At 44.7% G+C, this 104,266-nt stretch overlaps 2 protein-coding genes across 9 annotated transcripts; one reads left to right on the plus strand and one right to left on the minus strand.

The window, feature by feature from the left end:
• The first annotated feature begins 5,417 nt into the window (after positions 1 to 5,417).
• Positions 5,418 to 32,953, plus strand: LGALS8 (galectin 8). 8 transcript variants are annotated; one of them, XM_037037306.1, is made up of 11 exons: positions 5,418 to 5,508; positions 6,911 to 7,060; positions 10,663 to 10,751; positions 12,600 to 12,810; positions 14,103 to 14,222; positions 21,698 to 21,754; positions 22,486 to 22,512; positions 22,624 to 22,761; positions 23,237 to 23,325; positions 24,088 to 24,253; positions 31,660 to 32,953. In XM_037037306.1, exons 2-11 carry the CDS (start codon positions 7,019 to 7,021, stop codon positions 31,807 to 31,809), a joined length of 1,089 nt encoding a protein of 362 aa, XP_036893201.1. In that variant the 5' UTR covers positions 5,418 to 5,508; positions 6,911 to 7,018; the 3' UTR covers positions 31,810 to 32,953. The 8 variants fall into 8 exon arrangements, with proteins under 8 accessions (XP_036893201.1, XP_036893203.1, XP_036893204.1 ...); XM_037037308.1 differs by lacking the exon at positions 5,418 to 5,508 and adding an exon at positions 5,559 to 5,582; XM_037037309.1 differs by lacking the exon at positions 5,418 to 5,508 and adding an exon at positions 5,649 to 6,129.
• A 12,483-nt stretch (positions 32,954 to 45,436) lies between these two features.
• HEATR1 (HEAT repeat containing 1) lies at positions 45,437 to 94,714 on the minus strand. Its single transcript, XM_037037299.1, has 45 exons — positions 94,601 to 94,714; positions 94,106 to 94,275; positions 93,397 to 93,613; positions 90,142 to 90,283; positions 88,574 to 88,675; positions 87,994 to 88,134; positions 86,805 to 87,016; positions 86,542 to 86,675; positions 84,271 to 84,373; positions 83,033 to 83,143; positions 82,529 to 82,646; positions 81,164 to 81,271; positions 79,521 to 79,616; positions 79,007 to 79,095; positions 77,732 to 77,943; positions 77,090 to 77,211; positions 76,281 to 76,472; positions 74,671 to 74,854; positions 74,394 to 74,530; positions 73,502 to 73,694; positions 68,905 to 69,074; positions 68,398 to 68,556; positions 65,808 to 66,050; positions 65,412 to 65,543; positions 64,487 to 64,590; positions 64,186 to 64,329; positions 63,522 to 63,640; positions 63,293 to 63,414; positions 61,756 to 61,884; positions 59,868 to 60,098; positions 59,019 to 59,145; positions 57,514 to 57,674; positions 55,303 to 55,349; positions 55,072 to 55,195; positions 54,079 to 54,219; positions 53,294 to 53,583; positions 52,556 to 52,706; positions 51,470 to 51,628; positions 51,217 to 51,351; positions 50,980 to 51,084; positions 50,726 to 50,894; positions 50,099 to 50,253; positions 49,237 to 49,395; positions 47,810 to 47,918; positions 45,437 to 46,976 (listed from the first exon to the last, which is right to left on the minus strand). The coding sequence occupies exons 2-45, from the start codon at positions 94,245 to 94,247 to the stop codon at positions 46,888 to 46,890; spliced, it is 6,429 nt and encodes a 2,142-aa protein (XP_036893194.1). The 5' UTR covers positions 94,248 to 94,275; positions 94,601 to 94,714; the 3' UTR covers positions 45,437 to 46,887.
• Between the last annotated feature and the right edge of the window lie 9,552 nt (positions 94,715 to 104,266).

Consider the following 104,266-nt stretch of genomic DNA (forward strand, 5'->3'; position numbering starts at 1 on the left):
GAAAGCGTCAAGGACCTACCCTGCCTTCCCGTCATAAACTTCACCTTGGGGTCATCAAATAGTTGGTGAAAGAAACAGTATTTCCTTAGAGAAGAATTCCGACTCATAAACACTGGAGGAATGATGGAATTTATATATCACCATTTTTTAATCCTTAATGAAATAATGGGTAGCAACGACCATCGGTAGCTAGCTGCTAAAAAACCTTGATCAAAATGTGCTGGCAATTTTGTAACAGATGGATCAGGCTAACAACAGCTGAAGCCACTGATCAGTACTGATATCATACAAAGAAAAATGAGATTTTGCCCTGGCTGGTGTAGCTCAGTGGATTGAGCGCAACCCTGTGAACCAAAGGATAGCGGTTCGATTCCCAGTCGGGGCACATGCCTGGGTTGCAGGCCAGTTCTTGGCAGGGGACGCACAAGAGGCAACCATACATTGATATTTCTCTCTTTCTCTTCCTCCCTTCCCCTCTAAGATAAATAAAATTTTTTTAAAAAGAAAAAAGAGATTTCAAATGCCTCTTGATGACTTGCCATTGGAGGTACATAGCTTCCTAAAACTGATCCCTGGCCTTATTAAACCGGTAAGTCTAACCACCAGTTTTGAAGTTTTTACAGATTAAATGAAGCCTGAGATTTGCTTTAAAATGAGCCTTTGGTAGGAGGGTGAGGAGGTGGTAGATGGAACACGCAGGACCACTGATCACGGCTGGAGCCGTATCACGTGCAGATGGGGGTCCATCACAGGCTTTACTTACATGTATGTTTTGATACGTCCAAAATCAAAAGGTTTTAAAAGAGTATTTGATTTCAATAACTTCTTTTTTTAATTTGGAAAAACCACCTGGATTTCTTGCTTGCTCCAACATGTCACAGATTCTTCCCTTGAGGTTTCGCTTGTCACTTTTACAATGAGCTGTGTCAGTACAAGCTGGCAGAGGAGTGCTGTGCGTGAAGGGGAGGGGCTACGTCCCGACAGGGTTGCTGAGGGAGGCCTTCACTGGTACCGTGACTCTCGCGACTTGGATTATAGGAACTGGGATGATACTGAGCATTAGCAGTTTGTAATTATTGTAGTATTTATTTGTATTACAATTGTAAACCTACTTTTGTCCACTCCTGTATTTATACTTTTTTCTTCCTATTCTGAAGTATTCCATTTTGTTTTGCCTTTTAAAAAAAATCCTCACTCTAGGATGTGCCTTTTGATTTTAGGAAGAGAGGGAGAGAGAAAGAGAGAACCATTGATGTGAGAAACATTGGCTGCTTGCCTCCCATATGTGTCCTGAGTGGACACAAACTTTTCAGTACACAGGATGATGCTCTAACCAACTGAGCCACGCAGACAGGGTTGTTTTGACTTTTAAAATTTACCTAATTTCAGACATATTTTTTTCTCGTGTGAAATAACAACACACATTCTTTGGTTAACATCCCATAGTCTCTCAAGCCATTTAAGAAAAGTATTGTCCCTAACCAGCATGGCTCAGTAGGTTGGGCATTGTCAGGCAAACCTAAAGGTCACTGGTTCGATTTCTGGTCAGGGCACATGCCTGGGTTGCAGGTTTGGTCCCTGGTTAGGGCACATATGAGAGGCAACCAATCAGGCACTTTGGACCTTTTGATGCTTTTTAGGGCACTTTGATGCTTTTCTCCCTGTCTTCCTCCCTCACTTCCCCTCTCTCTAAAAAATAAATGAATAAATAAAAATCTTACAAAAAAGAAAAGCATTTTAAAAATAGGATAGCATATCATTCTTTGATCCATTGGAATTAATTAATTTAATTTGCATTCTGAAGATTTCTTCCATCTCTAAGATTCTTTCGTATTATGACAAAGCCATAGTTCTAGAAGCTTGATTCTCACACCCAGAAAGACTAGATTTGGGACATGATCCTGTGGAACATAAGAGGTAAGCCTGGTGAATCTGAACACAGGGGGTCTGGAGAGGGGAAAAGGAGGCTGAGTTCTCATGGGAGGTGCTGATGCTGCTGATTGTAGGAGAGGACCACCGATGTGAGCACAGTTAATAGTGTGTTGGTGAATGCTTAATATTTGCGGGAGGGGAGTCCTAAGTTGTAGCAGTTGCCAATTTCCATGGTGTAAATAATCCCATCCTGACCAATTTCAAGGTGTACAATTGGCTCCCGTAGGTGGTATGAGCCACCTCCTATTTGGCCAAATGTGTTTTCAAGTTAGATCACAACTCATTGGTGGGACTTGCCAACATTTTAGTGGGTTATAAGCAGCACTTTTTAAATGAAAAATTAGAACCCTGCATGGATAATGAGTATTGCTTTGTGAAATTTTGGTTTCCATAATTTTAAGTATATATGTAATGTCACAATGTAAATGTAGTCCTTCTTGTGGCTTGGGAAAAAGTCTAAAAGGTACCACTGTGGTATCTTCTGTATTTAAAGTAAGCACAAATAAAAACAAAAGAAAATCAAAATCTTCTCTTTACCCCACTGTTTCCTTGGCTTCCATGCTCTGTTCCTCTTCAGAGCAAAACTTCTAATCATTATTTAATGATGAAATATTTAATCATTATTTCCACCACTTCTTCACCTCTCAATCCACCACCGTTGGTCACAAATGACCTCCATGTTTCTAAGTCTGTTGGTTGCCTCTGTGTTCCTTGACCTCTTAGCAGCATTTGGCATAATAGGCTGTTCTTCCTCCAGACTTTTCTTGGGCTTCTATGTCACCACTTACAGCAGGTCTCCATGGCTGCCCCTCCTCAGTCTGTTACTGGTTTTTCTCTTCTTGACTTATGTCCTGTGTCCGTTGTCCATCTAGCTACTCTCCTAGGTGACCCCATCAAATTCCATGACTTCATCTCATACCGTTTTCTCTTTGTCTGCTATGCTCAGTCATGCAGGTGGCCTCTCTTCCTGAGGGCACTAAAGGCGGCCTCAGGGGTCTCAGGTTTCTCATGCCAGTCATTCCCTCAGCCTGGAAGTCTCCTCCCCAAGATCGTCATTAGCTTCTTCCTTTCTTTCACTCACCAGCAACTTAAACACCACCTCTTTCAAGAGGTTCCCGCTGGCACCTTACTAAAGTAGTCACCCAAGTGTTCACGATTCCATCATTCTGTCTTAACCTTCTCCAGACACATCACTGTCTGCATCTCCTGCTGGCACACAAGCTCCATTGAGGCGAGAACTGTTAGATGTCCCTGCTCTCCTGGAGCTTATACTATGGTGGGGGAAGTTGAATAAAATAAAAAGGTAAATTATGTAGCATATTAGAATATGACAAGTGCTCTGGAAAAATAAAGCAAGGAGGAGTGATAGGGATTGTGTGTGTGTGTGTGTGTTTCAGGAGAGTATTGCGATTTTAATTCTGGTGGTCAGGAAGAGCCTCAGAGGACTGATATTTGGGTAGACGTGAAGAAGGCAAAGGATCAGATGCAAAGGTTCTGAGGTGGCAGTGTGACACACATGCTGCCAGAGACAAGGCCAGTGTGGCCGTCTCAGAGTAAGGGAGGAGGAATGCAGTAGGAAACAAAGTCTTTGAGTGTGTGTGGGGCAGACCAGCAAGTGCTCGTAAGAACTTGGATCTTTACTCAAAGGAGGAGCAAAAGCTAGTGGAAGGTTTTAGCAGAGGACTAACACTGTATGGACTAACACTGTATGGATTATGCTTTGTTATCATGTCTCTCTGGCTGCTGGTTGAGAACAGATTGTAGGGGGGCAGGGGCAAAAGCAGGGAGACCAATTAGGAGGCACTCGCAATAATCCAAGGAAGTGACGTGGGACTTCCAAATATTTACGGCTCTTCTCTGCATCTAGAAGCGTCCATGAGGCAAATACAGTCGTCCCCCCTTACCTCTGGTTTCTTTATCTGCTGTCGACTGTGGTCTGAAAATATCAAAATAGGAAACCCTAGAAATATACGATTCATAAATTTTAAATTGCATGACATTCGGAGGAGTGCTGGAAGGTACCCCTGCGAAGTCCATTGTGTACTCACAATCCTTATCACTGGACCTTGTCATGGTGGGCATTCATATTTATTGATTTTAAGTTATATAAAAATATACTGAGCTCATTAAACAGAACAGGGACCCATGAGGTGGTTATTGTTAAGCATATGTTCTTGGAATTTGTGCATCTTTTAATCAGGAATTATTTCACCTACACTGGATTTCTTGCTCTTTTACTCAGATGCATTTGCACCTAAATCCTATCTACCAAAGAAATAGAACATCGATGTGTATTCGTTTCATCCTAGTTTGTAAAGGAGAGGTGCTAAACCCAAAGTTGCAAAGAGATTCAATGGCTCAGTAACCTAATACTTCCAGTGCCTAAGAATCCCCAGTATTGTCCATAATGTCCTCATACGAGACTAAATTGGTCTCAATTTGCAATGGAGCAGGACAGACAGAACACAACACTAAGAAAGATGAGTCCACGTTCAAGGCAGTGTGTGTCAAGGGCTAACATAGCCATTTAAGTTGGATCCTGAATAGCGAATTCAAATTTGTAAAGAGAATGGAAGGGAAAGAGAAAAGTAAGTGAATCACACCTGAGTTCACTGGTGTGGGATGCATAATGAACCGGTAATAAAATTAAAAAATGAAAACGAAAGCTACAGAGCAGAGAAGGCCATAGCAGTGACACCGAAACGTGTCTGTCATAGCAAACGTGGATAAAAATCTAGTGGCGAAAGGCAGGAATAGAAAACGAGCTGCGAGCCCAGCCGCTACGGTGGCCTACGAGACTGTGTGTCTCTGAAGCTTTCCCAGCAGCAGGTAGGTCAGGTTCGCATTCGAGTGTCCCACTCGTGCTCCGTGCGTCTCCCGCAGACGTGCGGACGGAGAGACGACGTGGACGGGCTCAGGGCTGGCACAGTCCAGGACACTGGAGCCAGGCCCCTGGCCTCCCGTTTCACTGACGCCCAGAGAAGTGGCACAAGGGGGCGCTTCCAGTCGGGTTACCCTTGACCGCACAACTTGGACTCCCGTCCCAGGCAGACAATGAAGCGACCCCGAGCATCACCGGCAACCTGAGTGCCCAGGGAAGGCCACAGACGGCCTGCGGTCCGGGGGGGCCTGGGCGATGTGAACCCCGGCTCTAAGCGCCCTCCCTTCGAGACTGGAGGCCAGCGACACGACGCGGACGGGACACGCTGGACTGGGAGCCGAAGACTTTTTCTTTTCTCCCCACATTTCCCTCCGCCCCATCCCGACGACTGGGCAGAGGCGGCCAGCTCTAGCCAGGGATCTTTTAAAACAGTCTTCCCTCGTCCCTGCCATCCTGCACCGAGCCAGATGCAGCCCGAGTCCCCAGAGGCTGTGCGGGAGGTGGGGCTGGGAGGCGGCGACTGGGAGGCGGACGCGGACTAGTGGCCAACCGGGACGTCCCTAGCGCGAACTCGGACAGGGTCAGCGGACTGACTGCTCTCGCGTCCCGTAGCCGCGCGCGGGCGTCGAGCCGCAGCTGGACAGAGCGCCACGGCACATAAACGCTTTGCGTGAGCGCCTCGGCCGCCTGTCCGGGTGAGTTGGGGGCTCCAGGGAGCCGCGGCGGTGGCGCGCCAGCATCCGAGGGGCTGCGGCCGTCACTGTCCTAGGTCGGAGTTGATGGGTGGGCCCGTCTCCGGCCAGTGCGCCCCGGGTGGTGCGGGGCTCCCGCCGCAGTCGGGCGGTCTGGGGCGGCTTCCTCCTCCGCCGCGTAACTGACAGGGTCTTAAGCTTAGTGACAGACCCCGCGGGTCCACGGGTTCGCTTTGAACGCGCTCTCTGAGAAGCCGAGTCGCTGGACTGCCTGTTAAACGTTAGGAAACGCAGGTTTCCCGAAAGGCGCTGATGCTCCTTGAAACGTAACCCTGGTTCCTGCTCGGCGGCCGGCGTTGCTGATATCGGGGAACTACGGGCTCTAGAAGCCTCGGGGCTGGGCACGGTGTGACCTATGAGTGGCCCTGACTTCTCTGCATCCTTGCCTGTACCTCTCCTACGTGTGGTTGAAGACAAGCCCGTGCTAAACCGGGAGAATTGCAGTTTTCTCACCCGGGACCCAGTGCTGGCTGCGTTTGCGCATGCTCTGTGCGGCGTAGGGCCAGCAGGCGGAAGTCAGGCGGAAGTCGGGTGGAAGGCTGCAGTTTCGTTTCTCATCTAGTTGTTAGCTCGTCGTCCCTCCTGGGGCTGTTAACCGTAGCGACGGATTCCTTTTTTTAACATTATATTTGACATACGGCATCAGTTAGTTTCAGGTGTGCGACACAGAGACTCCTCACCTATTTACCTTACGAAGTGATCTCTGCGGTAGGTCTGTCCATTGGTTATTGCGGTGTTATTGACTGTGTTCCCTTTGCTGTTATATCCCGTGGCTTACTTATAACTAGAAGTTTGTCTTTGAAATTGTGGTTGATGCTCCCCCACCACACACATCTTTTATTTCTTTTTGCCCCAGGAAAAACTCTTATGTTTAATATTCGAGGTTGGATTTTTTCCCCCTTTGACTTGTTTAAATTCGGAGGAGGAGATTCAATCTTTTCTGTTAATCATAATAGCTAAAACTTATAAAGCACGTGCTGTCCCATGTTTTATTAATTCTTTTAATTCTCAGACCTGTGAGGTGAGTGCTATTGTTCTCATTTTACATACAGATGAAAAATTTGTACAGGAGTATTTGCTGCTATTTTACTTTAGTATTTTTTAATAACAAATTTCATGTTAGAAACTTTCCATTGATGTCATTGTAAACCAACATTTCCTGCGTTAATAATACAACACTAGTTTATAAGCATAGTAGGTAAGAATTGGGGTCACATCTTTGATTGCAGTAGCATCTTGTTATTTGTTAAATGTCAGTAAGATAATTAATCATTTAGATTTAAGAGTAGTAATGATGTGAAGAAAAGTGACTCATTTTCTTTTCCTTTGTTTTGATTTCACACAGGGCAGCTGCCTCAGTTTCAATCTGGGAAGCCTTTAAATGAAACTTGCTTAAAGTCTGAGATCACTCACAGCACAGAGACCCCGGTCAGCAGCACAGTGGAAAAGAAGGATGTTGTCCTTAAACAACCTGCAGAGTGTCATCAGTAACCCGGTAACTGGTTTCTCTGAAGTCACTTTCTACTTTGGCAGGATTGAGAGCAAATCCAATTGGATAGTAATGATCTGTTGCTGGGGGAGAGGGTCAAGAATAAAATTCAGTGAACAGGTCACACAGTCCCTTAGGGACTGTGACAACAGATGCCCCCCTTGGAACTGTCCATTGGGGGGCCAGGTCCCATTGCCACCAAGGTAGTGAGAACAAGTGTGTCGTGAATGGGACCCAAGAAGACAGTGGAGGGCATGCCGGTGTTGGTGGTGGCAGGAGGGTGCAGATAACCATAAGACATAACTTTAAAAAGAAAATGGACTTCTTTCTCTACACACTTTAAATTTTCTTTTTCAATTAGACCTGTTTATGAGAAGTTAACATCTCAGTTTTTAACCCTTCTGCCTTTCAAATGCTGCTTGTCCCTTGAGCAGAGGAATGTCAGAAGCTAGTGGTGAGATGAAAATGAAAAAAATTAAGGGTCTTAATTTTTTAAGACCCTTAAAAGGGACCCTGGGACAAGGGTTCTTGTCCCAGCCTGAGGCTGGTCCAGGAACCCCTGAATGACCGTAATTGCTCAAAGTTTCAGTGTACCCCCAAGAAATGATCGATTTTAGTTTTAAGTAGGGATGCAGTTTCCATGTATCTGGAGCTGAATCCTGAATTTAGGTCTGAGGTAGAGTTGCTGCTTTTTTTGTAAACAGTCCCTGCTCCTCCAAGAGACTCTTGGGCAATAGGGAGGGCGAGGGTCCTAAACCAGTCTTACTGTAAGTGGGTTCTGGTTTTTTGTTACTTATTTTGTAGCTATAACTCTTTTCCTCCTAAGTTTTAATGTCATTAAGCAAACTCAGCTTTAGAGGACGTAGCCTTCAGTAGTACTAGATTTCAAAAAGAAGACTTCCTGAATTTGAAGTCAGATACTTAAATTGATTTTGTGTGTCTTAGAGTTAAAAGCATCTCAAAATTATAGACTGACTTCTGCAGAGATTTAAAAAAAAGATAGGCTGCCTGCCAAGGATGACTGCAGTGAAACCTTTCTTTGCAGTGAAACCTTGACGAGTCAGGAGGCCTGGGCCATCGGGTCACCCTGGTCAGTGCTGGCCTTCATGCACAAAGATGCCTAATTGTAATGGTGTTTGGAAAATCATTTTTTAGGTTAAAACCCCCGCATATCTGGACACTGTATGTCTTGATGATTCCTGTGATTTCTGGGGTTAGCACCCTGAACTGATGAAGGGGGCCCGAGGTCACACTGCTTTAGGGCAGGAAGTGCCCTCTGGGCTCCCAGATGTCCTCACTCTGTTCCATGGAAACAAGTTTACAAAGTAAACATTTTCGGGCCCTTTAAGTTTCTCTGTGTTGTAGTCAGTTTTCACAAGTAGAAAAGGGTAGGTAGAGAGACTGACCTGAATGGCAAAAATAATGTTTGGATGTCTTTAAATTTCACTTACTGTTAAACACTCACTGCACTGAGTCCCTGTATTGCGTGTCAGCTCTCCTACCACGTGTAGCTTGTTGCCCCTCTAGTGTTTGAAAGACAAGGGGAAAAGAGGCCACAGATAACTTTGATATTAATTGATTAGGATATTGAGCAGGGTGGGAAGTTTTGGCAGAGAACACCAAACCTAACAAGGGCTTAAGCTTATGGTACTGTCTCCAATGCGATCGTATCTCTCTTAATTTTTTTTACAAAGTAATTCCTTGTGAAACCGAAAACAAGAAAGCTTGCAGTTGCCTAGAAAACAGTTCCTTCTCCCTTTTCACGTGAGTGGACAGCCGTGAGTTAAGTGAGCGGGCTACAGGGCGTTTTGACTCACTCCCGTAGTCCCAGAAAGCTAAGTCTTACTGATGTAATTCAGGGCACTTCACCAAGCAGAAACCATTAACCCAGACAACTGAAACAGAAAATGGCCCAAGTTTTCGACACAGCTGTTTCTCAGACTAGAACAATTTACTAACAGTTGTGAACAACTTATTAGCAGTGATGGTCTCAAAAAGCTCTTTCCAGCCCCTAAAATTAAATACATGATAAAAATGCCCGTGGTCATAAAAATATAAATTTTTATTATAGAAATCATTTCTGATTTATTTCTTTACAGTGTTTTCTTTTTAATGTTTATTATCTTAAGATATTTATTTAAGATTATAATGTGTATAGTTTTGTAGGCTGCTTTCTTACTGATAACTTGGATCACTAATATTTTGTGTTGTTGAATGCTCTGCATACATGTAATTAGAACATACATTAAAGTTGAAGTTACAAAAATTATTCTCACTTTATGAAGATTGATTTACATTGTTGAAGATGCTGCCATCTAATCTTGTCATTGGCTGTGGGCCAAAAGATCACCGTGGAGGTGTGACTCCTTCTACATTAAACTTGACCACTCTGCTGTGTGTCTGCAGCCACACCCTGTGCATCCATTGAGCAGCAAGAGATTTCTGGTGTCACTCAGCCGTTACGAGACCAGATGGCAACTGGTTTGGGGGATTCTCGTTGCTGAAGGCAGCAACACTTGCTGTGCAGCGGCCGCTTCGTCACAGCTCATCTGCTTGTGAGAGGCCGGCCACAGCCCTTTCCAGGCAGCAAGAGCTCATTCATTCACCATGTGATGGTTGATCATCTCTGGACCTCTGTCCCAGGGATGTGAAGGTGATGACCTGCAGCGCAGTGGTGGCCACAGACAGCATGCAGTGCTGTGCGGGGCCCTCAGAGGGGCTCACTCAGGGGCCCCTGGGGAACCTGAGACAGGATCCTCAGTGGAATGTCCTTGAGCCGAGAGCCACGCATTGACAACAAGCCCCTCGAGTTTTATTTGTATCTTGACAACTAGTACTACCTCGGATAAGTTGCAGCATATAAGACATATTGGGGAGCCTGGCATGCAACATGCTGGTGTCTGGCAAGGTGCTCCCAACTGGAAGAGGGGAGGTTGTGAGGTAGGAGATGCAGCCAAGTAGGTCCCCAGCCAAGTGTGGTCACCTTAGGGGAAGGGGAGTGACAAGGTCTGAGTGTCAGGCCCCAGGTAGAAAGGCTGGGTTCCAGCTGTTGAGGGGACAGGTTGAAACCCAAATGCTGTGTGGGAATGCCTGGTGGAGCCCAAGCCCGCAGATGGACCAGGCGAGGGTCAGTGGACACTGCTATGAGGGGACCACAGGCACCCGGAGCTCATCCCTTGGGTGCAGTGTGGTGTGGGTTGCAGTCAGGAAGCCTGGTGTGGCCAGGCCCTCCCCAGGCAGTGAGTGTCCTCTCCCCATTGGTGCTGGCGTGGGGCCACATGCAGCCTTGATCCTGCTGTTGTGAGGAACACTTGGATGGGGAGAGATGACGTTGCCATGAATTGTTTTTTCTATTATCAGGATTATTCTTTTAAGTGGAAGTTTTATTTCATAAAATCCTAGCCAAATATAAAATACCATGAACGGTATTAATCTTTTGTCTTTTCCCAAATAACTCAATTTGCAGATATTGTGTAGCTGTATGAATAGTGAAGACAGCTTGGAAAAATGCTAATTGAGCAGATTTCTATGTCATAAAAATGTAGTGCTTAAAAATACAATCTTTCAATTTTATGTAAAAGTATATTTGTTATATTTATTTTCCCTAGGTAATCCCCTATGTTGGGACCATATCTGAGCAGTTGGAGCCTGGAACTTTGATTGTAATTCGTGGGCATGTTCCTGCTGATTCAGACAGGTAAAATTGTTTTACTGGATGAGAAAGAACATGAACAAACTGTTTCTTTGTGGCTGCGGGACAGTATGAAAAGTAACGTGGGAGGGACATTTGGCATTTGAGGCCTGATTTTGCTTTCGTCAGCTTCATGGCCCAGGTGCTGAGATTGGAATGAGTGACTGAGGTAAAGGTTTATTTGGGTTTTTATTTTATTGCTATGAGTCTGATCTCACTGTAAAGAATTGGATCTATAAAGGCCTGTCTAGAAGGTGTCCAGCCATGTAATATGAAAAATAGAGACATTTAGTGAAGAAGATACAAGAAACATTGTACATAGGACAATGATACCTCAGTCCCCTTCAACGTAGGTATCCTTGGGGCCTCACACGGTTCTCCCAGTTGCCATCAGCAGCCCCGTTGTATTTTCCTGAATCTCATTGACAGTGTTAAATCTCTTCCCTTTCAAAGGTGATTTTAGTTTTGGGAAAAGCCAGAAGTCACAGGGAGCCAAGTCTGGGCTGTAGGGGGCTGAGTCACCTGGGTGATTTGATGTTTTGTCAAAAAACTCTGCACAAGACATGATGCATGAGCAGGCATGTTGTCATGATACAGTTGCCAATCACTAGTTGCCCATAGCTGCGGCCTTCTGGATCATCCCAATAGTTTCTGTGGAGGAATGTTCAAACTTAACACAAAATCGGATGCAGATTCGTTGCTTTACTTGCTCAGTCATTTTGAATGCGACAGACACATAATACACACACTCACTCTACAGTGTCTCTTGCCCCCACTGAATAGTACAGTGAAATCATCATTGTTCACACATGTACATTCCAGTTCACTCTCCCTGGCTGCCAGATTACATCGATGTCATGCAAACCATCCTTTTTACATTAAAAATGGCAGGATTTTTGGATAGACTTCGTATATTAGTGGGGGGAACTGTGATCAGACGACAGGGACAAAGTCCAGTTACAGGGTCACACTCCCACAGCATTTCTCTCCCTTTCTCTAATCATCACCTGATTTGTTTATTGATTTGAGAGAGGAAGGGAGGAAGGAGGATAAAGACAGACAGCAATGTGAGAGAGAAACATTGATCGATTGCCTCCCATACGTGCCTCAACCTGCGATTGAATGTGCAGCCTACGCATATGTCCTGACTAGGGATCAAACCCACAACTTTTTGGTATGTGGGACGATGTTACAACCAGCTGAGCCACCTGGCCAGGGCTTGCACAACACCTCTTAAGGCAGTATGCGTCCTTGGCTGCTAACTGTGGACAAGCCCATACTGTTAGAGTTGAGCTCAGGTCAGCATGGCCACTGCCCACACAACAGTGATTCATATGAGATACGAAAGTCAAGTCTAGAGGAAACAATGTAGGTGTTTTAAGGCAACTCTATCAAGTCTTAGAGAAGCAAGTCGCTTCTGGCTCTCCTCTCTGCTGTCCCAGGGTGAGGTCCTCCTTCCTTGATTCTTGGCACTTAACAACAGCAGCTGGGTGGGCACATGTACTGTTGGGGGGGGTAGGGAGTGGACAAAAGGCAGAGGCCACCTGATTTAACCGCAGTTTCCAGTAGTTGCCTTAGACACTTGGCTTCCACCTCAGCAGAGCTTTACCCCATGAGCATGCCTGCCTGCAAGGGAGGCTGGAGAATGGGGGCTCCTTCTGCACAGGTGGGGCCCCAGCTACAGCTCAGGGGCCTGTTCTTGAGGAGGAAGCAAAGGAAGGGTATTCAGGCCATGAGGATGAACGAGCAGAGGGTCAGCCATACGTTGCTCAGCCTGGGTTTTTGTGCTTCTGGGCCCCTCCCTGCAGCCTTCCTCGCAGAATCCTCAGGTGGCGTGTTTCTTTCCTCACACAGGTTCCAGGTGGACTTCCAGAGTGGCAGCAGTGTGAAACCCCGAGCCGATGTGGTCTTTCACTTCAATCCACGTTTCAAAAGGGCCAACTGCATTGTTTGCAATACTCTGAAAAACGAAAAGTGGGGGAGGGAAGAGATCACCTACGACATGCCTTTCACGAAAGAAAAGTCTTTCGAAATTGTGATTATGGTGCTGAAAGACAAATTCCAGGTAGGCTTTGGAGACTGCAAGCTGAATCTGCATCGATGGGAATCGTTGTGCAGGGAGCTCGTTCACAGCAGCGAGAACCCCTCCTCATGTTTCTTTCATCCAGAGAGAGTTTGGCTTTATAATTTTTCTCATAGGGGCCGGGTGGGTCCCTGCAGGTGAGGTGGGTGCAATTTCTCCTAGCAGGGTGAGCTCAGTTCTGAATTGGCACAGCACCGTACTAATATGAGGTAGTAAATTAAAACCACCGTGGCCCAAAGTTTGGGGGATCTGGACTAATGGACAGGTGGGGAACCTGAGTGTAGAAGTCAGAGTCCAGTGTGAGGTTAGGTCCTGTCACAAGAGGGCTCTTTACAATCTTGACATTTTAGACCCAGAGATGTCCGAAGTCCTGTGTGTAGTTTTCCATGTGCATTTCACATCTTTGTGTGTGTGTGTGTGTGTGAGTGTGTGTGAGTGTGTGTGAGAGAGAGAGAGAAGTAGAATTCGGCCCCAGTGGCTCTTCTCCTGCTTGCTCTTCAAGAGAAGATGCTCCCTGCCCTGGTACAGGTCCTTCCTAGCCTCCAGGATCCTGCTCCCACTAGAATATCACCCCTCAACCCCCTGAGCATCACCTCTTCCTTCTCTGGCCTTTGAGTATTTTTTCCTGTGTTTGTTTTGCCTGCCCCTGGGGTTCTGAGCTCCTCTAGCGTCAAGACCATGCTGTGTTCTGCCTTTGTTTTCCTGACATTCTGCAGCACGGTGCCTGGTGTTTGGGAGGGAGGGAAGGGAACTGTGTGTGCTGGGCACCTGCTCTGTGTCAGGCCACACTGGGACTAAGCAGTGGCCTCATCTCTTCACGACAGTAGCCCTTTGAGTGACAGCGTTTTCCTGTTCACAAACAGCAATCTCAGAAGTTGGGGGACTTGCCCATGTTCATTCACTCAGCAAGTACAGCAAATACAGGCTGAGCGCTTGCCCACATGGCGCTCCCTCAGGGGGGTGGTGTGCGGCAAGCTTGCAGAGCAGGTCTCTCCTGGGCTCAGAGTCCACCAGGGTGTCTCCTATTTCTGCCCAGATGCACGTATGCACGTGCACATGTGTGCATGCATGCACGATTGGTCTGAAGGTGAGGAAGTGAAGATAGGATAAACGCTGTTGGTTTGCGATATTTTCAGTCCCCATCTCGTCAGACACAAAGTGGAGCCCTGTGGGAAAAGGGATAAAATGAAACCCAAGTAAACAGATTCCAGTTGGGGTAAATTAATGAAATTTATTAACTCTCTTCTGGGGGGCTGTTTTCTGTGTCCATCTAGGTGGCTGTAAATGGGAAACATACACTGCTCTATGCCCACAGGATTAGCCCAGAGAAAATAGATACTCTGGGCATTTACGGCACAGTGAATATTCACTCAGTTGGTTTCAGCTTCAGCTCGGTGAGTGCACTTCCATCTTCCATAGGGTGGGGCCTTCTTCCATGATGTTTTCTGTTGAAATGGGAGGATGTATCTTTACCTAACATCTCTTAAAGATAAATATCTCCTAGCCCTGGCTGGTGTAACTCAGTGGATTGAGTGCGGGCCTGCGAACCAGAGGATCACAGTTCCAATCCCAGTCAGGGCACATGCCTGGGTTGCAGGCCAGTTCCTGGCAGGGAACATTGTGTGTCCCCGGCAGATGCAACCATACAATGATATTTCTCTCCCTCTCTCCTTCCCTTCCCCTCTAAAGATAAATAAACAAAATTTTTAAAAAAGATAAATATCTCCTTCATTAGTGCATTAATTCTTGAAAGTAAATCTTTCAGACTACTAGGATTCTGTTTTTTTCTTGTGAACTTACTTTGTGTGAATGTCATTTGGGAAATTGACCTGCTTCTCTGTGAGGCCTATTTTTAAAAATAGTGTTTAGTTCTATAACCCAATCTTGCTTTCTTTACCACTTGTAAACATTATTTTATTTTTTATTCCCATCCACCGACCCACCTCCCTTTTGGCAACCATCAGCTTGCTCTCTGTATAGGTCTGTTTCTGTTGTGTAGTCTTTATTCATTTGTTTGATTATTAGATTCCACATGTAAGTGAAATCATACAGTATTTGTCTGACTTACTTCACTCAGCATAATGTCCTCTAGATCCATACATATTGTCACAAAGGCTGAGATTCTATTCTTTTTTATGTCTGAGTAGTGCTGCGTTGTATATATGTACTATCTTTTCTTCGTCCGTTCATCTGTCCGTGGACACCTAGATTGCTTCCTTATTTTGGCTGTTGTGATTAACGCTGCAGTGAACATTTGGGGTGAATATCACTTTTTGAATTACGGTTTTGGGTTTCCTCAGATAAATACCCAGAACTGGAATTACTGGGGCATGTGGAAGCTTTATGTTTAATTTTTGAAGACTCTACGTGCTGTTTTCCATGTCTGACAAATTTACAATTCCACAAACAGTACACTAGGGTTCCCTTTTCTCCACATTCTCAACAGCACTTGTATTTGTGGATTTATTGATGATGGCCATTCTGACAGGTGTGAGGTGGTATCTCATTGTGGTTTTAACTTGCATTTCCCTGAAGATTAGTGGTGTTGAGCATCTTTTCACATGTCTGGTCCTCTGTATGTCCTCTTTGGAGAAATATCTATTCAGGTCTTCTACTCGTTTTTTGATTGGATTGTTTGTTTTTTTGCATGGAATATCTTTTTCCATCTCCTCACTTTCAGCCTGTGTGTGTCTTTCAATCTAAAGTGAGTCTCTTGTAAGTGGCGTATAGATGGGTCATGTTTTTAAATCCATTCAGCCGCCCTTTGACTTCTGATTGGAGCATTTAGTACATTTATATGTTAAGTAATTATTGATAATTACTTTTTGCCCTTTTGTTCATTGTTTCGTGGTTGTCTATAGTTATCCTCTGGTTCTTTTTTTTTTCCTTCTTAGTCTCTTCTCTTGTGGTTTGCTGTTTTTCTTTAGTGTTTTGTTTGGTTCTTTTCTCTTAATTCTTTTATATCTTTTGTAGGTTTTCATTTTTGTTTACCATGAGGTTCATGTATGTCATTCTTTACGTACAGCAGTCTACTTTAATCTGATAGGCATTTATGTTCTAATATATTCTGTAAGGACTATCTTTTTACTCTCTGCCCCTCAGATTATGTTATTAATGTCATGTTTTATATCTTTCTGTGTTGTATATCTCCTACTAATTGTTGTTTGAGTTGAGTTTGATACTTTTTTCTTTTGACCTTCATCATAGCTCTTTAAATGTCTTAATTCATTGTATTTATTAAATAATTGGCTTTACCTTCGAGATTTTTTTCTCATTTCTGATTATGGCATTTTCTTTTTTGCTTTAAGGAAGACACTAACATTTCTGGTAAAGCTGATTTAATGGGGATGAAGTCCTTTAGTTTTTGCTTGTCCTGGGAGCTCTTTGTTACTCCTTCAGCCATGAACGTTAACCTCTCTGGGTGAAGGCTGTAGGTGCCTGCCTTTCAGCACTTTAAAGATGTCTGGCCACTCCCTTCAGGTCTGTAAAGTTGCTGCTGAGAAATCGGCTCTTAGCATCAGCTCTTATGGGGTTTCCTTTATATGGAACTATTGTTTACCTCTTGCTTCCTCCAAGATCGTGTCTTTATCTTTGACCTTTGCCATTTTAACTACAACCTGTCTTGGCGTGGGTCTCTTTGGGTTCACTATGTTTGGAACTCTCTGTGCTTCCTGGACCTGGATGTCTGCTCCCTTAATCTAGTGAGTTGGGTATTTAGCTTTTATTTCTCTAAATAAAGTTTCTCTGCCTTCCACTCTTCCATCTCCTTCTGGAAGCCCCCCTACAATGCAAATGTTTGAACAGTTGATGTTATCCCAGAAGCCCCTTAAGCCATCCTTATTTTTTTAGATTCTTTTTTCTTTTTGTTGTCCTGATTGGTTGATTTCCACTAGTCTGTCTTCCAGGTTGCTGATTCATCCCTCTCCATTAGCTGATCTCCTGTTGGTTCCTTCTAATGTGGTTTTTTAAATTTTAGTTATTGTATCCTCAGGTATGCCTGGTTCTTTATTGTAGTTTCTAACTCTGTGTTGAAGTTCTCCCTCAGTCCCTCTATTCCTCTCCCAAGATTGGTGATAATTCTTATGACTGTTTCTTTGAAAATATCCTTAGGATGTTTTTCTGGAGGTTTTTCTTGTTCCTTCATTTGAGAGGCATTCTTCTGTCTTTTCATTTTGTTTGACTTTCTGCATGTGTTTATATGAATTAGACAAAATACCTCTCTCTTCCAGTCTTGAAAGAGCGGCCCTGTGTAGATTTGGCCTCCGTGCAGGCCGCGTGTGCCGGGTGGTTGGGCAGGTCAGAGCTGGGTGCCCGTCCCGTGTGTCAGGGCGCTGATCTTTGGAGCAGGAGTGGCTCCAGGCAGTGAGGCCAGGTGAGCACTGTCATGCCCTTTGGTCCTGCGTGCCCCCTTTGTTGAGGGCAGTTGGGGTTCAGGTGACGTGTCTAGGAAAGAGCTGCAGTGATCTTGCAGGTGGAGCCTGAATAGGCCCCTGTCCATCCTGTGGAGGTGGAGGGGGACAGACACAGTGGCATTTTGGAGCACCTCTGACCCTGGAGATTTCACATAGTCCTGGAGAGTTCTCACGGCTCCCCAGACACCTCTCTCCACAGTCTGCTTGTTGTACAGAATGTGGTCTTCTTCTTTTTTTTAATTTTTTTTAAATTTAATTCTTGTTCAAGTACAGTTTTCTGTCTTATATTCCCAGCCCTGCCCCCACCAGTGCTCCCCACCTCCCTCCCATTTCCACCCCCGACCTTAGTTATTGTCCATGTGTCCTTTATACTTGTTCATGTGAGTCCATCCCTTTTTCCCTTGTGATTCTCTCCCCTCTCCCCTCTGGTCCCTGTCAGCCTGTTCCATATTTGAGTGTCTTTGGTCATATTTTGCGTGCTTGCTTGTTTTGTTGTTTAGCTTCCTGTGAAAGGTGAGATCATATGGTATTTGTCTTTCAACACCTGGCTTATTTCACTCAGCATAATGTTTTCCATTTCCATCCATGCTGTTGCAAAGGGTAGGAGCTCCTTCTTCCTTTCTGCAGCATAGAATTCCATTGTGTAAATGTACCATAGCTTTTGATCCAGTCATTTACCGATGGGCATCTAGGTCGCTCCCAACTCTTGGCTATCGGAAATTGTGCTGCTATGAACATCGGGGTGCATAGGTTCTTTTGGATTTTGGTGCTTCAGGGTTCTTAGGATACATTCCCAGCAGTGGAATTGCTGGGTCAAAAGGCACGTTCATTTTTAGTTTTCTTAGAAAATTCCATACTGTTTTCAATAGTGGTTGTACCAGTCTGCAATGAACTAGGACCCAGTCCACCAACAGTGAACTAGGGTCCCCTTTTCCCCACAACCTCTCCAGCACTTGTTGTTTGTTTCTTTGTTTATGATAGCCATTCTGACTGGTGTTTAGTGGTATCTCATTGTGGTTTTAATTTGCATCTCTCTGATAGCTAGCGGTATCGAGCATCTTTTCATGTGTCTCTGGATCCTCTGTATGTCCTTCTTGGAGAAGTGTCTGTTCAAGTCCTTTGCCCATTTTTTAATTGGGTTGCTTGTCTTCTTTGAGTGGAGTTGTGTGAGTTCTTTTGGAGCTTAAACCTTTGTCTGAGGTATCATTGGCAAATATGTTTTCCCAAACAGTTGCTTCTCTTTTTATCTTGATACTGTTTTCCTTAGCCATGCAGAAGCTTTTAATTTTGATGAGATCTCATTTGTTTATTCTTTCCTTTATGTCCCTTGCTCTAGGGGACATATCAGTAAAAATATTGCTGCATGGAATATCTGAGATTTTCCTGCCAATGCTCTCCTCTAGGGCTTTAATGGTTTCACGGCTTATATTTAAGTCTTTTATCCACCTTGAATTTATTTTGGTGTATGGTGTAGGTTGGTACTCGAGTTTCATTTTTTTGCATGTAGCTGTCCAGTTCTCCCAACACCATTTGTTGAAAAGAAAATGAATGTGGTCTTCTATAGCAGTGACCTCTCTGTGGCCTTTGTATGCCAGGTAGTTTTAGAAGTTGGTTTGTGCCAATTAGGTGCTTATTGGCGCCTGGCTGGCTGGGTTGGAGTGGTCCTCAGAAGGAAGGCCAGGTATGTGTGTGACACCCTGCCATGCCTGCTTGCTCCTTTTGTTCGGGGTGAAGGCTTGGGGCCTAGTAGATGGGAATTTGCTGTAGTGCTCCCGCAGGTTGGCTAAAGCATCCAAATACAGCTGTCACCCGGTCACTGTGGAAGGGACATAAACAATGGACTCATGGGCTCCTCTAGACCAGAGTCCCTGTAGCTCCTGGAGGGCACCGTTGTCTCCCAGCCTCACTACTCACTGTCCTTTTCTCTTCTCTGTTCAGAAGCTGTTTGTTCTGCCCCCAGTTGTCTCACAGGAGTCACTGCTCTCCATATACGTATATATTTAAGTTTGCTTATGGGAGGTGGCAAGTTCAGCATTCTCATTCATCAGTAAACAGCATCTGGATTGCCTGATGCTATTTATTGACCAGGGCTGTATTTTCAGTAGAATCTCAAGTCTAATGTGATTCTAGCAAAAAAATCCCAAACAGACTTCTGGCCAAGATGGAGGTGCAGGTAGATACACTTTGCTTTCTTGCACAACCAAAAGAAGGACAACAACAAATTAAAAAGCAAAAAACAATCAGAACTGCCAGAAAATCAAACTGTATGGAAGTCCGACAGCTGAGGAGTTAAGGAAGAAACATTCATCCAGACTGGTAGCAGGGGCAGAGATGGGCAGCCAGGAGAGAGAGAGAGGATGTGTGGCAAGGTGGTGGACTGAGCAGGCGAGGTGGCAGCTGGTGGACTGGGCGGACCTGTGTTCGTGTACTAATAAGCCGGTGGAACAATTGGGGAGTGAGACAGACCTGTGTGGGAAACTAAAGCCTTACAACCTCTGGCTCTAAAAATTGTGGGGGCTGTGGTGGTAGGAAAAACTCCAAGTCTCAGAGGGGAGAGTGTTGGAGAGACCCATGGGGTCCTAGAATGTACACAAGCCCCACCCACCAGGAATCACCACCAGAAGGGCTCAATTTGCTTGTGGGTAGCAGGGGAAGTGACTGAAAGTAGGGTGAGAGCCGAGCAAGTGGCATTGTGCCTGCCCTCTATGACCCTGCCCCACATACAGCACCACAGTGCAGCAAAAGTGGGTTGCCCTGCCCTGGCGAGTACTTAAGGCTCCGCCCCTTACTATGTAACAGATGTGCTGAGACAGAGAAACATGGCCCAAATGAAAGAACAGATCAAAAGTCCAGCCAGAAAGAGAACTAAGCAATGAAGAGATAGACAACCTATCCAATACAAAGTTCAAAACACGGGTAATCAGGATACTCACAGAAATGATTGAGTATGGACACAGAATAGAGGAAGAAGGGAAGTCTATGCAAAATGAAATAGAAAAAAATATACAGGTAACCAACAATGAAGGGAGGGAAACAAGGACTCAAATCAATGATTTGGAGGAGAAGGAAGGAATAAACATTCAATAAGAACAGAATAAAGAAACAAGAATTCAAACAAATGAGAGGCTTAGGAACCTCTGGGACAACTTTAAATGTTCCAACATCTGAATCATAGGGGTGGCAGAAGGAAAAGAGGAAGAGCAAGAAATGGAAAACTTATTTGAAAAAATAATGAAGAACTTCCCTAATCTGCTAAAAGAAATAGACTTCTAGGAAATCTTATTTCTTAGACTTCCCAAAGTCCCAAAGAAATTGGACCCAAGGAGGAACACGCCAGGGCACATCATAGTTAAATTACCCAAGATTAAAGAGAAGGAGAGAATCTTAAAAGCAGCAAGAGAAAAGGAGACAGTTACCTACAAAGGAGTTTCCATTAGACTTTCAACTGATTTCTCAAAAGAAACCTCATAGGTACGAGGGGGCTGGAAAGAAGTATTCCAAGTCATGAAAGGTAAGGACCTATATCTAAGATTACTCTCTCCAGCAAAGCTAGCATTTAGAATGGAATGGCCGATAAAGTGCTTCCTAGAGAAGGTCAAGTTAAGGGAGTTAACCATCACCAAGCCCTTATTATATGAAATGTTAAAGTGACTTACCTAAGGAGAAGAAGATGATCAAAAATATGAATAGTACAATGACAACAAACTCACAACTACCAACAGCTGAACCTAAAACAAACAAAAAAACAAAATGAAACTAAGCAAACAGCTAGAACAGGAACGGAATCATAGAAATGGAGATCACATGGAGGGTTTTCAGCGAGGAGGCGGGGGGGGGGGGGAGAATGGGGAAAAAGGTACAGGGAATAAGAAGCACAAATGGTAGGTACAAAATAGATGGGGAGGCTAAGAATAGTATAGGACGTGGAAAAGCCTAAGAACTGATGTGTATGACCCATGGACATGAACTAACGGCGGATGGGAGGAGGAAATCTGGTGGCAAGGGTGTGCAGACTTGGGGACTGGATAAAGGGGAGAAAAAATGAGACAATTGTAATAGCGTGATCAGTAAGATATACTTAAAAGAATCCCAAACAGAACAACAACAACAAAAACAACCCTTTTTAGCTAGGTAGGGGTTATGACCTTGACACAGGAGTACCTAGAGGTGGAGTGTCTGAGCCAGGGGGTAACTGCATTTTAACTTGTGCTTGATACGCTGACTTGCCCTCCAAAAAGATTTAAATGTTTGTACTCTCAAGAGCTGTTCCTGTTCGCTCACAATCTTCTTGATATTAGTTTCTAGTCCCTTTAATGAAATATGGTAAGTGCTATTTTGGATCATAATTTTCAAGCATACTTTTATGTTTAGCACCATTTATCATTCTTTTTGATATGTGAAGCATGTTATATTGGGAATTCTGATGGATGTTAAAATTAATCTCATCTTTTCCTCAGGATTCAAGAAATAGCCCAGCACCAACCCTGGAACTGACAGAGATACGTCCAGAAAATGTAAATATTTGGTCTTTTTATGAACTACCAGTTTAAAAATGTTCATTTAGTAGCCATGTCACTCAGGTGGCAGGCAGGCCGAGTTTTCTATAATTACGTTTTTTGGTATGAGAAATTAGTTTTAATAGTAATAGGCTGTAAGTAATCATTTGAAAATTGAGGCCACTGTGGCGCTGCTAGGCGCCATAGGGTTTTCTGATACATAAGCTGCAGAGCGTTTGCCCACCACCTCCCAGTCGGTGCAGAAAGAGCTGCCCTGAGGGGGCGTAGCACTGAGGCGGGGTGCCGAACGCTGTCAGCGCATTGGGAGGGGAGCCTCCACGCGTCTCTTCTCCCCTTTGGGAAAAAGTCCTGCGAAAACATTGAGTTTTTGCTGCTGTAAATGGAACAGGTGAGGTCTTACTGAGTACGGCACATTTTTACCTCATAAGAGTATAATCTCAGCGTTTGGGAAGCACCCAGGAAAGAGCAAGTAAAATGTGCTTGAAGCTCCTCTGAAAAATGGTTAGCATACAGTGGAGGAGACGGGGCTCAGACTGCACGTGCAGCCCGAGTAGCCCTCAGCGACTCCCCACCGTGCCATCGTGGGGCTTTGGTGTCCGGTCACCCCCAGGGCAGAGCAGGCGCAGCCTCCCCAGGCCGTGGCCTGGCTCAGTACAGCCAGTAAGTCCAGTTGTAACATACAGCTCTCCCCTTTCAGATGCCCTCATTCTGTCTTTCTCTTTTAACAGGTACAAAATGCTGGCATGTCACAATTTGTAAGTATTTTTACCTACATTATAATATATGGAACATTTTATAAACTGGCCCAGGAGGTGAATGGTTTAAGTGTTGGAAGACAGCTTCATTCCTTCCGTGCCTTACTGCAGAACTGTTTCCCACAGCCTAGTAATAGAGGAGACACTGGTAAAATCGTACCCAGAACTGTCTGCACCAAGAGCAGAGATTCGACTGCCCATCTCACTTTGACTTGCACCAAAATACTACCTGTCAACTCTTTGTCAAAGGTTTGCGGAGCCCACAGTTTTCTTAATTCTATATGACAAGTTTAATTTGCTGGTAAATTTCACCTCTACCCTCAGTAGGAGCGCACAGCACTACCTCTCATTTTCCTGCTGTCCCTGGACAATTGTCAGTTGTCCGGGCTTTGTGTAGGAGCCCCAAAAGTGTGTTTTCCTAACTCCTTCCCTCAGGCAGAGCAGGCGCAGCACGTCAGCCCCCAAGCACAGGTGTTTTCAGAGTGAGTTTCACTCACGTGAAGGGTATGTGGTCCCACTCCACATCCACTCATTTCACTGCTTGCTGTGAGCCAGGCACAGTTTTTACTGCTGGGGACCCATCTCGGGTCCTTGTGCCCAGACACAAGCTGTCCCTTCATGGGGTTCAGAGTCACAGCCTTTAAACATTCCCCAGTGTTTGGGCAGCTTTCCCACAAGGTCCCATTCTGCAGGCTTCCGAGGGCCAGCTTTGCTTTCTTTTCAGACTCTGCCATTCGTGGCAAGGTTGAACTGCTCCATGGGCCCCGGGCGGACGGTCGTCATTAAAGGAGAGGTGAATGCAAGAGCCAAAAGGTTGGTGTCACCGAGTTCACGGTAACTGAATGCTTGCCTGTGTGTTTCTCTTCTTGCCTACACCCCTCAGCAGTCTCGTGAGGTACAGCAGGGCCAGCGGCATAATTATCATCCGAAAGGGGGAGTATTAAAGCAGAAGGTGGTCAGACTGCTGACAACCAGTTGGTGGCAGAACCAGGACGAAATTCTGATGTTCTGACCCAGGCTTTATGTGCCCAGACGAAGGGTGGCGTTTTTCCCCGCGAGGTCCCTTCTTGCCATGCAGAACTTCAAGGCAGCCCTGTGAGTTCCCGTAACTTTTGTTAGGGCTCCTCTTGTCATGTGACTTACAACATTTCTGCTTTAAAAAATGTCTCCAGAAGTGTTCCGACTTCTGAAAGTGGGAAGTAGAGGTGTTTCACAGAAAGGAGTCCCTTCCAAGGGCAGAACACATGTGCATGTTCGAAGAGGATCCCTTCCCGAAAGGCCCTCGCACTCCTGCAGCCTGAAGAGGTCGCTTGGTTTATTATAACCTTTCAGCTTCCCCCCAGCCAGACTTGTAGCCTCAACATTGATTTTAATTTCTTAAAACTTTTATTTTGCAAATGACATACTTCTATTTATGAAGTGGTAACTTGGAATTGAAAGTTTCGTTTTCCTGTGTCCTCTGTGCGTGTGCACACTTATATTTTCTGTGTTGTAATCAGAGTTCAGTACTGGTGGTTAAAATGTCAGAAAGTGCACTACTCTTTACTATTTGCGTTTTTCTTTTTCTCTTACAAGGTTCAGTGTTGATCTACTATCAGGAAAATCAAAGGATATCGCTCTCCACTTGAACCCACGCCTGAATATTAAAGCTTTTGTAAGAAATTCTTTTCTTCAGGAGTCCTGGGGAGAGGAAGAGAGAAATATTACCTGTTTTCCCTTTAGTACCGGGATGTACTTTGAGGTAAGATTGCATTTGTGGAGACTGGGATAGGAGAAATCATCCTGGGAGCAAGGGTAAATGGTCCTTTGCACGATAAATGGTCCGTGCAAAGTCCTCCTGTGGAGATGTGTGTGTGTGTTTGCATTTTGTTTGTTTGCTTCTTTCGAGATTGTATTTTGAGTGCCCCCTTTATCACATTGTGCAAATGGCAGAGCCAGTAGAGGATCACATTATTTGCCCTGGAATTACTTGATATTTGTTGTTATACACAAAACTACCATGTAGCCCCCTATTGTTTAATAGGAATTATAACAGGAGCCTTGTTTCAACTGGAGTGATATGTTTGATACCCAGTGAGCATGAGGGAACCCTAACACCACCTACACTGTTGCTGTCCATGCTGGTTATGCACAGCCGTAGGTGGCAGTCCTTTCGTCCAAGGACTTAGTCCTGTTCGTGTGCATTTAAGAAAAGCTCCTTCAGGCCATTGGAACTTAGAGACAGGTAGTCTTGAGTACCCAAGTATGTGGGTATTATGAAAGCGCAACTTTCCCAAAATGTATCTGGAATGTTGAACATGTGGATGCTGAGTGGTTGGCTAGCTTCACCCATTTCTTAGGCGACTCACTGCCTCAGATGGCATTTTAGGGTCATTGATTTAGGCCATGTTTTTACATCTTAAAAAGTCTTAGGCTCTGGACCATCTGAGTTCTTGAGGAATCATCAAAACTAATTTTAAAAGCATAAACATCAAGGCTGAATAGAAGATGGCAATTTGACATTAATATTTATTTCTTAGCTCCAGTCTAATGCAATATATGTGGAAAAACAGGTGTGAGCTAATCATAGAAGTTGTGGATATTGGTTTGGAATTGAGAAGGATGTGGAAGGTTGAAGGTCAAGTTGGGTTTTCCAGATTTAGGGGGTGATTTGAACAAGTCACTGGAGGAGAGCGGGGCAGCGTAGGGTTTGTTGGCAGGAGAGAGGGGGTGAGTGCCGCAGAAGGAAGTACATCGTCGTGGTCGATGATGGGAAACTAGTGACGTAACTTGTTTTTTGACCTCTCTGAGCCCCAGGTTTTGAACTCCTGTAATAAAATATAAAAGGACAGTCATAATTCTTTCAAATAATCATCTTGTTGTTCGGTTAGTGTTCTACTTCAGACATGGTTGTCCTCGTGTTGGATCGTTTTTGTCAGTTTTCCGTAGTGATAGATCTTTTTCCAGTTGCTTTAAATTTTTGCTTTTAATGTATTTTCATCAAAATCCTCAAATTTGCCCTGGCTGGTGTAGCTCAGTGGATTGAGCGCAGACCTGTGGACCAGAGTATTGTGGTTCGATTCCCAGTCAGGGCACATGCCTGGGTTGCAGGCCAGTTCCTGGCAGGGGACACACCATACATTGTGTGTCCCCAGCAGAGGCAACCATACACTGATACTTCTCTCCCTCTCTCCTTCCCTTCTCCTCTAAAGATAAATAAAAATCTTAAAAAAATACTGATCCATTAAAAAAATCCTCAAATTTTTCCATTATGCCATTACTTTGACTTCAGATTTACTTATCAAAATACCTTTGTTTTCTAATTCTGCCTGCGAGCTCTTTTTATCAATTTCATATTCTTAGGAGCTGTGCTGTAGCATCAGATGGTTGTGAGGCATTTTGTGGTTCCATGTATTCTTCCAGGCTACATACTTTCCTTCTGTGTTGTGACAGTGTGTTCGCCCGGGCGTGTGCCATTCCTCGTGCATGTTTGCCATGCATTGACTCTGCTCTTGCTCTGACACAGCTGACTCTTTCCCACTACATCCAAGACCCGCTTGGGATCCCTTCTGAGACCACGAGGCTGTGTTCTTTGGTCTCCTGAAATGTCAATTGCACCTTACCAAAGGTGTGCCTTCCTCCTGACTGAAACTGAGGTTTCCACCATTGTTACAGATATTTTTTCCCAATTGTCTGTGCCCTCAGAGCCTTCATGTCTGTCAGCTGTAGTATCTGTGGAATTTCCCAGCAGCTGTCTCTGTCAGAAGAAATACGTGCAGTTTGCTTCTTTGCAGATAAAGATTCTGTGTGTCACCCTGGCCTGTGTGGGAGGGTAGGTTGGCAACAAGGCTGTGCTGCTCCTCTCTGGCTTTCTGCAGCCCGATGCAGGCGGGGGCCAGGGGCTGCTGTGCAGGCTCACCAGACGGGCCTCTTCAGTGCAGGAAGGAAACGCCTGGCAGAAGCAGGGGGGCTGGACTGGCATTGGGATGTGATATCAGAAATGTGAGGTTTAGGTGTACAAGTGATCCAAAAGGATAGTGGTTCCTTTCGTGCTTTTACTGTTTTGAGTTTTAGGCAAAGATCTCTGAAGGACTAACACCAGTGATGAATCTGAACTGAACCTCTGCCAGAATGTTAATTATGCCATAGATGCATAGCCTGTTGAGCTCTGAAGAGGTTTTAAGAAATAGATGGAGGCCAGGATGTGCCGAGATGGGGTGGATATCAGGGCCACCAAGCAGCGGCCAATTTCCAGCAATTGCCATAAACTGCTGAAATTTTTCATCAAATTAGTCCAAGATCCTAGAATGTGAGGGAGAAGAGTCAGGATCCTAGTCCCTAGGTTCCCAGACTTTGAGTTAGAATCCCCTCCATTAATGAGGGTCAAATAGCAGCAGTTTTCAGAGGTCCAAGATGGTGGCAGCACCGGACAGTGCTGACCCTACCCCCTTCCATGAGCAAGCACAAATATACAAGAGCAGTTACTCCTGAGAGACAACTGAGGGCTGATTGAATAGCTTCTGACCAACAAACGAGAAAAAGAAACCAATTAGACAAGGCTAGAAAACCACAAGAACAGTCTAGGAGCTTGGGAACTCCTCTGGCTAGAGGAGCTGGCGAGCCCCCTTGTTTGTGCCCCTCCACTTCAGTAGAGCTGTGCTTTGGCCCGCCTGCAGGAGGGCTGCACCAACTACATTGCCTGGAGCCTTTCGCCTCCAAAGGAAATGAGCACAACAGAGTATTAGCAGACACACAAATGGAATGGCCTTCCTGCTGGGGGCCATTCCATCCTGACAATCCAGTGCCGTTAAGCATCTGCCCAGCCCTAACCAGTTTCCAAGACTACCTGGCACACAAAGCTGACACAGAGATCACTTCTACACAAGACCAGTTTCAGTGTAACAAATGAGAGAGACTATACAGAGAGGGCTGGGGAGCTGCAGGAACTCTCTGGGGCCAGAGGGGTCACGTGGGCCACTCTTCCTGTCACCCTGTCCCTCCACAGGGCAGGTGAAAGGCCTAAGTGCTCTGACCTACCCACCAGGTTGCTGCAGCATGTTCTCAAACACATAGTCCCAAAGCAGTGTGGCCCTGGACAAAGGGAGCAAGGAGGATCGCGCCTCTAGCCTTCTACCTGGAGCTACTCAATAGGTCAGTGCCCTGGACCCAGTAGGTCTCCGATCGGCTCCCGTCAGCCTCCAAAAACCATTGCATGCACAGCCTACACAGAAGCTGCATCCACACAAGGCCACTTTTTCAAGACTAGAAGAGAGATTTTGTTTAACTCATATAAACACACGAAGAAAGTCAGAGAAAAATGGAAAGACAGAAAAATATCTCTCAAATGAAGGAATAAGAGAAACCCCCAGAAAAAACACTCTGAGGAAACAGAGATAAGTAATTTGCCTGATAAAGTTTTCAGAGGAAGGGTCACAAGGATGCTCACCAAACTTGAGAGTGTAGGGGGCCTGAGGGAGAACTTCAACTGAGAGTGGAAAGTATAGTAAAGAACCAAGCATACCTGAAGAGTATAATAACTGACATGAAAAACACATTTGAAGGAACCAGTAGTACATTAGCTAATAGAGAGGAATGGACCAGTGACTAGTGGAAATCAATCAATCAGGACAGCAGAAAAAAGAATTAAAATAGAAATGAGGGTGGCCAGTCACAAGTTGGTGACCACCACGAAGAATGCAACTGCAGAAGATGTCAGTGTTACTTTTTTAAAAGAATCCTCCCCCAAGATTATGTTAATTGATTTTAGGGAAGAGGGAGAGAAGCAAACACTGATTGGTTGCCTCCTGTCTGCACCCCAAATGGGTATTGAACCCATAACCTAGGTATGTCCTCAGGCAAGGGAGACAAAAAATACACAAGTGGAATTCCATCAAACTAAAGTTTTTGGTTTTTGCACAGCAGAGGAAGCTATCCACAAAACGATAAGACAGCCTATTGATTGGAAGGAGGTATTCACAAATGACAGATAAGAGGTTAATATCCATCCAGCCAGCCAAGATGGAGGCTTAGGTGGAAACACTGTGCCTCCTTGCACAACCAGAATTAAGGACAACAAAGATTTAGACGCAAAAGCACAACCAGGACAGACAGAAATTGAACTGTACGGAAGTCTGACAATGAACCATTCATCCAGACCGGTAAGAGGGGAGGAGTTGGCAGCCAGTGGAGAGGAGTTGCAGCAGGAAAAAGCGGTGGCTGGCAGACCCCAGGCTCAGGGAGGAAATGAGCAAACCTAGTGAGGCGCACAAGGTGGTTGACCACAGTCACACATTCGCGTGCAGATAAACCAGGCGAAAACAGGTAGTATGACAGACCACGCAACCCAGGGCCCCAGCTACGGGAAATAAAGCCTAAAAGCACCAATTGAAAAGGTGCTGGGAGAGACTTCCAGCCTCATAGGAGAATTCGCTGGAGAGACCCATAGGGTCCTAGAACATACACAAGCCCACCCACCCAGGAACCAGCATCATAAGGGCCCAATTTGCTTGTGCGAAGTAGTAGAGGGGACTGAAATTCCAGAGAGAGCAGAACAAGTGCCATTGTTCCCTCTCTGACCCCGCCCCCACATAGAGTCACAACCCAGCAACTGGGTTGCCCCGCCCTGGTGAACACCTAAGGCTCCATCCCTCAACATAATAGGTGCAACCTGACCAAAAAATTACGGCTCAAACAGAAGAAGCCAGAGCCCCAGAGCCAGTACTTCTAAGTGACCAGGAGATAGCCAACCTATCAGATGCACAGTTCAAAATACTGGTGATCAGGATGCTCATAGAACTGGTTGATTTTGGTCACAAATTAGATGAAAAAATGAAGGCTACACTAAGTGAAATGAAGGAAAATGCACAGGGAACCAATAGTGATGGAAAGAAAACTGGAACTCGAATCAGTAGAGTGGACCAGAAGGAACAAAGAAACAACCAAATAGAAAAGAATGAAGAAACAATTCAAAAAAGTGAGGGGATGTTTAGGAACCTCCAGGACATCTTTAAAAGTTCCAACATCTGAATTACAGGAGTACCAGAAGGGGAGGAAGAAGAACAACAAGTGGAAAAGTTATTTGAACCAATAATGAAGGAGAACTTCCCCAGTCTGGCAAAGGAAATAGACTTCCAGGGAGTCCAGGAAGCTCAGAGAGTCCCAAAGAAGCTGGATCCAAGAAGGAACACACCAAGGCACATCATCATTACATTAGCCAAAATTAAAATGAAGGAGAGAGTTCTAGAAGCAGCAAGAGATAAGGGGACAGTCACCTACAAAGGAGCTCCCATCAGACTGTCAGCTGATTTCTCAAAAGAGACCTTCCAAGCAAGAAGGGGCTGGAAAGAAGTATTCCAAGTCATGAAATCCAAAGACCTACAGCCAAGATTGCTTTATCCAGCAAAACTTTCATTTAGAATGGAAGGACAGATAAAGTGCTTCTCAGATAAGGTCAAGTTCAAGGAGTTCATCATCACCAAGCCCTTATTATATGAAATGTTAAAAGGACTTATGTAAGAAAAAGAAGATAAAAAATATGAACAGTGAAAGGTCAGCAAACTCACAGTTTTTAACAACCACACCTAAAACAAAAGCAAACTAAGAGGACAGCTAGATCAGGAGTGGAACCATAGAAATGGAGATCACATGGAGGGTTAGCAACAGGGGAGTGGGAGGGGGAGAAGGGGGGAAGGTACAGAGAATAAGTAGCATAGACAGTGGGGAGAAAATAGATATGGGGAGGGCAAGAATAGTGAGAAAGGTAGAAGCTAAAGAACTTAATGACACATGGACATGAACTAAAGGGAATGTGGGTGGGAGGGGGTGTGCAGGGTGGAGGGGAATGAAGGGAGGGACAACTGTAATGCATAATCAGTAAAATATGTTATTAAGAAAAAGGTTTATGTCCAAAATTTATGAAGAACTCAGACAAGTCAACACCAAAGAAAGAAGCCAATGAAAAAATGATCAAAGTATCTAAATAGAGATGGCCACCATATGTGTGAAAAGATGCTCAACTTCACTAATTATCAGAGAAACACAAATTAAAACCACAATGACATACCACCTCACACCTGTCAGAATGGCTATCATCAATAAATCAACAAACAGCAAGGGAACCCTCTTCACTATTAGTCACATTTTAAATTGGTGTAGCCATTATGGACAACAGTATGTAGATTCCTCAAAAAATTAAAAATAGAGCTTCTATACAATCCAGATTTCCAGCAAAGTCACTAATTCAAAAAATTATATTCATACTACATTCACTGCAGTGTGACTAGTAATAGCCAAGATATGGAAGCAACCTCGTGTCCTTCAATAGGTATATACAATGGAGTATTACCCAGCAGTAGAGAATGAAATCTTGCCATTTGCAACTGCATGAAGGACCTAGAGGATATCGGGCCTAAGTGAAACGTCTCAGACAGAAAAAGACAAGTGTTACATGATTTCACTTATATGTGGAATATAGTGAAACCAATGAATAAACTAAACCCAAAGGACTTGGAGAGAGCAAGCTGATGGTTGCCAGTGGGCAGGTGGGTGAGGTGATGGGAAAATAAATAAAATTAAGAACAAAATACCAGCAGTTTTCCTACTTCATTAGAGGGCTGAAACATTGGTGAGGAGGGGCAACTTTCAACTTGGCGTGGAGCAAGGAGTAAGCGAAGGTTACAGGTGAGGGAATGTGTGTGAAAGGTAGGCTCACCAGGCCCTGGGAGAGTCCCTTTCCCAGGTGGGACAAGACAGAAGGTACCATCTTCAGAACACTTCAGTGAGTTGAGGGTTTAGCAGTCACAGAAGGGAAGTCAGCAGCAGCAGGCTGTGAGAATTCTCTGTGTGTATAGAACAAGGCAAATTATTAATTTTTAAAATATTTTATTTATTTATTTTTAGAGAGAGGGGATGGGAAGGAGAAAGAGTGAGAGAGAAACATCAGTGTGTGGTTGCCTCCCATGTGTCCCCCACTGGGGACCTGGCCCGCAACCCAGGCATGTGCCCTGACTGGGAATCGAACCAGCAACCCTTTGCTTCACAGGCCCGTGCTCAATCCACTGAGCTACACCAGCCAGGGCAGCAAGGCAAATTATTTATTTCACATTCTTAGTATACAATAAAAAATTTTAAACAAGGGGAAGCACTAATGTGTGTGTCCTTTTCTTTCAGATGATCATTTATTGTGATGTTAGAGAATTCAAGGTCGCGGTAAATGGTGTTCACTGCCTGGAGTACAAACACAGATTTAAAGACCTTAGCAGTATCGACACACTGGAAATTGATGGAGATATCCACTTGCTGGAAGTAAGGAGCTGGTAGCTGGCATCACTGCAACAAAAACTAAAATACAGAATGGCTGATGTGACTCTGGCCTTGTAAAATGCATTGCACAATCATATTTTCTGTATATTGTAAAAATGAGCTCACACAGCGTTAGTCCTACTGGGTGTTCTCAGTCATGCAGTTGGAGTTTTGTCTAGCACAGGAGGAGGATATTCCAGACAACAGCAGCTTACCCATTACTCGGGCCTTGCCGCTCTGTTCCCCACCCAGTCTGTTGTTTATAACCCATTTCGCATTCAGGACGTACTTGTGAAGGGCCTACTCTACTACAGTAGCTAACACGCGTTGAGCGCTTACCTTTGTCGGCACTGCACTGGGAGCTGGGGGTGTGCATGCAGTGGTGCCCAAACCATGTTCCCATACTCTTGAGCTCGGCATCTTCTGTGCTCTGCTCTTGTGCCACTGTTTCTTCTGCAGGCTAGTATAAACTCACCAGGGACTCGGAATTACCCAGCTATTGATTCACCTAAAGACTAACTTACAGAGGACACTACCTGTCCTGGTGACCGCATTCTTGAGGCTTCTTTCCTATCTCCATAGATGAGGAATTGAGACTAATACCTGGCAGTTTCCTTTAGCACAATAAGCATCTAGCTCCACTAGCTGTAAGCATTACCAAAGAATGAACAGGATGAAATCTGAAGACAGCTCAAAGATTAATGCAAAAACCCCCGCAACAAGAAAACAAGCAAAACCAACAAAAACAGATGGTGCAGACGGTGTTGAAATTAACTTGATGTGAATCACAAGGCCTTTGACTTCTGTACCAGTAAGTGATTGTTTCAGAATGTATGAATTCAGGGTGTCCAAGGTCTGCGTGTACCTCTACAGAGAGTTTAAGGTAGAAACGAGACGAATTGAATTTGCAAATGTTTATGGGTAACAAAGCAAAATCAAGTGTTGATTTAATGGTTGCTTATGAAATAGGCGCTATCAGAAAGTAAAATATACTGACCGAGACCAAAGTAGAGAGGGGCAGCATAGACACCTGTTGGTTCTCCACATGCAAAGCAACACTGCCTCTCCGCTGTTCTCAAGATTAGTCCACGGTCATTAGCCTGAGATCAAAACATTGTTCTACTTCAGGTGATTAAAATCAGACTTGTATCAGCAAGCTAAATTGTTGCAATTCTGTAACTTTTTTCTGTTACTCTTTGAAGCGAGTTGGCAGAAGTTCTTTGCAGAATTCTTACAGGTCAGATCTTGTTACAGGACATTTCAAAGGCTTGGGAATGGGGAGGTAAAAAGCCGAGGCAGCCAGATCATTTTATCATAGTAGCTTGCTGGGCTGGATTCTGCCAGGCTTTAGGGGTGTTTTCTTAACAGATGTTGGTTATTTTTTGTACCCATATACTGACAATACTAGTACCATTTTGTAAAAATGCGCCATGGTGGGAACTTCTGGCACTTCTTTCCTGCCTTTTTGTGTTAATTTATTATTCTGAGTCTTTCCAAGCTCAAAAAACCATCGACAGGGTGGGGAGGGCAATGTTTGGGAAAGTTATAGAAGGGAAAGACTCTAGAATCCCTCAGGGTTATTCTTTTTTTTCCCTAAAAGAACATCAGATTGCATGACTGAGATTTCCCTCTAAGTCTTGAACACAGTTCATTTTCGTTTTTGTTTTTACAAAAAATTGATTCTTTGATAGAATAAGTATACAATCTTAAAATGTTTTTGAAGTGAAGCCATTAGCATGTATGACTGAATCTTATTGAAACGTTTCTTAAAGAGAAGTAGGCACGTGTCTGAACTGCAAGGCAGCCCTTTGTTTCTGGCGCAAGTCTGCACTGAATTTTATTAAACTGGACTCAATTTCAAACTCAAATTGAACTTTCTGTGGGACAGCTCTTAGATGCCTTAAATTTCAGAAAGGCAAAAATAATAAATAGCTGTAAAATAAAGACAAGAGTTCATTTAAATTGAACCTCACCTTTCAGATTAGAGAACTTCAAAACTTTGGAAAAAATCTGTTGTGTACTTTCTTATACAGGTCATTCTTGGTTAATCACCAACAGAAAAGGTAACCTGGGGGCGGCTCCTTCATGCCAGCGAACGCCCTGGGCCCTTCCCGCTTGTGGGGTCAGTCAGGTGTGGCTGACAGTTCAAACCCCTGGCCGCCTGGTGTCTCTCCCCACTGCCCCCGCCACCAAGGCAGCACTGTTTCCCCCAGAATTTTTGTAAATCCAAGTGAAGAGTACAGTTACTCTAAAAGAAGGAAATGCCTGAGTGTGTGCCAGTATTCGGAGACAACGCAGAGCCCTGCCCAAGAGCCTGTAAGTTCCTTTAAAAATAAACCTGCTTTATTACACCTGAAGATTAATATGCAAGTGAATGAATTGCTCTGGTTCTGGAATGATAGCACCTCATTCCAACCTTGAACTTTAAGTAGGGTGCGTGTTGTTGGGTCTGAATACACAGGCAAAACCAACCTACAGAACCCCACACCTTTCTGATGATGCCACAGCCCCGGTAAGACCTGGGAACAGGGCTTCAATCAAGGGTATTTGCAAGGAGTTACTCTGGAATACTCCGAAAGAAACGATCATGTCCCTTGTTCATCCCTCCTGGAGCCTGTCTGCCTGGAGCCATTGTCAGTTGGCACCCTGGTGGGGTCAGCTGTCACTTAATCCCCAGTAGTGCAGTCCCTTAGGCTGCGAGAAGGGAGACCGGAGGGGAAGGAGGAGGAGGTGGGTACCATCCAGTGTTCAGGGCCATCACATGCTCTCGGCCCCTCTGTGGTTCTGCAGGTGTTCCCTGCCCTCTGTTTTATCTACCAGCAGTCGCTTAGGACCTCGTGCTTCCCACACAGTCCTGGCCAGTAGGGATATGAAGATATATCAGGTGTGGACCTGACCTTCAGGGGGAGACTCTCAGTAAAGGAGATGCCACCGACTGGGAACCAGAGTAAGAGGAAGAAATGAGAGCTGAGTCTGGTGGGAGTCTGAGGAGGGCTGAGGGCACCTTTACAGGGTGTTCCTGCATGCTCTGCGTATCAGGGCATGGGAAGACTCAGATCCCTGAGGTCTTCTTCCAGGCGCCTTGCCTCAGGGTCTGAACAGTTCCTGGGGCACTTCTGCAGTTGGACAGGCCCAGGTTTGTGGAGACAGGTTCTCATGGGGCACTCTGCCCCTTTGACGTGAGGCCACGCGTGCCGCAAGGTGTGCTCATCTTGTCTCGTTTCCTGACTTGGCGTCCAGACCGGGCTAACTTCTGGCTCTCCCACCCCACGGTATTCTAGTCCTCTCACCTGTAAGCTGGGGATAGAGCCTCAGAGTTAATGGGGTATTAAAGAAATGCACCGAATGGTAAGAGTTAGCATGTGGAGGGGCTTGGAGAACGAGCCGGAACAACAGAGTACATTTTGGAGGGAATTACTGGAAAGTACCATGATTGGGTCTGGAAATAAGCCTCCTCTCCTTAGCAACATGGCCTGAGTAAGGGTTTTCTTCTCCAGCAAAATCTGTTTCCTGCCCCAGACACCTGAACATCATGTAAACATTGCCTCCATTGCTCAGGATGCAGCTGCCGGGATGGCGGGTGAGAGGCCTGCTCGCCTGGCTGACCAGCAGGTCAGAGCACACCTGGGATGCCCTCCACTATCTCAGAGCAGATGGGAGGGACCGAGTGGCCTCAGTTCATTTGGTGGAGGGTGCTGGGCAAGCTGGGGGAGGGGCTGGCTCGGAGAGAACTTGGGAGATCACGAGACTATCTTCAGAGACACAGCTGTCTGTCATACAAGAGAGAGGTGACATGGACACCCTTGAAAAGCCAGCTTTGGTCCCTCCTTGGGGATGTCCTGCAGATACACGGTGCTGCAGGGGCTTCCTGCATAGACAGGTGACCAGATAGTGTGGTCCTCCTATTCCTGCTCAGCCCTGTGTTTCTACAAACTCCGTGCTGTGCCTGCTCATACACTTTGCAGGTGGTGATGTGAGCATGAGTGGCAGGCAGCTTGTCGGGCTAGCCTTTAAAGCTGAATGAAATGAATGGAAGAAAAAGAATGCCCTGTGGGCAAAACCAAGTCCCTAACCCCATGGGGTTGGTTTGTAGTTCACCACTCCCCTTAAACCACATTGTTTCTCAATTAATTTCTGAAAATCCTTTTTAAAATGTGAAAACAAGTGTCGGAATCCCAAAACTGTTGAAAGTGTGTTGAGTGGGCTGCTCAGTACTTCAGGGCTTTGGTTACTTGCCTCTGTCGGAATCGCCAAGTTGCTTTCATGTGAAATTGATGACTGAAGAATTTAGGAATTTGGAGTTTCTGCATGAATTTTCCACTTGATGTGGAAAGAAGAGTCAAGAAGGAATCTTGCCTTCTAAGTTTAATCATGACAGACACCGGACAGGACCTGAGCTCAGATGGAATGGCGCCAGAACAACACCGACGTAGACTCCCACACGTCTGGGTTACAGAGCCCAGATCATTCATCCAAAGAGTGAGTCAGCTGTGTGTAGGAAAGAATCACTAAAAGACATAGAATTAGTTATCAGGGTGTTTTTGGAAATCCTCTGTAGCTTTTCCCTCAAAATCAGGTTAATTTGAGAGTGTACAGTACAAGACCAAGGAGAATAAAATCCCGGGTACTTCCTTGGTCTCAGACAAGCGAATGTATAAGGTGGAGACCACCCGAGTTGCTAGAGGCCCTGACACCCACATAGACGGCAGCCTCTTGGCATCTGTGTTGGGCTTCCCAGTTTTCGGAGCCATCTTCAGTCTGCTTCAGTGTGGTGTTTCTGATCTTCTGGGCATAGGCATCTTTATGAGCCCCGTTTTGCAGGCAAGAAGACAGGTTCAGAGGAATGTATTTGCCCAGGGTCTCCTAGGTCATTTACCAGAATCAACTTTGCAAACAAATCTGCTTTTTTGGTTCTCTAGTGACTGTGCCCCTTAATGTATGGAAAACTAGGCTGATTTGTATATTTGAAAAAAATTAGATGCTTTGGGGGGAATGAATGATAAAAAATTAATAGTATACCAAATTTAGTAAAAATCTTTTTAGGCATTTATATATGAGAGATTTCTATGGGATATAATACAAGCCTATTCTAAAGTTCAGATTAACTTATTATTTTTAAATTATCAAAACTGAAAAGCCTTTGAGGATACACCAGTGTTTCTCTTCTTTCTAACAAAACCATTAACAGGGGAAGGTTTTTACAGTATCCTATTTTTTTGAAGCCACCGTGTTCTTCAGTTTCCAGAAAATAGACCAAACACCTGCTTGCTGTCATGAATCTTCAGTGACCCTGACATGCCGCACTCTCGCCTTAGGACTAGGAACGTGCCTCTGATAGCTAAACAACAGCTCGTGTGCTTGAGGCAGAGCGCGGCGATCTCTGGCTGACAGAGACCATTGAACACCATGACCCCTATCGGGTGGTTGCTGAGCCCCTTGTCCCAGGGTTGCTGAGCTAACGACAGGATTTTCCAGTCGGAAGAATCACAGGGAGCTTCCCAAACTCTTGGTGTCACAGTCACAGGGACCTGCAGCCACACTCTTATGGTCCAGTTCAACGGAGCAGACTTCCCCCTGGACGTAGACATACTGAAGATTTTACCCACCGTCCAGGCCTCTGCTGGTGTGCGTCTGCCGTCTGCATCAGGATTCTCCTCCTGACAACAGGACAGAGCGAAGGGAGGTGTGAGCCCATGCTCTCCCCTTCCCCTGAGTTGGAGGGGTGGCCGTGGGGGTCTCTCTCTGTCCTGGGCAGGCCCCAGCCTACGGAAGCCCCACCGCAGCCTCTTCAGCCAGGTGCTCTGCATTTTTGGAGTTGGGGGTTTTATAGTTGGGTTGTATAGTTCTAAATTCATTCTGCCAGTCACCTTTTAATTGATGTATTTAGACGATTTGCATTTAAATTATCAATATGTAGGGCTGAAGTATGCCATTTTAATATTTGTATTCTTTTCTCTTTGTTTCTCATTGCTCTATTTATCTTGTCTGGCTTTCTGGTGGATTACTTGAACAGTCTGTAAAATCCCGTTTTGATTTATTTAGTTTTCGAATATACTCTTTGTGTACTTTGTTAGCAGTAGTTCTAGATACTACAAAATACATATATAACTTCTGAAGTCTACTTTGATAGGAGTATAGGAATCTTCAATTTAGGGCCCTACTTTTAAAATAGAAATATCTTAAATTTGTTTTCTATGTACATTGACCATCAGATATCAGATGTGTGTGAATTTTTCTCTTAAACAATAGAAATGATCTTCCCACGGTTCTGGAGGCTAGATTGGTTTCTCCAGAGCTTTCTCTCCTGACCTGCGGACAGCTGTCTTCTGTGTCCTCACATCTTCCCTCTGTAAATGGGCTACATTTTTTTTATCAGCCATCAAATGTGATTTGGACTCATGAAGAGAAAGATGGTCCATAATACTCTGATTTCTGCCCATTCTGTGTTCTAACTTCCTTTCAGAAGTTCCAGGTCTCTGTTCGCTATCGTTTGTTTTGTGTCTGGGAAGCTGTCTCTAGCCATTCTTTAAGGGTAGGTCTTCTAATGGCAAATTCTCTTCCTTTTTTTCTGTGAGAGCTTTATTTTGCCCTCATTCCTAAAGAATATTTTCACTAAAAATAGCATGCACAGTCAGCAGTTTATTTCTTTCATTCTTTGAACAATTGTGTTCCACTCCATAGTTTCAGATGAGAAACTGGCTATGATTGGTCTTGGCGGTCCCGTAAGAAATGCAGCATTTCCCTCCTGCTTTCAGGAGTTTGTCTTTGTCTTCAGTCATTACAGGTCTAGTCGTGACGTGTCTTGGGGTAGATTTGGGGGGGTAGATTTATCCTGTTGGGGATTTTCTCAGACTCTTGACTCTGCAGGCCGTGTCTTTCACTAGATCTGGGAGGTGTCCAGCCATGGTTTTCCCAAAGGCCCTTCTATCTCGGGCCCCTGTCCTGAGGCGTCAGGGCCACGAATGGTAGCTCATTCGCCATTGGTCCACAGGTTCCTAAGACTCTTCATTCTATTTCTGGTGTTCAAATTGGGTCTTTTCGGTTGTCCTATCTTCAAATTCATTGATTCTTCTGTCACATTCATTCTGATACTGAACCTATTCAGTGAGTTTTTCTTTTGGTTATTGTATTTCCAGTTATGTAAATGCCATTTGGTTCTTTTTTTTTTTATGTCTTCTATCTCTTTTGTGAGATTTTTCTGGTTTTTTTCCTTCATTTGTTACAAGTGTATTTTAAGTTGCTCACTGAAGTGTTTATATGACAGTGGCTTTAAAACCATGTCAGAATGTGCCAGCCTCGATTCATCTCAGTATTCGTGTCTGTCTTTTCCCATGCAAGTTGTGATTTTCGTGGCTCCTGGGAAACTCTGGTCTGGTTTGGGTAGGCACTCACCTGTTCAGGTATAGTGAGTAGGTCTGGCGTGCTCTTGGGCTGTGGTTCCAACAACAGTTTGTTCTGGGGGCCCTGGTTGTGCTGTTCTGGTTGGCTCTCACGGTGCTTCCAGAGCTCACACCTGTCCCCCTGGTGCTGACAAAGGTGGGATGTTCTTCCTGGGACTGCCAGGTTGGTGTGGAGGTGCTGGGAGAGCTGCCCCTGTGTGTACCCAGGGCTGCACATTGGGGCAGGGCTCGTCTCTTCTGGGCGAAGCCTCTATCTGGGCCGCCCTCTGTTGGGGGTGGGGCTTGGGGCTGCTGGGGACCACGAGTGGCCCCCAGAGCTTTTGAGGCTTGGCATTTGGTTCAGAGTTTCCCTTTTCTGCTGTCAAGAGATAAGGAAGTGGCAACTGTGCCCTTACCTAAATCCTGAATATCAGACATGGGAAACAGAGGGTCCCCCTTCTGACATTCTGACTAAAGGAATCTCAAAAGGAAAAGCAAACTTTTGACAAGAAGAACACAAGATGTCCCTAGACGGTGGTGACTGTGGAACACGTTAAGGAGTAGGATGTATTCTGTGTGAAGCCCTGAAGGATCACCCGGAACCCACAGTGGGTTGGGAAGGGGGGCGTGTGGGGTGCTGCTGGAGGCCACAGCCGCTCTGCGGGTGTAGGGGCGGAGGACCTCCCTCCCTTAAGTGGGGTACGTGTGAGTTGGAAGAGTTCACCCCAGTTCCAGTCCCGGTCCCTCAGTAAGCTCAGCGCCATCTGCAAGAGGCCTGCTGCGCCCCCGGGGCTGTGCGGAGGCTGCAGAGGAAGCCTGGAGGGACAGCTGGAGTCCCCTGACTGTGCGGCTGGAGGGCAGGGAGAGGTGACTTGTGAGAAGAGTCATCCTGAGGAGGCCGAAGAGCAGCAGGGAAGAGCCCGACCCGGCTCTCATCCCTCCCAGAAGGAAAGGTGTCAGCTGGAGGAGCGAGGGCAGAGGCGGAACACTGTTGGTGGGGGCAGGGCATGGACAGAGTGGCCAGGCCACTTTCAGTCTGGCTGCTGAGTGGTGGGGAGTCCTCTCGGAGGGTACGGAGAGAAGACTGGAAAGTCAGCCCACTGTCTGTGGTCCGCCCCATCCTCTGGGGGCCGCTGTGCCCGAGCTGGGGCCCCAGTTATGACGGGGCGGGGGTCAGGCTGGCAGTGCACAGTTGAGTTGCAGGCAGGAGTCACCTAGGTGGATGAGCAGGCGACTCTTGAGAACTGCCGGGCAGCCGCAGACCGCGCCCCGCGGTTTGCCTCGCTCCAGTCCCTCCAGCACGCCTGACTCCCCAGCAAGCTCTTCCCTGGCACTGCCCAAGCCGTGCAGGGCCTGGGGAAGGTTTAGCACGGTCATCGTACTCTCCCTTCAGTGCCACCTGGCCTCTCGCTTTGGGGCGCCTTCAGCCGTTTGGGTTGATGTCCTTACTCATGCACTTGGGGAAAGCATACGTTTACTTACGTCAGACTTAGAGTTACCCTGTGGGGCGAGTAAGGCAGTTTATTTTAGACCATGAAAAACTTTCTGCAAAGCAGTTTTGAATGATGGGTTTTATGATAATTCATCTCCATTATTCAGTCCAGTGTGATTATGTAAAACATCATAAAACCTTGGATTTAAAAACAAGTGGTGACTACTTTGGTGTTATTCTCCTCTGTTGTTACTTGTTAGAACTGCATTTCAGTCCCAGCCAAGGTCGGGCGGATGTGAATGAAACACAGGGGCCCGCAGTCCCTCCCAGGCTGCCCGGCCCACGTGGCCCCAGAGGACGCAGCTTGTCTGGGGTTCTGAGGTGACACATCCATTACTTGTCTCTCATGTTCTCACTGTGCCTGGGGACACTCGGAAGTCAGGTCATAGACATCCCATGTAATGTTTGTGGCTGCTTATCACCTTTTCAATAGCCTTTCTATATTTGGGGGAAATTCCTAGGTTATTAGTCCCATTTTCCATTTGGGAAATAAACCAAGTTTCCAGTTTCCCTAAGGACGAGCATGTGACCTAGGCTCTGCTGGCCAGAGGTAGCCCCGTGAGGGACCAGTTGGGGCTCCCATTGCTGGTGTGGGCACCTAGCAGCCATCAGCATTGGGGGGAGTGGTCTTGGAGGTGGTGAGGGCCACCCTGCGTTCCTGGCACCCAGTGGCCCAGGAGCAGCAGCAGCACCTGGGAGGTGGCCTCCCTGAGGGTGTGAGGACCATAGGTGTCCATAGACCAGGGGCCTTGTCCATTTTTCGGCATTGCTGCAGGTGCTGAGCTGGGGTGTCTGGCACAAGACCGTCCCTTACTCAGCAGGTAGGTTCTGTGGTGGCAGCTGAGGTGGGGCAGTATGCGCTGTAGTGGGAGAAGACCGTGGTCTGGAGTTTGGATGTAAAGTGAGGGGGGCAGCAGGCCACACTGAGTGTGTGAGCCGGTGCTGCACCGCTTACCATGAACCGTGGTGTTAACCTCATTATAATCCAGCTCTACAGATGAAGAAACTGAGGCATAGCGAGTTTATCTCCTTATCACGCCACCCAGGTGCTCCTTTCCTGTTGACCTCAGTACCTAGCAGGCGGCTCTTTGCCATGGCCCCTCCCACAGTCCCCTGTGGTCAGACACTGGGCTGACCTGACCTTCCCGAAGCTCGCCTGATCCCCACCCAGATCACATTGTGCTCTGGCAGGCGATTTTAGGGGAGGAAGGTCAGTCTGCCAAGGCCCCAGGACCAGCACCAAGCTCCCCTGACAGTGACCTCTTTGACAAAACTCAGCCCTTCCTTTTCTTCACAGACCTTGCCTGGGGTCACATCCTCACACTAGTCAGCACAGTGAGAAATAGTCTACGGAGAAAAAAAAGTCAAGACAAGAAAAGAATGACTGAGTGCGGGGAGAGGGATGGGAGGCCCGACTAAGCCCAGGGCCCCTGATTAAGAGGAGGGAGGCTGTTCTCTCTCTCAGAAACTTGGTGGACTACAGTTTACCATTTACTACACGTACATGAGGGGTTCATTTTCATGAGTGACTTGAAAGCAGATCCTTCTAGAAATAACCAAGGAAGAAATTCCCAAATGTTTAATTTTTTCTCTACCTTTAAAGACAGGTTTCCATCTGACTCGGGAGGCTGCCCCAGTGGGCTTTGGAGTCCCAGAGCATCTGGCCGAGGGCCCCTGGGGACTCAGAGCTGACCAAATTCAGGAAATCAGCATCTTTGCCGTGTGCCAAGAGTTTTCCAATGGCTGGGTCCAGATCCCCCTTCCATTACTGTGGGGCGCCCTCTGCAGGGCTGCCAGGCCCCTTCCGCTCTGGAGAGTCCGCAGCAGCCTGTGCAGACTCCAGAGCCCTGCTGGAATGTCCTCTCGGGTTCCACTGTCTTGCATCTGGCAGTCCCTCCTCCCTCTGAGCTTGGGGTTCCCATGAAGTCCCCCTTGGTCTGTGCTCCACCTCCCAACTCTTCACCCACATTTCAGTGAGAGGTTCGGACATGTGTTCCAAAATTTGTTTTTATTCCCTTGTGTTCCTAATGAGAACACCTGATACATCATCCAATGTCCAAGACATTTTAAAAATTTTCAAAGGCTATTTATTACTCGTTCCTTGCCACTGGTAACTTTATCACCTGATCAAACTTATTATTTTCATCATCTGATTTCATCACTGTGAGCTGACATTTGGTCAGTCTTTGAATTGAAAAAAAAAGGATATGATAAAGCCAGAAATACTTGTTCTGTTTTTAAGCCAATGCAGTTCAGGTAAGTTTACTCGTGCGGGGGCACTAGCCATGGAGTCCTGGGTAATTAAGTTACTTGGTAATTAGCCCGGCCCTGCTGGAAGGAGGGGCACACTCCCTGACGCAGTAGCCTGGGAAGGAGAGTCCCCAACATTCCAGTCACTGTCCCCGGGCCAGCACGTGATAAGGCCCTACATAATGACAGGATGATTTTGGAAGCCAGAAGTGTCTTCAGATTAATTTTATCTCCTTTGGCACAGTGCTAGCCCTGATAGGTCCAGGGGAAGCAGTAGATGCAACCTGACATTAGCCAGGCTTCGGATTCTGTCCCACACACCCAGCCATCAATATAACACCTATTTCAGACCTATGATTTTCAAACCTTTTTTTAAAGACACAGAACTCATCTTTCACATATTATAAGGAATCCAAATCTATAAAATGGCTAAGACCAGAGCTCCTGATCTGGTTGAAGTGTGGGTACATTGAGTCTCAGCACTAGCCTCTGCTGACAGTGCGTGTTGGGGTGAGGGGCGTGGACGGAAATAGAAAGTCTTCTGGAGTCACCACTGCCCTTTGAAATGGCAGACAGTTCAGCGATGCCCACTGCTCTGCCCCACACTTTTGAGGGGGCCTGGCACATAGTAGGTACTGAAAGTAAGTTAATATAGTGAATAAGCAAATGAAGTATTTGTCTTGGGTCTACTTGATAATGAAACAAAATCTTTTTGTGGTCTGGGTCAGGGGTGTCAAACTCATTTTCACCAGGGGCCACATCAGCCTCGCGGTTGCCTTCAAAGGGCCGAACGTCATTTTAGGACTGTATAAATGTAACTACTCCGTAACAGTTAAGTGAGAGCTTGGCACTGCCACCAAGTAGAAACAAGGTACCAGGCCGGATTTGGCCCGAGGGCCTTGTGTTTGCCACCTGTGCTCTAGGGCAATGGCAAACCACAGCCAATCAGCTAAACTGGTCCACGGTCTGATTTTGTTAATGTTTTATCAGCACACAGCCATACCCCTGTAGCATCATGGCTGCTTCCATGCTACAAGGAGAGTGAGTCGCTGCGGCAGGGGCTGGATGGCCCACAAAGTCCACTGAGTGCTGGGTGCAGCAGAGTCTGGGGTTCCAGTATCCAGGCGGCTGAGCTGCGAGATAGATTCCAGTCAGTGTTGCAAAGCCCAGAACTGCCCCTTACCTCACAGCAGGGGGCCGTCAGAAATGGAAGGGGTGTCAGTCACCGGTGAGTCCGGACCCCTCCTTTCATCGCTGGGGAGCAGACTCTCATTTATTAAACACCTGCTGTTGACCGGGCTCTGTGCTTAATGAAGACCATTCTGCGTGGCGTGGGCCCAGCCCCCAGTGGCAAACATTTACTGACGAGTAACTTCCTAAAATCCATGGTAAATCTTCCAAGGATGAGTGTAGCTAGTCCAACCACTTTCCCCTTTTCATTTGCAAATCTTCTGTGATGTCATTTGTGGCACTGACTCCTTTGTTTTCTATAAAAGGTAATTACCTAAAGCAACCTGCGAATAGTAAATGAGGACCATCATATAATGTGCTGAGAAACCCAATAAAGGCCAGTCACAGCATGGCTTTTCTCTCCCCTTGAGAGAAAAGCCATGCTGTCCCTTTTCCTCCACCGGACTCAGTAGTCTGTGTGAATGTCTCATTTCATCCATGACACGGACACTGAGGGCTGCTGGCCACATCACTTCACTTCAGTCTCTGTGGTGAGTGGTGATCCCGTCACCTTCAGACAAGAACAAGAGGGTGAGGGACACTCAGCTCCGCTTGGTGGCTGAGTCCAGGGCCTGCATTGTCAGGTGTCCACCTCTCGAGTGCACCCACATTCTGCCATCATACTTTTCCTGACACCCAGTTATCCCATCTCCCAGTCTTCTGCTTGTAGAATCACCAGATGTGTGGTGAGCTCCTGGTGGTACCACACTGCCCCAGATGCTGGGCCACAGAACGCGAGCGTGGCCCACGTGACCCCTGCTGCCCAGCCTCCCAGACAACTGTTCCTGCACTGCACCGTGACTGCCACCGCCTGCACACGGGAGGGCGGTTGGAGAATCTGACAGTGTGAGGACAGATGGAAGCCCCGGGATGAGAGATCCCAGACTGAGGCTTGGACCCAGACAGCTGAGATGGGAGAAGGCTAAGAAAACCAGGACTGTGTGCAAAGGGCAGATGGCCAGAATGGGCTGGAGAGTGGGGACAGTATGCAGAGGGGGACTGGCTGGACCCAGTCCATGAGACACTGATTTCTGTCCAAAGCCGGCACACCAGTGAGTTAATCTGTCTCTGGGGAAACATCACTGGAATCTCACCCAACACCCCCTCCTGCATGAACCAAGCACTTTGTTTCTGGTTCTCTTGACACCTGAAGCAACTTTTCATTTCCCCTCCTCCAGTTCCTGTCCCACTGTGTCCGTAAACCAGGTGGGGACCGTCATAAGCCCTGTGTGTGACCTGCAGATCCTACCTCTCACATGAACCACTTCCTCATTGAGAAGAGACTTCAGTACAATGTGGGTGGGTGGGCATCAGTCCATTTAATAGCTGAAGGGTGTCAGTAAATGTATGTGACTTGGCCTTCAGAGCGCGGCGGGAGAGGCAACTGGGAACCTCTTTCTCAGTGTCTAAGTCCCTTCACAGAAATAATCGTCTCGTCCCTCCTTCCATCATTTCCTAAAATGTTGACACCATGTGCTGTGGAGGCCTTGCCTGCCTGGTGCCCTGGGACAGCACTGGCCCTCCTGGTCCCAGGCCCTCTGTGGTCCTTGCTGAGGGTGGCATGAAGGAATGAATTTGTCATCTCTCCCGACTGCCTCAGCCCTGATGGTCCCTAATTTACAGACACCACGGTCCTGATGGAGGAGGGAGAGAAGAGTCACTTGAGGGTGGGGACAGGTCCAGAGCAAGGGGCAGGTGGGGAGTCACCATGGGGGCCATGACGGTGCTGGGATCTGGGACATGGGGACTTTTCCCATTGTCACCATGACAGAGGCCTGGGGCCCCCTCTTTGTGGCCCTCTGGCTCCTGGGCACAGAGCATGACATGCCCAGTTTGGGCACCTCTGGTACCTTCCTCTTTGAGGACCATTAGTTTCTTCAGCTGTGACACCAGGCTGGCATCCCTGCTGACCTCAGGGCTGCTCTGTTGAGAGGATGCCCAGAAGCCTCTGTTCCTCCCACTGTCCCAGCGTCGAGTCTTCACCTGCACAGCTGGCAGCGCTACCTGCCACAGGACTGAAGGGGGCTGGAGGCAGGGGAGGCTGGGGGTTGGAGAACCAGAAACGCTTTCCCAGTAACTCTGCCTCGCAGTAGCCTGACAGTGCTGCTGCCTAGCCATTTTTAGAATCCTTTGTCCTCTGCATCCCTGACCAGGGCAAAGCTCCCAAGGCAGCCCAGTCTCGAGCACCCACACAGACTGAAGGCAGGATAAGAGAGACCAGTCCTGAGTCAAAAATACACTGCAGAACTACTGCCCTCCAGGGGCATACAAATGTCAAGGCTGGTGTTTCTGCCCAAAATGAAAAGTAAAAATCCAAATGGCTTTGCATTCAAAAGCATTCTTGCTGAAGGCTCAATAATTCATTTTCTTGAAGTAAAGGCTATTCAATACTCTGAGTGCAGTCTCCGACGGGGACCCCACGTGCACAAGCCTTTCCTGCACAGAGGAGTTGGGACTTCACGGTCTGAGTGGGGCCCCGTCAGCTTTGGGTGCAGAGATCAAACACGTCTGTAGTGACACCGCCGTCAGGAGCCGCCTGCATCAAACCACCGCTATAATTTACTGCCGTTGCAATTCTGTCCAGCTGTCAGGAGGGGCTGAATGGAAGTACAAATGAGGCAGGGATTTTGTCAAGTCCATGTGGGTGTTAAAGCACCAGAAGTAGCATGGTGCCCAACACCCAAAAATAAAAATATAAACACGAACTCTGAACAGAGTAGGAGGAAACAGCAAGACGCCACGACTTCAGAAGTAGCTCTGGAGCGGCTCTCCCAGGACAGCTTCCAGTCGCTGAACAGTCCTCTGGCACTGATGTTCCACTTCTTCACATTCGTCTAAAAATCGGAGTAAGACGAGTCAGTCTTCCTGCCCTGATCCCTACCCGCCTGCCTCCTCATGTCTCCCACCTCTGGCACTCAGCCAGAGTACAGAGGGAAGCCGTCAAAGACGCAGAGGGTACCCGTGAAGTCTCCCCATTGCTCCTGTGTTAGATTTGGAAACTGAGTAAGAGAAAACCCCAGAACAGAGGCACCAACGTGACAGGTCCCAGTTCTTAGTGATGCCACACTCCAGGTTTCAGAAACAAAGTTGACGTACTCTGTTTGATAAGTGGAGGATCACGTGTATAGAAGTGTCAGCCCATTTGCCTCCACCGCCCTGCTCAACACTCAGTTGGACCGACCACTGTTTCTCACCACGTCCACGCTGCACACACCTGGACTTCCACCCAGTTCCAGCTGCCACACTCACTCTTAGTTTACTGAATTACTTAATCCCCGTAAAGGACCCGTAAAGTCTCTGGGTGCTTCCTGTATAAGACAGGTAATGGCATGCCCCGTGCTGAGGACGGTAGGGCCATCCCTGCACAGCACCGAGCGAACACTGGCCAAGGAGCTAATTCCGTGCAGCCCTAAGGACCCTAGACGTTTAAGAACCCTGCACCTGTGGACCAAGCTATTCACATGTGAGATGAAGTGAAAGGCAAAGTCATTCTGAACCTTCCCCCCACCCCTACTCAAGACAGGAATTCAGCCCCCACCTTTGCAGTCTGCACCGGGAGCAGGCAGAGGTCCTGAGCCCAGGGCTAATCACACTGTACCCACATTTGCACTAAGATTGGGCACGTTTTCACGGAACTCCACTGTAATTACTAATTCCCAACAGGTACCTTCCATCAGTTCAGCTAAGAAAGGAATGGACTCCGGCAGCAGGACGATGTAATTCTCCTTCAGCGTCTCAGCCAGCGCTAGCACGGTGATCAGGGCAGCAAATCGAACCTGAGGGCATTAAGGGTGAAGGTCGGTACACACGTGCTGCTTTACTCATCTCCTTAACCCGACCGACACAAGCTCTTTTTAAACTAACTGTTCTTTCCCATGAGTTTATTTCAGTTTGTGTCCATCCCACATTCGCCTTAGGAGAGCAGCTCATGTCACAGGCAACTGAACTGACCTGTGTTCCAACACCACAGGCCTTTAACTTGAAGGCGTTTCAGAACGTTTTCCTTCGAAAAACAAGGAAATAAAATGCCAAGTAGAAAAATCATGTCATCCAACCTGACTGCCCCGGAGCGCACCGGTTTGCCTGGCTGACAGCTGATGCCACCCCGGCAGGACAGTGTCCCCACCATGTCAGGGGGGCCCACCCCGGAGCCCTGACTGGGGTGTCCTGCAGTTGTGTGAGGGGCCAGGTCACTGGCTTGGATCACGCTCTCATCTTGGTACCGAGTGAAAGACACACGCTTTGTGTTACATAAAGTTTAGGTGTTTCTCACATTGTGACTGTGACAAGGAACACAAACAGCTGTTTGGTTGTGTTAGTGACTCACGGAGTACAAGAACGTGCTGCCGCTCTGACTGTGGATAATTTAAGGAATGTTTGGCTACAGCAAAGTGAGTTATTCAAACGTCACTTGTAACTAGGTATGTTCAATCAGGATTTTCTTAATATTATGCAATTAAAACATAATAAATTTAATGCAATCTTTGAAGAACTTATAATTTAAAGTTTGGGGCTTCGCCAAAATAGCCTCATTGTTCTCCTTATTTCCTAATAAATAAATGTTAAATTCTGCTCTGGTGTGACTTCTCCACTGGGGTGCTAGGAAGACTACTAGTTGGAGAAATGGAGATTCAATGTGGAGCCTGCCCCTCCAAACCTCCACTGGTCAGTGGGTGTCGGCAGTGCCCCCGCCTTTGCTACTGTGAGGGACCCTAAGCCTGAAGCATGGTGGACACAAGACACTGCCCTCTGAGGGACGTCTGGGGATGAGCACAGAGCACTTGTCTCAGGGAGCACAGTGACACCCGGAGGAGCTAAAAAAGCATGAGAAGCACTTTAAGTCTTTCCGAGATTTCAAAGCCCACATTTAGAAAGTGTTGAGTGCCTGCGTCACACACACCACAGGGGAAGGACTGCTGCTGCTCGTGAACCACCTGGAAGTAAAACCCGAGACCTCAGGCGCAAACGTCTGTCTACCACAGCCCGAAGTCCTAGACCAGCAGCCCAGTCTGTCCCGCCAGTTACCACCATCGCACAGCTGTGACAGTGTCATGGCTGTCTGGGCACCAGTGCTGGATGCCCACAGCTGCTGACCTTGGGTGAGGAGTCTCTGGTCTTTAGCAGAATCTGGTAGTTGAGTGGTTTCCAAAGAGAGTCATCGGCCACGGCCACTGCGAACTGGGAGATGCACGGCGTCAGGTGCTCAGTCACCCGTTCCTGGAACTTCTCTTCCCCTCCCAGCTCATTCTCCAGCTGTTAAAAGAGTGAGAAATGGACTCAGCAACAGGGCTGATTTCTGTATGGAAAAAAAACACACAACGTGTATAAATACTGTTTCAGCCCTGGCTGGTGGAGCTCAGTGGACTGAGCATGGGTTGTGAACCAAAGGGTCGTGGGTTCCATTCCCAGTCAGGGCACATGCCTGGTTTGCAGGTCAGGTCCCAGGGCGGACCACGTGAGTCAACCACACATTGATGTTTCTGTTTCTCTCATTCTCCCTCCCTTCCCCTCTCTCTAAAAATAAATAAAACCTTAAAAAAATTCCCAGTATCCTTTGTGACACTCAAAAACCATGTCTCATTCAAACATTCTCCCCATGCAGTGGCGCTCACAGGGACCCCGCAGCCCTCGGGGGCCCCTCCCTCCAGCAGATCCTCTGGGAGCTGTTCTTCCAGGGCAGCCATGCCCTCAAACATTCTTGATGGGACCAGTTCTAAAAAACCAAAAACTTAACCACTAGACCTTACATTGTGCCTTTCATTTGAAAAATTCAAATGTAAATCCACCAAAAATGAGAAATCAATTTTGAAATAAAATTTGTATAAAATAAGAAGCCCACACCCGGAGGGGGTAAAGCGGAGAGGGGGGAATAATTCCGCAGTCAGTCCAGTAGGTCTGAAACCTGCAAACACATAGCGGTGGTGGCTTCTTCATCTGATCGGATTCGTCTGGTTACCTGATCCACCAGAGGCGTCATCAAGGCTTCTGCTCTCTCTTTACTTAAGAAATGCTGGGTGTCAAAAAGGAAAATTTTATATAAACAGTCCAAAATAAACTGTAAGAGCAAGCAGCACTTCTCAGGGTCCTTTTCAGAGTCAAAAAACGCTTCATCTGTAAGATGGGAGAGAGTAAAAACGGAAAAAAAAAGAATAAGAATTTCACAGCTGAATCTCCAAAGTTTAACCCGATCTAGAATGCAGGCGCAGGATGAAGGCAGACACCAAGGGGACGGTCTCTCAGATAAGTGTCCTTCCTCAGAGCTCAGCCTCGGGCCCAGCTGTGAATCCCTTAGTCTGGCTACTTTAGTGACAAGTACGTCAACTGAGTGGCTCAGCTGCATCATGCATCAGTCTTAGTTTGAATGTGCGGAAGGCACTGTGGTAACTCGGAGCACCGCCCCCTTTGTTCTTTCCCCCAGCGAGGGAGTGACTTCACAACTGTTTCACTGGGCTACCACAGACACCCGAGGCCTGAGCGCCCGCTACAGAGTGGAACCCGCACCCCCATTACACTCACTGTGCTTCTGGGCCTTGGGGGAGGCCCACGGAGCAAGGTGTCACCTGCACTGGAGTCATCTACCCACCTGTTTTGGAGACGTTCAGTTGGTTCAAGGTGTCAGCGAAAGGCTTCACTAAGTGGCCAGCGAACAGAGTAAACAACCCTTTCAGTTTTTCAGCGATGCAATTCGCCAGGTTGTAAAACGTCAGCAGCCTGTCCTTTGGGGCATCCTCTGTCTTAGCCCAGTCAAACAGCTACAAAGAAAAAGCCACAGGACTTCGTTCCACACATCTTACTGCTCACGTGAGTGCAAAGGAGACGTGGAGGAAGGCAGCTTACCTTGAAAAACAGGGGTCTGAACGTGACTTCAGAAAGTTTTACAACCATAGCTACCAGGCAGTCGATGATAAAACTTTCCGTCTTTCCAACTTCTTCCAGATCACTCTGAAAATGAAATGGGTGACTCGACAGGCGGAGTTCGGACTTCTAGCTCTAAGTAATTTTGGCCACACACCCAGTTTTTCTCGGGCCCTTAGCAGACAAGTTTAGGATTTGGAGGAGTGGAAACAAACTGACCTCAGGGTGCTGTGCTCGGAAGTCCAAGGCCTCCAAGAAAAACGCGGTGAGCTGAGGCTGATGGGAGGCAAGGTCTTCCTTCCTCATGACCCCGATGTGCTCCTGCAGGATGCTCATGAATGGGCCCACGTGGTGCTGCAATAACAGAGCAGAGCCCTGCCAGCGTTTAACAGCCACAGAGTTCACTGAGCGAAAGGGAGAATTGCAGCGCCATACCTCCCTTCCCCAAAGTCCACTGCCGACGTACACTAACCTGCCAGTGCTTCTGGATTTGCTTGTATGTTTTGTTGATGGCTGGTAGCAGGACGCGGGGTGACAAAGTGGTGGCCAGTGTCTTTTTAAGGGACATGAGGCGGACATTAGCCTGGGAGGCTGCACCCATATCACTCGTGATTTTCTCCAAATGAATCACCTGCAGAAACATGAAAACAGCGATCAGGGCCTCTATGGGGGGTTGGGGACAATGTCTGACTCACTCGCTCACAGAAACATAAACATCAGTGGGTGGTGGGAAGTCAGCCCAAATTTAGTGACCAAGAAGGGCTCAGTGCACATACGATCACAGGGGTTCCTCTCTGAGCCAACCTGGAACATCTGCAGGTAAAAATGGACAGATGCTACTTTCCCAACTGGGTGTCAGGGTGGGGAGAGGGGGAATCAAAGGTGGGAGGACACAGAGGCCCCAGATGTAGATCTTCTCAGAGGACAGGAATCCAGAGACCACGTGAAGAGTCGAGTTCTTCCTCGCTAACAGAACAGAGAGCTCCCCAGAGGCAGAGGAGCCTTTCTGCGGGTTTCAAGCAGCACGTGCGGGTGGGTGAAGTGCTTCGCATCACAGCAGTGCGGGCTCCCAGCCTCATGAATGCCAAGTGCGGAACAGAAGGGCCCAAGAGGCCCTGCTCAGGCATTTTCCGTTGAAAGCACCACCCGCCCGCAGTGTCTGCACGTGGTCCCTGCTCTTCAGCACAGGCACTTCCAGCACTGGGAACACACACGGCCAGTTTCACCAGTTCCTACAAGTGATGCAGGCAGCTCTGCCAGCCCAACCCCAAAGACCTTTCCTCACAGGAGAAAAAAGCAGTAACCACATTGTGCCAATGCGAGAGACATGGGCCACATGACAAAGTGCTACCACATCAGTGTTGGGGTTAAGCAGGAGGGATGACTATGTGACGAGAAACAAGCACACATGTAGGGATGACAAGCACTTCCTGCAGAAACAAGAATCTTCCTGCCAGACAGAAACTAAAAACTTAAAGAACAAATGAAAGCATTCAGTTTGCCATTTTCCCCATTCTCCTGCTACCCTGAATAGCGTGCTGTGGTCATGGTGGCTCACCTGTGACAGGATGCCTTCTAGGTAGGGGCTGATGAAGTGGGGGAGAGTCTCCACCACCTTCTGCAGGGCCGCCAAAGCGCTCAGCAGATAGACCTCGCCCGAAAGCAGCTCACTGGTGTTTTTCATTGTCGTCAGCAGTGCAGGCATCAGGCTGGAACGAAGGACAAGGTCAGAGTAACTCTGGGCAGGAACAGAGTGGAGAGTGGCGTACCGCTCGTTACGAAGAGTCCAACTCCAGGGCCCCAGGACATTCACTGTGCGCATCAGAGCCCACAGAGCGCCGTCTGCATGTCCCCAGGGCCAGTGGCACTGACCCTGCACTTGCTCTGTGTCAGGCACTGTGCAAAGAGCCTTCTGAGCTCTGTCCCACATAATCCCACCAGGAGGGGATGTCTCGGGTTCAGAGAGAGCAGAGCAAAATGACCTGCAAGGCTGCACAGCCAGTCACTGCCAGGGCCCCAGAGAGAGCCGACGGCACCTCTCCTGTGCCCCACAGTACCGCCCAACCACAGGACCTCCACTTGCTGTTCCCCATCGATTACAACTGGTCAATAGGGAGCGAAAACTAGGACAAGGAACATCAGAAAAGTGAGAATACTACGTTTCTGCATTTGAAGACCCTTCCTTTAGCAAGTCTAATTTTATATGACTTCCACTTAGAGACAACAAAGTCACTCAGGTGTTCCTCCCAATCTGTACCAGAACGCCCGTGTGAGGGCTCCTGCCTGTCCCGCATACCTGGGGAGCTGGGGGATGGCCAGGGCCCCCAGGGTGGAGGCCACCTCCGCCACACACAGCAGGGCACTGCCCAAGACGTTCTTCTCATCCTTCTTTTCGGGGGCGATCAGTCTCACAGCAGTGTTCAGCACTGGGACAAAAGGCTCTGGGTTTTCTGCACCAAAGTTCTTGCATAAAAGCTTCAGTGTAAACAAAGCCGTCTGTCTGTTTACTGCTTGCTCTTCTGCCCCCTTTTTTTCACGCTGCACAATGGCCAGAAGGACTGGAACCAGGTTTAGGAAATGGTAAACCTGAAGAGGACAAAATTCCCAAATAAATAAAGCCAGAAAATCACAGTTAGTCCACTTTCCACTGCTCCTGCTTGAGACAGCCAAAATGGAGGTCAGGCCGAGAGGCCCTGAGCCACTGGAATGCACACGTGACTTTCTCCAGCTGATGGACTGACCACCATGCCAACGCGTGTGTTTGTGACCAGTTTCTGATTCCTACCAAATGCCGACGGGTTTGGCCTGAGCATGCATTGGAGCTGCCCTAGCCAACTAAGGCACAGTAAGGTCCGTATTACAGGAGGACTCTGTTAGGCCTGCAATTCCATTCTAAGAGCTCTTAGAACACACGGACACACTCCTGTCAGAATTACTATCCCATCTGGAAACACTCGTATCACAGCACTGTATTCAGGTAACAATCTGCTTAGTTAGAGTGAACCACAGAGAAGCTTAGGGACGTAACGCAGCTCTGACGGAGCGCAGAGGCGCAGGGTCGGACACCGTGCCCGCACTCACAGTCGTCTTCTTCCAGGACACTTTCTGCTGGAGCTTGTTGTTCAACAGGTCCATGGCTTTCCGACGGACAGACGGCAGCGGGTTACCCAGCAGCCCTGTCATCACAGGAATGAACGTTTCTGTGGGCAGCAAGGCATTGACCTAGAGAACAGTGGTATGTTAACAATGGCAGAAACTAGGAAAAAAGGAAGATGAACTCAAATTGACAGGCTTCTGTTCTCTGTATACCTGCTAGGTACCAGGCATTTTGAAACACACTTTCTTATTTATTTCTTACACTAACCTTTCAGGTGGGCATTACTAATCCTGTTCACCGGGAAACACACACACACACACAGAGAAAAAGAACTGATGCTCAGAGGTAGCAAACTGCTGGGTGCCGTGCAGCCGAGTGCTTCCAGCAGCCTTGGAGCCCCGGTCCTGGTGTCGAGGCCAGCGACACCTCCCAGAGATACAGGCCCTCTCTGGCGGGCACTTTCCTCTCATTCTACTTGAACAAGTGGAACATTACGTTGTATTACATGACTGAACAATAAAAGCGTGGTCTTTACTGAGACACATGCTCACATACATACTCAATAGGAAAACTGTCTTCCCGACTAATTCATTTCTGGTCATTAAGAGATTCTTCTCCAAGAAAGATCTAAGCTGCATTATATGAAGAGAAGCCATGGCTAAGTTTATTTCTTAAAAAAAACAAACTTACTTATTTATTCTTAGAGAGAGGGAAAGGGAAGGAGAAAGAGTGGGAGAGAAACATCAATGTGTGGTTGCCTCTTGTGCACCCCCTACTGGGGACCTGGCCTGCAACCCACGTACGTGCCCTGACTGGGAACTGAACTGGCGACCCTTTGCTTCACAGGCCCATGCCCAATCCACTGAGCTACACCAGCCAGGGCTAAGTTTATTCTTAAAGTAAAGCTGTGCTAAATCACTTCACAATGACATAAACACAGCAAGGACCCACAGAAGATGGGCAGAAGCCAGACCTACCTTGTCTAGCACGTCGTAAGCTTTGCTAAGGAGTGCTCGCCAGAACTTCCCGGTGAGCTGGTCCGTGTTCTTCTCCACAGACTGGGCAACAGTGTTGATGTAGCCAAGGACCGCCTCCAGCAACCTGAAACACAGGAGGCTCTTGAGCGCACTGGGCGCCCTGCTTCCAGCTTTCTGACCAGTTGGAAAAGTTATTTCCAAAGAGGAATTGAAAAGAGAAAAGCAACATACCTCTGTTCAAGGCCTTTTAAAACTTGAGGGCCACCACTTTCAACCACCTAATTTGTAAAGAACGCATCATTAGAACAGTATGGAAGCTGGTGACAGAAAATCACTTGTAGTGGGCACAATGAAACCTCTAACACAGGGCTGTCAAACTAATTTTCACGAGAAGCCATACCAGCCTCGGGGTTGCCTTTAATTTGAGGACTGTATAAACGTAATTACTCCTTAACTCGGGGCAAGGAGCTCGGTGCTGCTGCTGGGTAGCAACAACGTGCTGGGTGGGTAACAAGGTGGAGGGTCAGACTCGGCCTCGGGCCTTGAGTTCCCACCGGTGCTCTAACACCACTCATTCACACTTCCCACGGCACCTGTTTTCTGACATTATAATTTAACCAGACTCAGATCTCCCCATCATACTGTAATAACTCCATTTCCTTAGTATATTGGAGCTCATTATATTCTTCAGGTATTCGTAATATTTGTAAAGGATGACGAAGATCAAAAAAGTATACCAAGCAATCAATGATCATTAACTGATACCTAGCCATTGCAAAATGCCAATCATTCTCTAGCCCTCACCCAACTTTGAGAGAGCCCCGCTGCGTTTCCCCGTGGACTGCTCCCCAGCCCTGCTCTCCCCGCAGACCCGAGCCTGTGGCCAGCAACGCGCTCTTCCGGCCACACTGGGTTTCTGAGGCCCATTCTACCGACCTAGGCTGCTCCTGTTCACTCACTTTAAGTACACGCAGTATCCTCTGTATACACGACTTTCTTATTCATTCAGCTGTCGGCAGACATTTACTTTACGTCCTTTCTCTCAGTAACAATGCTACAGAAGACAGCTTTTGTCTCCCTGAGCATCCAAAGTTTTTGTGGTGTACACACCTGGGAGAGGGAGCCAAGCACCTGCCGCGTGGCTGGACCTGGCCACACTTTCACGACTCACAGCACCCAGCTTTGTGTGCAGAAATGCCTGTGTCCCCACAGCCTTGCCACCTCCTACTATGACTGGACGTCGCAGTGGCACTTGTTTATTAACCTACAGTGTTTTTTACCAGGAAGGGACTTTTTCGTGCTTTTACTGGTCACGTGAGAGTCCCCCTCGGTGAATGCACGTGCTCTGCCGGTTGTTCTAAAGGAAACCGGTGCTTCCGGATTTACACGCAGCCGTCTTCTCTTGGTGGCTTTCTGTTGAGGTGAAGCTTTCAAGAAATCCTTCTCCTCTCTCTGGTCACAGTGATAGCCCCCAATTTTCTTCTCACAGTTCTAAGTATTCCTTTCCACCCTGAAGTTTTGAATCTGCATAAAACTGCCCTTTCTTTACAGTGTGACATTGTCTTTTCTTCCCCACATGGATAATAAATAGCACCAGCTGCGGTGGTCACAGGGGTCTCTCCCCTCACCGCTTTGGGACGCATGTGCCCCTTCTCCCGGACACACCAGTGTGCCTGGACGCACATCCAGTCCCGCTAAGCCCCTGCGATCTGCTCAAGAGGTAACAACAGCACGTAACTCAGACCTGCTCTGTGGAGCTGCTCTGTGTTCCTAGTCACCGTCTTCCTTCCTCTCAACGTTCCTTTAGTCCCTCATTTTGTTTCTGTGTCTCCTTTCACTCACTGAAGTTTCTCACACACACACACACAGAAAGGGGCACGAGTCCCACCCACAGAGCTCACTCCTTACGGAGAGGAGTGGCCTGTCACGGAGCCTCAGAACCCTCCTGCCCCACACAAACTCCGCCCTTCCTTCTGACCCACATAGCTGCTTTGCTGCTTTTGAACTAGAACCAGAGGATTCATTGTCAGTGTTTGCCCTCTTTCCCTCAATGTCATGTTGCAAAGGGTCGTCAGGTGTCACGTCACTGGGGCTCACCCATGTGTCCCTTTATATGACACTTCATCAGTCGGATCACTCAGATGCTGCCAGTTCTGGGCTCCCGTGAACATCCAGACGTCTCCTGGAGCACGGGCATGCATTTCTGTGGGTGTCTGCCACTTGAGGACAGAGTTACTGAGTCATCAACGGTACAGAAATACAACCTTAGCAGACCACGCCACACGGCTTTTCAGAGTGATTTGTACTATTTTTCCTATTACCTTAAAAGGCATGCCTCATGTTTTCATGATATTTGCCAAGCTCTTTCTCCTAGTTTCAAGCACTGTTCCTTTAGAAAAAGCAAAATCACTGTATCACAAACATACTGAAAGAACACATCACCTTTCGGATAAAATGACCGGAAGCCAGGAGCTGGGACATAAAGGACACTGACAAGAATTTAAAATGCCGCAGTTGCTTGCTGGTGTGGGTGTCCACATTAAAAACCTGCAGGATTTCCTCTGGTGACTTGCTCTTATCAGGCACGGCTTTGGGAACGGTTTCTGAAGAAGAACAACAGAACAAGTGACCACACTCATCCTCCATCTGAATCTTCAGTGCAGACAGAGACAAAGGCATACAGTTTTCAGAAAGATAATTGTTTTCCTATCACACCGTGTTTTCCCTCTTCTAAATTAGTGAAAGACATGAATATAGTCACCAAGAGAAATGAACGAAAAACCAGGGTGATGAGATAAGCAAATGGAAGACAGAAATACTACCCAAGATGTCTGTAACTGTGGGCTCCACACTCAATCTCTGCAGCCTCAGAGGCACTGATTTGGTGGCCCACAACAGACTGAAGTCTCTAACTTTTATTTCTAAAAGGTGGAAGATGTCCTAATGCCTTGTAGAATCCTATGTTGAAATGGATCTAATATAAAGGGGTTGGGCCCTGGCTGGGTGGCCTATTTGGTTGGAGCATCACCCCACACACCAAAAAGTTGCAGGTTCGATCCCCAGTGGGGGCACATATGGGAGGCAACCACTCAGTGAGTCGCTCTGTCTCTCCCCCACTTCTTCTCTCTCTAAAGCCATCAAACACATCCTCGGGTGAGGACTAAAGAAGGAAGAGTTGGGGTGCAGTGGCTGGGGTCCAGGGTGGGCTCCTTAAAGTCCACAGTCCCAGCGTGACTCACCATGGAGACTTCTTCCTTTAGCGTGTCATTACCACACAGTTCTCTAGGCTCCTTCCCATCTGTCCCTGAGCCGACTGTAAGATGAGGCGAGTCACTGCCTGGCTAAGCAGGGGACACAGGGCCAAGGGCTGGCCACACAAAACCTGTCCCTGTAGCATCCTTAGACCCTTGTCTGGAAGTGCCCTGCTGCTCTGCTCTGATGGGCAGAGAACCAAGAACATGCACCACATCCAGCCAACGTCACTGGTGCTGCAAATGTTCTTCAAGTCTCCTGCACACAGCGGAATTTTCAGTTACCAGTGCTGTGGTATCCAACTGCTTCTCTTCTTGTAAATGTTTTCACGGGTATTTTAAAGGGAAGCTAAGATACAGCTAAGAAGGCCCTGGTAATAACCTGCTGTCATTTTACCATAATTCAGACTAGGCATCTGAAACACTCAGCTTACACATCAGCGCAAAGGCACAGAGCTACAGACGCCAATGTGTGAGGAACGACCAGCAAACATCCTACTGAGATGTAGTACTCACCTCTTCTTTCCGTAGATTTGAGGAAGTACACAATCACACACCCAAATGAAAAGTTATTAACTCACTTCTCACTTTAAAAAATCTGTCCTCAAGGTGCTCTCGGGGTTCTCCGGGTCTCTGGGCTCTCTGTGTCTCCCAAGCTCTCAGGCTCAACAGTAGCTACTGCGTATTTAGACTCACCTTCTTTTTCTTCTGGCAGCTTTGTCAAGTACTGGAGGACATTCATCAAGCTCTGTATCTGATGCTGGACACTAAATTCACAGCAGACCGAAATCCAAAACTCAGTGTCTGCTTCTAAAATAGCATCCTGTATAGAGAACAAAGGTAATAACACTGATTCCATCAAATTTGTCAGTTAGTAAATACAGATAAGGGCAACGTCTTAAAAACATTTCTTCGGACACAAAGTCGCTGCCTATGGTCACAAGTGTCACCAGAGGAATGAGCTGCCGGGCTCCTTACATTAGAAAGCCCACCTGTGAGAAACGCAGGGGCACAAGCCCAGGACAATCTGCACTGCGGCTTCCAGCAGTCTGGACACACCGCCTCACAGAGAGCCGGCCTAGTTCTGTGAAGTCACCTACAAACAGCCCTGACCCCTAAGCCCCATCCATCCTCCCCTGTCCCAAAAGGGCTACTCAAGGCAATCACCTGTGTCTCAGTAATTTTAGCCACCTGACGCACCTTCTTTCCCTTAAAAATGACTTCAAACCCACCGTCAAGAGACAGAGTTTAATCACTTACAGCTGTGCTCGGTTGGGCTTAAAGTGAAATCACCCAGCAGGACACCAGGCCTGCTTCTTAGAAAAGTCAAACCACCCTCAGATGTCGGCGGCTAGTGAGGAATTCGGAGCCATGGGCTCTGCAAACTATTTTAAAGAATGACACAGACCCCCTTACAAGCGTTCTGAGCAAGCACTGTTAAGTAATGTGCATTGACCATTGCCAGCCCTATTTAAATAAGCTTGGGTATGTTACAAAACCTGTGTGAAACATCACTTCTTTCTTATCCCCACCCTATATTCTGACCTTCTCTCCATAGGCAGCCGCCAGCACTGTTTTAGTGACATATTGTTCAAAAAGTAAGACGAGGAGAACCCAGAGGAATCTCTCTGCACCGAGTGTGTCCACAAGCTGAACAAGGACGGGCAGGCGCCTGTGCTCTGGGACGTGGGGCAGTGCATCCACAAACACATTCATGATTTTCACCACGATGTTTTCCACGTTTCTCGTGACTTCTCCAGAGTCTCCACCATCAGACTGCGGAGTGGGAAGCAGGGTCAGTGAGTAGAAACAAGTAACCCTTCACCCCCCACAAAACAGGCTTCAGAAGGGTAGGACGAGTCTTTGTGTGTGCCCAAGTTATGGAAAGAATTCACATAACCAAAGACCGATCAGTAAACAGTCAAAGAGTATAAATCACATCCCAGGCACTGGGCCCTGAGGGGAACACAAAGTGTGAGCCCTGCCCCAAGAGATGCACCAGAAAGAAGACATGGGTGTGGACAGAGAACGGCAGGAAGTGGATGCCATATGCCCGGCACCGAGAGCAAGCCTGCCCTCCGGACACCTGAGAAGCTGCAAAACCCAGGCAGGATCTGTGCTGTGCTCAAGAAGAAAGGGTCCAACTGAGTCTGAGGGAGCACAGAAAGGCCAAGGACCCGGTATCCCTCAGAACAAGTTCCACCTGCTCTAGTCTGGTACTGGTGTTCACGGCAGAGCTGCCTGATGAATAAAGGAATGAATGCATAACCCAGCGCCCCTCCTCCTGCCCCAGTTCTCTGCTCTCCTCCAAGTCACCCACATGCCAGTCTCCGCACCGAGCACGTTCCTGGACCGTGCCTCTGCGGGTGCCACTGTCGGCTCTGTCACGGCACTGGGCAAACTGACGCTTCTCGCGCCCCACTTCACACTGTTGCTTGCAGGGCGCTGGGGTCAGCCTGGCCCCTAGTCTGGGCTCTTCAGCGCTTATCTATTCTACCAGCAGATCCAGTATCAGGGCAGTTACTTTCCTTTTTTTTTTTTTAATTTTTTACTTCTTTTATTTTTTTTAAAGATTTTATTTATTTATTTACCTTTAGAGGGGAAGGGAAGAGGGAGAGAAACATCAATGTATGGTTGCCTTTTGTGCGTCCCCTGCTGGTAGTTAGCCTGCAAGGAACCGGCCTGCAACCCAGGCATGTGCCCTGACTGGGAATCGAACCGCGATCCTCTGGTTCGCAGGCCTGTGCTCAATCCACTGAGCTACACCAGCCAGGTACTTTCCTCTTTTATATACGGTATGTCCTAACTCGCTGACACGTTTGACACAGAGAATACCAGTCTAATACCAAGATTAAAAGGAGACAGTGCTGAGTATGGTCATCCCTGGAATGGTCGATCGTTAACACAAGACCAGTAACAATGGAGGCAAACAAAAACTCAAGTAGATGACCAACCTCTTTCACCCCCGAGGCCACTTTTTAGTTTCAAACTGTCCACTCCTTACTGGCAGTGACTACGGCTCACTTATTTTTTTGAGCACTTAGCTCTTAGAGAGCGCTTGGCAAATGTCTGTCGAATTGCACATTAACAACTTTGCCACTGTAGATCTACAACTTTCTATCTCCATCTCCTACACAGTGTGTCATCAAAATGATGCAACGTCCTGAAATACACAGTAAATGTAAATTCACTTCGTCAGAATAAGGTCAAGATATTTTTGTAGTTACACCCTTGTAGAATGCACATTTATTTATATTCTTGGAAAAGAATTATTTCCAAGATTACTTCTTAGCTTCATCATCTAAAACTTAAGAGGCACAAATACCTGAGAATTTCAGAAAGGCTTTTAAATGTCATTCACTTACTACTACTCAAATTTCACACTACGTAAAACTTTAACAATAATGCTAATGATGGTCTAAAGACATTTTACCTGAATAAGTGCTGGAATAACCATTTTCACTGTCTTGTTAATAACTTGAAAACTGTAAGTATCATCGAGACGCATGACGCTGGCTCCCATAAACGTAAAAATGGACATAATATTATGTAGAACTTTATCCTGAAAGAAAATATATCTGTCAACATTTTCTATTTTAAACACATCAAATACCGATGGTTCATTATAACTCAGCAATGAGAAATAATGCAGCTTTAAAATGGGTAAAGGACTATTTCCCCAAAGACAGGTGAACAGTCAATAAGCTCAAGAAAAGATGCTTGACATCATTAGTCATGAGGGAAATGCAAAACCCAGACACCCCCTCACACGTACTGGGAGGACTGTACTGGGACGGCGAGGGCGCAGAAATCAGAACCCTCACACACTGCTGCTGGGCGCAGAACAATGCAGCTGCTTTGGGAAACAGTCTGGAAGTTTCCCAGTTAAAATTAGCAAATGACCCAGCAATTCCACTCCAAAGAGAACTGAAAACACGTACACACAAAACCTCATTTACAAATGCCCTCTGCAGCATAATTTTACCACAACAGCCAAAAAGTGGAAACAGCTTAAATGCCCTTCCTATACACATGATGAAATACTATTCAGCCATCAAAAGGAATACTGACTGATTCAAGCTTCAACACAAATGAACCTTGAAAACACTACGCTAACGAAGTGAAAGAATCCAGACACAGAAATGGCTACGTATGGAATGAGCCCATTTACAGACAATGGTGGGGTGAGAGACAGAACAGGGACTGTGTGCTACTGGCTGATGAAACTGTTTTGGGAGCAGATAATTATGATGGTGATACAACTTTGTGGACAGAATCAAACCATTGAATTGTACACTTCAAATGGGCGAATTTTATGGCACAAATTATACTGCAATAAAAACAATGGAAAAATGTCAATGATTCTTAACCATTTCTGGATTATCGCCCCCTTTGAGAGCTACTGACTTTCTTTCAAGGGAAAAAAAATTCCCATATATAAGCACATGATTTCAGTAGATCAAAAGACACCCTCATACTCACGGAGAACCCTGGGTTAAGAACCTCTGACAAAGATCTCCACTAGGAAAGTAATGTTGATCTCTCCAAAATTCTTTAAAAGATATACTCCTTTGACATAATCTCTTTAAGGTAGCTCATAAGCAAGTGAGTTTTCGTAAGTCACTGTTTGAAAGCTGTCTGAGGACAGATGGCAACAGCGATCTTTCCCCACAGCGCTGACTCCACCACTGACCAGAGAGCGTTACGTGGGCCAGGCACTGCGCTCAGTGATGACAAAACCATCCAGGGTGTCTTCAACGTCGTGCTGAGAGGAAGGCTACCATTAACTCCCACTTTACAAAGAGGGACTGAGGCTCAGCAAACTGTCTCAGCAAACTCTAGTGAGAGGCAGGGCTGGGAGCCCACCGGCACTGTGAGACCCCCAGTCCACCGGCCTCGAACAGTGAGCACCTGTGCGTGTCCATGGACAGCAGAAGCGCCTGCTGACGTCCTCTGCCACTAGTACTCACGGGAAATATTCCGGCCACAGTCCCCAGAAGTAAAAGGGCATGGTGATGGGTCTGAGGCATCTCGGAAACGCGGATGCACTGAACGATCAACTCCACGTTGAACTTCTCCTCATCCAGAACGTCTAGAGTGTGAGAAGTAAGCAACCTCTGAGTGGCAGGCACCGTTCCCCTTGACGTGGACGACTCCTCCGCCCACCCCCTCCAACATAGCACCAACGCCCACACGTACCTTTTGGTACTCTCCCGCCGTCTGGAGAGAGTTTCTGGCAGATGTTGAGCAAACAGCTGAGAATTAACTGTTTGGTGTATTCCAAGTTTCCCTGCTCTGGTGGCAAAGGTTCTAAACACCTGCAGGACCCCAGAAGAGAAACAATGGGATGTGAAAGTTGCCCCACATCAGTCAGTGATGTGCCAGTGGCCACATGATTTCAGAGCCACATGATTGCACTCATACGTGGGATAATAAAAGTAAAAATTAGACACAGAAAACAATATGGTGGTTACCAGAGAAAAGGGGGCTGGCTGGGTAGTAACGGGGGTCAAACACATGTGGTGGGCACACAATACAACGTAAGAGATCATATACTACCTGTATGATCTTATTGGCCAACGCCACCCCAATAAATGTAATAAAATAAATAAATAAAAATTAAAAAGAAATACGTCCATAAACGCAAGTTAAGGGGAGCAGGTGAGTGCGTGGCTATTTCCTACACAGTGCAGGATGAGAGTGAGAGTCTGGGGCCCTGGCAATGGCACCTACGACCATTCTTCTGATCTTTCAACAACGGTCCTTAATTTTACAGACCAGCGAAGCACGACAAGAGAACATTCAATAAAATGAGGAGGACTCAGAATCCCCTCCCCTCCTCGACCACGGGCAGGGTCGTCACCTTGACAGCAGGCTGAAAAGCGTCGGTACCAGCACCTGAGGGTTTCTGAGCTTCTTCTTGTGCTGCAGCAATTCAAGGATGAGGGTTACTCTTTGCCAGTAAGAACTTCCAATCTCCTGGACAGACTCCAGGTCTTGTGATTTTCTGGGAAACAGATATGACACCAAATTAGAAAAACAATGACCACCAGTGCTGAGAAAAAATATGCCTGATTATGCCAAATTGATGGGCATGGAAAAACGAACGGTTTCTTAGCACTCAAGGCCCAGGACAGCACGCTTTCCCTGCAATCACAGCTTACTTCTGCTGCATTTTCTGCCTCCTCGTTTGCTGAACTGTGCCCAAGGACTTAGTTTTATCTGGTGGCTCCAGTTCTATCCTGACTTGTTCAGCATTAACGGAAATCTGAAACAAAAAGAATAAAATGCTAGTGATACAATTCATGGTATAATATTAGAGCAGTGAACACTGATTAGAAGAGATGCAATGAAAATGTCTAAGTTCCCTTTCACACCTCCCTACGACTCCAGAGCCTAGGCCGATCCCCAAAGGCAACCACTGCTGAAAACTCCTTACGTATTCATTTGGACATGTTCTACGTGCAGATCGCTGGGTAAAGATTTAAAAAACAAAAACACAGGAGCATATGATACACATTGCTCTGCAACTCCATTTCACTTAGTTTATCTGAAAAATCTAAGTAAATAACACTAAAATTCCGAGAAATGCTGAATCAGGATACTAAGACTTTACCATATCCTCACCCTTTGGGAATGTGTTTTCCTACAAAACACAGAACAGAAAACCAGGTGGTTACTCTGATACACGGCTAGGTTTCCGAGTACTTTCAAACCAATGAGGAGGTGCTAGTGTCATCGCACATGCGTCCCGAGACAACTCCTGAGGTCAGGCACAAGCAAGCAGGACCAGTTGAACACCAGGCCCCACACGCATACTCCTACCCCTGCACACAAAAGGCAGATGCCCCAACGCCAGGAAAATCCAAACTAACACACAAACCCCACCTGGTTAAAACCATAAATAGTTCATATACTAGAAATATCGGTGGAAACCTTTCATTTTGATTAAGCGCTTCTCTGTGACCAAATTTTCTGTGATTTAGTTCATGGTTACATTTGACTTCCTAAAAACAATGGAGGATGTTTAAACATGTGTTACTTTGAAGAGAAGAAAAATTAATAAATTACAAAACACTTGCAACTTACCCCTTTAAAAACACTGCTAACAGTCTGAGCACAATGCGTATTTTTACAGTTCACAGATAAATCAAACAGCATGCGCAAAATCTTCTGCTGAACTTTCTCATCTGATATGGCTGCAAAAAATGGCTTTGTAATCTAGAGGAGGCAAAAAAAGGCCATTGAGTTCAATGAACCAACTTGCAGTCTTTTTATTATTCTCTCTGTGAAACTGTCCCCCATTCTGTCAGTTAAAACGCAATACTTCTTAATGACCTGTGTCTATCATTCAGTCTTGCAAAATGGGTCAAATTAATCAAATTCCTCTAGAACATGTGCAGTCCACTCTGTCTTCTCCAAGTAAAACATTACACATTTTTTTCAAGCCTGTGTGCGCTTCAGTTTCCAAAAGAAATCACTGACCTTTTCCAGGGCTGTAATCTGAACAGCAGGCATTCCTGAAAAAAGTTCCTTTGTTGTGTGTGCGGCTTTTATGAATATATCCAGACTCTTTGGATCCTTATGTAAAAGGGAAGCTGAATATTCATTGTATTTCCCCAGAGTGAGATGCAAAACAGTGGCCTCGTCTTTCAGGACAGCTGTGGGCTGCTTCTCAATCTTTTCCAACAGTTGTTCAATCATAGGCAACAGCTGAGAAAGCACCATCTGAAGTGTGGAGAACGTATTAGGAAACAGTTACTATACTGACATGTCTTGGCTTGTTTTAACAGAGACCTCCAAAGGGATCGTGTTGGAAGACTAAGAGCTCAGCCTAGAGAAAACATCCCAATAGTGATCACCTCTTGGACATGACGTAACTACTAATCCAATCGAGCACTCTGGTCCCTTCTGACGGTTTTGTCTATAATGGTCCAAAGCTCTAAATCCTTCTGGGATGAGTGGACAAATCTCGAGTGTCCCAAGTCCTTTTGAAAACAGGAAATACAAACTAAACTGAAGGTCTAGACTACAAAAATAAATTTTAGCTTTTTCGAAATCATTGCAATTTCCCAAACAATGTTTCCAACTTGCCATAATTAACATTAGTTCAAATTATGTATGTGAAGTCTTTAGTAACTAAACCAGGTGCCAGCAAAATATGGCTGTGGGCCAGAGCCGGAGAACGGCCTGCTCCGCACGTCTTGCTCACGACACAGCCAGACCTGCCCGTGCAGCTGCTGCCTCCGCCTCTCCTGCCACACACGGCGGAGCTGAGCAGCTGCCACAGACGGTGCGGCCTGCAGAGCCTAAATGACTTACTATTCGGTTCCTCAAAGGACAAGATGCTCAATTCTCTTTTTATTTTTAAAGATTTTATTTACTTATTTTTAGAGAGAGGGGATGGGAGGGTGAAAGAGAGGGAGAGAAACATCAATGTGTGGTTGCTTCTCGGGCACCTACTAGGGGCCTGGCTGGCAACCCAGTCATGTGCCCTGACAGGAATCGAACCAGTGAACCTTTGGGTCACAGACTGGTGCTCAATCCACTGAGCCACACCAGCCAGGGCCAAGATGGTCAATTCTCAAACTAGAGCTGTGATGACAGAGCTGATCAATGCCATCTGTTTGCTTCCACCAGGAAAATTCAACCCAACAGTTGCTACTGCATTCTACCCATGTTAGTAAAGCTCCATGGGGCAGGCAGTGGAGACTGGCGAGGCACTGGTGAGGCAGAGGCATCCGGACACCAGGATCAGCAAGCTTTCCTCTGCACCCGGCACGCTTGCCAACTAGGCTCTCACAACCTCTCTCTTCATACCACAGGTTTCCTTGACAACATAATGAAAGCTATGGATCCCCCCTCCCTCCCGCCAAAAGTATGTGACCACATACATTTAAAAAGTGAGCAAGTGGTTTTGGAAATATTTGAGTCTTAACAGTGGGGGACCTAATCAAAAGATGAAATTTATTTAGAAAAAATTGGGTTTTTATTCTTACATGTTTAAACTTCAGTCACGGCTAAAGCACTCTCCATTTGAGGCAATGCACCTATTGAGATTTTTTCCATTGCTTAAAAGAGTTTCAGAACTCTTCGATTCTGATGTCTTTGCAGCGCCTTGGCCGTTTTTTGTTTCAACTCTTCCACATTGGCACAACGTCTCCCTTTGAGGACTTTTTTTTTTAATCCAAGGAAACAAAAAAAAGTCACTCAGGATGAGATTGGGTAAATAGGGAGGGTGGGGCATGGGGGTTATGCCTTTTTTAAAAAAAAAACTGCTGAACAATCAGAGCAATGTGGGTGGTGTACTCGTAAATGACCCATCATAAAATGGGCAAATGCACTGAGTCTTCAAAAAAAATTCACTGAAGCCAAGCACACCCTCTCACAACAACGCCAGCTGGTGCACTGATCTGGATAGGTTCCTAGAACACTCACAGAGTCAAGGAAACCTGTACTACATGGGCCCACACCCCAAAAGGTAATTCTGGAGTTGTTTGGGGTCCCCCATTGTATGTCCAAATATATTACCTTGTGGAAGACTTTTACCTGAAGAACCAAGGCAACCCTACAGTTTTTCTTTCTTTTTATTTTATTTTATTTATTTATTTATCTTTAGAGGGGAAGGAGAGAGGGAGAGAAACATCAATGTATGGTTGCCTTTCGTGTGTCCCCTGCAGGGAGCTGGCCTGCAACCCAGGCATGTGCCCTGACTGGGAATCGAACCGTGATCCTCTGGTTCGCAGGCCTATGCTCAATCCACTGAGCTACACCAGCCAGGGCTAACCCTACAGTTTTTCCATGGTGCACCTTCAGCGTTTTTTCCCCAGGTAATTTTTAAAATCAAGTCAGTGCTTAGATAGAGCTAACACACAATTTTAAAATGGAAAGAAACTCACTGACACCTGCTTTTTGTCTCCTATCTCTTTTCTCCACCACCACGTTTCCTCTCCCCGGTTACTAAGGACATTGTCACTGAGGGCACACATGTGCCTCTGCAGGTACCTCGCCCACACAGCGGTGGTTTCAGTGACCGCCGTGACGCCCCTGGGGTACAGCCCCACACCGCTCTCACCTCACCCTGCACTCCCTGAAGCACTCTCGTCAGATCTTTGGCAACATAAGATGGGCAACTGGATACACAATAAAGCAGGTTCTTCAAAGTTTCAGACAACTTCTGATGAGATTTCAGTTTCTTTTCTCTCTGTAGCTCCTCAAATAGCGTAGCCAAATCCTAGGGGTAACAGAAAAGAAAACTAGGTAAAAAGAGTGAAGCAACCCTGAATGTTAAATGTACTAATTATGGCGGAGGGCGGGGGTCATTCCTCATTTCCCCTTACAACTTTAATAGGCAAGGTCACTGGTCCCCCTCAGTCAGCTTCCTCTCAAAACCCAGACACCGGTCTGCCAGCAGCTATCTTTTAAAACTAGGAGTAAAGAGGTGCAGACATCACCCTGTGAGTTTCTGAATTCAAGGCTGAGCTCGACCACAGTCCCTCCAAAGCAAAAGTCAAGAAAGGAGGAAACTGCTCAGGTGTGTGCACGAATGGGCACACCTGCAACCCTCCGTGCTGGGAGTTACCTGGACGACGTAGGTAGCGTCCGAGGTGACCTCCTCTGCTTTGGGCACCACATGCTCTATCACCATGTGGAACGGGGATGCCACTCCGCTGAGGGCCTGCAGACAGTGAACGGCTGCCCTCCGGACCTCCTTTATGGGGCTTCCCAGGTTAAGCAGTAGAGATGCCACCACTGAAACCAAAGGGAAAATATTTAACAATTTAAAAAGTGGAAACAGTGCAAAATTTAAATAGTACCCAAGGGTACATGATGAAAAGTTTTACTCCCAACTCAAACTCCCTCTCTGAAGACCATTCACTGTCCGTTTACTCTTCTAGAAAAATGCCAGACATACGCTGGTAAATTCTTTTGAAAACGCACAAATGAGAGCCAAGTACAGATACACCCTCCTGCAGAAACTGCTGTCGCATCTCAAAACACGCTGAAGCGTTTTCCACACAAAACTAAATTAAATCATTCTTTTCAAGCTGTACACGTCTCTGCTGACTTTCCGCATTTTAAAAACTGGTACCTTACTGGATAAAGTTTACTTTTTCCAGGATTTCTGGCATTAAAATTGCTGCCAACATCCCTGGACACACAGCCCTGCATGTCTGTGTGGAGGAAGCTACCCACGTGTGCATGGGGCTTGCAAAGATTTTGTCCTGAATTGACATTTACTGTGACTTTACTTTCAATGCAAAAATTTTAGTCATTTTCTTCTAGTTTTGTATGTGGCTTGGAAAGACCTTCCCCACTAGAAATGAGTTTAAAAGTATCGATCTGGATATTTAGAGATCACATGTACTCCACGTTTTTTGCTAATATCAGGGCTAGGTTTTTTCTGTGAAATCTTTAGTTGACGCGAAATTTTCTTCTGAGGGACAAGGCTTGAGTCAAACTTTTCAAACGTTTCCAAATAGCCGACCAGATATCCTACTGCATAATCCCTCCAAGAAGCCCACACTCCGCCAAACAGTCCTTCCAGAGCCACGCTCAGGAACAGTGACCAACTCAGCACTGTCGCTTTCGTTTCTGCTTCCGTAGCTACGCAGTGAAAATGTCAGCCTTTGATTTGAGAACTATTTCATCACGTGATCCAGAGTTTGCTGTTGCTTAAGTAGAAATAATTACCAATTTTTATCTAATGCCATTTCATATCTTTGGAACATGATGGTTTTTTTCTGTCAACACTGATATGGCCAATTATGTTATTTTGAACCAATTCTTTTTTATTGACGTGAACTCTATTTGGGCAAATGCTTGATTTGTAAACAACAGACTGCTGAACTCAACTGGCAAACACTCAGGATTTTTGCATTATTATTAAAACCCTGGCCAACTGTTCTGTTTTGTCTGTCAGTGCCAATTTTCCATGTTACGCTGGGTTTAGAGGAAGAATCTGGAAGCTTCCCTTCGTTCTATGCCCTGCCCAGCTCAAGACCACTGAAGACCTGGTAGAGTGCATCTGTGAGATCGCCTGGATTGCGACTGCTCCTGAAAAGCTGTGTCTGGGATAAGAGGTACTGTTTCCTCATCTGCTCTCTAGTTACTTCATTTCGTGCTTTGTACCGAAGCACATTTGGTTGGTTTTTATTTTTCTAGAAACGATCCATTACACATTTCCCACCCTAGAATGCGAAGAGCGAGCCTGACAGCCTTCAGACTTTTCTGAGTGCAATACCAAACCTGGAAATCTTTCCTGGCCTCCGCAACATTAAATTATAAAATAAAGTCAGAAACAAACAGCTGCAAAATTGAATTTACCTGCACAAAGGGCAGCTTTAAGCCAAGATACTTTATTTGCTAAAACAAACAAACAAACAAAAAACCTCTCTGTGTAGTAGAGCAGAACTTCCTGAAAAATCCAAATGCAGAAACAAGTTTAAAGTACTCCAACCTCACCCCTTAGTCCTTTGAGCACTGGTTTGAACTGTGTGGTCCACTGTAAGTATTTAACACAGATTTTTTCAGTAAATACTGCAAACTTTTCTTCTTCATGATCTCCTTAATATCATATTCTTTTCTCTAGCTTACTTTATTATAAAGATATGGTACATAACACATAAAGCACACAAATACGCACTAACTGACTTGTTGGTAATGCTTCTGGTCAACAGCAGGCTCTCAGTAGTTAAGTTCTGGGAAGTCAGAAGTTATGCATGGCTTTTTGACTGCATGGGAGTTGGTGCCCCTCACCCCTGAGATCTTCAAAGGTTAACTGTGTAAGTACTATGGCTCCTGTATTCAGATAAGGTACTGGGACTCAAGATACGTCAAAGCTACACTTTTTAAGGAATCAGCTTTTAGAAACATCTTCCATTTAAAAAATCTATGTGACCTTATTCTAATTTTACTTAGACTTAGAATAGCATATTTTACATAAAATGTAAAAATGTTTTTGCTTTTAAACATGCAAATAAATTTACTATATTAATCAGGCATGACCAACCAAAGGCAGCCTCCATCTGGCAAATGTTAAAGGTCTAATCATTTATGCAAGACTGAGCCAGAATACATTATCTACACACAAAGTAATGAGTGTAGATTGCCAAGTCACTGCACACATTATGGTGTTATATTACTAAAACAGGCAGTATCTTTCTTTGAGCAGCATAACACACTAAATTAGGACAACCACCCGCCAACGCCTCCCAGACCCCTCAGGGCCGAGGCTGGGCCAAAAGCGCACTGCAGACAGGTTCAGTGACTCGAGGCCCTTGGGGATTCTAGGGTAAGGTCCTTGAGCTTCTGGACAGAACAAGGTGCCCCGTCTCCTGTTTTCGGTGGAGTCCTGTGACGTGTTCGGGCAGCGTCAGTGCAAAGGCACTTTTGGAAGAGGGGAGTGACACATGACAAGGCAGCAGGGATGGGCGGGAGCCTGTCCTGCGGCAGCACCAGAGGCAAAGTGAGGCCTGCCGGTCCTGCTACTGATAGACAAATAGGTCTACTCCTCGGGGGCGGCCCGCTTTGACGCCAGAGGACAGCAGACATCGCAGACCTGATGGCAAATCGGAAGTCACGACCTCCAGATAAAACACATGCACCTTTTTGAAAATTCATGTTTAACAGGAGATAATCATTTTAATAAATTATTCTACCCCCATAAGATGAAACTCTACATAGACATTTTTAAAAGGATACATTTCTATATATCTATGTTTATTTCTATTTTTAAAAACAGAACATTAAAAAATTAACATTGATTATTTTTTAATCTTCACCCAAGCACATGCCCATTGATTTGAAAGAGGGGTTGGGGGGGTGGTAGAGAGAGAGAGAGAAACACCAATCAGCTGCCTCTCATACGTGCCCTGACCAGGGATCAAACCTGCAACCTAGGGATGTGCCTGACTGGAAATCGAAGCTGTGACCTTTTGTTTTATGGGACAACATTCCCACCAACTCAGTGACACTGGCCAGGACTATATATTAATACAAACAAATGCTTATAACATATTAAGTAAAAAATTAAAGTTAAAAACTGTATAGAAAATTCTCATTAAAAAAATTCAACTTTCTTAAAAGTAAGTCTACCTAAAACAGGGGCTGAAGTCTTATAGTAAGTAGTGGAGAAAAAAAATACATTCTTAGGATTTTATTTTGTGAGTAAAACTTGAATTTACATATCTATTTTACCTTATATTTGATAAAGTTTTGGTTACAACTGTAATTATGTGCACTTTCATGGAACTAATAAAACATTGAGAAACTATTCTGTGAAAAGTGTGATCGTTCACTTTGCTGTTACAAAACATTTATGAAGAGCAATTTTGGAATTAAAAAATAATCAAGACCCTGGCTGGCATAGCTCAGTGGATTGAACGCGGGCTGCGAACCAAAGTGACGCTGGTTCGATTCCTAGTCAGGGCACACACCTAGGTTGCAGGCCAAGTCCCCACTTGGGGGCACACAAGAGGCAACCAAACATTGATGTTTCTCTCCTTCCCTTCCTCTCTCTCTATATATAAATAAAAATAAAATCTTTTTAAAAAATCAAGAACATCTCGACATTTCCCAAGGGCCACTTATTCCCCCCATATTAAAATCATTCTAGTCTGCAGTACTGATGACAACCACCATCCTCATCAACTTTCTCACCTGCAATCACTAAGGGGTGACCTCTGTCAGGTCCTCCCATTTGTCAATAGCTTTGGAAGGAGGTCAACCCACTTTCAGTATCATATTCATCAACTTCATGAAATTCTGTATCTTTTTCAACATTCCCAATTTCGCTTTCTATGAACTTTATTTTGGGAGGTTTCACAGTGAGTGCCCAACCAGAAAATGATTTACACGTGATAAAAGACATAAATCCAGGAGGTCTGGTTGAGTGCTGACCCACTTTATAAGTAGTAAGAGTTATATGATGGTTTGGATTAATCACCTATAACTTCCATCACTTGTTTTAGTGAGATTCTGCAACTGACATTAATAACTTAAAAAGCAATACTTAGAAGTAAACACACATAACATGTATGAAAGGGGAGCATGCACATGCTCTATTTCAAAAACTATAAAAAAAGAAATTCTACAAACTACACCCCACGAACCACATGCAGGGAAAGCCGTAGAGCCGGAGGTGACAGTACATGTATAACGAGTGCTCCGCGCAGTACCTGGAGAAGACGTGGAAGCCAGGTGAGCTCTACACTGTGGCCTCAGGGAGGACAGCATCTCGCAGCCCACATACAGGGCTTGAGTCTGGAGCATGGACTTCACGCAGCAGTTCAAGGGGTTTGAAAGGCTAGAACTATAGGTCCATAACACAGAAAGGAACTTGAATAACTGGAAAACGTCTTCTAGATGTACCTAAATGAAAAATAAAACAAAAGCAGTGAAGTTTAACTTTTATAATTATAAAAACATAATTTTTATAATTAAACCAACTATAATAGTATACGACTATAGAAAACAAATAGTTGATTGTATTTTGTTTTGTCTAATCATGTAAACTTATTCTATGCTTGGAATTTTAGCAAACTGGCAGGAATATAAGTGAATTCAGAGGACTGATAGCCACAGGGCTTGCTCTAACTTTGCACTTCAACACACTTAACAAACAAACAAACAAGACACTGAGCAGAACACTGAGACAGAAGTGATGTTGGGAAGCCTCATTAAGGGAAGTCCTTCAAAGATGGAGGGAGCAATGTCAATCGTGTCACATGCTGCTGTGATGTTTCTTAACTGAGTGACTTTGCACAGGCTAAACCATCTCTCTGAACATCACTTTCTCACTGGTAACACTATTAAGCCACCCAGCAGATGGGGCTGTTACCATCAAACATGTGAACAGGCCTTGTACATGAGGCACATGGGGATGCTGGTCTCTGCTTACCCCACCGATGGGGGTCAGGATCCCAGCGCTGCTTTACAGGGCCTGTGCTGATCACCATATGCTCTTTGCTGTTTAGAAGTCTACTTTCATTCTCGCTCAGAACTGTCATGGCTAAAATAACCTGTGACACCCTGAAGGGCAGAGAATGCCTGAAAAAGAGGGGCCTGCACCTTGAGGAACAGCTTCATCAGCACCCTGAAGTGAGTGCTGTCAGCCCCACGGAGGATCGTCTCAAATAGCCCGATGAGCAAGCGCAGGTAGTCTCTGCTGTCCGCTTCCAGCCGGTCAGGGTTCCACCACACGCCATCTACGCGGATGTGAGGAGAGACAATGCGTGACTCACGTGAACACTCTGTTGGGACTTTACACTCAACAAAAAAAGAGTCGTGGAGCCACAGACTCAGTTTTCCAGGGAATCCCATTCAGAAGGTTCACACCTGGTCCTACCTTTAGGGAAAGATTTAGGAGCCTTTAGTGCATAAATAAAAATTTTCAGCGAAAATACAAGTAACGCTGAGTCCTCCACAGCTATCCACTGGGCGGCATTGACCTGCTGTACGTAATGTGCCCACAGCTGCGCTGGTATTGCCTGGTCCATCATCAGCTCAGATTGCCATTCTGAGGGCATTTCCTAAATGGGAAGGAAACAGAAGGACGCAAATTCACAGCAGTTCTGAAAATGGGTTCCACAGGCAGACTGCGGCGTGCGTACGCCGGGGGAATACACAAAACTGTGTGTGGGGATGTAGCTGAAAGAATTCATAACTTTAAGCAGGTTTTTAAAGAGGTCTAACACCATTCACAAGAAAAGAAGGAAGTTGATTATGGCTTCACTTTGGTCTGTTTTCTTAAACCACTATCCCCAAAAACAAACATCATTCACATAAATTCTATCAAATGGTACCTTTCTAAACAGGAAGAGTTGGGCTTCCAAGAAATCCCTAACAAGGCTTTTCTCATTTCACGTTTTTACAGTAATCTAAAGAAGGTACATTGTAAAATCCCAAAACTTACAGATGATTCTAAACAAGTAGCAAAATGTTAAGGTATTTAGATATTACACAGCAAATGCCAAAAGGAAGCATGAGAGAAGGCGTAGGAAAATGACGAACAGAACTGCATACGGGTGCGTGCAGAGTCGGAACTGGGGAGAAAATCAGGCCAAAGCCAGACTCACAAGACAGTGCTCTCAGTGAGGGAGTTCGTGGCTCATTGTGCAGCCACAGCCAGGAAGATGCTCAGGGCTCTCAGAAAGGGGATTAAATATGAACAGAAAACACCTGTATCTGTGCATACAGAAAACACTCCATTTGTCCACACTTTTAACAGTGGGAGCAAGCACAATTCAGGCTTCACACTTTTACAAAAGGTATCAAAGAAGTTAAAAAGGGCCTCTCTGGGCTACTTTTTAAAATATGAAGAGTAATTCCTTTAAAGTCTACATCACTTTAGCTACCAATGACCATGACCAGAACTTATACAATCCTGAGGGTACATGGAAACATTAAAAGCATGTGATTCATTTAGCAAATCCAATAAGGAGCATTCTGAGGTTTGGAGGACAAATCAAAACAAAGCACTATTATATATGGCAAATATTAAAAGAAATAATCTTATTACCTCAAAATGTGATACCAGTAACTTAGTAACACTGTCAGAGACAACAGCAGGCTGGCGAGAGCCAATGTAATGTAACATTAAGAGAACACAAAAGATCTCCTCTGGAAAGTAAGAGCACGAAGGAACATTTTGTTCAGGCACTGACACACCTAGTGAAATCTTCACCACTTAAGGCAGTTAGGCACAGCTTAGATAACAACCCCAATAAAGACAATACGGACACTGGCACTGCAACCCTGAAATTCTATAGTTTGATTAATTTTCTGAAGAAGGAAGAGAGCACTTATTCCCCCTCTAACTGCTCCTGAGGCTGCTCCACAGCCACCCCGGACGGCAACTCCCAGCCCCTCGGCCCCCAGCGGCCAGCTCTGCCCTGACCGCAGGCCAGGCCATCACTCTATGCATCCCCGACTTCCCAGGGACGGCGTGCTCCTTACCACTGCTGTCATGATGCTTTCGAGCTTCTTTATTTTTTTCTGCAACAAACCGAAGACTCTCATCGCAAATGGAAAGTGCGTTTCTTTCGAGGACGAGCAGCACGAGACCAGCACAGACATGACCACGTGGGAAGTCACTTTCTGCTTCAGGCTGAGGGGCTCCTTCTCCCCGACACTGATCAAACCCTCCACCTGGGAAAACGAGTGCTGTTCATTACTGGTAAGTCTCGGGCAGCACGAAACAATTTTCCCTACACCTCAGGCCTTGTCAGATATTATGTGTTTTACATTTAAAGTGAGATGACAAATGTACGGCCTTCAAAAAGTAGTCGGCACTGATTTCTAGTAATTACAAAAATAACTAATTTCAAAAATTATAATGCATATAACTGTACTTGCCAAATGGATGTTTTTATATCACAAACCTAATACCTTTATAAAGGTGTATTTACTACAGCAAAAGCAAATTTTCTCCTCCTTTAGGTATTTTACTATTTTAACAAAAATACAACTTTAATATTTTAAAGGAGGCAGGGGAAAAGGAGGTGAAAAAGTATACATTATTCTTACTGGTCCAACATAAAACTACAATGAAATAAACTATATAAAATGTTAAGGGTTTTAACAATCTGCAGAATATTTAACACAACACTATACATGTTTAAAGCAAAATAAAATACTCAAGAATGCAAGTTATTATCAAAAAAAAAAAGAAAGAAAAAGACGACGATGACTCTACACAAGCAGATACCGAGAGTCTAAGATTATAAGGAGGCAATCCGGGGGTGGGGCTTTAACAGCGTCCCTACCATCTTTAACATTGAAGAAGGATCCCCCGATTTTATATTGTCAGCCAACAACTCAATCATCTTCTGATTTGCTACACCAATTAGTTTTCCTGACTTTGTGCTTTTAATCACATTTTCAAGAGCTGTTATAAAAAAAAAAAAAAGGTTAAACACAGGGCCCTATGTCACCAACACTTGCTTAAAGAATCACGAAGACTAAGGAATTTAAGCAAAAATTTTACTATTTTCCTATAAACATTTGTTTTTTATTTTTCCTTTCATCCAATTCTGAATTTGCCTATGGGTCAGTTTCTTTTTCATTGTATATTTTATCTTAGCAAAAAATTTTTAGATCCTGGCACATAATATACACATATGATTTCAANGCTTAAAGAATCACACAGACTAAGGAATTTAAGCAAAAATTTTACTATTTTCCTATAAACATTTGTTTTTTATTTTTCCTTTCATCCAATTCTGAATTTGCCTATGGGTCAGTTTCTTTTTCATTGTATATTTTATCTTAGCAAAAAATTTTTAGATCCTGGCACATAATATACACATATGATTTCAAATGTAAGTATGGCCAGTTTTTAATGGTACTTATCTTCTTTTTGAAGTGTTACCTGTTCATTTTGTCTAAAAAGCAACTGAATTGCTTACCTTCTTCCCAGCCTCGCAGCACAGGATGCAGAGAGCAAAGTCCTGATCTGGATAAATAAACGGCCGTTTTCATCTCGGGAGACTCTAGATCATCACTGTGGATGACCATGAAGGGAAGCAGGCGAACCACGACCTGACTCGCCAACTCATCCTTTCCACTCCACGTCTCTTCTCTAACTATCATGTCTGTGGCCAGTTCAAGTACCTCGCACCTGAAAGATATAAAAGCACATGTGCTTCGGAGACACATCAGGGACTTCAATCCAGCAAGCAATCATCATCATTACACTGTTCCACGTCAACTGACATCCACACTGGTCCCCTCACCAAACGTGTCGTTCAGAGACGATCACTGGAAATCCATGCTAATACAGGAACTATTTAGGACTGCTAATTCGGCCAACTCTTTTTTTTTTAAATCACAATAGGTTAACTGTAACATAAAACATACCACACTATACATCTTAACTCTACTAGAAATAAAAAATTCACTCATAAGTTCAAAAAGTATCTGAACACATACTATGTGCTAAGAATTAGATATGACAGACATAGAAACCTGCAAGACACGCTTTCTTCCTCTAAGGAGCTTAGTCATTTGTCCATGCAAAGAGCTTAGGTGCCCAAAATAAAATAACCAGCTCTGGCCAGGTGGCTCAGTTGGAACATCATTCCAAACAACAAAAGGCTGTGGGTTCGATCCCTGGTCGGGGTATGTAAGGGAGATAACTGACTGATGTTTCTCTTTCACACTGGTGTTTTTCTCTCTCTCTCCCGTCTCCCCTTTGTCTCTAAAATCAATAAACACCTCCTCCCGTAAGGTTTAAAAAAAAGAAAACAAATAAAATGACCAAAACTCATCAAATACTTACTATAGAGATATCATGTACTTCTGAACTTATATTTAATATATTTTTAAATTATAAAGTAGTATATGATCCTTATAGAACAAAACCCAAACATAAAGATTTATAAAATAGAAAATGAAAGTTCTTTTCATCCCACTTTCCACATTTCAGTATATCATACATTATATACTTCTCTTTCCAATTTATGAAAGAAAATTTCAGAGTAGTGTAATGAATCCATGCAAACCCAAATGGAATATTTATAATGCAAGAATGTAACAACAAGATCCACTTCATTACCATGATCAAAGTGGCATATAACTACAAGGTAAATTGCAAACATGAAAAGCAAAAGAAAAAAATCAAAATGAATTCAATGTAAGAATTTCACCAATTCAAAATTGTATAAGGAGAAATGAATACATACCATGCCCTATTTTTTGAAAGTTCTGCTCTTTGAAAAAGATTCAGAAGATGTGAAACAGTCACTTCTGATGTGAAGTGTCCTCTGAAAATCTAGAGGAAAAAGAAATGTCCTAAGTGAAGTTTTACTTGCTTTAAATACATATGGTGCTTCTTAAGTGAACTTGAAAAAAACTGTAAATTATAAAGAATTTATCTCCCAGGAATTCTAGTATAATTTAAAAGTTTTATGAGCAATTTCTCAAAAGTGGCATTCGTGATCCTTTTTTCCATGACCCCAAGGTAAAACCGACAATGTCCCTTTCCTCTCGGAAGACCCTCCACATGTATAAAACTGCACAATCTAATTACTCTCATGAGCTTTTTCCAACCAGGCTTACGTCTGTGCTCTCGAGAGATCAGATTTCCAATGGGGGAATTATTTTCAAATATATTCCTGCCTAGAGCAGAGAATCAAGTGAGAAGGGCAAGAGAACATCTACCAAACAATGTGCATGTCGATGAGCACACCCACTCACCTTGAAAGCACTTACAGCCGACAGAACGACATCTACACTATCATCACCCAACCGGGCTAAGATGGCTTCTTTTATGAAACATTCATCGATACTCTCCTGAACGACAGAAAAAAATATTAATTTAGTTGTTCCTAAAACACTAAAAGCAAGCTTGGTTTTGTGAAAAGCACTCCAGGATACCGGCTGAGGAGGGCAGGCTCTGCGCTGAGTGGAAATCCAAACACTCTCAGCACACTGCCTGGAACTAGATGACCTCTAACGGGCCTTTTCATTTAGAGGAGTAATTGTCCGGCACAAACCTTTTACAGTTTCCACCGAAAATACAACATGTATAATCTAAATATGACTTTTGCATTAAGGAATCGATCGTATTAACACGAGAGCACCCAGCCCGTGGAGGGCACACGGGCCGCAGCCCCAGCTCTACCACTTACTAGCGCGGTGTCCGCGGTGAGTCCCTAACCTTCCTTCTCACTGCTCTCGTCTGTACAACACAGCTAATGATACAAAAAGGAAAAGCACATAACCACTCACAGTAACGGAACAGTGAGACTGCTCATCAGCCTGAAACCATCCCTACCTGTAGGGAGGTGGCAAAGAAAAACTTTAAAAATATAGAAGACAAAAATATCAAAAATACAAACAAAAAACTTACAATTCAAATATTGTCAAAAACTATGAAATTAGTAAAACTCAAATTACGCATTTAATGTGGTAATCACGATTAGCCGAAATTAAACGCTATTGTAATACGACTTGGTTCTAAGTGCCTGACACCAGTCCTAGACTCAGCAGATCGACGCCACCATGTGCTGTGGGGAAAGTACAACCCGCCACCATCTTTCTCTATTCAAAAATTTTCAAATGTGCAAAAAGTAATATAAGACAATCTTAAATATTATACAGATAGACATTCTATTTTAATCATAGTAACTACAGGAAAATGTATATATAATTAGTACTTCAAATGTATGATTTGAAGACTACGTAAAAAAAGAATCCATTTAAAAGAAGTTAAAGAAAAATTTTAAGGAAATAATTATCAGTGGTAAGTTAACAAAAAATTGTGAAGATACTGTTTGAATAACTAAAGCCAGGAAATAATGCTCTATTTGAATCACTGCAAAGTCTTTGTAAATTACCATTTTGGTACAAAGGCAGAACTTACAAGTTAAGTCGGCTTCTGTGCTCACGATCTGGAGTCACCAGAATTTTAATCACCAACACAACTGCAGGTACTGACAAGTCCTCCAAAAGCTACCATCCTGATGTCCCCAAATACGCTCATGGTAAACTTAAGACAATCAAAAGCAGATTTCAAAACTAGAAAAGTCTCAGATTAACTTGAGAACCTCCCCAAACTGATCTATAAATTCCAGTCTGAAAAACACTGAGCTGGAGCCAAACCGATGACCTGCACCCTGGAGATGTGGGACCAGGGGCTGTGGGGCACACACAGCCCGTCACGGCGGCTGGAGCCTGTCCCGCGAGGGCCCTTGGTCCCTGTACTCTTGCCGCTTTACAGCTGGTCTGGATGATCACACGGTGCCGACTCCAGGTGCCAACTTCCAGTACTTGCTCTCGAGTTACCCGGCTCCTCATCAGGACAAACACGGAACAAATGAAAGCCATCTGACACAAACCTTTGATGTTTCCATGATATTTTTCAGATGATTAACGGCCAGAAGTCTCACGGGTGCAAGCGGATGATTCAGACTGAGCACCAAGGAGGTATCACAATCTGCTAAAAACTATAGGATTCATAACAATTACCACATGATCTCACAACTAATTTTGAGCAGTATACAATCAAGAATAAAAACCAGAGAAAACCACCTCGGTCTGCCAAACACATTCAGTAACGACTGTCTAATTTCAGAAACCAGAAAGTAAACCAATCTTTGTCTCTAGAACATGGTCTGAGTTAGATTTAAAAAATCGGTATTGTTAATACTCTGCTTTCCTGTATAATTGTGTCTATAGATAGGTTTAATTTAGTAACTCTATAAAGTAATTTTGTATACTTACAGACATGACTCCAAAGTGAAAAGCATTTGAGGTGAATCACTATATTAGCACCTTAGTGAAACTTAAAATTCTAAAAAACTGATCACTGGAAACGGAATACAGTTCCTCTAAAGGACACAATAGTGACACTCAGATTAGTAACAACCCACTCACTCACCTAATTAGACTAAGGAAATCTGTACACCATGCTAAGGTTTGGAAATCAAACCTCATTAAAGACAAAGTCTCATTAGGAAAGAAAAAGCAACAACCCTATGTCTCTTCATTATATTTATTTTCAAGGCTATTTATAAGAACTGCTTAGATGTCTAACTTCTGGTATATAGATTAAGGGTGAATCGTCAGAAAATTTCTAAAGTTCTAACGTGATCATGAAGTAAAAATCCGTGTCTTTTTTCTAATCAATGACTTAAAACAGCCATCCATGGTTGGTGGTACCACACTGGGAGGTGAAGAGAAGAGAAAGGTAAAGACGCCACCCCCTGAGTGAGGCCACCTTTTGGTGACTGCTAATGCATGCCCTATGTAGGATTTCCAAACAACAGTTCTCCTGGAATAAGTATCATATTCACAATGATATAAACTCCTGTTCCTTTCGCCAGGCATCCAATCCCCACCTCATGGCCTTACCCCAGGTAACGAGGCAAAATTGTGTATAATCTCTTCTCTTCACAACACACGCAAAAGAGCCCTGGCCGGGTAGCTCAGTTGGTTAGAGCGTCGTCCCAATGCACCAAGGTTTGATCTCTGATCAGGGCACATACAAGAATCAACCAATGAATGCAAAGTGACTGAAACAACAAATAGATGTTTCTCTCTGCCTCTCCCCCAACTTGCTTTTTTTCTCTAAAACAAATTTAAAAAAAGAAATACACACTCCAAACAGAGGAGTGATAAAGCAAAAATTTCCTTCCAGAGTTCTTCAGATAACCACATAAACATACCACAAATTGTCTTAACTCCTTTGAAGAAAAATTTACCTGATACTTCCCTCCACTTGTAGAAAGAGAGATAAATTGGTGAAAAAGCTCTTGTTTTTTGAGGTCTGTAATTTGCTTTAGGTGTTCCTCTAAGACAACATCTAATGTTCTGGGATATCTGGGAAGAAATTCAAAGAGTTAGTCCACATAGAAAATTATACAAAGTTATTAACCACATATACCCTACATGTATAGAAGACATAAACAAAAATTTTAAAACTATTGAGATTGAGACCAATATTTTAACAGTATAATATGTAAGATCAAGTAATACTGATCACTAGTTACTAGTCATCTATTACAACAACAAAAAAATCTATAGAAACACTACTCTCCACAGTTCCCATATACCCCTAATTCCTCCTATATTTCAAATACATTTAAATCTCATACCTGGTCTTTCCTGAAAGGGAAAAAAAAGACAGTCCCTTTACAAATCATTTACTATATTAAATTAAAACAAGAGGTACACATTAACAAAAAAGGCACAAACACACCACTTACTTGCTTTCTAAAAGTCTGATAAGTGGAAGAAACTGTTCATTAAGCAAAGATACTTTAGTAGGATCGATTTCTTCCTGTGAGTTATATGAAATATACTCTTCAAAAAGAAGGCTGCAAAACAAAACCAGTACCAACAGATGAGAGTAACTGTTTATTGAGTACCTATCATGTTCTCGGTGGTTTAGGAATATTCTCTCTCTCAAACCACTCCAAGAAAGAAAATTATACTTATTTTAAACAAACACAACACTAGGGCTAAGAAGTCTTACAATCTGACCCTGACTGGTGTGGTTCAGTGGGCTGGGTGTTGTCCAGCCCATTAACAGGTCACCGGTTCAATTCCTGGTCAGGGCATACGCCTGGGTTGCAGGTTCCTCCCTGGTTAGGGGCATGGGAGAGGCAACCCAACTGGTGTTTCTCTCATACATCAACATTTCTCTCCCTCTCTTCCCCCTCTCTAAAATTAAATAAAGTCTTAAAAAAAAAAAAAAAGAAAGAAACCTCATCATCTGCGTGAGGTCAGAGAGACCAGATAGCACCGCTGTGCTGGTGAGCCCCACCGGGCCAGGCAAAGACGAGCAGGGGCTGTGGCCCCAGCTGACTCCAGAGCCCACGCGTGAGAGCTGCACCTGTGCAGCTCCTTTTGTTCACAAGCCACACCTGAGAGCAAGAGGCACGAATGATGACACACCAGCAAACAGGCACCTGCGCAACACCACGCAAGGGCACACCCAGACCCAAGTCGCCAGCCTGCACAACATCCCACTGCCCTCCCCTGGAAAAGACAAGGGCAGATGTGAGTCCACGTCAGACTGCGATGCCTACCTTCTCTGCACTCTAGCAAGTTGCCTTTTAAGAAAAGAAAATGGGAGACTGAACTATTTTTATAGAAAAAGGAAGAAATAATCTTCACTTCATGCCAACCCTCAACACCTCAACTGTGAGGTATTGTTTCAAGCCTTTTGGTCCACTTGTTATTAGAAATCTAAACAGTCACGAATCACAGGCAGCTATAACCCAAATTCAGCTTAACTACAAACTGTCCATGATCATGGACAAGCGCTAAAGACAAGCAAGAGAAACTATTTTTTCTATTGTTACAATTACTAAGCTAAGTACTTACAATTAATGAACTGATATGGACAAAGCGAGAAATATAAACTGATACTGAAAAACCCTACATAGTATACTAAGCCACAAAATTACAAAGCAAAAGCACGTTAAAAATAACCCCTTACCTGGCCAACAAATGGTCCAAGTTGTTCTTCAGTGATATGTGCATGAGTATAGCTTGCAAGTGTTTCCTGTAGATCTCACCATCCATCCCTTCAGTTTCTTCTCCTTAGTACAGACAACAAACTGAGACCAACTGGGGAAATGATTTTTGCATGCTTACACTATTAAATTTACTTACAGTAGCAAACTTTCCTACAGGAATAACTTTAAAATGTATACACTAAATCTTGCTCTTTTTAAACCTATTTTCAAATGTGTACTTCACCTAGTCATTTATATTTTTCAGAGCATTTTTGTATATGTTACTCTAATTTATCCTTTACCTGAAATTCTCTGTATTTTTCAACACCAGTATGATCCTGCCTACCTCATTTATGAAACAGAAGTCCAAAAATACGGTTTCCCCCAGGTGACATTATGAGTGGTTAAGTTGGGACCCAAACCAAGATCTCGTACAACTGTCCCCCGCCACCCATGGGGACCGTTCGAAGAGCCCCAGTGGATTCCTGAAACCTTGGATGGTACCAACACTGCGTATTTTGTGTTTTTTCTGTACATACATATCCACGATAAAGTTTAATTTGTAAGTTAGGCACAGAAGAGATCAACAACAGTAACTAATAATACAATAAAGGCCCTGGTGGGTGTAGCTCAGTGGATTGAGCACGGGCCTGTGAACCAGGCGATCGTGATTCGATTCCCAGTCAGGGCACATGCCTGGGTTGCAGGCCGGTTCCTTGCAGGCTAACTACCAGCAGGGGACGCACAAAAGGCAACCATACATTGATGTTTCTCCTCCTCTCTCCTTCCCCTCTAAAAATAAATAAATAAATAAAATCTTTAAAAAAATAAAATCTTTAAAAAAATAATAATACAATAAAACAATTATAATGATATACAGCGATGAGGTACGTAAACGGGGTCTCTCCCTCTCTCTCAAAATCTCTCTTTGTCCTGTACTCACTTTTCTTTCTGTGATGGAGAGGACATGAGTCCCCAGCATCACTGCTCTTACACTCCCGAGCACTATTAAGTGAAACAGGGAACTTGACCGCTAGCACTGTGCTACCGAGACAGCTGATCTGATGACCAAGGAGTTACTAAGTGACTAACAGGCGGGTCAGTGTCCACAGCGTGGAGGCACTGGACAAAAGAACAAATCAGGTCTAGAGAGGGACAGGGCAAGACTTCATCACGCTACTCAGAACCACACACAATTTAAAACTCATGAATTACTCATTTCTGGAATTTTCCAAATAATATTTTTGAACTGTAGTTGACCACAAACAACTAAACTCAATGAGGGGACGACTGTATCACTGGAAACAGGCTAAACGTTCATCCCAATACGTCCTTCCTGGACCGAGAGCCTCCACCTTCTACCTCAGACTCCCCATCAGCACAGGAACCAGAATCTGGCCCCGCCTGCAGAGACTGGGGTAACATTCCTCGTCACCCTCAGAGCAGAAGAGACGAACTTTCATTTATGCTAGTCACATTTCTGAAACATTTAAACCAAGATTTGGTTAAGCAAACCTTATTTTCTAAGAGACTGACTTTTATTTAGAGATGTCTTTCTTAATCCAAGTAGCAAAAGGACCAACCAGTTTTCCCTTATCTCTCTGTATTTACTAAAGGATAAAATACATGCAAGTCAACACTTTCTAATTAATTTTGGGTTTTTATGCCTGAGATTTTCTTGGTCTTATATTTTCAATGACTCAAGGGAGAAAACCTCTTTTTGTTAGCAAATGAGTATTTATTGTAGATGAAATCACTAAAATTCATTAATTATCTAAACAAAGAGGGAAGCCCTGGCCAGGTAGCTCAGTTGGTTAGAGCATTGTTCTGACACACTAAGGTTGCGGGATCGATCCCCGGTCAGGACATATAAAAGCAACCAAGGAATGGATAAGTGGAACAACAAATTGATGTTTCTCTAAAAAATTAATTAATCAATCAGTTAATCAAATGAGAAGGGAAAATTTTACTCAATAACTTATTTTTAAAGTAATTCCTTAGCCTTTCCTATAGAAACTGTTTAAGAACACATTTTTAAATAATAGAATTCTAAGCATATCAAGGATTCTCTCTAACCAACTTGCTCTTCCCCCTAAAGGTTTCTCATGTAAGAAAAATAAACAAATTACACAAAAATAATTGGTTAGCAAAAACTTTAAATATCTTAGACATAAACATGAGTGTGGTTCCTATTTTAAGAGAATCAAGTAACAGAAAACGAGTTTTTGGACACAAAATGTAAAGCCACATACCTGTCACATGATTAATAATGGAGACAACCAGGCGGGGAAGCATGTAGCGTAGAAGAGGACTGATGTCGTATGTTTCGGAAATCCCATGAAGTATTGTAATGAGGTCAGGAACATTACACAAGTGAGGAAACGGCCTTCGAAGAAACAAGTATATAAGGTGTTGACTTGCCAAGTTACACAATAAATGGCAATTTATCTTCAAAAATTACTCAAAATAATTTCCGTCAGCTCTAAAGATCAGTTCTCAAGTCAACTGCACGTACTTTTTCCCTAGACTGTCCGGCTTCTGTCGCTGCAGGAGCACTACCAAGCAGCCCAATCCGTCCTTGACCAAAGAGGGAGTTTTAGTCAGCGTTTTGATGATCTGCGAAGCCAATGAATTGACGACGGTATCTTCCATGGTCACTTTCACGGAAATCTGACATATTATCATATATGTTGCAGCTCTGTAATCTGGTAAGGATGATTTCAACCCCTAGTTGTTTTTTAAAAGATAAGGAAAAACAACGAACTGTATTATTATTCTACTTAAATTGTTATTTTACCTTGACAATTAGAAATGCCACAAATCAGAAAGTGATACTACCTAATGCACACTCCTCAGAAGGAAAAAAATCGAGATAGTGACCCCTTTCCTGAGTGGTCATAGGGAAAAGACAAGTCTCTTGGACGAGACAGGGTCTCAGGAGGTCCCCCACTCAGACATCTGCCACGCATCTTAACAGAAGCCAATGAGCTCCTCTTTTATATGCCAACTCCCAGGGGTGGGAGGAAGGCCTCCATCAGAAACTGTCCAAGTGAAGACAATGACCATGGGACACAGGTGGGATGAGAGAGTGGTACCTTCACGGGGACCTGAGACGTGGCAGGTACTAAGGTGACCGGAAGAAGAAATACCGAAAAGTGGAAGTCAATGCCAAAATGATGACGAGAGCCTGTGCCCCAAAGAGTCTCTAACCCACTTTCTGTCCCGTGAGGCGACAGGATGGCTAATCGAGACCTGGAAGGGCAGACACCATGTGGAAATGGGCAGAAGCTGGAGTTGCGCTACGAGGCAGGGGCTGCCAAGGGAAGCTGGGAGAGGGGCCCGGAATTCTCAGAGGCCCCAGGAATCACCCCCGCTGACACCCTGACTTCAGACTTCTAACCTCCAAGAACTGTGAGAGACTGAAGTTCTGTTGTTTAACACCCCCAAAAAGAAAAAGAACGAGAACAATCTCGGCGACAATTAGCCAAAATTTATTCTTTAAGAAGCTCTAATTAAGATCCTACTCTGGTAAGTTTTTAAGATGAAAAGAACTTTATTTTTTTTTTTTACTGAAAAATTAAATCTCATCAACCATCTGAAATAAATTGTCCATTTTAGAGCATTTATGTCTAAGTTAAATTTTTAAAAGCAAAGACATTCCTTCGAGTACAAAATAACCTACAATACACTTGAGTAGAGCCAACCTTTTGGACATACGGAAACAGCTTAGCAACCACACTGTCTGATATGTCCTCGGCAGCCACCAAAGCAGACACGATGGTAGAAGCATAGAAAGTTAAGAGAACCCTCAGCCGAGTGGAGCTCCCAGGATGCTCAGCAAAAACCTGGAACGAAAGCACAAGACACACTGAAGAGTGAAAGGCCAATTCATAAAAGCATAAAAATATTTACAGTTCTCCTCAATGACCTCAGGCTGACATTTTAATTTTTATCATTTGCAACATGAATACACAAATCCAGAGGTTCAATTACAGATGGCAAGACTGAATGAACAATCTTCTCGACATTTTTAGACTGTCTTTTTAAACCGTTTAAACGATCACTACAAATGGAATCTGGCAAGGACTGGTTCAGTTTTGCACAACAGAAAACGCCTCTGGTGATCAGAGACTGACCCCACGGCTCGTGCTCCTGCACCGCTCGCTCACCTCACTGCCCTCCTCCGGTGCCACTGTTACCAGGGAAGGGCCGGTGCGTCTGCTCCACTCAGAGCAAGCTGTCTTCTAGAGGGACTACACACCCACAGAACAATGTACCACTCACCTTCACAGACTTCGTTACCAGGCTACAAATGAAATCCATGAACCCGAGATCTCTGTAGCAGTGGGTGATCAAGGTCCCCCTGGCCAAGGGCACTCCAGATTGCTGTCAGAGACAGAAAGCACAGGCATCGACGGGTCACTACTTTCAAAGCACCCACCACAGCAGCAGCAGCTCTATGTTGCTGCTGTTCATAAGTACGAAGTGCAGTCTTTCCTGACAACTGGTGGGTGGCAGAGAGGAGGTTAACACCTAAAACTGTGCACACCTTAGAAATTCAAGAGCATGCCAGCAATGAGCATGGTGGCACTCAGTGAAAAATGCCTACTTAGCCTCATGTGTGGCACCTCAATGTGTGTATACCTAAATCAGAAAATTCTCCAGATTCTTAGCAACCATGGCAGCTAGCTTTGGTTTTTGAGCCCCTGTTAACATGGTTTCATCACTGCTTTACAGTAACTCTGGCAATAAATAACTCTAGGAACTGGCCCCTTTATACTGCTGCTCCCACCGCCTAGCAATGTGCACGGTCAGTATTAGTGCAACAGAGAATGTGAAGCAAACCTTAACAGGTGACTGGGGTCTGGAGACGGGAAACAAATACGACTAGAGAGCAGAAGGTCTGTGTGCAGGCCAGGAGAAAATGACCTTCACGTCAGCGGCACTAATGTCCAGTAGCTGGATAAGAAGCTTCATCATAGGCTGTGGCCTTTTCTTGTTGAATGTTAACAGTTCACGTGCTTTACATTCAAACTCCAAATTCTCCTCCTTAAAAATCTCCCGTTTGTTTCTTATTAATAACTCAGGTCATAGACCTCACTGTCATACCCCACACAGGTAACTCTGCCCAGTCAAACCATCTGGTGGCCCACTGTTGTCCCCATCTGTCCTCATCCTAGCTTGAATCGCTACACCCAAAACGCAGTAAAATTTCTGACATACAGCCACTTTCCTCTGCTGTATGCTGCAAAGTGAAAGTGGCAACTCGGCTGTTTTACTACCAATCACACTACCTGACCTCAGTCAAACCCACCCTGTAATGCAACCACCTCTTTAGTCACCCGCAAATGAATTCCTGCATCTTCCTTCCTTTAGTAATTCCCAAAGTCCTTCAAGTTTTCCTTATCCTTCCAATTTGCATTAAGTATTTCCTGCTTTTCCTCACCTCCAACATTTTTTAAGCTTTTCAATTCCAAACTTTAAAATACCAGTCCGTATAAGATAGTGGAAAGACGTAAGCCTTAACATCTGATTTGAACTCAAATCCCAACTCCGCCACTTTACAGTTAACTCTGGCAGTAATTTAATTGTCTGATCTTGTCCTTACCTGAAAAAATGGAGTTCTGTGATGAAACCCCTAGATAAGATGTGTAAATTGCCTAGCTTGATTATCAGGTACAAGTAGAAGCCAGCTGTTACCCATTATCGGTTTAAACTGGAAGTCAGGAAATAAAAGCGATGGAGGTCATACTTGGGACTACCCTTGGAAGCACTGACTTTATTTTTTCCAAACTATCTCTCTTAATCAAGATCTGTAACGATTACAGGTGTGTGTCACTCAACACCCATACCTTAACTGGCAACAACCAGAACCATTTGTGCTTTGAATTATTAATTTTCAGAAGCTGTATAACCCGCACAAATATTCTTGTCTCATGGTATGGCAGAACACAAGCAATGAGGCTGTCTTGATTATAAAGATGGATGTGGAACCTGGGGAAAAAGCAAAGAATGCAAATTGACACAAACTTTACAAGCATACATTCACAGTTGGCCAGAACAATCTGGGGTTTTTTGCACAATGGCTCTAGCTGTGCTTAGTTGTCTTTAACTTCACTCCAAACAATTTTGTTAGGCTGTATTGTGACAGCTATCATATCACCGTGCACTTTTTAAAAAAACATCAAAATTGGTGAATTTTTGTGCAGCTATTTAATACTGAAGATGGAAGATACACAACATTTTCAGCATACTGTGCTTTTTTACTTCAAGAAAGGTAAAAATGCAACTGAAAACACAAAAAAAGATTTGTACAGTGTATGGAAAGAGTGCTGTTACTGGTCAAACATGTCAAAAGTGGTTTGCGAAGTTTCTTGGTATATTTTGCCAAATAATTCTTTGCTGTGGGGTTGTCTTATGCACTGGAAGATGTTCAGCAGCACCGTGGCCTCTACCCACTAAAATTTTGGCCAATAGTGGGAGACAGCCAACATACCCAAAATATCCCAAGAAAGTTATTGGTGAAAATGAAAAATGTATCTTTTATTTTACAGAAAAAAGTAACAATTTTTCCTTACATGTCCAAATCATATTATCAATGAGCTAAAACTAGTTCAAATGAGTATCAGTAAAAACAACCCCATAACTATAGGACACAGAGGAGTTAAAACAGAAGCCCTCTATTTCGTATTAAGGTACTCAAAAGGGTACTGCCAATTCTTGTGCAGCAATGTTTTCAAAATTTGATATCAAAGTTTATATCCCACTGACTTTCAACTCCGTCTCAACCTATCGTCATACCGACATGACTGTGGGACCACTGCGGTCAAAGCAATGGAGAAGGGCGGGCCCGCTGGCAGCCCAGCTCGGCTCCTCCTCACACTCCAAAGTGCACCTTTCCAGATTCCTTAAATTATAATTCGAAAACCAAACCACTAATGAAAGAGACAGCCACCTTACTTTTTTGAGTAAAAAATAAGTTGTCAAACTACAATCCTATATAATTTGTCCACGAACTTTCACAAAACTTTGTATAAAAAACTAAGAGTCATAGTTCTACCACATACATTAAATCCTTTCTAGCCTCCAACCTCTAGCTTTAAAGCCTCCTCACCAAAGGTGCTTTTCCTCACTCCCCCAGCCAAGCAATCCCTCATACCTGTCTAAACCCTCCCATCCTTTTACCTGTATCTTTCCCAGAGTACCTACCACACCACTCTGCCTTTTTCAGTTTTATGTGTGGCTTTATGAGGCAAGACATCACTTTGCCCACTAAGCTTTCCCCAACTAGTTTAGGCAGCCCTATGAGCCGCAAACTTGGCATACACGTTTTTGGTTTTTTTTTTGCTGAACTTGTTTCTGTATTGTCTGAATGTCTGAAATACAGTCTACTTTTAAGTTTTGGAGAAATGAAAGGGCACCAAATAGGGGAAAAGGGAATACGTTTTGTGTTCTCATGCAGAGGAAGAAGGAAGAGTGTGATCGGCCTCAGGCAGTGAAGCAGAGGAGACAGAGACACAGGCCCAGTTCAGGTCCTTAAAGAGAATCCAAGTCTCTTTAAGGACCCTGCTACAGTGTAGCGCACACCCTTCAGACTCCTCTCCTGGGAACTTCAAAAAAGATACAGTTCTTTTGATAAGTGCTTTTTTAAAAAAAGTATTCAGTTCCCTAAATGCTACATCCATCAATTTCACAGAAAAAAGGTCAAAAACAGAGATAAAAATTATGATGATTAGTGCCCAATCCAAACTCCACTTCCATTTCAGTTTTTATCTTTTCTTTCTCGAAATCTCTGCCCCCATTTTCCTTCCCCAGTTCTGAAACTTAAGTAGTAGCATTCTCTACATATCACTGAGCAATTTCCCTTTTTCGTGAAACAATGTCTAGGAGACCTATCACTACAAACAGAACTTCACTTTTAATTTCATGATGTAGACCCATACACTGTGATGTTCTGCAACTTAAACACTCCCTTATGCTTTTCCAATGTTTCACTATTACAATGGTGTAACAATATCCTTACAATAATAACAGTAACAGATTACATTTAGAGAGGTATAATCTGCATACACCTTTAACCAAGGGCAGCCTAGTCATCTCTGTATTGAACTTAATGTTACATGGCTACATGTTATAAATGCAGAACCAATTGTAAAAAGTACTCCTTACATTAATTGGTCTATGGGGGGGGGGCGCTGAAATGCTTGAAGACAGAGGAGAATATTACAGGCTTGATTCTTTTTTGTCTTTGAGTCTAATGTTCTTATGATTAGAAGACCTGGGTTAAAATTATGTTTTCTCAATGCTCACTTGCTCCCTGAAGGTAAGTCACTTCACCACCATGTCTCTGATTAATGAATTGGAAATCTTCTCTTACAACATACATATAGAAGAATAAACAAAGATGTATAATAAGCTGTGATGTGATACTAATAAGTGAGAAAATAAAACTGAGTACACTTACGGAGACAATCCCTGGAGTGCATAAAACATCAGACTTGGAAACAAACTCGTATCTCAGCACACAAGGTGTGTGACTTAGGCCACTTAAACCCTCTATGCCTCAGTTTTCTCAGTTATAAAATGGTGACAAGACAGTACAAGTCTCTCCCCACACAAATGGTGTGACTATTGAGATAACACACACAAAGTATGCAACATGGGGCCTAGTGTATAAATGGTCAGTACATTTATACACCAGGCCCCATAATACATTAGCTATTACAGTTTTTCTCAAGTTGCGGTATTTTAGAGGATACTAGTCCCCTCTTCCCAAACCAGATTTTGTTACTCTGGCAACAAAGAAGTTTAGTAATTCCCTTTGCCCCAAAATGCAGTGATAATTGGTAAAGGCAAAGTGACATGAGCCTCTTAGAACTAATGGGGCTGGACCTCAAGATCTCCAGCAGTCCTCTTTCACTCTCAATACAAATGAGTTCAGTGGCAGAAAGGCACGCTCACTGTGCCTCTTACCTCATCTCCAGATGTCATATTAATCCTCTTACCTGATTTTTCAGCTTTAAATTGATAAATGTTGTCATTACTTAATTATTTTAAAAAGATCAAAGTTGTTAGCCCATAATTATTCCTGTAATTTCATTTGCTACCTGTGAATTAACCACTCCAGACACTTGTGTGCTGGCTTCAACAGGAAGTAAGGTGACAGGTGAATAAGGAATAACGAAATCTTTTCATCCAGCTGTTTGTTCACCGCTTTGGTCTGAACGCTGCGCTCCAAGGTTTTTGCCAGCTGGCTGAATAGCGGGGCTTCAAACTGCTCAAAGGAAGGATCGATTCCAAGCAGCTCTTCCAGGCCAGTGCACCCTAGGAAAAGCCAGTTCATTTAACAATCATTGCAAGAAAACGCCTCTTACCCCTTTTACAGTTTGACTCACCCCCTAAAAAATAAAAGCTGAGTTCTTTTAGCATGTATCTTGTCATCTGTAATACAGTCCCGAGTAAGATTTCTAACTTTCAACTACAGAAAAAAATAGTATTACACCAACTAGGAGAACAAGTACTCCCCAGCACGGAAAGAGGGCTCCTCCGGCGCCTGTGGCTGTTCCTCCCCTCTGTGCTTCAGAGTCTAACGATTAGAGGACCGCCCTAACCTTGCAGCCTCATCCACGAGGCTGTGTGCCGCGACTTACACACAGTTCAAGAATCTAGCACATGGCTGTCATTTTCTTTCCCTAACAACGTCAGTCAACAAGTTAGAAACTGCTAAGGGAGCGGGCACGCCAGAACAGAAATCAAGAAAGTACAGCAACAGCCAGAAAACAAACGTTTCAAAGGGCTTCCTAAAGGATAGCTCACCAATGGCAAAGGCAGTGTCCCTGTCGATGGTGGCCGCTTCCTTGGGGTCAAACAACAGAGAGGCAACTTCATCTCTAGATAAGAGGCTGGGGTCACTCTGAGGGAGGGCGAGTCGCTGGAGCTGCTGGGCTAAGGACGTCATCTCTCGGCCGGCGGGTTTCTGAAACGGGCTAGGAAACACACGAACCACCAGAAGCTCTATGAAACTGTCAGTCAAGTTACATCCCACTTAAGTGCAAGCGGCAAATGCCTCACGCACAAGCAACTTTGCGCCGCACCGGCGCCGCGGTGGACACGAACCCGCTGCCCCGGACGGACAGAATGAAGAACCCGCAGACTCCGCAGGTGCCCACACCAAAGCCACAGGGTCCTCTGGTTACTGCGGCTCCCGGCCCACACCGGCGCCCCGGCTCCCCCAGCCTGGCTCCGCAGACCCGAAAGCCCGCGGACACCGCACCCTACCGTGGTCCATACCGGCCCACATCGCCTACTCACCGGAGCGCGACTTGGGCAGGATTTAAAACCCAAAACCTTCTCGCCGGGTCCACATGGAAGCCCAGACCGGCTTTCGCCCGGAAACCTAGAGCACGCCTTGGGGCAGCTTCCGGTCCCGGGCACTACGGCGAGAGAAACAGTACAAGCTGGCTGTGAGGAGAAACGATGGCTCCGCCTCCTTACGGCAAAGCCCCGCCTTTGTGGGCTGGACTTCCGACTCCGGGTGCCGCCCTCCGCAGGGGGACGTCGGAAAGTTCGAATCTCTGGGTGCGCTTGTGTGAGTGGCACTGTGGGCGTCGGTCCCTCAACCTGAGTCCAGGAGCTGAATTGCTGTGTGGCCGCGGGCGTTGCCGCCCCAGGCCCGGCCGTCCCTGGGGCGCTGTGCACCTCGGAGGTTTCTGTTAAATGTACCCTCTTGAGGTATAATTTACGAATTAATTCACCCACGTCAGCCAAATAGTTCGATGAGTTTTAACAGACCATGTCAGTGTAAGTGTCGCAGCAGCCAAGACGTAGGCAGTTTCCGTGGTCGCCCAGTTCCTCTGTCGCGGTGTCCCCGCGTCACCAAGTTAGTGTCGCTGAGAGGTCCCGCATGGCTGTGCACTGTCTCCCCACGCGGTGCTGCGAGCTCAAAACAACCAAAACTTCCAGTTGATTCTACAGATGGTTCACCTCCTTCTCTGTGTCGTGCAGAGAACATGTTTTTTAAAGTTCTGGTATCTATTTCACCCTCCTAATGTGTCACAGGACTTTTACCTCCACAACAGCAATTAGCTTTGGGAGAAATGGAAGTAGTAAATAAAAGCCAGGCCTATTTTGTTCTTGAGATATACTTGCTTTTTTGCCTTGAAAAGAGCTTCAATATAGTTTCAAAAGCTTTATCAAAGTGAAAATAAGAAAAAACAAATACACCCCGGACATTTGATTGAATCCTTTCTAAGTCAGTTTCGATGGAATTTGGTGCCACGCGGAATTTTACTTTAGAAGTAAACATATAGTTTCTAAACCAGGAGGAAGGAAGCCAGAGATTCAAAAATGTTTTCAAGTTTTGATGTAAAACCATGCACCGTGATCTTGAATTATATCTTTTTCTTCATTTTAAAAGAATTCTTTGGATGTGCTCCTGATTGTTTTCTGATTTTCACCTCCTTGGTTCTGTGATTGCGTGCCTGTTTCCCTATTTGACTATTAATTTGATCTAGGACTGAGGCAAACTTACCTTCTCAGTTGTTTGAATGTAAAATATCAATTGTAGATCAGATGTGGCTCTGGGAGTCTAATAGACTTTCTCATGGCTTTTGCTATTTTACATTATTGGACCCATAATTTTAGTTGTAACTGATACATATTTCTTGACTCAAGGACATTGTTTCCCAGGTGGTATTTTAACCACATGTTCTTTTGCCTATGGTGACGCTGTGCCCAGACCTGCGCCTAGGGCCCCAGGTAGCTGCTAGGGCCACAGGGCTGCTTGGAGAGAGGGGGAGGGGAAATGGGGCAGGCTGGTGTTAGGAAAAGGGCGAGAGCAAGAGTGAGCTCATTGTTAAGCTTGGGTTGTATTATTATCTTGGGTTTGGGAAGGACCAGGTGCCTTTTCAAAATAACCAATCAACGAACGTCCCAATCATTCACAGGCTTGTGTTGGGTCTTCCTCCTAACACAATAGTCTAGACTTATTTTCTTGACTTTCCGCGGTTCTGTGTTCCTTATCTGATCCTTTTCCCAGGCTAGACTCCGCCCGTTATGGTCCCCATCTTAGTTCCTACTGACTTGCGTCAAAGTGGAAGCACCTTCCTCAAGCCATCGTGGCTTCTCTTGCACAGGCACAGGTGCTTTCTTTCCACCCTTTCTAATGAGCCTCCGGCCTGGTTAAGGGGATTAGGTCCCAAGCTCAGAGGATGCCCTGGGGGATGTGTGAAGCTGTAACTTCCTAGTGAAGCAGGCTTATGCTCCCTTGTTGATTAAGTTTAGTAATGTCTCACTAGCTTTGCTCCCCTCCTTTATTAACATATAGCTACCGATACTAACATTATCACCAAAAATTACAACTATCTTTCTGGTTACTTTGAAATAACTGGTAGGGAGCTGGGAGTTGAAAAACTGATTTGGAGATCCATCTGAGCAAATGTCTGCATTACCTTTGGGAGCCAGCAGATGGCACCTAAGCATTTCCTGATCCCCAGTGGCCTCAGCAGTGTCCCAGAGAGACCTACCTCATTGGAGCAACAGTTTTCAAACTTCGAAAATTTGAAAACTGTGTACAATTACGTAAAAATTGGATCATTAGACCCTCCATATGTTATATAATGCAATAAAATAATGCTTTTAAGTGTTGCTTAGAGAACAAAACAAATTTCAAATGTTCAGATTTTCCTAGCTAATGAGACTCATTCAAAGTCATCTGTTTAATGAATACACTAAATTGTAGGTGTGAGTAGCCCGAATCCCTCCCCCATCCACCTCATTCTGAGTTAATTTCCATTGAATATTTGCTTCTGGGGAGAGTTCTGTGTTGACCGAAGTAATGATGAAGTAGAGAACTGGGAAAGCCAGCAAGACACTATTAATAGGAATATAATGGTAAAAATGGTCAGAAAATCCAAGAAAGTTTTGGGTGGGGCGGTATAGGACTTGGCTCTAGGTGAGCAGGATTTGAAGAACTTGGAGTAGAGAAAGGGATAAATTGAAGCTCCTCTGTGCAATATTAGACAGATAGAAAGCAAATAGAAAAAAAAAGGTTTTGCTTTGTGTGACATTTGGAGTCTGGCTTTGGTATTCTTCATACAAAGATTCCAACTCACTGTAAGTTCTGTTTGAGAGCCAGACTAATGCTTCTCATGTAACTTGATGCTGTAGCTGCTTTAAAGACCCAGTAGGCAAGTCTAGTTTTATGTGGGTTATTTAAGTGTTATAAACAAAAGAGACAAAAGTACCATTATTTCCTAGTCACATGATTATATGTACCTAGGAAAGCCAAGGATTCAGTTCTACAAAACAACTGCATATACCGTGAATTATAGGGGACTAGACAGGTGCCAATTATACACACAGACACACATACGTACATTCATGGGGCATCAATAACACTTTATCTGTAATTGTGGGGAAACACAAGATAAAGTCCAATATCCACTACACACACAAAGTACTTGAGAGTAAACTTAAATTTATAAGCTTTTTGTGGAGAGAGTGTAAAACTTTATGGAAAATTAAAATAAAAAATCTGAATAACTGGAAAAGATTGATAAATATATATGTTCCTGGATAGCAAGAAAAATATATAAAATGTCCATGTGCCATCCCCAGGTTAATTTACATATTCAATTTAGTCTTTAAAAAATCCTAAAATGGTTTAATTTGAAAAAAATGTTTCTTTTTTTTAAGATTTTATTTATTTATTTTTAGAGGGGAAGGGAAGAAGAGAAATATCAATGTATGGTTGCCTTTCATGAGTCTCCTGCTGGGAACTGGCCCACAACCCAGGCATGTGCCCTGACTGGGAATCAAACTGCAATTGTGTGGTTCTCAGGCCCGCACTCAATCCACTGAGCTACATCAGCCAGGGCTGACAAAAATGTTTCTTAAATGGATATAAAAAAACAAGTATAATAGAATGCATTTAAAAATTCTCAGAGGGACACAGCAGAAAATATATAATAGGGGAGATTAGCATCATCAAATATTAAGAATAAATGAATAAATAACAAATAAATGAATAAATAAAAGCAGCTACAGGTCAAAGAATATAGCCTGGAGCAAAAATAGCCCCAAATCCCAAAAAGCTAATCCAGAAACAGACCCCAGTATATGTGAATATTTAACACAATACAAGGTAAATACAGAAAACAGTCAAGGAAGAAAATACCTACCAATCAATGTTGGGATTAGTAATTGGAGTGGAATTTTAAAAAATCAAAATAGATATTCACCTTAATTTATACTCAAGAATGCATTCCAGAATACCTACAGAAATTACAGTCCCAGAATGGAGTGACAGACCTTCGCTCCACCGCCACTGAAAACAATTGAAACATGGACAAAATGTATGACAAACCAAATGTGTGTCAAACCATTGTGTGACACAATGGTTTTCAGGACACTGCATCAGCAACTATGTTCCCAGTGATCCCAGAGGGACATGAAGTCCGTTAGTGCCTGGCAGTCTCCTGGCCTCGGCCCAAGGAGAGGAAACCCAGCAGAGCACAGAGTAGAAGAAGTGGAGCTAAGAGTCCAGGAGAACAGGGTGGCCAGAGTTACAGGACAGAGAACTAAAGAAGAGACAGCTCTGAGGACCTGCAGAGGGTCCCCCTGGAGTACCAGGCAGGCATGTTCGTAAGGAAACTGCCTAAAGCTGAGGAAAGAACCATCTGCAAAGGGTAGAGGGAACACCACCTGCATTCACACAGGGTGGTGTTCCCACCATGAGGTCTCATTCATAGGAGGGTCTTGCCCCAGAAGTGGGGACTAACTGGCCCCGACCCAGCACAGTCCAGTGCCTGACACGTCTCAACAGCAGGATAAGAAAGATAAAACTCTCCAAGTGACCTAACCACACTCCACAGCAAAATTCAGCAGTGTCTGAAGAAACACAGAAATATCCAGCACCCACAAGGTGGATTCCACAATGCCCGGCATCCAATGAAAAATCACAAGATATGCAAAGAAGGAACTAAATACAAAACATCATGAGATGAAACATAAGTTGAAACAGACCCAGAACTAATACAGATGTTAGAATCAGCAGACAAGGACAATAAACAATTGTTCTAACTATGCACCAAATATTTAAAAGTTAATAAAGACAGAATTTTTTGAAGACTCACATTGAACCACTAAAGAGTAAAACTACAATGTGTGAGATGAAAAATAAACTGCATGGATTGGTGGCTAAGTTGCTACCACAGAGGAAAAGATCAGTAAACTGGAAGGCACAGCAACAGACACTGTCCAGAGAAAAGGAGGGTTTTAAAGATGAACAAGGCATCACGAAGCCATGGGACAACTTTGTGTGGACTAGAGTGTTTGCAGTTGGAGCCCCCAAAAGAAGGGCCAGACAGAAAATAATGGAAGAAAAACTGAATCAATAGATCCAGGAAACTGAATAAATACCCACACAAGGAAAGGGAGGAAATGACACCAAATTTCATCATAATCAAAATGCTAAAAAGTACATAAGAACTGAAATAGTAGAAAAAACAGGAAATCATAGAATTGCATACTTATTAATTTGGGGGAGAAATCTCAGAAAAAAGTTATTGAGGAAAAAGATCAGCAGTTCTAAGTACGTATAAACCACAAATTCAAGTACAATATCTTCTGCCTTTTTAAGTCATGCATAAACAGACTTGAAAGACAACAGTGAAAAATGACAAATATAGAAGATAAAAGAATGACATATATGTATATATGTATTCAAATAATACATGTCTCAGAATGAGAAAAACACATTTCAATAAATAGCCAAAATATAACCAAATAATTCACACATATAAAATACAACTATTAAATTAATAGGAAAATGTTCAATTCTGTCAAAAAACAAATGTAGATTAGAATAATGTACCTTATACCCATTAAATTAGCAAATCTAAAAAAAGTAATAGTGTTTAGCCCTGGAAAAAGCATATTTTAATTCACATTGTCATGCATTACCAATGATACTAAAAAGTGTCACCTTTCAGAAACAACTCAAATATGCATCAGGAACTCAAAATATGTTCATACCCATTAACTTAGTAATTCTATTTCTGGAGGTCTCCACCAACCCAACATTCCACAGCCATAAGCAGACTGGTATGACTTTATTATGTGGAATGGTGGAATTTAAAAGTACGGTTATATACAATTAAATATAACTGCAGTTAATATAAGTACATATCTTCAAATATAAAGTCAAAAACCATAGTTTGATAGTTTTACATGAAAATAATCAAAGATCTTTTTCTAATTTATCACTACATACCAAACATTTTTACATGGTGTCATTTTTCCATTTTAAATCAGAATCTAAAATTTAAACTGTAATAGATATAGTCAACATTTTTCTCCATAAATAACTCCATATAGCTTATTAAAAGTAATATATCAACAACAATTTAAATACCAACGTACATTTGGATTATGCTATTTTAAAGGCTTTTGTTTAGCCTGGTACAAAGAGCATTCTTTGATGAAGGCATTCAGTTTGGGAGTCAGGTTTCTACAACAGAAGGAGTGATGGAATGAATCCATTCTGTTCAACACACTTATGAAACATTGTGTAATTTCTCATTGTGTATGTCAGAGGACCTTTCTTTCAAAGTCTTTAGACTAGCAAAAATTTTAAGGTACAAGTAGAACTGCAAACATTAAAAAAATGAAGGCTTTGGATGAAAGGGTGAAATATTTTTATATAAGGCCGTTGTTATTTTGGACTACCAGAAAGGTAATGGGGAAGACAGTCCCATTCAAGGCTCCAACACTGGTCAGGTTCAGATTATTTGAACATTTTGAAGTTAGAAGGATGATGGTATATTTTAAAAAATTAATTGGGTGGACACTAGCAATGTGAGCCCTATTGTTCACATGCGTTATTCGTCTTGCATTTTCATTGAATGTGAACATTGCAAAAGATCTCAGAATTTCTAGGGAGCCAAGGCTTTTTCATAAGAAATATACCCAAGACTGTTAATATCACAGAATGAAGTCTTTCTCATTCTTCCTTCTTCCAGTAATAATGAGGAGTTTGGGATCACTGTGCCTCAATCACGATTTGTTAGTAGTTAGCATACTACTAACAAAGAAAGATTTGTGAGCCTACTTTCTAAGTGTAGCTTACTCAACAATGCTTTATTGGAATTTATGCTGAGATCACCAATAAAATGAGCTGTCAAGTAATATCAGATTTGCTATTCTTATTTAATGTAAGTCAATTCAATGAACATTAATTACGTCCCCACAGTATGCCTGGCACTTTGATAAATGATGGCAATGTGACTGACCCCAGGGTCTCTATTCAGCCAGAAAGAAGCCTCAGCACAGTCTAATTAGAAGGCAGCCATTTAAAATAGCCCCTGCCGTTCACTTAACAGGGCAGATACCAGAGGGCACAAGGGGTCAGCTCCTCCTGGGGAGTTCATCATCCCAGAGGAGGTGACATTTGGGCTATGTCTTGAAAGACTGAAAGAAACAAACGAGGGGGTGACATCCTAGGGGACCCGTCATTCCGAGCAGAAGCTAGACCGTGAAAAGTCCTGGTGACATGGGCAGAGTGTTACGGGACTGCAGGCCTGGCGTTACTAGGGCGCGGGCTGTGCTAGAAAGGACAGGCAGGAAGGGGGTGGCAGGTGGAGATCGGGGTCAGGTCTGAGCCAACTCCTCCGTGAAGCAGGTGAGTCAAGGGGGTGGCTCTGCCTGGGAGTGGCGGTCACGTCAAAGTGGCAAAGCTGGAGGCAGAGACCAGGAGAAGCTGACGCTGGGGTCATGTTAACATTTTAATAAATGTCCCTACAAATGCCATTTACAAATTATATCTTCCGTTCTTATAATACATTTGATTGAAAGTTTAAAAGCTGGAGGTTTTAAAGCTGCACACAGAGTTTATGAAATAAAAAGAGCTACCAGAAAGGAAGGCATCGAACAAAAACTACTGGTAAGGAAGGAGTTAGCGTGGGGGAAGCTTGCTAGAGCCTTCAGTCTGGGAGGTGGCTTGAAAAGACATTACCACAGCCCCTTAGTGCCAAAGCCAGAGGGCACATCAGTCCAGTGAACCTTCCGAGGCAGATTTTCCATCACTCTGTCATAATCTTTTTTTTCACCTGGGGCTAACTGATAGGTTTTTTTAGCATTAGCATAATATCTATGTACCCAAAATGTAGACAGAAGGAAGACATTAACTGAGGTGGTTTCATCAGTATAATCACCATCCGTCGTCAGAGAGTCCCTGTCAAATGCTGGATTTTAAACGCTGAGCTTTTGTCCTGGCAGTATTGAAGGACTATGTATGTTAAGCCTTTTTGTTCTTTTTTTTTAAATGTACTATGCTTTCTCTCTTTTAGTTAAAATCACTGATAACAGCAGCGTTTGTCTTTCTTCACCTCAGATGAGATTGACGGGTCTCAAGTCTCTAACTGATGTCCCACCTTCTCCGGAACGCTCAGCAGAAACCCAGGGCTGTGTTTTCCAGAGGGAGCAGGAAGGACTCAGGAAAGTCCATTAGGATGCCAGACATCAGACATTTATGCCTGTAGGTAAAGCGATTACGCTCCACGTAATTCCACAAAGTGCCTCTAGAGATTACACAGTTTAACACTTCACTTTATAGATTAAGGAAGGTTCAGTACGATTCCATTTTCCCCGATCGTCTTGGCGGAAAAGAAAAAGGTACATGGTGTCAGAGGCTGGGGCAGGTGCTCTTGCTGGTCGGGGAAACATCGCAAGGTGTATTTTCGGAGGGCAGTCGGTGCCGCTCATACAAACTTAAAATACATGCACCTTTTTACGCAGCAACTTCATTTTTAAAAAGCTATTCTAAAGAAATCTAATACATACACATGAGGATATAATACACCTATGTGCTAGTTGCAGATTTTTAGGTGGGGAAAAAATCTAAATGTTGTTCGGTAATGGGAATTGTTAAGTAAGTGAGGGTATTGCTGTGCCATGAAATATTAATGTAATACTAAAGTTGGAAAGATTATTCATAATAAGTAGAAAGAAGCAAGTTATACACAAAGTTTGATCCTATTTTTATTAAAAACAAATATTTAAATGCTTAAAGGAAAATATATATAGTGATACACATTGAATTTTAATCATTTTTTATTTTTAAGTTACAGTTGACATCCAATATTATATTAGTTTCAGGTGTACACCCCAGTGATTAGACCTGACATAGCTCACTCAGTCATCATCCTGATAAATCTCATACCCATCTGACACGATACGTAGTTGTTAGAATATCATCGACTATGTTCCCTGTGATGTACTTTCCATCCCCATGACTATCCTGTAACAACTGATTTGTACTTCTTAATATACACCAAATTTTTAATAGCGGTTAAAGCATGGAAGAGACTTGGAAAGTGAGACAAAGTATACTTTTAGTTTATAGATGTAAATATTGCTTATTATTTTTACAGTGAGCATGCATTAATTTTATCACTTTTTAAGAAGGAAAAATCTGAGCCTCAGATAAGTGAGTGTAAATTGTTCAGGTCACTCAAATGGTTCTCTAATCCCATTTGGGTACTTTTTCTACTAAAGGCAAGTCCTTGAGAGAACTTCCCCCAACGGCCAGCTTCCTGCGGATCTGGTCAGAGCGCATCTCTCTTAAGAAAGTAAGATGTATGATTTACTGCTTTTATTACAACAAATAAATTTCTGAGCCTCTTGATAAGCAATATGTTCTTCTCCAAGATTTTTTCTTTATATGCTATTGTAATCATCTTAGAAATATTTATTTAGAGTTGCTATACTTGTACGACCAGTTCTGACCACTTCCCTAACCTCCAATCCACAAAGACAGGATTGAAATTAGCTGGGACGTAATTCCATACTCGAACAGAAGATCCAGACTTGCCAACAGAGTACGCAAGTCTATTTGCAAACCGCAGGGGAATTTGCTATCAAGTTTCTTCATCTGTTCTTGGAACATCTTCAGGCTTACTCAACTACAGTTGTTATTTT

The sequence above is a fragment of the Sturnira hondurensis genome, unplaced genomic scaffold, assembly GCF_014824575.4.
Source record: "Sturnira hondurensis isolate 20B ecotype Veracruz unplaced genomic scaffold, ASM1482457v3 Scaffold0022977, whole genome shotgun sequence".
NCBI classification, from domain to species: Eukaryota; Metazoa; Chordata; class Mammalia; order Chiroptera; family Phyllostomidae; genus Sturnira; species Sturnira hondurensis.

Excerpts from the sequence above, each read along its gene's own strand:
- HEATR1 (XM_037037299.1), bottom strand. The coding sequence starts at position 94,247 with ATGACGTCCTTAGCCCAGCAGCTCCAGCGACTCGCCCTCCCTCAGAGT. Across the intron at positions 83,144-84,270 it reads TTGGACCATTTGTTGGCCAG|CCTTCTTTTTGAAGAGTATA; the intron begins GTAAGGGGTTAT and ends TTTGTTTTGCAG. Across the intron at positions 50,895-50,979 it reads TCAGACCCCTGTTTTTCAAG|CTGTTTGACTGGGCTAAGAC; the intron begins GTAAGCTGCCTT and ends TTTTCTTTGTAG.
- LGALS8 (XM_037037306.1), top strand. The coding sequence starts at position 7,019 with ATGTTGTCCTTAAACAACCTGCAGAGTGTCATCAGTAACCCG. Across the intron at positions 7,061-10,662 it reads AGAGTGTCATCAGTAACCCG|GTAATCCCCTATGTTGGGAC; the intron begins GTAACTGGTTTC and ends TATTTTCCCTAG. Across the intron at positions 22,513-22,623 it reads ATGCTGGCATGTCACAATTT|AACTGTTTCCCACAGCCTAG; the intron begins GTAAGTATTTTT and ends GCCTTACTGCAG.